The sequence below is a fragment of the Argiope bruennichi genome, chromosome 10, assembly GCF_947563725.1.
Source record: "Argiope bruennichi chromosome 10, qqArgBrue1.1, whole genome shotgun sequence".
NCBI lineage: Eukaryota > Metazoa > Arthropoda > Arachnida > Araneae > Araneidae > Argiope > Argiope bruennichi.
The window spans coordinates 15,522,533-15,666,711 of NC_079160.1; the positions used below are offsets into that span (position 1 = coordinate 15,522,533).

At 30.3% G+C, this 144,179-nt stretch overlaps 1 protein-coding gene across 2 annotated transcripts; it reads right to left on the minus strand.

Moving 5' to 3' along the window:
• Positions 1-35,730: 35,730 nt before the first annotated feature.
• LOC129988933 (homeobox protein engrailed-1-B-like) lies at positions 35,731-116,496 on the minus strand. 2 transcript variants are annotated; one of them, XM_056097216.1, is made up of 3 exons: positions 115,978-116,496; positions 54,543-54,605; positions 35,731-40,785 (listed from the first exon to the last, which is right to left on the minus strand). In XM_056097216.1, the coding sequence occupies exons 1-3, from the start codon at positions 116,270-116,272 to the stop codon at positions 40,445-40,447; spliced, it is 699 nt and encodes a 232-aa protein (XP_055953191.1). In that variant the 5' UTR covers positions 116,273-116,496; the 3' UTR covers positions 35,731-40,444. The 2 variants fall into 2 exon arrangements, with proteins under 2 accessions (XP_055953191.1, XP_055953192.1); XM_056097217.1 differs by lacking the exon at positions 54,543-54,605.
• Between the last annotated feature and the right edge of the window lie 27,683 nt (positions 116,497-144,179).

Sequence of the window (144,179 nt, forward strand, 5' to 3'; positions counted from 1 at the left end):
TTATAATTTTTAATAATTTGTTAACATGATATTGTTAATAAAATAATAGAATTGATTTAAATATTACTTTAAAATACAAGACAATTTTTAAAGCTTAAAATTTTACAGTAATTCTTAATATTTTAAAATTAAATATCAGCATATTATTTCCACACGAGCGACTTATATAAATAAGCATTTTTAAAGTAAATTTAACCTATAAAATTTTCAATAAATGAAAAAAAACGAGAATAATATATAACTATATATTATAACGGGTTATAATAACTATAACGAGTTATATTTATAAATTAATTAAAGGTTTCATTAGATTGCTTTTCAATTTTAAAAGTCATATTTGATTAGCTCATCAGGATAAAGCTTATTTAATTGATTTTCTTGTTGATTTTATGACTGTGCGAAGATGCCAAAGATCTTTCTTTATATATAGTATATTATTAAGGTAAAATTCTACTTTACAATATACTGTTATTATTCATCCTTATTAAGTAACTTAACATTCCATAGATTATTATTATTCATCCTTATTAAGTAGCTTAATATTCCATAGTCTATTATTCATTTATTGTACTAAAATTATGATAAGTTTCTGGAAAATTACGGAAAAATCCTTTTAAAAATTGGAGTATGAAGAAATTTTTATGAATTTTGCGGCATATGAATATTGGGTATTCTTCACTAGAATTGATGAAGGATTGGAGAAAAAAATTGTTTATTAAAAAAATATTTACCGAAAGTAATATTCGAAAAAATACTTTTACTGAAGAGAATTTTGTTCTAGTACTCAAGTTTTTTTTAAGTACTGATTTTATTTCAAATAAGTATTTAGTTACTTCAAAAATATTGAAATAATAACTATAATTGAGTTATTATTCTTTGACAAACAAACCAAATTTGATTTAAAATTCCTTTAACAATTGATTTGATTGATTTTATTTCCACCATTCATTTAATTAACATAAGTTCAATTCATTTAGCTTAAAATATAATTCAACAGATAAGTTTAATAAAAAGTTAATAAATATTTCTGTTTGTTTTGCTATTGTTTTGTTATAAAATTTAAATAACAATATAGAAATTTGTGTTCCACTATAAGATTCATTTCATTTGACATTATGTTATCTATATATAATAATAGAAATCAATGAACCAATTACCCAGCCCCATCCACTGGTCCGATTTCGCCAATTTTTCTTTCATATGAAAACTTATGTTTTTTTTTTAGATTATTAATGATATCTTGCCCTCCTTCACACTCTATTTTCGAGAGAAAATTCAAAAGCTTTATATTACGATACATAGTTTATGAGGAAAACTCTCGATTGAATACTCAGCCATAACCACAGAACAGATATCGAAAAGTTGTTATGTTCCATATGAATGCTTATGACCCCTCGATATTTCATCAATGGTTTTTTGTCCCTTTTATCTCCATTTCGAAATATATCGCAAAATAAAATTTTGACACGGCCTTCAACCTCAATAACTTGACCGAATTCGCTAATTTTGAGCAGCAATTCGACAATTTCGCCACTTTAAAATGTAGCTAATTAATTAGACACTAAAAACATTATGTAATTTTTACTTAATGTATTTATAATTTTATATCTTTCTTGCGATAAGAAGGAGTTAATCAAACTTGTTTTCAATTACTGTATTAATCTAATTCATTCTATCCTTCTTCAACGACCTCATTAATGGCATTTTTATAATCCTGTCAACTAATTTTGATGACATGATGTTAAAACAAATCAAAGAAAACATGGTTATCAAGCCAATAAAATTATTTTAAATTATATTCTGATAAAAAAAATTCTATTGTTATAAATGCAATAATAATATAAAATAGCGTAATAAAAATAAATAATTCTTAATTCATTATAAACAAAATTAATTTAAAAATGCATTGCTTTTCTTTCTAACTGCTCTACTTATATATAATTTATTGCATTAATTTTCATAAATCCTCACATTTTAAATTCGGATGCATAATAGTAACACTAATTACAGTGAAAATGAACTGTTTTCATCTAATTATTGTTTATATTCAAGTTTGTATCCATGGTTCTCTATCTATTGTACGAAACAGAATTGCTGCCATATTAAAACAAAGTAATTTATAGCAAGACGAATGTAGAACTCAAGGATATAGCTCAAAATTACTTAAGCAAATATACAGTGAAAATATTACAGCTTTTTTATTGGCAATTTTTTTTCTCTTTAGTATGATTCTTATTACAAATTATTTTCTAACAGAACATGAAATTCCTAAATTTAAATTACGTAAGTATTTTTCATTTAAAGTTATTGCAGTTAATTTTTATTATCTTTAATTTACAATGTATGAATAGATGGAGCATGTCGTCGTAATTAACAGCTATTCCTAAAATCCATCTTTCGCTTTAAATTTTTTATAATTTATGTAGTACCATCTATAAAAACCTTTCTTATGGCAAAAAAAGGGGGGAGGGAAACTCTTAATGCATTTTTAAAATTGCTTTCAAATTTCTTCTCAGCTTTCATTAAATAAATTTTAAAAAATAGTAATAAATAAATAAAACGAACTCAAATCAGTCCTGGAAAACATGAAAATATGAGTAAAGTACTTCGAATTAAATGTTGTTAAAAAATCAAAGGCAAAGACTTAAAAACAAAACATTGTACTGGCCATAATTCTAAAAAGAAGTTAACTTGAATTTTGTAGCTGAATACTGGAAAGAAAAAAAATCAATAAAAAATATTTATACAGAAAACTAAGAAAACAGTATAGAAAAATTCATTTTTACAACCGTTATTTTTCAGTCGATATCTGGCAACATAATGAAATTAATTTCATTAGTTACTGTTTAATTTACAATTCTGTTATATCATTCAGATGAATTTTTTTGTAACATTCCACATTTTGAATAGTGTTCAATTAGCAGATCGCACATGATTCACATTAAAAATATAAATATTTAACAACTTTTCTGAGGAAAAACTATTGAAATGCTATAGTGTTAATATTTTAACACATTAATAGTTTTAAAATACTTTGTTGTTCGAAATAAAGTTTTTAGTTAATTTGTTCAATAACTATATTTCCAAAGTAATAAAAAGCATTAAAATAATATTAAAGCATAAAAATTAGTTAATATGATTCTATCATATAGATTGATTTAGTCAACGTGTTATGATTTTTCTTTAATTCTTTAGCTATTTTTTCTTTTTGTTGATTTTCTTAATCATTTGACTGTTTGGTTTAAACTTAGTAAAATATTGTAAATTTAAGAAATGCACAAAAAATGTTTTTCATTTTTTTTTATAGAAGAATATATATGTTCATAACGAAATTAATTTTTGAGATATTATAATCACGTGGTAAATATAAGTGTACAGGACATCTAATTTTGCATTCTTCCCTCTAAACTGTAAAATCATAATATTTTTACATTACTCGATGCAGAACTTTTCCTTAAAATAAATCAGTTTGACTCATTTGACTTGTACCACGTGAGCAAGTTGATTCTCAACTGAATGGTTTTTAATGTCAGCAGGAAATTAGTAAAAAGAGAAATGACCCTAATTTCTGCAGACTGTTTAGAGTAGCAGCATGCATAGAAGACATTTTGTTAGAAATGGCTTGCTTCCTTTTATTTTTTTATTTTTATTTATTTATTTACTTATTTTGTGTCCCAGTGCCATCAGTTATAGAAAATCATTTAGCTCTGGAGAGGAAATGGCATTGTATATATAAAATTTCAAAATAATTTTCATTCATTTATCTTGATGCTTTTTTTTTCTTATTGAGATATGTTGATTCTTTATTTTTTATTGAATCAGAGAAATTTTTATTGAAAAATACTTTGATATGTCTCATAAATCATGAGTCGTAATCTGTAATATATAAAAAAATTCGACTCTGAATGATTTTTCTTCCTATCCCTTATATATATATATATATATATATATATATATATATATATATATATATATATATATATATATATATATATATATATATATATATATATATATATATATATATATATATATATATATATATATATATATAGTTGAACGTTCTGCGACTCAGCAAGGATATTAATGGATTAGATGAAGTTTTATCGCTACTCTATCAGAACTAAAAAAACTTCAAGTGAAATTAATAGAAATTAAAAAGGCTTCTAGTATATTGAATATTATTTTATAAGGCTTCTGAAGTGGTACGAATTATAAGATTTTCAAAAATTTCATGAAAAAGTAATTGAGACTAAATTACCTACAAAAGATTCAATTAAAAGTCTATATAACCAATAATTCCATTGAAATTGTTGATTGCCAATTAAAGGTAGTTTCATACACTTTGGTTTAACTTTACTTTTAATTTGTTATGAATATCATTAAGAGAATCGACTTTTTATTTTATCGTTCCGCAACTGAGTCACTCACTGATAGTCGTCAGAAATTTGTAGGAGGGAGCAAATGTGCAACTTCTCACTCTCTTTTGATTCCACCAAAGGAAGTTGGCCGACCGAAATTTTGTTTGCCGAAAGAAATCGGCGTTTATGCAAGAAGCTGTTCGGTCTTCTCAAGTTCTTGCGCTTGCGCAATGTGTCATCTCTTACTGGCTAATAAGACTCACGAAGGAAAACGAGTGTAATTGCAGGACGACCCCCCAGGAAAAAAAAAAAGTTCTCATGGAAAATTGGGTGCGAGCAAATTTCGTTTTCGGTATTTTTTTTTCTCTCACTCTTTTTCTGCGCGTCTAGGGAAAGCAAGGGGCGTATGTTAGCAGTTGGCGCACTCTGACGCGTGAAGTGTTTTTGTTGTCTTGTAGCGCAAAACATCCTTCAAGTGGAGCTGCCAGCCATTGTTGGGTCCTTCCATTTGGGAAAAAAACATTTTTTTTCGTCTTATGTTAATGCGTAAAATACACGCCGTTCTCTCCTAGTACATGTTTGACTTCGCTTCAATCTCCGTAATTTGAACCGCTTCTGGCCTGTGGTTATGGGTCATTACTTCGCCACACTAATAGATATTTAAATTCACACGCTCTCAGAATTCTGCATATGTTTCTTTCTTTCTTTTTTTCCAAACCGTTTGTTGAAAAGTATTTTGGTTGAAGTTCCTAGTCCCTGCCCTTCGTGGCTGGCGGAACCATTTGATTGGTTGCAGTATCGAATCTCATTTTTATCGGAGCTGGATAAATATGGATTTGTCTCTGGTCTTTAATTTTTCTTTTGCGGGTGGGAAAATTTTTATGCTAAGATCAAGCTATCCCGTATCTCACGAAAATTCACATTAGCTAACTGAAAAATCATGAAAATTCACATTAGCTAACTGAAAAATTTTAAAATGTAAATGAAAAATAAAAAAAAGAAAGGTTAAGCCATATTACGCATAACTATAAACACATTCAAGAAAAAAATTTCTATCTCTCTCTCTTACTTTTTTTTGTGTGTGTGGATTTGTAGAAAAAAACGGTCAAGCGATTGATTTTGATTAATTGATTAGATTAATTCATTCATTCATTAGATCAGTTTCGTTTTAAACATTTAAAATGTGAATTAAAATAAAAAAAATGTTAATGCATATTGGGAAAGCTATTAACATATTTGCGAACAGAATTTTCTATTCTCCCTTTTCTTTTTTTTTAAGAGCTACAAAAACCGAGCAATTCATTTATTTTGGAATGTTTTATTTGTCTTCCTTCAATAGTTCAATAGATTAGTCACGTTTTGTCCGAATCACACTTAGATAGGTTTAAAGATAGATAGATATTAATATTTACAGATATGAGGAAGACTATTTATAGTCTAATAAAATGAATAATACAACATCCTAATCGATACGCATCAAATTGCTCGTCAGAAAGACATGAATGCTAAATCATTTGTGTTTTGAAAACATGAATACTCTTTAATAAAAAACATCTATGTACCAGTTTATTGTATTCTTTTTTCATCATCAGATCTTTATTTGGCATATATATTTATGAGTGTGCATGTGTGCGTGTGTGTGTGTGTGTTTGAAATTTATTTCAAAGCTATGTCAGAATTGACAGAGTTGATGTCTGCAGAAGGAGCATTATACCACACTATACACATATAATTCAAGAAAACACTTTTTTGGGAATTTATTTTTTAATCTTGTCTTTAGAGTTACGTAATTTTCTGCATTTAGCCATTTTACAGCAGAGAATGGAAATGAAATTCAAAGAAATATAATGAAAGCACAAAGCCCCAACTTTCTTAATGACAACCAGCTATGATAAAGTCTACTGAATACAAATGCTTCGGCATTCATGACCAGTCATTTATGGTATGTACCGTTTAACGAGAAATTTTAATTGCAGCAGAAAAAAAAAAATGGAAATGAAATGGAATAACTAAGTCAACCAGTTCACCAAATAATTTCAAAAAATTGAGGCTGCATAGAATGTTTATGCTAAAAGTATGATAAAGTGTGGTTTCAAACTTGAATGCATCAGCATTCATATAATATTACTTAGAATGAAAATGAATATCATATCATTCGAGTCTTGTACTTGAAACAGCCAGGGCTGGAAAAGGAATGAGACAAATGAGACCCTCAATTCTTATAAGTAAAAGGAAAAAAAAGAAGGTGAATTTAATTCTTTTTTTACTTGAAAAAACGTTTTATAAAAGAAAGAGAAAAATTAGTTAATTTCGAAAAATCTCTTCATTTAAAATATTTTATTAAATTTAATAGAAAATTATAAATCGGTGATTTTTTTTAATAAAATGATTCCAGATGAGTTCAAGTATAAGAGAATTTTAATCAAGATATTCTAAAAATATAGTTCCATCATTTAGCAAAGTCTTTTTTCAGAAAATTACACTCACTTTGCCAAAAAAAAAAAAAAAGTAACATTTAAGCAGAATTTTTTTTAATATTTTTATTACATAATTTAATTATACTTTAAATCTCTATTTTAAGATCACGAAAAAAATTTCTTCTTTTCAAAAGAAACCACTAAAAAAAAATCTTTCGTCACAATTGTTTGGTTTTTACAAGTTGAGCTCGTTTTGTCACAGAGACATCTTAAGGAAGTTCCAGTCATTATGACATTTAATGCCTTAATATCTGACTGAAGACTTCGAGGAGCGGTAAACAATTCTTCATAAGCTTTGCAAGAGTTTTCTTGAATTGCAGGTATTTCTGAATTTTTTTCACTTTATTTTTTGAAATGGATGTAACTTTGTACTTATTACGATAAGTACATAAAACCTTTATAAAGGGAGCTTGCCTAAAAGAACACCAATAAGAAAATATTACTATAAAATAATTGTCAAGTAAACGGAAAACCCAAATCATTCATTTCACACTCATATAAGCTATTTTGAAGCTGATTCTCAGACTTTCAACAATTATTCGGTTTGTGTGTCACTATGATATACATGAGTATAATGCGTCTTTATGTTGTATTTGCATTATGGATATTAAATTTGCCATTAGGGGTCCAACATTTTGAGATTCATGTATATTAGAAGTTTAAAGAGTTAAAAGATCGACCCGAAAGTGATCCTCGTCATTCGGTCGTTGCTCAAAATAATAAACAAATACATAGAGACATGTCTTGGTTATATGAACTACATTAAATACTATTAAACCTGTTTGTGCAATTTACATCATATTAGTCAAAGAACTTTCGACTGTACTCGGACTAGAGAGAGGGAATAACCTTAATTCTGAAAGAAACCCATGTGTTTGAAATCCTCATCCTGTGGCAAGGTTTGTCCCTCAGAGTGTTTCTAAGAATTTGTTATTCTACCTTTGCTCAGATAAACTTTAATATACTTGAACAAATTTTTTCTCCTGGGAACCACAATGAGAATATTAATGAGAAATAATCGATTCATTGGTTCTTAATTCCCTGGAAGGCGTAGCAATGATGTCGGTCGATTTACTTCCACTTCGGCGATGGAATATATATCCGAATGCAGAGGGTTGTGCAGGCACAAAATTCTGCTCTCTCTTTATGTTTTCGAAGTGACAAGTATTTAGGCCAACAGAAGGCAGTGGCAACTCCATTGATTGTGATACCTATTAAAAAGTCTAATCACATAAGTGATAAATATATTCTTTGCAGATATTGATTGGGTTACTTCTATACCAGTGATGGGATATTTCTCTGACTGGAGAGGGTTGTGCAGGTTCTCAAAATTCTATTTTCTCCATGTACCTTCTAAGTGGCGGGCATTTACCTAACAGAAAGCAGAGACAATTGTTTGTTATTGTAATACCCATAAAAATCTATTCACATAAGATACAAATACAGTTCCCACTTGCCCCTATAAGCTTTTATACTATGGGTGTCGCTGCCATTTATTTAGATACTTAAATATACATTGATTAACGTTTCATTTTAAGATGTCAGCATTTTCTAATCTCTCATTATGGTCTTGTTTATCCCATGAATATAAATGATTGACGATGAACGCGCATTCTACAATTCTTCTTAAGCTTCAAAAATGTTTTTTAAAAATGCTAATTCTATTTTTTTTTATTTCAATCCTTCCCCTCAAAATGGTGTAACTTCTTTTGACTCATTTTTTTTTAAAATTCCCTGCTCATAAGATAGTATTTGACATAAGTGCACATGACTTTAACGACTTTTAATGATTTTAACCGTAGATAATGATTGGAAATTTTTTAGTTTCTACAGTAAAGCACTTTTAGGCAATTCTCTGTTTTTCTCAGCTATTATTAAATAGATATGGACAGATGAAGAAGAGAACATGATGTATAGTTTGTGTCACTGCCCCTCCCCTCTTCTATCTCCTCCCTCTCTGTCTGCATGCAAACGTAAAACAACTTTTCCAGTGTAAACAGAACTTTTAGAATTCCAGTGAAGCGTTAAAAGCAGTCATTTAGCATCTGTCTTGAATCATTAGAGCCGGGTTTAATGTTGATCCGGTCAAAATTTAAAACATCAAAAGCTCATGCGCGCGGAGAAGAACAGGAATAAATCACTCTTTATCGTCAGCCCTAGAGCGCGGCAAATCGTCTGAAATGAAACGCGATGGTTACTGGGAGCTCATTCCGTCCTCTGCAATTCCATCAGTTCCGAAAAAAAGAGAGGGACGAAAACTCTACAGATAAGAATTTACGGAAGAAAAAGCTTTAGCAGAAGCAATGAAGCATCGCTGACGAAGTAGTTAGAAACGTAAATGAACCTCCGGATGATTTAACCAGACCGAATATCCATTGCTGCAATCAAAATTCCTCGGCTCAGATTTTAATACGATCAATTCCATTTAACATTTCTCACGAGTAAGAAATGAAGATTTCTTTTTTTTTTCAGTTGCAAAGTTTAATTCAAATATCTGAAAAAATCCGTGCTAAGAATAAATTGCTGTTTTATTCGTGTTTTTCACGATATACTGATTCATCAGAATAGTTGAATTTCTCGGAGATATTTCAATTCTTTCTGAACTTTATTTCGATTTGAGTGGCCTGACGGATAATTTATCAAGATTAATTACATTTTTTTTTCTATTTCAGAATATCAGTAATGTTTTCTTTTTTATAGCATGAATGATTCATTTTGATTTGTCAAGATGGTGTTTTGTAATCGATTTATTTACTCTTTTTTGAGGCCTTAGAGTTCGGCAATTCTATAAAATTAGTTTTAATGACAATGAAATATGTTTGTAATTTTAGAACTCTTATTTATTAAATAATGTAGTAATTAAACTAAATAATGATTTCATACAAATCATGCCATCCAGCAGTCAGTTTTAAAAAGACAGATTTTAGGACTCCTTAAAATAAATACTCTTTAATTAATTATGCAATATATTATGATTTAAGATTAGAAAAAAATGTTTATATATGTAATTCATTTGTTTGTATCAGTTTTATACAATTCCACACCAAGATTCAACCGAAATTTGACACACATATTCCTTAGCACCTAAAAAGATTAACTGAACTATTAAAAAGTTTCTACAATCTCTTAAAAAAAGTGAAATGGGGGATAAAAAGTTTTAAGGTTTTTCCGCCATAACATCTGAACAAATAATCGCGCAAGCATTTAAGATTTAAATCATCTTAAAATTCAAAGATTTATCTTTATAGTAACACTCATTTCATTACTGTACAATTTTTCTCGAGTTTTTAACCTATTTTTCAAAGTTAATTTAAATTTAACTTCTATCTGTTTCATTTTTTTTTTGTACGACTACAAACTGTGCAACTTACAAATGTTTATTTACTTTCATTTAATACGTAATAATGATGGCGCCTTATTTTTACAAAGGGATTCATTAAACCGAAAGTGCAATTGGATCACGAAATAAGAGAATATTTTAGAATGAAGTTACTATGGGCTAAATTAAGATAAAATCTTGGAAATTAATTAAATTGAAATTAGAATTAAAATATCATTACATATATATATGTGTGTATGTGTGTGTGTAAAAAATAAAAGCAGTAATAAAATCATAAAGTTTTTTTAAATCATATCTTTATTACCAGGATTATTTATGATTGTAGCACTGACTTATCACTCGATTAAAATATTATCGGAAAATCATTTAATGTTTTTCCATGCTCAATCATATAAGTCTCAGAACACAGAGTTTTATTGAAAACAAATTGGTTGATGTAAATGCAAGATGAATTTTAACTATGCTTTTACAGCAAATTTCTTCATAAGCCATGCTCGCATTTTTTTTTTTTTTTTTTTTTCTGTTCCTTGGGCATATTCAAGTTTTCCTGTCTCTTGTCAGTTCTGATCCATGACGGTCAAAATTCAGACAATTGATTTCTTTACAAATCATATTTTAAATAATTTTAATGCTGCCCCACCAGTTACTTTAGAAACTCATAGAGATGCCAAAATTTGTTGAACTGTCTCCACTTCTGATTCTACGCCATTTCTAACATCTAAATAATTCTTGGAGAATGGTGAATAGTTTTAACACTTTTTTAAGGGCACCTCAAACATTCCCAATAAGGTTAGAGGTTGATTTGTCCGTTATATCCTTTTTTTAACCCTCCTCCCCCTTTTCAAAGATAATCTTCGGCTAATTGAAATAAGCGGTGCATGAAAATAAATTAGTGACATAGTGTTATTATTGTTGAAACTATTGACATAATGTTATTACTACTGAAAAATTTGCACCATTTTGCAGTTCTAAACACTACTACGTTTAGTGGGTCTTGTCTTTAACCCACATTTGATTTTTTTCCATTCTTTAATAGTAATAACAAAAAAAAAATATATAAGGAAAATTCTATAACCATTCCATTAATCACTTCTCGCTCTCCTGGTGAAAACAAATAGATAGTCTCTGAAGTCCGATCTTGTCATAAATCAGCAAAACAGACTTTATTGGTGTCACCCTCCCTTCTGATGACACAGTGAGGTGACAGTGAGGCGATTTTTGACAGTATCCGATACCTAAAAATACGAAAATGGGATGACTCCAGGTAAGTATTCGCTGCCATTCATTCAGTGATTGAAATTTTTCTGGTTAACGAGAATTAGTTTAGATTTTGAGACCCAATGAACGATGATCCGAAACGGAAAGGGTGTTTTTATAAATGCCAGAAAATACAGGTACTGTCAGGATATACCTCATCCACATTAAGTAAGCCAGAATCTAAGCAGAGATAAAGAAGCTAGGGCCAGGATAAAATATGTAAATCTGAAAGTTTGTATTCAACAGTCGGGATATACTTCATCCATATCAAGCATACCAGCATCTAAGGAGAGATTAAAAAGCCATAATAACATCCCCGGTCATCAACAAGAGCCCATATAAAGTATGTAAATCTATAAATCTGTATTCAATTATATTTAATGTATTCTGTAATTGTATGTAATGTCTAATCTTGGTGTGTATTATATATAAAATTAAATGGATGGAAACTTTGCACCAGTAACCATTCTTATGCTTAATTATGCAGCATGGTTGCTTAAAGTACAATTTAGTATGTATAGCGAAGCTTCTTTGTTATTTTAAACCAGTTAACACTTTTGATCATTCGAAGAATAGTAGCAAATATTCTGATAAAATTCCACTAAAGTTGAGGGAATAAGTCGAATTTAATTACATTTAGATAAAATTAACCAGGACTCTATTTGAATATTTCATTTTCTTATATAATTCAGTATTTGAAGATATAAATTCCCTTCCCCCGTCCTTGAACAACAACATTACATATGGGGAAAAAGGTGACGAAACCTTGAGAATCCATCACTCAATGTGACAAGAAATTAAATAAAGTATTAAAAACATCAGAATATGGCAATCTCGCACTTCTAAGAAGCGCACAAAATAAGCGTCATGTTTCCAGAAACAATTATCATGATAAGTAATATATAAATACATATCTATGTTTCTTCGAATCACAGTGAGCGACTAACTATAAAATTTCTCTGCAAATTCTCTCGCTTTCGCAGTAATAAACCGTTGCTCCTGATGTTTAATTCATGGCAGGTGACAGCATTAAGTCATGTAAATGGATTTTTTCAAATGATTCCGCGAGATGTGATTGACACGCATGGGCGATGATGAAATACGGTGAGTAAAGAATGCAGATTAGAGTTACTTTTTTAAAAAAAATTCTAACATGCAATTCTATATTTATGACGTGTGATCACTTTTGAAAACTTGCAATGTTGTTCATATGAATGATGAGAAAGTGAAAGGCCTGATGCTATTCTCGTATTTAAACACATAGATCGTAAAATAGAGACTTGATTTGGTTAAGATTTAAAGTCATATACGCCTTCTTTTATTTATGTGAAATATCATCACACTGATCAGGCGAGGGTGACTAAGATGAATACAATTTAGAGGTACTTTCACTACTTTTTCCAAAATGCAATTCTTTGGTTTTGATGTGGGATCACTTTTGAAAACTTGCAATGTTGTTCATATGAATAATGAGAAAGTGAAGGGCCTGATGCTATTCTCGTATTTAAACACATAGATCGTAAAATAGAGACTTGATTTTGTTTAAGATTTAAAGTCATATACGCCTTCTTTTATTTATGTGAAATATCATCACATTGATCAGGCGAGGGTGATTAAGATGAATGTTGTTTAGAGTTACTTTTACTACTTTTCCAACATGCAGTTCTTTGTTTTTGATGTGATGAAAACATGCGATCACCGATGAAAATATACGATGTTGTTCATACGAATATTGGGAAAGTGGAGGGCCTGATGGCATTCTCGAATTTGAAATACATGCATCGCAAATTAGAGACTTGATTATGTTTATGATCCAGTGCCATATACGCCTTCTTTTACTTATATGAAACATTGTCACATTGATCAGGCAAGGGTGACTAAGATGCAATCAAATGGCATCTGTCCATTGTTGAGAAAAACTGCGATGTAGCTGAAATGTCATTTGACCATTATTAAAAACACTGCAATATAGTTAGCTCAATTGGCATCTGACTATTGTTAAAAAATTATCATGTAGCTCAAATGGCATCTGACCATTGTTAAAAAATTATCATGTAGCTCAAATTATATATGACCATTGCTAAAAAAATTGAGACCTCAGGCTACAAATATCAAATACGTAATTTATAAAAAAACCGTTCGTTTTTTTTCCCGGGAAAGGTTACAAAATAAATAAATGAAAAAATAAAGATATATTATACTATGAAGATACAAATACACTGAGTGTAACATCAATATTATGCCCATCTCCTTTCATTCGATCCAGGCATATTTTTAATTTAAATGAATATAGAAGAAGAATACTTGTCCAAACTTAGAATTTGAGTACTTAGAATTGATATTTTTATAAAAAAATATTGTTTCACTCAAAGATTTTTTAATAGTTAATACGTCTTTTCTCTTATCATCTTTGCTACTTAGGAATACTATAGTTAGGATATTAATAAATTACGTTTGAAATTGACATGGAGCAGCTACCCCGAAATAAATAACAAGTTTCTTGACTCGAACTCCGCACATTTCTTGGTAATTTTGATATAAATAAAAATCCTTATGAACATATATGTATATATGTTCCTCATCTCCTAAACGACAGAGTTGATTTCAATCCAATTTTGCACATTTATTTGCAAGAAAAGATAAGGGAAAATTATCATCTTTTCAAAGTGCAAATATTTATTATATAATCAATTAATTTGAAATTAATCGAAAATTTCACCTTTCTCTGTAGTAACTTCGAATGAAATATTCGTGCAAGATAGAATTTAATGCCATCTTAAAAATCCAAATTTTACCATTGCAATGATATCAATTTCATCTTTTTCCGATATATATTCAAAAGGTCTTAATTTTTAAAAAAAATTTAAACACATTAAAATTAGTATTAATCATAAAGTATTCTTCGACTATTGCTTTATTTTATTTCTGTTTTATTTTATTACATATATTTTTACCACGTTTTGATTTGTTTCAATTCATTGATTTAACAACACTTAAATATAAGCATAAGTTAATCGCTGAAATGGTTGAAGGAAATGTAAAATCCTTGCCATCAAATGAATTTTATGGATGTTGAAATAAGCCGCTTCAAGCTGAAATAAATAAATCTTCCTTCTTCAAAAAATTACGAAAAAATTAGTTCAAAAATTTTGCAACATCATAAAATGATATATATATATATAATAAAGTAATTCTTTTTTTTTGTATATATATATATATATATATATATATATATAAAGAATTACTACACAAAACGCAACATATTGAAAGAATTTTAAATTCCAAGAAAACGCCGGATATATCAGCTGTTTATTTATGATTCATTCGTGTGTTATTGTATTTTTTATATTAGTTAGAAATTTTTAAATCTAACTTAATCTATAAAAGTTTTATTAATTCGTAAATAAAAACACTCAAATGCATACTATTTACTATTCCTGCCTGTGGTTCGATTTGTTTGATTTCGGATAGAGCTTTGTAAACTGCTGTTTAATTAACAAACCGCGCCTACCGCTTTTGGGCGATTTTACTCCTCAAAGGTGTTTTAAGCAGTAGAAAAGAGGAGCACTTCTCTTGTTCTCTTCGTCTGTCATGCTAATCTTCTTATTCTTATTGGATTCAAGTTTTCCGTTCATTTTTTTTAAGTATGCTAATATTATATATCTTAATTGAAATCTGTGCAATGTTTCAATGTGTTATTTAATAATAATAATAAAAAAAAGACATTTTTTTTATCCATCTTTCATCTCACTTTATTTCTAGCGAAATCAAAGCTAGCTGGGGCTTGTTCAAAAGTTAGGAGGATTTCTTGCTGAAAACACACTCTGATCCAAAATGGAGTTGTATAAACTTATTTGGGAGTCGCAATTACTTTCACCAAATGTGTTCTGTGAAATTGTATACTAATTTATCAAAAATTATGGAAAAAAAATTCATGTCATTCAAAACCTTTCAAATATTAAGTTATGATTCAAATATCAAACATTTACGTTCAAGTAAATTTCTTTTTTTGTTTATTCTTAATAAATATAATTATTTACTTTCTTCCTTATGTTTAGGCTTGAGGTTTGCGAAAACATTTTTTTTCTTTTGTAAATCTGCTTATTATTTATTTAATTTTATTATTCAAATTAAAAGGAATCATGAATTATAGGGTCTGTAAGGAAATTGAATTCATCACTCTCATTAATTATTACAGTACTTCATCTTTTAATGCAATCTGCAGGGGAAAAAAACACTTTTTTTTTGTATATTTTCAAAGGCAACTGTCAAATGTAAGCAAATTACTATATGAACACTACAGACTGCTTCATTAACGTTTTCACAGATGATCTTAATTCAAATGCTAATTAATAAAGCTACAAAATATCATCTAAAATGATCTGGATATCTGTTTAAAAAAATTGTATTTAATCAAGGCAAGGAAGATGTAAAAGAAGTTAGGAAAGAAGCGTCAAGCAAAGAGAAATTGATTTCGAAACCATTGACAGATGGGTAGTTATCTATAGAAATTGATAACCGAAAACTATTATCTCACAAAAATTACTTCAGCATTATCTTAAAATTACTTTTTTTTTAACTATTTCAGTTTCATCTCTGTACAATATTTTATTTATTTTTAACAATTTTTTTAAATGTAACATACGATTTGTAACAATTAATTTTTAATGTAATTCAGTCGCATGCTTTTGTCAGTGCTGAAATTATTACTTTATAAAATAATTCCGAAGTAGATTTTGCACTTACGCTTTTATTTCATGGTATACACACTTTTTAATTTTCACGCGTTATAATTTGTTTTGCATATTCAGTTAAATTTTCAGTCCTATAAAAGGACAAAGTGATTTTTTAATTGCTTTCTGTATTAATATTTAAGAGGCCTAAAAAATCAATAATCTGGGTGAACAGGCTGCTGGCCAAAGGCGGCTGGTTCTCTTATATAATTGTAAGACCTCGGTTCATGACTTTCTGAGACCTTGAGCTACTGTGCCATTTCTAAAAGTTAAAAAAATCTTTCTGTAGAGGCTTCTATAGTTAGGTTTCATTCTGAGTGTAAGGAAAACTTATTCCTGGATGTTAGCAGGACTAGGTTTTCCTTACACTTTGTTTTCCTTCCTTTCCCGAAACTCGCAGGCAAATGTTTCCACCTCTGCTAATAGAGTTCAAAGTAATCGCTGTCGATTAGAGAAAGATTTGGGCGAGTCGGACGGTTTTTTTTCCGCGAAGGACCGCGAGCGTCCATCCATCTTGCCGTTTGTTATCTGGTTTCGAGATTTGGCTGTCAGTCTCCTTTCCAATCTAATTAAAGGCGAATTCCGATCACGCAATCGCCAGTCAAAATGTGTGTCACAGTCCGGGCTTATTGATGGAAAGAATTTCTCTCTCTGGCTCTAGGGTCTCGTTACGCGGCAATTTGCATGGCCGATGTCTTTATCCCGTGTTCCTCTCCTCTCGAGGTATTTCACGACCACACCTTTCGCGATGACGACGCAGTGACAGAAAATAGAAATGTAAAAAAAGGGCTGGTTCGCTTCCATTCTGGCTGTCAGGGGCAGAGGGATTTGCATACGGCCTGGAGCGGACATGAAGATGTTAATGACAGTTCATAATCAGCGTCGCCGCCCCTTCACTGTTGTTTCAATGGATGCAAGAATTTTCATCTCATGAATAAGAACCGAAGACGCCCTCTCTTCCCGTTTCTTTTTTTCACGATTCTCGAGGGCATTTGCATTTCGCTGAGACTCGATTTATTTGTCTTATGCACAGCAGTGGCATTCTCATTTTTTCTTCTTCTTTTGCTTCATTTCTTTAAATTGAAATTCTCGGGGTTTTTAATTAATTGATTTTTAATAGTGACACTTTTGTTCTGTGTTTTTTTCAAAGCAGCATTTATTCCATTTTTAGCTGTTGGGAACTTTATATCTTCATATCAGTTCTAATTATGCCTCCCTTTCTATAATTTTTGGTCACTTTTGTCCTTTTTACTTTGTTGTATTCGAAATTTCCAGAAAATATTACGAATGTCAAAAAATTAGAACTCGAGATTTTGACGAATTTTTACATTTTACTCTTCCCTGAGGTCGAAAAACACATATTTGAAAATTGTGAATTGGGTATCTATCTGTCCGTTTCTCTGTCTGTGACAAAGATAACTCAAAAACGCTTTATGTTAGGCGGATGAGATATTTTTGACACCAAATTTGTAGACTTCTGTTAATCTTTGAGTAAAATCTGTTCAGGGAAAATCTGTCTGCCTGGCTATAAATTAACACGATAACTGCAAAATGAAGAGAGCTAAATGGATGAAATTCGATATCCAGATTTAACAACTATAATGAAGAAACCTACTCAATTTTGAAACAAATCTAACAAGGTGTTCAAAGAATGTCGGTATGTAATTTCAGGAGCATGTAAACACGATCAATCAAAAACGCAATGAACTCAAGTATATCATATTTAGTATGGGATTTTTTTTTACTACAATTGTAATTCCGTGTCAGATTTTGGTTCCAATCGGTTGGGGAAAAACACATCTAAAACATAAATTCACCTTAATTAGAGAGTACACGAGAAAGTTTTGGGAAGACCACTTCAGCTAGTTATTTTATTTGCTAATGAAAACTTCTGAATGCTTCGAGTATATCTGAATATCTGTTAACACAATAATTGCCAAACAAAGAGAGCTAGATGAATGAAATTCGGTGCATATATTTAACATCTATATTGTAGACACTTATCAAAATTTCAGCCAAATCCAATAAGGGTTGATCATTTATCGGTCTGTACCTTCAGAAGCATACAATCCCGGTAACTCAAAAAGCATTGACTTGAATGTATCAAATTTGGTGTGTGATTTTGTAATTACAATTGTAGCTCCATGTGAAATTTTGGTTTGAAAAGATTGGTTTGATAGCTGCAATCGCTAGTTAAGCCATGAGATTTTTTTATAGGATAGATGGCATTCTTTTACACTCGCAGATATAAAAATAAAGTGATGTTATGAAGTCATTTTGAGAGTACATAGGTTCGCTTTATATCCAATTGCTCAAAAAAGAATATTATAATTTCACTTATCCACGTGGGAATTGCTAATTCTACTGCTATTCAAGAACTAACGGTGGTTTCTTGTTTCATTCCATGTGCATAGAAAACCACTTCCGCTGTTAACCTTTTATATACAATTGATGTGTCATGTCGCAGTTACGCTTCAGTGCCTTCTTTAAGAGCTCGCTTTTATTTCCAAGCGGAATAGAGACATTGAGAGTGTCCTGCTTTGACGGAATTACCTGACGGCAGAGTGTGGTGAGTTGAACGAGAATATCAGAAGCATATATAAATGTGAGTTCGATTAAGCAACAAAATTATGCATATACAATCTCTGCCTGCTGTGTGACAAGCGATAACATTCAGAAAAGCTGTTTTATAATTAATATTTAATTTACTTCTGTAGTCTTTTAATTTAATTGTCAATTACCCTCTTTCATATTTCTTTAAAAACTTTCTCATGATGCTGTCCAACAAGGTGAGGTAAATTTCTTCAGACTCTCCATCCGATGCCCGGTTTATTCAGCTTCCAGATGTTTTGAGCTCTCTTTCCCACCATATAGTAAACCAAGCCAGTCATTTTAATTGCAAACCAGTCAGAGATAAATTGAGGAAGAGAAAAAAAAAAGTCTTTAACGACATAATTTACCCCTTCCCCGAAGGATTGAAGTTAATATTAGACTAATTTGCGAGATTATACTGTTCAGGTCAATGTGGCAAGGTGAGGCGAGAGAATGTATTGATAAATCAAATAATGGGATACTTTCTTCATTCATATCATTATTTAAATTAATCCCATATATTTCTGACATAATTGTATCATATGTGTGACGGCCCTTTCATTTTTCACTAAGGCACCTATCGCCTTGCCATAAAACGGCTGATAGTCTATGATTTCGTTATGGAAATTAAGCCTGATGTCTTTACAATGTACTGAGCATTTGGGTAAATATATTCAAAAGTCTGTTAGAAGCAGGCACCAGATATAGCGCAACCACAGAGAGAGGTGGATGCCCACACCAGTTTTGGTTCCACTTTCATGACAGTTTCTGTATCATCTTCCAAACTGAGCGCATGCGTATACATCCCTCCACCTACGAGCAGAGATCCGTGTACATCTTACGGGATGCCTGCTCATCAAGCTTCTCTGGTTGTATGGTAATTACGATGCAAAATATATTTCCAGATATCTTAATTTGTTAGACAAATGATCCGGTTAACTTTGCAAAATAATAAATATTTAGGGTACCAACGTTATCTATACTGATGTCTTCATTTCCAACTACTGATTGAATCAGAAATATGAGATGACATAAAATCCTTCATATATGTTAGACACCAAACTGTTAATTTCATAACTAGCTTTAAGCTTATATGGAAGAAAGAAAGGTGATTATATTTATTATCAGGATTTGAATTCTTCTCTTCACACATCATGTTTAATGATTGGCAACGATTTCAATATCCAAATTGAAGGTTCTGGAAAATGTAATAATTATGGCCCGATATATGTTAGGAATTGAGATAAGAGAGTCATCTAGAGAGATCATTCTGGACTAGAAAAGGCATGACGTTAGCAGTGTTTATTGTATTGCCAGCTGTTGATGCTGAGTGCTGTTGATTGTGTTGTTATTTAACCAGCAATCTGTCGTCTGCTTCTATGTGTTTAATTTCTACAATTGCACCTCCGCTATATTTATATTCGTCACCAGTGTTTCAAATTTTACATGGAACTAAAACGTTCTTTAAATTATCCAACGTGATCAATTTCTTTCATTGTACAACTACAGAGCGAATTTCTGCTACATTATCAAAAAGAGAACCTTCAAGACTCGTCCATGAGCTTTGAATGGAAATTTATTTTGTCCGCTTAAAAATGGGGCAGGTGTTCCCAAGAAAATGTTCTATCTGGTATTTTACACACTTTAAAATTATAAGCATGCTTCTTCACAAAGTAGTATTGGCAGCAATGGCCTGGTTTCACAGCTGCAGGTTCGAGGCCCGGTTTTCCAAGAGATCTGCAATTTCAATTGGCTTTCTGATGTACATTAGATTCATCTATTTTCTGATGTAGTATAGAAATTTCGAAATGAAAATATTCATCGCCCTTATCATTATCACAATGTCTAAAATTATGATGTTAGTCATGAGGCAGCCTTGAGTAGTCAATGTAACTAAACTGATTTATCTATAATGGAGTAATATGTTCTGCATTCTTTTGTAAACGGCAATTTTATGCTTTTTTTTTTACCTGACATAATTTACTCTAAGCTAAAGGAAAATGTGATATATTTTATGGAATTTTTCAAATTTTAGAGCTAGCTTTATTTATTCTTAGTACATATCAAACAGCATACAAATTTATTTTTGTGTCGAAATAAACCAGGGAAAGATACATAATCAACTTTTTACCTTTCTATGATTTAAAAATTAATCCTGTCAATTAATGATGAATGATCGAGATGTGAAAAATTGGTCGATTAATTAATCGGCCATTAAATTTTAGGTCGACGCTGAAAACAATACATTTATTCTCATTTTCTTGACATTTACATGCATACAATAAGATGACATTGAAATTAATGCATTTTACGAATTCTAAGTGTTGGAAATTCATTTTCTAGATGAACTTTAAAAAATAATAATAAAATAAAGTTGATCTCTTATTATTCAAACAGCACTGCAAAATGATTTATGAAATATAAAGAAGAAAACTTTGGACCATCTTGCAGAATTGATCATTAGACTTTTAAATCCTTTTGAAACATCTGTTTTAAGCATCACGTTTTATACAGAATTTAAGCTATACTGACACATTCTTCCTTCAGTTGAAAGGCTTCCGTTTTTTATCCGCAATTTTGAATAAAGGCAATTCGTTGGTAGGATGCAACTAGCTTTTTAAAGATAAGAAATCGATAAATATTTGATGAATTAATACAAATTTAAACTGTAACTCTATAAATAAAAATAACTGTAGAAATTAAACTGTAACTGTAGAAATACAAATTTAAACTGTAGAAAGAAATATATGTGAATAGATTTATCAGCAAATTAGGATTTCATAATTTATACGCTACTATTTTATTATATCTACAGTTTCTTCCTATCGTTTTCCCTTTAAGGGTATTTATAAAGCAATTCTGAATTAAACCTTCTAGAAGTCCTTAAAGCAATATAAATCTTGGGGACAATTTGGCTCCAGACATTCAGGACATAGTATTCTTATCGACATTAATAAATCGAGATAGATAATTAACTTTTTGATAAATCGAAATAAAAAAAAACACTTGATAGCAGATCACTTTCTAAAATAAATTGTTTTCTGTATAATGAAAATTCTGTATTCTGTATATTCTGTAAATTCTGTTTTCTGTATAATAAAAATCTGTATTCTGTAAAATGTATAAAAAAAATTCACAACTAAAATTTAAAAGTAATTTTTAAAAAACTCACCCAATCTTTCTTATTTCGACCTTAAAAAATACCTACTAACAGGGACAATGATTTTTTTTTTTAATTAATACGTCACGCACCACGTTTTAAGAATTATAAAGTGACATAATATAAGGGTTTGCAAGCTGTAATTAATCAATAGTGCAATTAGAATAATGTTACAAAATTAATTTAAACAATACTTGATTTCATTTTTACGAGATCGATTGTACGGCCTTCATAACTAAATGAAAGCGCAAAAAATAATTTTCAAAACATTACACAAAAAAAAATCTCACAGCTTATGTCTGCCTAAAATTGTGAGGTTCCAAGCCTCACAATTGCCTATTTAATAATTCGATACTGATACAAAGAATGTTTTTTCCAAGATCCTGTTTTCAAGAAAAGAATATGTCTCAATCCAATAACAAACTTGACCAAAGGGATAGATTTAAAAATTATAGCATGACCTAACAAGGGTGTCGTTTTATATATGCATGAAAACTGTAGAACTCTAGACTTCTGGGAATTTACAAGTCCTCAGACTTTTATTACTCATGGGATCGAAGGCTACTACAAGGTGAAAAGGTTAGATAGATGATGGCATAAATGCAAGTGATTCTTCCCCCCCCCCTCCCCCATGCATAGAATTACAAAACTTCGAGTTTAGTACTTCATAATATAAAGTAGAAAATCAAGAATGCATTTTGGGTGCTTTTTTATCTACCGATTAAAATCAGAATTTGATGAAGATACAATTTTGGATTTAAGGCCGCATATATCCAAAATTATAGATATATATAGCGTTGCATCCAAACAATATTGTAGCTGTCTATACAGTACTGTAGGGATCTAGAAAAAATATTGCTATTGACAAGTTATCTTTATAGACAGTCTGAAAATATAAAATTACATTTATTGAACTTTAAATTGTTTAAACTTTTTGCGTTAACTTCGGAATGGCAATATAAAATAACATAAAGTAAGCAAAACAAAAATATTCAGAAAAGAGAGATATAAGGCCAAGTTTATTTCATAAGAAACTTATAGAAAAAAAAAAGCAGACAACAAAATCTGTTAATTTTGATTTTTTTTTTTTTGAAGAAATCCGTTTTTATGCACAAATATATATAATTTATTTAAATATTTTAATCCATTTAATTAGCTCATGTGTTAATCGGATATGCAAATTCCTGAAGAATTTTAATTAAGGACATGGCAACCACTTGAGAAATTTAAATTTTGTTTTAGGAACAAAAATTTCTTTCTCTTCCTCTTCTTCACCATTTGATTTCAACTCTGATCACTTGTGCATCACTATCTAAATTTAATAAATTTTCAACATTGAATGGAAAAGATAGATTTGTGGAACTTCGAAAAGCACGAACAGCGGTGTATAGACTGCTTACATATTCTTTTTCGTCTAATGATTTCAGTAAGGTAAATATTCGTGTTTCGTCGCTTTTTTTTTCTTCAATGATTGAAGCTTTCTCCTATCAATTTTGGATTGTGTATGATGTCACAGAAATCCAATTTTCGGAAACCCAATCACATGTGTTTCTTACATCAACTGCAATTTCAAAATCTGTTTTTTAGATTGTAAACACTGGTTATCAAATCTTTTTTTATAATATCTTTTGTAGTTTTTGATGCAGCCTAAATCTAAGACTGCAGAATCGGCGTGTAGTTTGGTGGAAAGTAAATCACTTATATGTTTTTCAAGCTCAGGAGAATGTTGTAAGATGTGTAGTTGTCAAATCTCAGTGCAACATTCTTCTTCCCCCCCCCCTTAATCTCTTATCATCATCAAGCAATCAATTATTGACGATTTCTTTTTTTTTTTTTTTAAGCACTTTTCTAGTGACTTCCATTTATCATTTCGTGTACTATTTGAATACAGTAGGGTTGTTAGCCTATACTTCGATTTTTTTCCCAACTTTGCAGATTCTTTCCTTTAAATGGCATTGTCTGACTGACATCAGTTTAGAGGATAAACCAGTTTCATTTGCAATGGACACATCATCAGGAAGTATATTTCTTCTATTTTCTCTTTTTCTCTCTGTTTTCAGGATGAGGCATCATTAACTGGAGCTTACTTTCCTTCACATGTAATAGTCTCAAAAACAATTCCACTTTCCATTTCCAATTCAGAAAAAGGCAAGTCATCCATTCTTGGTTTTGAAATCACAATGAGATGGGGATCGTTTTTTAGAAATTGTTGGTCTATTCAGGAGTACAATCTGCTTTTACATTTCGTGGAACTATCTCAAGTAGCTTTGTGAACATCATCTTTTACAGTCAAATTAAATCTTTTTCGTCTGCTTTCCACTTTGTTATTTTCAATAGCATCTTTAATATTTTTTTTTTCCAAAAAAGTAGACATCAATCGCTAAACCCCATAGAGCATCTACTCGATTCAGTTCTTTAATAAATTTTCGAGAGGATTTTTTAACTTTTCTTCTTCCCAATGCTTTACACCAAGTAATAACTTTACCACACACATAAGACTAGAAAAAACTGAAACAAAACTGAATTATAAGGAAAACGGAATTCGTCCCAAGTGGGTAGAATCTAAACTACGAATTAAATAGTTCGACAGTGACCACTTGGAGAAAGAGGCACTCTTCAATCCTCTTTCCTAAATAATTTAGATAACGGCTGCTTTTAGAGATTAAGCTCTGTACATGCAAAAAACAGTCACTTTCATTATAATGGCAATTCCCAAAGACCCAAGTGATGAAGCGGTTTGAATTTGGGGCTTTCGTTCACGACCTCAAGCACTTTCGAGTAAAAATGTAAGTTGTCTTCTCCGATTCGTAAGCATTTTATCTTTTTTAGCACAGCATGGAAGTTTACAAAAAACATGAAAAAAAATTGTATTGTAACTTAACATTTTTTGCATGGTGGCTCCGAATTTCATTTTTTTGTCACATTTCTATTGCAGTCAGATCTAGTTTAAATATTCAGAAGTCAGCAATATGAAAAGATCATTGGCAATTTCAGAAAAAGAAGGAAATTTGTTATTTATAAACTATGAAGATATTTCTTTCTTTTTTTCTTTCTTCCTTCCCTTTTAAATTTTTCTTCTTTCTTCGTTTTGTCTGATATTAGATTTTTTTTTTTTAAATTCGAAACTGGGAAAATTCTTTTAAACAATTTTAGTGCTAAATTAAAAACAGAAAGAAAAAGACTAAAAATAATATTATCTAAAAAATAGAGTAAATTAAGAATTTAAAATAAACTTTAAAATGAAATGAAGATAACTTTGAGTATCCGAAAATTACTTTAAAATAAAAATATCAGTTCTGAGATATATATAAATTACTATAACAAATCGAATATTTATTAAAATGATTAGAATTCATTTTCGGAGTGATGATATATACCAACTCGGAGTTAAAATTGCTCTTTTGAAAATACATTAATACATTTCTTCCACCTCAAGGAATGATTAAAAATTACTTTCTCCACTTCCATGATTGCTTTGTTAGATTTACTTCTCATTTCGAAGATATAGGCATGGATTTCGAAATTTTCAATTTTGTCACATATTTAAGAAAATTTTTGAACCAAGAACCTGTACTCTTGACTTACAAGTCTTGCCGACATGAAGAGATGGGATCTATGACGACATATTTAATGCATATCCAGTAACACACAAATGAGTTTTGGTAAAAATAAAACATCCAAAAACTTTTAACAAAAATGATTCATTCTAACAAAATATAACTGCAACTGCTTAAATTCGAGAATTGCAATTCCAAAAGAAACATTTCACATTGTAAAAAAACTGCCCTTTTTTCAATCAAGCTCATTAAAGGCCTTCTTTTTGAATGCTCTTGAAGAATCTTTCCCATGGATCCCCGTGTCCTTGGAGGGAGACACTTTTCGCAACATAATATAGAAATTATCTTAATTGAAGAGCTTGTATGCGGAGTGATGAGTTCACAGCAAGCGGAGCGGTTGGAGGTGAAAAGCGCCGGCCACTGTGGCTGGGTGTGGCTCAATTACGTCTTCCCTCCCTCCTCGACCATTTTTGCTCGGGTATAGATTCGATGTTTTCACGCACTTGTGTGTACATTTTTTTTATTTCATTAACGTTCTATCTGCTTTGATTACTACAGTCATTGAATGGATTTTTATTAACCTGAACGAAAGTGGATGAAACCACTGGGAGCAGACTTCCCTCGATTTTTTCATAGGATAACAAAATGAGGTCCGGTTCCGACGTCCGTTTTATGTCGGGCAAGTTAATAGCCGCGAATAATTGGAGAAGAGATTAGAAGCGTTAAGTGCATTGATAGTTTTTTTTTGTAGAATAAACGAATAATTAGCGACTTTTTCATTTCCTCAATATTTTCCTCCGAGTGTGGAAGAAAACTGGAACAGAATTGAAGGTATTATGTACACTGAACTTAGGAATAAAAAAAAAAATAATTAGCGATTTTGATTTAGGTCCAGCCTTTTCCTGAAAGTTCAGAAGGAAATCAGAACAGAATTGGAAGTACTTGTTTACTACTCAACTGAGGAATAAGCAAATAATTAACGAATTAATTTCTATTAAACCTTTACCTCAGAGTTCGAAGGAAAATCGGAACAGATTTGGAAATATAGGTGCACTACTATCGATACATTTCTAACTACTAATAGCTTTTTCAATGTTTTGATCAGTTATTCGTGTTTTGGGAACCTTGCATTGCTAAGGACTTGCAAGTCACAAATCAGCTGTATATACTGGGCCTTACTTATCCTACAAAGCTCCATCATCGAAAGTACAGCAAGATGCGCATGGGATGTGCACGAACTCTCCAGTAAAACGATTGCCCGCACCCGGTCTTACTTGTTCTACATATCTCCGGTATAGAAAATGAATTGAGATATGTACTGGAGGGTGCACACATACCTCCCACAATGTATACCCACCTCCCAAATGTCTTGAGTAAGCCCTTTGGGAAGGTTTAGTTAAGCGCTTTGTCCAAATGTAGATTATGCAATTACAACTATCAGTACTGTAATGTCTTGATCTAGACTGATCAAATAACGAAGCAGACAATTTTTTATTTTACAGCCCTATATATACAAAGAACAACTTGTTCTAATCTTGGTTAAATAAATAGTTATTTACACCTGTAGTAGGAGATACAACAGTCAAAGTCAAAGGCTTTCTTGAAACTCTGTTTGTTCTTGGACTCCGAACTCGTAGGAGTAGTCCAACAGTCCGCCTGCAATTCGTTTCTTCTCTCCTCTTAAAAAAAATCGCCGCACTTTATTTCGGCGACAATCTCCGCCTCTTAATTTACATTGGTCATGTGAGCTCTCTTTCAGCCAATCGGGGTTCAACAATATGCTTTCTCAGTGGCGCCAGTGTGTCGTGGGAAGGTCCTTTCACAAAGAGAAACATCTAGCCTCCAGATGTTTGGACACCTCTTTCTCTTTGAAGGTACTATCAATACTTCTTGGACGTGGAATTCCACATGTGGCCTTTCACTGTAATCACTAATGAACAGATGCGAGACACCCAGGTGAAAAGATCCACCATCTGGCTATCTCGAGGGGTTTAGTAAGTAACAGCGACGACACAGCTGGTTGTAAATATCTTATCAGTACTGGGAAACGGGGAATGTTACAGTACATGTAATTAGTGACAGCATCATTCTCCACAAATTGTATCATAGTAATTCAGCACAATCAGAAATTCGGCATGGAATATATTGATAGCTGCATGGCAATGCCTACATACCTCTAACAATACGCCTTTTTAGATCAGAGAAATGCTTGAAAGAGAAAAACTGATGCATTCATCCGATGTAAGATAGATTACAGGTTTCGTAGTTGCTAAAAGAACCAAATATGCATTCTGGACATTTTCATTTTAATCGGTTGCATCCAAAGTTTAATAGCAATTTACAGTTTTAATAGTGAGAAAGCTACGAAATTTTGTAAATCTAGGTCTTTGCATCTCTAGGTTACCATATTCAAACACATGAGAGTCTCCAGATAGACAGACTGTCAATCAAGGGACGGATAATAAATAGAATTCAAATTCTGATTATAAAACAAACGTGTTTTACATCTAGCTCGTAGCGCTTTTGAATTATTATATTTACATCCACTTAAATCGATCCAAACTGTCTTTAGATATATTTCAAAAAATTTTAATGAAAATTGCATATTTCATCATCATTCTGGTTAAAGTTGTGTGATATTTTAACAACATAATACTTTGTATCAAGTGAATGGGAATCAAGTGAAAAAAAGTGTACTTTGTATCAAGTGAAAACAAAAATATCAGATAAATAAAACTGATACAGATCAAATGTATCAAGTTCACCGTATCACTCCTCGAACTCTTTTCACACAGATAAACGAGTCAACCGCTAATCGATTCGCTCTTCTGTTTCCTTAGTTTTCGCTCGGGTGATCCTCAATTGTATACTATGTATTAATTTGATACATAGTATCAAATCTACGCAATATCACCCAAACCTGTTTTTTTTTTTTTTTTTTTTTTTTTTTTTTATCGCAGTGATTCTGTAGAGTGCGTTATATGTTCTTTATTTACATGTGCATATTATTTCTTATCACTGCTTGGAATTAAAGTATTTCTAACTGCATTTTTACCTTCTCGTTTATATAGTACAGCGAAAATATTGTAATCGTCAAAGAATTTGAACTCGAAATTTTGAAGACCTGTTTGAGTTCGAAAAACACATTTTTGAAAAATGCCTTTTTGCGGCAAAGATAACTCAGAAACGATTTAGGTTACACGGATGAATTTTGGTGTATGGTTTTTGCACCAAATTACTAGATATCTATCAAATTTTGAGCGAGGTCCTTTCACAGAAAGTCTGTCTGTCCGGCAGCTAGAATGTAAGTTAACACGATAATTACTAAACGAAGAAAGCTATATGGATAAAAGTCGGTACACGAATTCAAAATCTATAGTGTAAACATTAATCAAATTTTCAGCTAAATTGAACAAGGGGTTGCCATAATGTCTGTCGGTCTGTACTTTCAGAAGCATATAAACGCTATAATTCAAAACGCAATGACTTAGATACGTATATTAAATTTAGTATGTGATTTTACAACTGTTGTTATAGTGCTATACCAAATTTTGATTTCATTTCGTTCGGGAAAACTCGTCTAAAACACAAATTTACCTTTATAAGAGAATATGCGAGAAAGTTCGTTGAGACCACTCCCATCGGTTTTACCTTTCTTTGCGATGTTTATTAAATATATAAGATTGATGAAAGTTTTTACGAAGTAAAAGTATTTCGCCTTGAACATTTGTTTTTATTCAAGCAAGTTTCTATTTTATTTAAGTTTCATTATGAAAGTAATTCAAGTAACAGAATGATTATTAATAAAATTAATTGAGCGTAGATAATAATTAAACGTACAGCATGAATAGAATTTCTACATTACAGTGATTTGAAAATAAGAACAAAATATCAATATTACTGGATGAAAATTTAATAAATACCAATAAAACGGAAATTAAGCCTCCAAAGTTGGCGCATTCATTTATAATCATATTATAAACTAATTAAAATAATTATACTTTTGTTTTTAGACTTTTAATGAAGTCTGTGAAACCAAGAAATAAGCTAACTTGTAATTCAAGAAAAAACAAAACCACGTGACATCAGAAAGAGGTATCTAGTTTCTTCTGCGAGAAAACGATTTGCCATTTACTGTCGTAAGAGTTTTTATTTTAATCAGAATGGAAAAATTAAAAAAGAATAGTGTCTATGGAAATATTTAACTTTATAGCAGTACTTGCATAGCAATTTATACACTGTGAATATTTTAAATTGATTCAAATTTGCCACACAAAAAGGGCAATTGATTTTATCCAGTCGATGTATAGTTAAATACTTCTGAAAAAAACAAGTAATAATGAAAGATGAGAGCTGGAAGGAGAAAGTATTGCAAGTCTGTGTCAGAATTTTCACTTTTTCACTTTCTCGTGTACAAAGTACAGAGAAAGTATTGTAATTTTGAAAAAATTTGAACTCGACATTTTGACGAATTTTTACGTTTTAGACCTCCCTGCGTTCAAAAAACATATTTCTGGCATTATGTCTGCCTGTCTTCGATGAAGATAAATCAAAACGCTTTAAGCTAGATGTATGAAATTTAGTGTGGGATCTTTACATCAAATTTTCAAATTTCTGTCAAATGTTGAGCAAAATCCCTTCAAAGGAAGTCTGTCTGTTCAGCTGTTCGAATATAAGTTAACATGATAACTACAAAACAAAGATAATTAAATAAATTAAATTTCAACAAATACACAAATTTTCTTGCTGAAACTAACATTTTTATTTAAAATACTATGGAAAGCGGAATCTTTTGGCATTGAAGTTTTATCTGTATAAAAATTAGTTTTCATAATTTGTGTAATATCTCAGAGAACTATTTAATAAAAGAAATTAATTTGAGTCAATAAAGGAAGTTCTAAACACTATAGCAAATAAAAGATATTTTGAAGTGTTTGAAACGCCATCTTTGTAATGTTTTGGAATATTTTCGGAAGTTATCGCGGGAAAAAAATTGCTAACATTTTTCTTAATTATTAATTACTAAAATTCCAATATATTGCTCTTAGTCGTATATTCCTACTCTCCAGAATATATTTGTACCAAGTTTAATATTTCTAAGTTACACGATGTAGTCTATAGAGTACACATTCATCTTCCTTATAAGTAGAAGAATTGAGGTCTTTACTGACATTTATGAAGTTTTGTTTCAACAAAAATTAGCTTTCATCTTTTAGACAGAAAAATCACCCAGGATTCCTATCAGATATTGCAAATTTCGTATTAAATATATGCAATCTCAAAATTAAGTCATGAATCTTTTACTAGATTCGCAAATGAAATGAATATATATATATATATTTTCAGAAAGTATGAATTTTTCAATTGAGGATTCATCAAAAGTCATTTATCATTAGTCATCTCCATGTTTCAAACCTCCTTTTTCTGAAAAACGCTTCTTTTTTAGTTTTACCTGTTTATTACCCTGTCTGTTTGTGAATACGATATATATACATTACACGGATGAAATGATATTTGCACTAAATTTGTAGGTTTCATCCCAAATTTTGAATAAAATGTAATCGAAGGAAGTCTATCTGAAACAAATGGACACAATAACTACAAAACGTAAAAACTTATATAGATAAAATTTGGTCCACAGATTTAGTATTTAAAATGAAGATCCGGGACAAATTTTTGAACTAAAAATCAGAGCGAAGGGTTTACCCAATATTAGTCTGTTCTTCTCTTTGCACGAAAACGTGACAACTCAAAAATGCAAGGACTTAAATAATTGAAATTTGGTATTTGATCTCATGACTGAAATTGTAGTTCCATGTCAAAATTTATTTTGACTCAATCAAAAAAAAAGGAGGGCATCCAAAATATATGTTCGTTTTCATAATAGATATTTGAGCATTAAAGGTATTCAACGATTAATCGATAAAGATCTCATACTAAATCAAGTAAAAACGCTATAGATTAATATCAAACGTTTATCTTTCGTAACTATTGTTCGTCATTGTCATGCTAGTGAGTTTCTAAACTATATTACAAATTATGCAACTCCCATGTGTAAAAATAAAAATCTGAACACCAGACTTGGTCTTGTATACTTATGGGTGAAGGGGGGGGGGAGAGAAAGACTCTTTCTTTAGAAACTATGTCATAAAATTTCAGGCAGACGCCTCCCGCTGGTTTAATTGATCCTTTATGAAATCATTTTAAAATGAGACAACTGTTTTGAATTTCACTCGCTAACGAGCTGTTTTATTCTATGCATTAATTAAAATGTAGTCTAAACGTGCCACTGATTCAAAGGTATTTGCTAATTTACTAAACAATTTTAGACTAAAATGTATATAATTTTAATTTTAAATATTTTAAGAGCAAAAATATTTTTTGAGCTTTAATTAGCAATTATTGATTTCGCAATGTTTTATAAGGATGTGTATCAATTCACAAATATTTACACCGAGAAAAACGGTAAGAAAATTTCATTCTGAGAGTGCAAGAGACATTAACGATGATATTATGGGCAGCTACACTCTGTATAACAATAGTGCATCAGATATAATTTTCTAATCCCGCTATGAGGGGGAAAGCGGCATAAAATCTTTTCAGAGAGTATGTGACAAAATTTCGGAGCGATCACTTTGTCTTTTTTTCTTCTGTGCTGTTCTTTAACTTTGCTGCCATAACAAAATTTCAAATAATTTTCAATTATAAAATGGTTAATGAAATTCACACTTTTCCTATATTAGAACTTCATAAATTGAAGATGACTTTTGGAAACTAACCAAATCTTGATTTTTTCATATTTTTCAATATTTATAATATAAATGGTGGCTAAGCGATAAATTCGACAGCTTGATAGCGTGATTTTGATTTAAAACATACTATAAAAAATTGATAGATAGATATTTTTATTCTGTATTTCTTTTAGTAATTAACACCTTAATTATTTGAGTTTCTAAATAATCTGATTAGATATTACATTCCGTTTTGGAAATGTACTATCCTACTCCTTCAATTAAACATCCATCGAGGACTTGATATATTTATGTATTATGTATAATTTTTGCAACAAATTATAGCGCCACTGAATGATTTATTTAAGTATATAAATTTAAGAAACGATTATTGAATTTATATTTGAATCACAGGCAAAGCAATTAATAAAATGACAGTCACGCGACTCTCTTATGATTCATGACTCCTATCTAATTGCACTGAAGCATCTAATTAAATGACTTCTACTCTACTATAATTAAGAAATAGCAAAGAAAGGATAATCTAATTCACTATTCTTCTGAATGAGTTTCTGAATTATTAAATTTCGATATATAAACATTTTAAATTTATGTTTCTTTTAATCATTAACCCTTTAATTCTTTTGATTCCTTTAAAATCTAATTAGATGTGTACTATCCTACTCATTTAGTTAAGAATCTATAGAGCACTTGATACATTTATGCATTATATGTAATTTTTACATCAAATTATAATCACTGAATGATTTCAGTTTATAAATTTAAGAAATGATGATTGAATTCATATATGAAATACAAGAGAGACTATTAAAAATTTGACTCGAATATGATTCACACTTGCTATCTAATTGTATCAAACTCTCTAATCAAATGAGTGATAATCTTAATATATATAAATTGTGTGTCACGTTGTTTGTCCGCGATGGACTCCTAAACTACTTAACCGATTTTAATCAAATTTGCACATCGTGTGCAGTTTGATCTAACTTAAAAGATAGGATAGCCCTTTTTTTGAATTTTTAATTAGAATTTTAATTATTAATTAAAAACTAACTTTCCCGCCAAAAAAATCTTCATTTTCCCCACCGCCAAATGAGTACGGCTTCAGTTTTTTTTCCCAACAGTCATGAGGCTAGGCTTAAGATTTTTCGGCTGATTATTTGAAACGATTCTATTTATTTTCTTAATGTTTGATGCATTTAAAATTAAACATTGTTAATTAATCGATCTTTCAGATTCATTCTTAAGTACTTCTGAATTAAAATAAAGCAGAATAAAGGAAATTAAAAATTTCTAATCAGCATAGCGTTACCCCAACTGGCGTAGAAAAACTCACGCATTTGCGTTACCGTAACTGGCGTTGAAAATTCACGCATGCGCATTGTGTTCTGATTGTTGACATGACAACCATTATCAACGGATGATTTAGATTATTTTTAGGTTCGCTGCATGTTTTTGTAATTAAATTGTATTTATGTTAGTTATATATTTTTTGTATACGCTTATAGTTTTAAGTACATTTAAGTAGTTTTTTTTAACCTGTTTTCAACCGATTATTTTAAACGATTCGTTTTATTTTCTTAGTGTTTGATGCATTTAAAATTAAACAGTGTTAATTAATCGTTCTGGTCATGATGAATCTAAGAATATTTTGTTGACAAATTCTTGAAATATTACATAAATTAGGAAAGATATTCTTTAGTGCCCATAAAGTTTAAACGCTCAGGAACTAACAGAAAATTAGAGAGATACATATTACGTTATGACTGAAGGCGTTTATAATATTATGAGTGAATTATATGACTATCAAAATTTGAAGTTTTAAAATATTTTGATGAAGAAGCTATTAAAGTAGGAATTGCATAAAATATTTAATTATTAAAATTTTAACGAACATTAAGATTGGCGAACCGGCTGGTCGCCAAAGGCGGCTAGTGTAATATAGTTAAAGAATAGAAAAGAAAGAGTCATCTAATTTAATAGGTGATCTGAATCTCAAGACCGACTCTTTCGAGCGAGCATATTAAATGATTAAGTATGCTTCATTTTCTTTTTTACAAGATAAAAAGCAATGAATATAAAAAACGTCTTTCCCGTTTGTATTTTTAAAAAAATTAAATATATGTTGTACAGAAATCGCTCTTATTACTTATTTTCGAATGGCAACATTCAAATGTAGACAATGCGTCACTCAAACGTTTCAGACTGTTTCATTTTACAGCGGTATTTAATTCAACATTTATCTTAATTATTTAATAGAGTTGCAAAATATTATTAAAATTTCTCGGTTGTGGGCTTGCTATTTCATTAAAAACTTCATTCAATCTAAGATGAAAGTCAAGTGTTTAAAAATCAAGATGTTAAATAAAAATTAAAAAAAAAAAAGGAAAAAAAAAAAGCTTAACCATCGTCAAATGAATAATCGCTATGATTTGTCTTTGAAAACTAATGTTCACATCTTCCAAGACTGTCATTTCCCAAAAATGTTTTATTCTGAATTCTAAAAAAATTACCTTTTTAAGGATATCAATTTAATTTCTGTGCAATTCTATTTTTTTACTTTTAATATATATAATTTTTAATTTAACTTTGGTTTCAATTTAAAACCGGATTCAATGAAATTGAAATTCAGCCGTCAAATAAATAAATAAGCGGCTGCTTTTTCCAGATTTAAGACTAAGATTCAAGATTTGTTTTCTTTGGATATGATAAGAAAGACGTTTTTCGCTTCCACTTTTATTTCATAGAACAAGCATTTTTTTAATTTGCATCCCAGTGATTTGTAATATACTGACTCAATTAAATTAATTTCTTCCAGTCCTACCAAATAACATGTTGAACTTTTGTTTAAAAATGCATTCCATATTAAGCATTTCATTGCTTAAAAGTCAATAATCTTGTTCGACGAACAAGCTGGTCGCCAAAGGTGGCTAGTACTTTTGATTTTATCTTGTGATAGACGCATATCAAATAATGCGTTGAAATTTTATTTAAAAATGCATTCCACATTAAGCATTTTATTGTTTAAAAGTCAGTAATCTTTTTCTTCGAACAAGCTGGTCGCCAAAGGTGACTAGTGTTTTTAAGTTTATTTTGTGATAGACGCGTATCAAATAACGCGTTGAAATTTTGATTAAAAATGCATTCCATATTAAGCATTTCATTGCTTAAAAGTGAATAATCTTGTTCGACGAACAAGCTGGTCGTCAATGGTGGCTGGTATCTTTAATATTATTTCGTAATAAACCAAAGCAGTTCATTCTGTGTCAGTAAGTGTTTTTCTCTCCTCGTGTCCAAAATGAAGAGGGAAGCGAAAGGTAACGGCTGTTGCAAACGGAGCTGTGCAGAAGTCAAAAGGTTAGGCGCCAAGGGGAGTCATAACTAGCCAAGTACTGGCACGGAGATAATTGGCAGTGACGATTGAAACGGGGCTTGTGAGTATCGGGTGACACACAAAAAGAGACAGGAAGAAACACACGAGTGGGTTTGTGAGAAGTTTATTTCAGATCACATAAAAATTTTCTTTCTCTGTACACTAGAAATAAAAACAGTAGTAAATCAACAATTTCTCTCGGGAAAGAAAAAGTCACAATTCTTCAACAAATGAAGAAATTCATCGAATAAATATATATATATGTATGTATATATTTCAGAATAACACACATCAGTCCATCTGTTTGTTAAAATAAAAACAAGGATTTTTCAAATCATCGTGATGAAGATTTTTTTTTCTCACCTTTACCGGGTAATTCAAAAAATACTCAAATAAATGAGGAAGAATCCATAGTTTTCTTGAATACTGAAGCTTTTTAATAAAATAGTTCTAGCTAGTTAATAATCTAGTTAATTCTGGTTAATAAAATCATGTTCTTAACATGCTATTATATTGATAATACTGAGTGAATGCCTTTTCTTATTAAACTATATGACAATAATGAGTGAATTCGTATTCTTATTACACTATGTGATAATTCTGAGTGAATTCATACTCTTATTAAAATATGTGATAGTAATGAGTGCATTTATATTTATAAGATCGGCGATGGATAAAAGATGAGAAACAATTGGCAATAAATATAGATTTTTTTAACATATTAATCTTATTTTTATTATTCATACTTTTCCATATTTCAATGATAAAGTATGGATGTATAGTAAAATATTTTAATGATAAAGTAACGCTATTTCAGTATTAGATTAACTAACTCCCTTTTTGAGCTTTGAGATTTACTCCATGTTGCGTAGAAAATAGTAACTTTTATAAAATAGTAATAAAATGATAAGAACTCTGCTTTTCATTTCATGCCTTGAATCCGTGATTTATTTTGATAAAATATACATACGAATTAAGGATATAAAAAATTAAATTCAACAAAATTAACTAAATGAAATTAAAAAATAAGAAAATAATTATTGTTGCATAATATCTTTCTCTACATTCTATTCAAAATTATAATGATTGAAAGTTCCCAAAAAATTGCGTTATTTTAAAACATAGTGACTAAAAAAAAATACTTTTTAGAACACCCTCTCTTAAACAAAGTGAAGTTTGGGAATCTCCGGCATGTTTAATCATTTCCTCTACCTGATGCCAGGAAAAGGCATACTGAAATTAAATTTTGGAATCTATTTCCAAAATTTGGATTGCATACTGGATTTGGCGCATGTTGTGGGAGATAAAAAAGAATTTGGCGACATTGGTGTAAATGGCATCAGAGTTATTGCATTATTTTTCACTCTTTCTTCATTATAAACGCATTAGCATTTTAACTTCATGATGCCCCCTACCCAGACAGCACAGCCTGTGTACAATATTGTGCGATATGATATGATATTGTACAATATTCAACAGTATTATACAATATTAATAACATTGATTAATGTCATAAAATGCTGTGCAATACTTGTGTATGCAACTAGGTTCCCAAAAAGATATCCTAAGCATTTGTACCATTATCAACGAATCAAATCATAGTTCCAGTGGCATCACAACACAATGGAACCAATATGTAGTAAGATGACAGGCTCTGTATGATTTACCAAATGGAAATGAAGATCTGCAATTAAATGGTTTGTTTTTTTAGTTTTCAGTAATATTTAATAGCTGATAATATAGATAATAATAATAATAATAATAATAGTAATTTGGAAGACGGAAGGAGGCCCAACCAAAGATCCATAAAGAGTTTGATTTGGCTCTGACTTCATTGAGCGATAATAATTGAATTAGAAATGATGCATATCCTTAAGTTTAAATTGCATTGAATTTAAATATCAATCAAAAGGGGCTGTACGCCGACGTTCTGGCCTAGGAGTAGCGCGTCTTCCCCGTGATCTGGGCATCCCAGGTTAAAATCCCAGTTCGAGTACAGTTGTCCCCCTCCCTGTGTTCTATATGTGAGGTGTGTGAAAGCACCCCCCCCCCCGTAAAAAGGGGTTGTGCAAGCGAATGTGTGAGTGTCATCTTCATATGAGTTAAAAGTCAGACTTCTGTCCTCGTGTACTCAGGGGCCTTTACTCTTAGAAGTTACTGCACAAGCTCAGGCTTAAATCGCTGACTTCGTCAGCGGACTTGTCAGTGATAAGGGGATAAGTAACAACTACAACAAGGGTTAAATCAGAAAGAGAAAATTAAACTTATACTTAAATATAGGTGTAACTGTCAAATTTAAACTTTCAGGCGTTTAAGGCTGGAAACGCCCAATTCACGCCAATGTAATATATATGAATTGCGCCGCATAAATTTATTTTTGGAATCCACTGTGTATCTTGAAGGAGAAAGAAGGGTGTCAATTCTTAGGCTTCCATAACTGATAGGGTAGTAAGATTAGTCATATGGCAACGACTTCACGTGAATTGACAAAATTTCCTGATTATCAAAATTTTTTAATAGAGTATAGTATTTGAGATGCATGTGTCATCAAAATGGGGAAAATTATTTTACTTTTCTGGAATTCGTCTTCATTGATTTAATATTTTCCTCCATTTTAACATTCATAAACGCTGCTTTTTTACTCATCCAAACAAATACAGTCAAGATACGTGTGACAAATTATTCAAATTTTACTCATTTCTTAAACTTATTTTCACGTATTTCTCACCATTTTCTCATAGAAAAGAGCAGATAAGATCGTCTCATTCTGAATGCTTTCTAGAAGACTGTTAGTATTAAAATGTCTGCTCATTTACAGTCTGGTTTCAGAGTTTGTGAAAGTCAAGGAATTGACGATGGCGCAGCTATTTTTATAAATTTATTTGAATTTTCATTTCACTCATGACTTGGTTATGTCTAAAAACTGATAATAATCTACGAAACAGCGATCGTAAAAACCTATCACGATTCAATTCATGTTCGTATGATGCATGCCAAATAGCCTGTGACAATTTGAGCTTTTAATTAGAATTTTAATCAATTTTAATTTGCTGAAGAAGAAATAACGTGACAGCATAAAACAGCGTGCAGTGTACGTTAGATGACACGTGCAGTTAATTTTTGCCTTTTGTCCTTGAAATCACATGATTGAAGTAATGGTAATGGATACTTTGATTTTTTTCTACTGAATATTTATTTATATAAGAGTACGTTTACTGAAAAAACTCATTTTATTTAATAGTATGTTTCTGGCAACCAGAGGGATGATTTCTATAAATAAATAAATACATTTCAATTTCATCCCAATTAGTTTTCAATAAAAATAAAAAAGATTTTCTAAAATGCTATAAAATAATCTAAAAATGCAATTACCATTCCCAAGAAAACAATTACCCAATCTTTTTATCCAATTTTAATGAGTTTGGTTTGTCTTATCTCTGTAAAGATGAATCTTTGATTTTTCACTCTTTTTCGTTTGTTATAATTAACAGACAAAAAGGTGAATATATCCTATTTCAAAGGCACCTCCTAAATAGTGTAGGATAGATATACCACCTAATCTATAGTGAATTCCACTTTTAAATACATTTTCCTGTAGTTAATTTGAGGAAAAAAGATTATTTCAAGATATATTTATGATAACAAAGTGATATTTAAAAAATAAAAAAGAATTAAAAGAAATTGCTTTTGAGTATACTGATAAAAATATATTTAAAAAAGCTATTTTGATTGAATTTATGGAAATTCATCCCTTCAGAACAGCTATGGATTCTTCTATCGTACAGAAAGCAAGTCCAAAATCAGTCTACATAAATTATAACACAAAGAAACGAAAGTAACCAACATCAATAATATACAAAGGAACATAATCGACATGATTTGGAACAGCGCAAGAGTTCGGATGTGGTGATGGCGTCCTCATTATGGTGACTCTCCTCTAAATGCTACAGACGACGGAAAAACTCGCCAAAACGGTGTGCAGGAATAAATTAAATGTCCATCTGTAAAGTACAAGAGAAACCTCGGAAAAATGCATAGATCAATCATGAAATATCACATTAACCATCAGGTCCAAACATGTCCTGGCTTGCAGAGAAGGTTTGTTTTTTTTTTGGTAATAGCTTCAGAACACTATAAGTCATCTAGATTAACCACAGAAAGTGATCTGAGTAAATTCAAGAGTTGAAATCTACCGATCGGCGCTCCCTGAATTTATCGCCAATGTGCCAACAACAGAATAGTTCTGCCATCTTTCCATCAGTTAAATCATTTGCATTAACAGCCATCTTGTTTCTTGACATTGACGATATGAAGGAGTGAGTACCAATTAGTAGATTTCAACAAATTCAAAGGAATGAGTTACCATAAATAAGAACCGTTTCTCATTGTCGGGATGCGAGAAATTTATGAGCATCCCCTGAAGATCTGCACGGGCCGGGCCAAGGGAGCTCTCAAATCGAAGGCTTGCCTCACTTTGGCTTCATGCCAATGCTTTGGACCTATGCCGGGATGTGAAGTGTGCTAGAATATTTACATTTATTGCATAATTTACTACAATTTTAGTGAATTCCATATTTAAAGTTAGCAATCATCTCAGCGGAACAGAAAACTCGGCTCTGAGTCGATGTCCAGGAAGGCAATTCGTTGACCGAGATCACATTCTAGAAGTCTACACCGATCCAGGATCCATGCAGGACTCTCGGACCGTAGCTGTGTCGATGTCCAAGAAGGCAATTCTTTGACAGAGATCACATTCTAGAAGTCTAGACCGATGCAGGACCCATGCAGGACTCTCGGGCTGTGGCTGTGCGGTGGGTTCTGTACCTGAGAATTCGCTGTACACTATGAGGATGAGGAGGACTTGGGCCGTTCGTCGTCCTCGTCGTCTCGAATGGGAATGGTGCTGTGGTTGTAGAGTCCCTGAGCCATGAGCTGCAACGCTAGAGGGTTCCTCTGTCCACTGGCTTTTTTGATTTTGGCCCTCTTATTCTGGAACCAGATCTTGATCTGGTTCTCGTGGAGCTTAAGATCTCTTGCGAGGTCTTGCCGCCGCTTTTCTGTCAGGTACCGATTCTCCTGGAACTCTTGTTTAAGCCGTGAAAGCTGGTCGGCCGTGAAGGCTGTTCGGGGTCGCTTTTCATCTGGCTTCTTGTCTCGTTTCTTGATGCGACGGCTTCGAGGACCTGCAAAACGAAAAAAGAACAAAGCCTTCTTAGAGAATGAATGAGGATTCAAAAGGAGTATATTGAAATAAATGTCCATAAAGAAAATTCTCAATGATCAATTTAAATTTGTAAAAAGTAAATAATAAATAAAAGTAGAACAGAGTGAGAGAAAGAGAGATCATGTGGCATAGTATTAACTTTGTTTCAAAATTGTATGCATAGAAATCATATGACTTTAATCTGGTGCTTTTTTTACAGTCATGGGCAATATATTAATATTGATCTTAGAGATACTTTGAGTTAATAAATTTCCAGCACTATTAAAAACAAAGGAGAATATGTCGGTATTGGTCCTCCAAATTTGGTATAGATACATTTTAGAGAATAGATAAATTTGGAAGAATAAATAAATTAAATAAGCGCGCTTTTCTGCGTTAACTCTCAAAACTATTGCAGCGTAAAATTCATTTTTACATCATTTTAGAATTTAAAAAAGTGCATACTTAATTATACCAATTTGATAATTGTACGGTGATGTAACAGTGAATTTGATTGATTTGATTTGATGTATTTTGATGTAACAGTGAATTTGATTGATTTGATTTGATGTATTTTGATGTAACAGTGAATTTGATTGATTTGATTTGATGTATTTTGATGTAACAGTGAATTTTTACAGATATGTAGTAAAATTATCAAATGCGGATAACAGAAGCCTAGTCGAAAAAAGAATCAAATGAATCTAAAATGAGTTATAGAAGTTCACGACAAATTTTATTTTGAATGGCAGAGAAACATTTCTTAATTAGAATAATTTTTAGAAGAAATTCTATTTAAATTTTGGTAACAATTTTCCGAATTCAATTTTGAATATTTAGAGCAGATTCTAGAAAGAATGCCGTTTAAATTTTTATCGCAGTTTTTCCCATTGAATCTCATATGCAATTAGATTATCATGTATTAAAGCTTCTTTGAAGATTCCAGCTATGTTTTGCTTTCATAATTTGAATTTCAAGAAAAAAAACCCCAAAAATGCATCTTCTCCTCCCTGTAAGCCTTATTATTTTCACGTTTTAAGAAATAATACTACAAATCTGAGAAATTAAAAATGAAGAATTTAACTGATTCAGAATGTTAAATACAGAAAAATTTGACAATAAAATATGTTCTTTGCAGATAAAAATTTGATAACTATTTTTAATTAATCAATAAGATTTTAAGATGAAAAAATTTTATCAATAAATAAGAAGTTTCAGAAAGTTTACCATATTGATATGTAAATAACTATAATGTACATGTCAGAAGTAAATAATTTTCTTTACAAGGTAAAAAAGGATACTGTCATTATTTAGCTTAAGCATTATTTATTTATTTATTGGGCACTTAATATTAATAATGATAGGGCTGAACATGAAGTTTTCTAAGAAATATGCTTCTTAGGCATAATAATTTATTTTCGTTTTTCCGTAAAAATTCTAGAAATAATTTGGGAGGTATGAAATATGCTTGATAAAAAAAATGTTAGAGCGAACAATATTTAAAAAAAATTATATAATATTTCCCCCTATTTCCCCCTTGCAGCAATTTTTTGCTTGTTAATAAGCTTTATAAAAAGTATGAAAAGCTTAACGCAATTTTAAGAAACTCGTTTTTCGGAAGTTATTTCCAGAATGAACGAAAACAAAAATCTGATCGTATCATTTTCTTTCTTACTTTCAGATAGAAACGGTTATTAACTGAAAAGTAATTTCCATCCAGGTGAAATGAAGGATTTATTACAGCTCATCTCCTGGTGATAATTTGACTCTCTCGTTTGCGAGGAATTCTCCCATCATCGTTATTTTCCCTCCTTTTTTTCCCAATTGATTCGAGAGATTGAAAAAAAAGAAATGAAAAACAGACAGAAAGAAAAACGGTAATAATAAAAAACAAATAAAGAAAGAGGAAGAAAAGATGTGTCACATACTTCCTTTTCCAGTCTTCAGAGCGAACATTCCATCTAAGGAATCCTTTTATTTAAAAACAGGACAGAAAAAAAAATTCAGAAAGAAAAAACAGGACAAATAAGAAAAAAATTAAATGAATTCCAGATTTTCTGTTGTGGTATTTCGACTAATTGTTACTCCGAGTAAATTGCTCGGCAAAAAGCTAAGAGAGGGAAAAAAAAAAAAATTAGAAAGAAAAAGGGAAAAAAGGTCCCCCATAAAAATTTTTTCTTCCCTAACATTTGTTTCTGGAAAATGCTTTAGGCAGAAAGGGAGACCATATTTTAAAATTTTGTCCGGGGACTAATTCATTTTTACGCTATGATTGTTTTTGTGGGCGACGGACGCTTAGAAAACAATTAACTTCTTCTCCATTTAAAGAGCTTTTTAATAGTGCTTCTGTTGAGGGGTTGCCGCTTTTTTTCCTCTACCCCCAACCACCCTTTTGCATTCTTTGCAGGTCAAGCGACATTTCTGGGAACGAAAAATATGTCACATTCTTTGCACCCTCTTCCCTTCTTCTACCGCTACTGCTTTATTTTTTTCCCCCTGTCTTTTAATTCTACATGAAGTGCTTTAAAATCAAGTGTGTAGGGAAGAATTTATTAAATTTCTTCCCCTATTCCCCTTCTTCATACTTCCTGTTTTTGCTTTATGAGGTAAGGGGTGCCAGTTTGGATAAAAATTGTTGAAAAAGCTGCTTACAAAAAAAAAAAAAAAAAAAAATCTTTGTTAAAACTGGATGCAAGACAGTTACTAAGGTTTAAATTTATCAAATTCTTCCCCTCACACGCACCTACATTAAAAAAACACCTTTTTACAAGTAATGAATACATTCCAAAACGAATGCAAATAAGTTAGGTCTTTTATTCTCGAATAAACAATTGCGACTTAAAATTATTACTCCAGTTGTGACTGAACTGAAATTAGTTTCATAAATGGATTTTTTCTTTAAAAAAAAAGCATTCCATTTTGAAAACGAAATCTCGTTTCTTAAACGAAGTCTATAGAAAAATAAACGTAGACAGGTTTTGTGGGAACAATTGAATAGTTTTTCCAAAAACTGTACCAATTTTAAGAATAACTTTTTGTAACATTTCTATTTGTCTTCTGAACCGATTTTTCACACCTTGAATAACCGTTACTGTGCAACCAAAACAACATTTAAGCAAGAAAAAGATATTTCCAAATGAATTGACTTATTAGAAAATTCCTTCTATTGATGGAACTAAATTTTCACCTTAAAGTTGTACACATATTTGGATTTTAAAACTAATTTAGTTAAACATATGGAAAACCAGTCACTTTACTGTTGCCAGAATTAAGTTTTAACGAAATTGTCGTATATATTTTGAAATTACTTCCTGAAATGAAATTTATTAACAATATAAGATGTTGATTTTGTTTTAAAATTTGATATATTATAAAATTTTATGTGTTTACAAAGTAGCTTTTGGTAAATATATTTTTTCTTTGAATATATCGCTTTTTTAAATTAATTTATGAAGAAAACAAACAAGAATACAATAATTTTAGATGCAGTAGTCCATTATTTTGAGATTTTAGTGGAAAAATATAATATTAAAAAAGAGAGAGAGAAATTTCCAGAATTCAAAAAAAAAAAGCCTGTGAAAGACTATTTTACAAAATATACGTGAATTCTACAATGCCTCTCTCATATCTCATAATTTAGAACAAATGTATAGCCTCATATATTCTAGACAAACTGGGTTGAGTTTAAAATTCTCAGAATCTTAGAATAACAATAGAAGGGAAATAAGATATCTTTATTCACATTAAATTATGTGAATAATTATAGGTCGTATAACCCGAGAGTCTCAAAATTAGCTTAATTTTATAAAAAAGCCCTTGATTGAAATTGGAGCTATTCGCTTATTATTAATTTTTATTAATTTTCTTATGGCTATTACTTGATTTATAATTAACATTTGTTATTCATTATCTTATTTATTTATTCTCTTATATGCTTGTTTACTCGAATTTTCTTTTTCATTTTATTTGATTATTATGTGTGCATACAGTAATTTTTAAAAAATGAAAAATAAAATTATGTGTGTTCCGATATGAGTATTCATTTGAAATATTGCTCGATTTTGATCAAGTGAATGTATTAGAATTAGGTAGCACATTATATCGAACTCTTTCAAATGAAAATATCTGATTTAGCACTAACGGATGTATATGAAACGTCATTGCATTTAATACAGCATTTGATATAAGTCCGTCCCTTGAATTGGAATACATTTAATTGGAAGTATATGCATCTCCCTCTCTCTCTCTTTCTCTCTTCTATATATATATGTATATAATCCAGCACTTCACACTTATCTATTCCTTTGGAATTACATTAAATCTTCAATCATAATTATCTTATTTACAAAGCGATATTAGCAATACTACTTTTCTGACTCAAAGATAAAATGACTAAAAATCGGAGTAATTGGGATGAGTACTTTGATAAGACACGCTGTAAATGAAATACTATTTAAGCATTTTTGTTAGTTCTGCAGGATAAACAGTAATAAAATTTCGAAATAATTATAATAAAAATTTTTATAATCACGGAAGGAACTTTTTGTTGTTTATTGTATCTTAAAAAAATTAATTTTGCTAAGAACTTTTTCTGTTTCTTACTACAGGGTACTTATTTAGAAATGTATACATTAAAATGAAACCTTTAATCAATTTTGCTTACTTTGCGAGTTTCGCATTTACATTCATTTCTTTTTCTAATTGGGTTTAACACCATTACAGAAAAAGAGTAACTGAAGAAGTCTTTTAATAAGACTCCATATTAGTATCGTTAGTATCGTATCACTTTTAATAAATCTAAAGGAAATAAAAAAATGCAAGGAAATTTTAAAATAACGAAACGTTTCAACACTACAAAACACTTTTTTCTGCTTCCTGCTGAAATCTACAACCTAATTATTTAGAAATTTTTAATTACAGTATTGATTACCATTGCAAATGGCGCATCGACATTTTTTTCCCAATTGAAAGTAAAACTGAGTAAAATTAGAGATAATTACTCCAATACGACACCTTCTTAGTATATAACCATTTAAGAAATTTTTGCCATATTCTATAGAGAAAAAAATGATTTTTTTCTTTGTGGTTCCCAAAGCGTTAGATATGACTAGATCCTGCCAGAGGGCGCTGAGTGTTTATTGCAAGGTGGATCGCACCAATCATCGGGCGAAGGTGTCAAGAAGCCTTTTTCTTATATTGAACCCACGGGAGATGCCAAATGAATTGCATCGGGGGTGCGGGAAAGGAGGAGTGAAAAGCTGATGCTATTACTTTCCGAGATTAATGATTTGGAGCCGAGCCACTCACCTTTCTTCTTCTTTCTCTCTCGAATCCCCCCCCCCCTTCTTTCTTTTCTCTCTTATTAAAATCGCTTCCTTCCCCAAATCAAGCAGCGCCCGACAACAGCGTCCATTCAATCACTCGACTGACAGAAATTACCTGTCAGAAGCGCCCTCCAAATTAAATAGACATGAAACGATGTACAAGAGAGTCGAACGCTCGAGTCTTAAAAGGGGAGAAAAGCGCTCCTCTTCTTGATTTTATTATTGCTCGAAGCGCCCCAAGTTTGAAACCACTTTATCAAAAGGATGTTTTAATTTCAATTACAGTCAAACTTCGTCTAGAAGGTCCCCTTGCTCCGGAAGAAAAGTCTGATTTACTAGATTTTCGATGAATCATCACTGGTAGGGCTTCAATTTTTTTAGATTTTTTTCTTAAAAATTCATTTGCCATTTTTGAATTTATAAATTAAACAACAACAAAAAAAATGCCAGAGACGTTATTGTTTCACATACAGCAATGCAAACTTTTATTTTTAGTTTTTCTAGATAACAGCTTTTGAATTTGCTTGTGTATAGCAACTTAATGAAATAACAGTCTGGTTTTCTAATTAATGTAATTTATAACTAATATTTATTTTTTTAAAGTTGTACAATATAGTTTAGCTTTCTTTCTTGTGATTTTAAGATGATGAATTGCATATTTTTTTCGTATTTGGAAGTCTTGTTTGTGAAGCAGCCGATGGTAACTGAAGTCGACGGTAAAAGTTTGCTTAGTAACTGCGCAAGAGGTTCTTGGTTGTATGGAGAAATATATGATTTCAAACTGATTTCTCTGTTGTGTTAAACCCCCTCAGTAACACGACTCAGGAAATTAATTTTTTAAACGTGCAGCACAATACTGGAGAGTTAATTTTTATTTAAAAAAATGGAAAGAAATCAAGAAGCATTTGGAATCACTGCCGCATTTGTAATTATTTATTTATTCCTTTATATTATTGCTAATTCCGTACAAATAGTCTATTTGTAAATTACATAGGGAAAATGCTTTCAAAACAATCTTGGAAAAATACCAAGTTTTACACTATTTTTAACTAACGGGAATTATTGCTATAGATTTTTGAAGTATTACTCAAATAATATTTATCAACATAGTACTTGATAAATTATAAATAATGGTTAATAAATAATTTTGTCAATGCAGTAATAAAGTTTCTCCACAAAGTCGGATAAAGACGTTGTAGAATCCTTTTCCATTAAAAATACTTTAAAGATCGATTGGGAATATTAAAATTAACAATGCTGCAAAATTGGTATCAAAAAAAGGAGTATTCTTAGAATGTATATATAACAAAGATAACTGATTATGAAAGATTTGATAGTATAATTCAAGAAATTAAATAAATAAATCGATGAAATAATCCTGAATCTAGACAGCAATATCTGTACGAAAGAACTTTTATGAAAAGAGCGTACCATCGATTCTGACAAAATAAAAATATGAACACAGTTTCTTCCATGCAAAAGATGAATCATTTTGTCCGTTATTCCAGAGATATTTCAGAAGTATCTGTTTCAATACGCCAACACTTTTTAGACAATAAACGCGCGCACCCCAACCGCTTTGTCTTGTCAATCGTTTTATGAAAATCCTGATTCACGCAGATCTATTTCTATGCAAAGCCTGTGAATTCAATCGAATGATTCCGCGTTCCGACTCGCCCGCTGTTTGCATAGGAATTTCTCCGCGCTTTTCGCACTGCACCGGATTCCGATAGAAGAAATATTTTTGCGGCTGCATATATTTATATGCGCATACATCTTTCCGAGAAGAACGGAATTTCACCGTTCAGGGTGTCTTTTAATGGAAGGAAATAGTGTATCGGACACACGGAAAACCTTGCTTTTTTTACGGTTCGGTTTTATGGAAGATATCTTCGAGTGAAATGTCATGTTTGCGAAGAAATGTTGTATCTAACCCTACGCAATTCTCGAGATGTCGCCACGCCCTGGAACTAACGCGGCTATGCTTGCGAATGTACGGAACGGGCGTGATGTTTGAAAAATATTTCGAAAACTGCACATAGTAGCAATATCATGGATTTTCAGAAGAATTGCAACTTTGAAAAAAAAAATCGAATAGAATTTCTCTAATCTCTAGATTTCGTTAATCTAATAGATTTCTAATTTTCTACGAATCGATTTCTAATCTCTAATTATTTTAATTTGATAGATTTCTTTATGGGTTAAAAGAAAGGGGAGGGGGTATTTGATTATATAAAAAAGAATTTTTAGCTTGAAAATCACATGCTACTTTTAAAAGTATAAATAATGGATTCTCGTATTCTCATATAATGCGTAATTTCAAACTGTACAATGTGAAGAAAAAAAAATATTGTGACTTTTCTCAAATAATGCGATAAACAATCTTGTATAAAAAGTAAAATAAACTCAAAGTTGTATATTTTTTGTTTTGATAGTGGGAGGGGGAAGAAACAAATATATATAATCTTACACGTTGATTAAATATGAAAGAAGTAAATCTTATCGCTGGAAAAGTAAAAGTTTATAAAAAAGAGAGAGAGAGAGAAAGAATTTATTCAATTATTAATTAAACTTAATTTTATATATATTTGAAAAAATTTCATTATCATTAGCGATATATCACAATGAAAGAATATTTTAAACTGCAAGTCATATAAATATGCTCAGTTAGAATTTAAAGATGTGTTCGAATATGCATAAAGGCACTTTATAATGCATGACCTGTAAACGCGGAACTTATTCCTCGCATCCGAGGGAGTCCATTATGCTTGTTTTAACTTCTATAATTCGAAATCGAGGATTGAGAGAATAATTGCTTCTACTCCTTTAAATTCTAACTGGTTTGAACTTTAAATTCTGTTTGGCTTGAACTCGAATTAGTTATTTCCATTTTGTTTTCGCTTTTAGAAAAATGGAAAAACAATTTTCCAAAAATGCATTTCTTAAATCAAAGATATATTTTCGAAATATAAAAACATTAAAAAAGGCATTAGTATTTAATGCATATGCTCTACCAAAAATAGGCAAAATTCGTTTTTTCTTAAAATAAATATCTTCTATAGATAAAGTTTTCATTATGATATTACTTTTTTCCATTTATATACTTTTAGTTGATGAATGCATTTTCTAAGTCCAGTTTTAATATTAATTCTTTTTTTAATGCTTTCCGAAATACGAAAAATGAACAGCTAGGGATTTAATACCCAAATAATATTAAAAATTCGTATTACTATTAAAGAATTTTAAACTACAAGATAGATAATTATCTTCTGAAATCAAATAGTATTCTTGAATTTTTTGTTAAATTTAAAAACAGAAAATCAATAATAATCTATTTCAGTTAGAACTTTAAATTATTTGATGAAAGATTCTGCTTCGGTTATTTACTGTTGAGAGAAACACAAAAAATAGTTCTTGCTAGAACGGCATGTTTTATTAGATTTACCTTCTGTCTTTTTTGTCGATATATATTAATGATTCAGAAACATATATCAAATAAAATGAATTCACAAAATGGAGAGCTTTATTAAAAATTTCTTTCAAGTAAAATTCTTCAATTAAATAACTTAGATCTCATGAAATCTGCTACTATTTAAGAGAAAAAAGTGTTTTTTTTTTTTTTTTTTTGGCAATTTGTTTTCGTTTTTTAAGGAGCAGCAGATGGCATTCAGGAAACCTAAAGCTGAATTTGAATTGACAGCCCATCCTAGTAAAATCTGGCAGGGGCCAGATGGCTAAGGACAGGACGAAGCTCCATGGAGTTCGAAAATACATTTGTTGGACAAAGAAACCATTTATGCATTAAGTAATTGATTTCACGGCGTGAAGGCTATCATCGATGGCATTCAGAGTGCGTTCGTTCGATTCTAAAACCTTTTTTTTTTTTGTTTATTTATTTATCTTATATTATTTGTTAAGACAAAGTGGCAATGGTAGGAAAATAGCATTGGCAACATGCATTTGAACACAATCATATCATTAATTACGGATTGATTATTGAAAACTGTACTGTGAAAACTATGTATAATTTGCACCGCATAATTAAACCAATTCCAATCCGTTATATTAAAAAACATGTAAAAGAAAATATTTAATTTTAAAAAAAGGAACTAAGCCAAATAATATGACATTATATTAAAATATTTATATCACAAATTGTGCAATTTAGAGTTGGTTTACAAATATATGAGTGCATGCATGTATCAATCTTAAAATCGATATAAATCATTATTTAAGAGTTAGAATTTTAAGACAACATATATATCAACTTCATAGACATGTAAGCCATCACATATATTCTCATTTTTCGTGCATAAACGGATGTTTTCATCTATTATCCTTCTTAAACTATTGCTCTAAAGGTTTCCTGTCAGATATTTTAATCCGAAGTTCCCATTTTATCTCGAGGACTTTCTTTCCACCTTTGATTTAGTTCGAATCTTACAACAAAAATTAAAAATAAAAGGTGAAAAAGAATATTGCAAATCGTATTCATCAAAAGAGTCGGAAATTATCTTAAAGAAATATCTATCGGAATTCGAAAATATCGGAAAGAATAAATATTAAGTTGAAAAATTATTATCTCTATTTATATTTAGTGACGCGAGTTATAAGAATAGAGGATTCTAAAAATCTTATAATAGTGAGTACACAGAATCAATTTCCAATGCTTTATTCCTTTTCAGAAGATACCTAATGCCTGAAAATAATAGCGTACCATGTCAAGAAATGTCGCAAATTTCATTTTTTTAAAGTCCTAGTGACTTTTTCTTTAAATCTTAACAAAATCATTCTCTGGTAGTTCTTTGATTTCTCAACGGGTGATTTTTATTGGCGATTTCTCTGAATCGACTCGAAGTGAATGTGAAGGGCCAGTTCGATCGCAGATGGTTTCGAATATTTCTTCTTCGAGGGAACCGACTTCTTTTGGAACGTCAGAAAGAAATATGGCGGACTGCTAGTGGAAGAATTCCTCTCTTCAAAATAGATGTCAGGCACGTATCCATCTTTCGCCTTCCGCCAAAACAACCGATCTTTGTTTATTTACACTTGGATGCTTCAATTTAATAGAAAATGGAATACAAAGTGCTTGTCTGCTGCAGCGCTGGTTGCCACTACTCACAGGAATCTATATCCATTTTCGTTTCCATTAATAAAATGTCTAAGCACGGAACAAGATGTATTTTCACAAGACGCACCAGTATATTTTTCTTTTAAAATTTACACTGTGTTTAATACTACAGATAACAAAGCTGGCAATTTTAATTTATTTTCACTTTGTTTTGTTAAATATCTCTATCAAAAGTCTTCGGCAAAGAATTGTAAGAATTTGTATATTTTTTTAATTAATGAAAGTAAAAATTAAGTTTAACTAAAGTAATAAAATAAAATCTTTCCTCAAAGCTGTGATAAATAAGGAACTATGAATGTATGCTATTAAAAATGAATATAATATACTGAAACTCTGAAAAAAAAATTCAAGAGTGACGATATTTTTCCGAATCATTTTTTAAGAATGAAGTGCTGAGTTATAAATAGTTTGGTGATAAAAGATAATTTTTATGTTGTTCTGATATTTTTATCTTTAGTAATTTGAATTTAATTTTTTGCATTAAATTTAATTTTTGTAATAAAGTCCTTAAGCAAAGAATATAAGAGTCTTAGAATATATATATTTATCAGCAAAATATGAATGAAAAAAAAAATTGAGCAATATAAAGCAAACAATCCAGACACTACATCAGCAAAAAGTAATTTATATATTTTGAGAGTTAAAAAAAAAAGTTGGATTAGAAGACGATTTATTTTACGCCTTTATTAAAACTTTAATGTGCAACATTAAGTCCAGTCCGAACTACAGAATAAAGTTTTTTAACTTAACTTCTTTAAACCGGCAAATAAAAGAGTTGTTTCTTTTTGTACACAGCAAACGTAGTTAAAAATAAACCTGAGAGGTAGAGCTATTATATTTTTTTAAGGTGCACAACGACAAGAACACAGTAATGGAGATAGTGTACCAGCTTGGAGGAAAAAAAGAATTCATCTTAATATGAAAAGACCGCTGGAAAAGAAATTCTTTTCCACACTATAATGAATCAGAAGTCAGGTAAGGCATGTTGATGATTCTTGTCATGCGAGTGATGCCATCAGCCTTAATTTAAAGCCCCGCAAAGATTTAATCTTGGTGTCCTTTCCCGAAGGATGAACACAAGGTTTTTTTTCTTCTTGTTATTATTATTTGAAGTTATTATGCCTTGTATGTGTGGCAACAATCCCATTAGTTTCACAATAAATGTCTCTCAGATGCAATTAAATATCTATAAACGTTTGCTTGGGCATTTTTACTTTTTTTATGGCAGCGGAAAAGGAAGATTTCGCCAGAGAAATATGAAAATTGAAGGTAGCAATAAAATATGCTGATATCACTCGAAAAAAAAACTGTTTATCTAGGACATTTTTTTTGGGGGGGGGGAATAAGAAGCGATACATTTTGAATGCTATGATTACTGGATTTTTTTTTTCAGGAAATTTTATGGAATTGTAAAAAATAATTCAAGGAAAAGTATAATGTTAAAATCTATGCAGCTCTTATGCGGAAATATAATCTAGGATATGCCTTGTTGAAAACAATGTGAAAACAATTGATAGAAGTTTTTTACAATATTTACTTTTTAAATCAGTGATTAACTGAAAGAATGAGTTGAAATCAGTAAGTCCATATTTGCTTAATGAGAAATTTCTACATCTAAAAAGAAGTTTAACATGTTGGTGAAATTATATTAAATCCATCTTTTGTGATGGACATAGGGTGAAATACATAAAACTGCATATCAAAAAATGAAGACACAGTCTTTGGAATTCCAAAAACTTAAATTTTAGTGATTTATTTATAGCAGTTTCGATTTATACGACATTTCTTTTGAAAAGTATTATTATAAAAATAATTCGTCTAGGCAAAGAAAGTTATTTTAAAACTGCTAAAGTTCAAAAGTCCTATACGTTTAATAAGTTATAAATAGTGTAAATTAATTTAATTGTTTTGGTGCTTTCCATGTAAAAGCAAACAAAATAGTGTACAATAAATTCCAGGTTAATTAAGTTTAATATCAAATGCATACATACTTACCTGAAGATTTTTTAAAAATAAACTTTAATAATTTCTTAAAACTTTAATATTTTTCAAGTTACATTCGCTGCCAATTCCAAGGGTAACGAAAGAATAAGGAATACAAAAGATGCTGTAGATTTTTTTTTAATTGTCAACATTAGAATTTGACAAAATCACCCATCATCTCAAATTATATTCCTACTTCAACTGCAAATGGCACTTGCTATTTCTGAAAGATATTTAATACTTGATTGTTTTAAAATTTACGTTGTTCCTATCTCTACCAAAAAGTTCTCAACTGCGAACTACACTCAACTAAATGATTGTGACTGCACTAGGAAATTTTGTCAGGATCTCCGCAGAATCAGTTATCAAACTGGAAGACCCTCAGATACAAGGCAAATGAAAAATAAAAATAGTTAATTGCTAATAAAGACTCGTGATTCCTTTCTCGCCTATAAAATTAACTACATCGTATTACAGAATAAATGTAATAATTTCACTGCTAAATTTTAAAAAAATTTGGAGGGAAATTTCCTAAATAAATCTTAAAATTAAAAGAGGACGAAATTTCTTTATGCTTCTGTATCCAAACAAAGAGTTAATATAAAAACTCAAGGTCCTTACAAAGTGATATCTGCTCACAATAATTCATTGTATCTTAATGTTTCGCTTTTTATCTCCAGGATTTTAGACTTTAAATTTTCCAAATAATGAAGCTACTGGATTAGATTAATTAAATTAATTTCTATATTTGAACTAAGAGATAGTATTTAGGTATTTCTCTATTCTGAATTATTGACTGTACAGTAAAGGACAATATCTGAACCAAAATACCAATCCAATCTCAGTTACATAATACAAAATTAAGACCAAACTAAGGTTCAGTAGGTCGATATCATAAAATTCCATGCAAAGGCAAGGCTTGAAATCGTGGACATTGATTCAGGAATCTGACTCGAAGATGTCTAAAACCAAATTTTGGTTGTGTTGGATCAGTATTCAGAGGATCTAATCTAGAATCCCTCAAATCACGAAGCCAGGGCTACTGCAAAATTAAATGGACCAATAAAAAATGTTTCATTTCAGTTAATATTTTCAATGATGTGGTGATTACTCTTTAATTCGAAACCGAAATATCCTCTAAACTGTTTAATCCTTTGGTGGATGGCAGAGAAAATGTGATCTTCTTAGAGCTTAGGATTTAAAATGTTCGGAGATTGGCTCACGATGTGCGCTTCCGTCCGAAGAGCACATCCTGAGCCATTCTCTCTGGATTAGAAAAACAAAAGAGGGTTTTCTCACTTTCTGAGCCGTCAGCATCGTCGTCGCTTTTCTGAGCCTGCTTGGATCTGATTCTGCGGGGACCTGACAAAGACACAACACGGGACGCATTACGCTTCTGCTTGCAAATCACACAGGGCAATCTCCACAATACATTATACACACACAATAACAAGCAAGCACACATAACAAACCTAAAACACGAAGGTGCGATACATCTTAATTCTATTGCTTTGTCGGCTTGATGTTTGTATGTTGAGTAATATTAAGTGAATTTGTGGTAGGCAAATTTTCAGTGCTTTGTTTTCTGAAGTTACAAACCTATGCTCTAATTAAATGAATGTACAATAGAAAAAAGAAATATCTAATATGCAATATTCAGGTTGTAAAATTATAACACAAGATATAACTTACAATGAAAATTCGTCATAAGAAAACACGCTATATAACAGTACTCGTTACTTTTCTATTGAACAAAATAAAAGAATAAAGATCCTTCAATTTTAAAAAAAAAAAAAAAAAAAAAAAAAAAGATTTTTTACATAAGAAAGCAATCAGAAATATCAAAAGTAATAAGAGTTTGACCTTTTTGTTCTCGAAACCACATTTAAGCATTCAACGTCAGCTTTTTTTAATGAATTATTCAATTTTAAATAATTGATATTAAATTCTTTTAGTGCCCCTACTTGTATTTATGTAAGTACTTACGTGTTTTTGAATTTGGAATTTTATTTCTCTTTACAGAAATTTTTTTAATTTATTTTATTAGTTTCATTAAGCACCATTTTCATTTTTTTTTAATTTCAACGTTTTCTCCAAAGAGAATGTGAAAAAAAAAAAAAAAAAGATTTTTTTCTGTTGTTATTGTTGCTGTTGACAGTTTAAACTGACAAGTAGTTTATTTAATCGATAGTGCACCAAATATATTACTTTATTGTTGAGGAAATTCTTCACATTTCCGCTAAATTCAACAATAAAGCAACTATAAAATATTTAAAAATTCCCTTTCTCTTGGCGAATGCAGTATGCACGTCCGATTTATATAATTTAGTAGCGTAGTGAAATTTATCTATGTCCACGGAAATGAGCAACATTGCCTAGTAGTGTTGAATTCAGTTTACCCTGGAATATTTTGTTATAGTATCAGTTGATGTTTATTTAGGCCCATTCATTATTTTTATAGTTTTCCCACAGTTTTATTGAGGACAATCGCGATTTAACACAACTGAAAAGACATTATATTATGAAATCGATTTTTAGATCCACTGTAAGGAATTTAACCCTTAATATTTGAATTCTGACACACGAATAAATTCATTTTGGAAATTCCATCCTCGAAACCCAATAAGCATTTTATCTGGATATGAATCACGGGTGAGCTTCGCAATCTGAAATAAAAATGTCAGTGCGATGGAAATATCATTCAAGCACGGACCAAACATAGAAAAAAATCATACAGTGGACAACTCGTTAAAATAAAATACTTTCTTTCCCCCATCCTCATCCCTCTCCTGTTAATAACTAATACAGTATAAACAAAACTGCTAACACAACTTTTGAGTCCTTTCCATGTGCCGGCACAGGCAGTTGTTGCAGGCGAACCGGGGCCCCGTGATATGGCTCGCCATCGCCTCATCACCGGAATGAGCTGCGAATTAGCAGCAGACAAGTCTTTTTCGTGAGATAAGGCACGCTCGGAAGATAAACACATCAGGTGAGCGATCATCGGGATGATAAAGACCTTTTTTCATCGCCGAACCTCCTGCATCTCATTAGCATAGCATCGGAATATTAATGAAGCCTTTTTGAACAGCAACCGGTTCGGCACTCTCTGCACAACCATTGCCAGTTCCACCGCCAATTAAAGCAAACAACAACAACAGTTTTGCTTTCAAAACAGCTTGCCACAAAGAAATTATCCCCTTTCTAATCATTAAGTTGATTAGAAAACCGCCAAATGGTGTGAGAAACGCAGCTTGATAAAAAAAAGCTTTTTAGTGGTTATTAATTGCGATTCGTTTACGATAGGCCACGCTTTAGAAAATTATCTGATCTGCCTCCCTCCCCCCTTCCTCTCACGTTAGTTTTCGAAAAATCGAAAACATGATGAAAATAACGAGTTTCCAAGGCAGTGTTACAAAATTATAGGCTTTTGTTCCACTCGTTACGAGGACGTTAAAAGAGATAATTAGCGAATAGTTTCCGCAAAAGCTCTGCTTATTATCTTACAAAAGGCCGAAAAAATTTTGAAAATTCAACCAATTTCGCATTTAAAGGATTTGGCAAGTCAGAAATGTTTACGAAATTTTGTTTATATTCTATCCGAATGCAAATTATTTTATCATATTAAACGAATATGATAGAAATATTCGAATAATAAATATTATGAATAAATATGTAATGATTCTTTTAATAATCCTCTTTTGATTTTGAGGATAAAAATTGTTTGTTAAAATGAAGCCAAAAGATATATAAGAAAGCTCAAATTAGAAACAACTATTTTTTTTAAACAGCATAAATATTATATCCGCTGGGCTGTAAATACTCTGTTATTAAAGCATAATTGTTTGAAATTGTTTTAATTGCGATTAAATATCTAGATTGTTAAGTCAATAAAAGTTAGCTGCATTACATGAAAGCTAAATACATCAGAAATTCCTACAGCGGACAATATGCATAAGCTTGTAACTTATGAACAGAGTGACATAGCAGAAGTATGCTATCTATGGGATAAAATCTTTCTTGTTTTGCGGACCAAACGCGTACCTTATGCACTCCATTATAATGTCCCTGGATCTTAAGTCTAAATTAATGAAAGACAATATGGGGATGAAACAAATAAAATTTAAAATTTAGAACTGTGGTAATTTGCGTATTCTTATTTTGATTGAAATTTTAAACATAAGATATGAGTGCTTCAAAAAAGTTGGACTATGTATTCAAGCCTGAAAGTTAAAGAAATAGGGATTATTCCAAAGCTTTGCGATAATAAACCATTAAAACATTTTATAACTTACTTCAAGATGAAAACTGATTTATTAGAATAAAAATTCCTTACTGTAATAATCACTTTTAAAAATTTTAAAAAAAATTAGCGTACTTATAAATCACATTAAATTTTTCTAAATTTCAGAATTTAACATTTGGGTTTTTTTTTTTTTTTTCGGAAACTATTAAAATTTACTTTGAAAATAAGATTCTTGTAAAATGCCTAGAAAATTTATTCTTGGACATTTTACATTAAGTTATGACGAAATGAAAAATTAAATCAGTGAATGGAAAAAAAATATTCTTGGGCCTACCATAATATTTTAATAACTACAAAGAATAGCAGGCAATAATATTTTGGAAAAGAATAATGACCCTTGGCTTTAAACTTGTCAGAATTTACTTTCTTCTACTAATATGCATTCCTGTTTATATTCTACAAAAATAATTCAATTTCTGCTTGTAAATCCATTCCATCCAAGAAATACTTTCTACCCAGTGCAAAAATGCGAAATTTATTTCATAGTTATCTTTAGTTCTTTTCAAACGTTCGAAGATTTTATTAATTTAATAATAAATTGTTATAAGTTTTCTTTTGGATTTATCATTATTTAATGTTATTTCTTTCCTTAAATAATAAATCTGTTTTGTATAAAAAGTTTCAATTTTTAAGTAACAGTCAATTGTTATAAATCTCATTGTTAGAATTGCTGCTTTTTATTCCTTTTAGCCAGTTAGTATATTTATTTACTGAATTTCGAACGAAAAAATATAGAATAATCAAATACTTCATTTCTATTTTTTAACAAATAAAAAATAAAAGGTGATTAAATTTTTTGTTTTAATTTGTAAACATTATGCATTGTCTCCAGTTTGAAAAAATATTATTAATTGAGTATTTATTGAATTCTTGAAACCTAAGACAAAGGGTAAGCTATAACTAAAATTGCTGTTTTAGCCTCTAATATTCTTACTAAAATAATATTATTTCTGGCATTAAGTTCTGAGAGTAATGTTGTTTGAATAAATGTTTCATAAAATTGAAAAGAAAAGCATTATTAAACATTTATTCGATTGTCGTAAACCGAGAAAAATATAAGACTCCGATATTTTTTATTAAAACAGAATTATTTCTGGCATAATCTTCATGGGAATAATATTAAACTAAAATAGTTATTTTAAAAATTTCAGTACTTCCATGAATTGACATTAATTCCAAATAAAAATGCTGTCACTATTGAAAAAGTAGTAGAATCTATGATTATTACAGCATTCTTAATAATAGCATATGTATACAATCATTTGTTGACGTTGAACATCAAAAATGTTACTTGTAGTGCATATTCCGATATTGCAATATGTTCAGAGGAATTTTTCAGAAAAATAAATTCCTTCCCAACTTTGTATAGTTGAAACAGAAACCAAATATAGAACAAAGAAATGAGTTGTATCTTGTTATTTTTCGAAATGTTCGCATAAATACCAAAACATTGGAGCTTTTGGTGGTTTAACGTGCATTAAATTCATAGTACTGATTCGAATAGTAAGATCAAATTTTGTGATGTGAAATGTTTCTTGTAAATAGTAGATTGGAATTGAGTTAGTTTATTTATGGCATGTAATTTAGGTAATACTCATCCATTATATTTTGTTATTTATTTTCTTTGTCTCGACTTGGCGACAACGCAACATTCTTTATTTTATTTAACTGCCTAGTCGTTTCTCGCCAAAGCAATTCACTCTTTTAAAGTACTTTTATTGATTTCTTCGCGGAAAAACAATGTAATAATGCTACATTGTATAGGGAAGAGTGATACTCTAAAAGAGTTCTTTGATGTAGACATCATGTTTAAAAAAAAAATGTTTTTTAATGAAATTTAATAAATATTGGGGGGAAAACTTCATATGAAATTTCTTGAACAAAAAGATCCTAATTCATTATTAAATTTTCGGATCCTGAAATACGATTGTTTGTGAATTTTCCGATTAAAAAGAATAAACTCAATTAAACTTTCACTTATTGAAACAGTCATGTCAACATAATTTTGTTCGTGAAAGGCATATGTATTAGTTCGTGGTTAACATAACCTTCATTGAATCTTAGTATGTTTAAAACTGTTATAAAAGCAAATGGTTTTCTTTTTCTGTTTGTTCCTTAATTTGTTTAAGAATTTATCAAGAATATTTGACTAACAATTATTATAACTGCTGCCAACGTCGTTGCGTTTACTTTTTTCCTATAAAAAATGTATAAAGTGAAAGTACTGCGACCGCAAAATAATTCTTCTTCTAAAAAAACAAAAATGTGCTGATTCTTTATGAGTTCACAAAAATTAATTTTGGAAATGTGTTGTGAATGCACAATTTCATCGGGTCTAATGAAGTTGTACGCCACAATTATAGATTTCTATGAGTTTTGAACGAAAATCCTTCACTGTAAAGCCTACTTGTCCATTTGTTTGCGTATAAGCACAGTAACTTAAAAAATTCACAAAGTTTTAAAGATGAAATTTGGAATATAATTTTATCATTACAATTCGAGATCAGTAAGAAATTTCGACTTACGTTCGTCAAAGATTTGTTAGACTCTGAATATTCAGTCATATATAAACTCGATAATACAGATAAATGAAATTTATTACGCAGTTTTGATATTAAAATTGCAGACCTTTATGGATGTTTCGTTCCTTGTTGTTGTTATTCTAAGAAGAATAAAACGTATCATATTGAATTAGTATACGAAAAAGCTCAGAGGAAAATCCACCCCTGTGATTAACACGGTAAATGCATTTTATGTCTTCTTCTAGGAATGTAAGGAAACTAGGTGGATAGGGAACTAAAATAAAATAAATTACTTTAAGCGAAAGTAAGACTCTAGTATCGAAAGGAAATCCAACTAAAACTTCACGAATATTGTAAGTTTCTTTTGGTACTAAACTGTATTAAGGTTTTTATTTATAAAAAGAAATACTTTAAAAAAAACTATCAGAAAAAAATTTCCCTCCATTATTTTGAATCTCCCTAAACTACAACTAGAATTTTTTTAGGCGACAGATATTTGCCTAAAAAACACAAGCAAGGGGTCCATTTATTGGACAGTTCCGTTTGAGAACCCCTGGCGAACAGCTGGTCAATGATGGAGAAAATGGCAGAACCCCGCCCCCCATTTCTTGAGGGAAAGACCCCCACCTGAGTGGAGAAAGAGGGAGGGATGTAATGAAGCAGAGGGATTCTAACACAAGAGAAATCGTGGGTGCAAAAATAATTAAAAAGCACGCGACGAGCCAGCGTTTTCATTTCCGTCCCACAATGGTGGCAAAACGCGAGCTTTGTCGTTCGTTCTTCCGAGAGCGGGTTAAAAAACAAGCAGCGCCCCCCCCCTCAAGTTCTAATAGACTCTAGAGAGGAAGGGGGGGCGCAGAGCATGAAGGTTTCAATTATCGCGGGGAACAAAGACCACACACGTCGAAGGTTTTGCGCAACACCTTTTTTTTTACCTTTGCGACATCTCTGGCCGAAAAATGCGATCGAAGCGGCCTCTTCTTGGGTGGTCTGATTGGTATTCATGCCTCGTCCGGGCGGTACCACCTTGCACCGTAACTACCTGCCGTCTTGTCTCCGTGTATTTAGTGGCATCAGACCTCCCAGAGCTCACTTTTCGGCTTCTAAGTGAGTTGTTTCTCCGACGCTCGCCCTTTTAATAAGCTCCGCAGCAATTAGCCTACCTCCCCCCTCCCCTCACTCCGGCGGGGGAGGACCGTCGAGTGACCCAAACGATAACTGCGTGTCGGCTGAAGCCTCGAACCCGGCAATTTTTTATTGTTTTCTATCTAATTTTTGTTTAATAAGAAGCTTTGATTGAAGTGGAGAGATCATGCGATAGACACCTGTTTATAGTCTGATGAATTCAGTCTCCGAAATGAAACGGTGATAGAATGGTCAGCATTCGAAGACGAGTAAATCTGCTTCGTGAATAGCATCGGAATGATTAGAGAGAATGATAAGCAGTAAAGAACAAAGTATTTGATTCCTGCAACTAAGAAAAATCTTTGGTCGGTTCTTTAAAACCGATAAAATGTTTTGATGTCTCAAATACGTGTTAAAAAATTGAATTATATGTGAAATATTTGTATTTTAAAAGTATTCCAAGATTATTCGATGACAGTTAGTTCTATAGATGGTTATTTTCAATAAGAATGATAAATAAATGCAATACATTATTTTCAATTTTTTCCGCTTAAAAAGGCCAAATGTAATATTTCATTTTTTTAAAAAATCATCAATTCTAACTTTAGCACGGTTTGATTCATCCTAGAAATTTAAGAAAAACTTATATTTTCAATTCTTTAAAAGAATGAGATATCATGATTCTTCTAATATACTATCATTTAGATTAGATGATCCTTAAAAATTGTTTAAAATACAAGTATATTATTATTTTTTTTCAGAAGGTTGGAAGTACTCTGGAATAATTTCAGTTCATTATATGTGCTTTGATTGTTTTATAAATAAAAGGAATAGTCAGAAAAAATGCAGAATTAAAAAATAAAATACATTAAACTAATTTTTTTTTTTTTTTTTTTGTTCCTAAAATAGTATAGAATAACATTATTTACTTCTTTAATTATAAATACAAATTTGCAATAATGTAATTTATTAAGACTTTAATACAGTGATTATCCTTATTTTTTATAAAATTTTACATTTTATCGCTTTTTTAAACATATTTAATGTTTTGTTTCCAGATGAATTTCATCATACAAACAGTAGAGTTTGTTTTTGGAAGGCAAGAACTTGCATTAGCAAAGATTTGAAAGTAATTTATTCTTATTAAAAGCCAAAATGGGAAGCTGAAATAAGGCATCCATTGATTGAAGTAGATATTGTTTGAATAAATCAAGCGCAAAATAAAAAGTTCGGAAATATAGGTATACAATATATAATATAATATAAAGAAAGCGATTTGTATTGAGTATTAAGTATATAGATGCTGTAAATATACATAATGCTGCTGTTACGATGTTTACCAAAAATAATTTTTGCTTCACTAGAAATTCTACGATTGCTCATTTTCAGAAGCTGTGCATCAAGTTCATTCTTTTAATCCTTCTTCATTCAACTGCATTTTCAAAAGATACTTAAAACTCTTGAGAACTCATATAAATACATGTTGTCACATGTATTTTTATGAATTCTAACATAGCTTAAAATTTAAACTGAATTCTGAATCACAAATTGTATTGCATAACATTAACAATGATGAATTGAATTTTGAAATAAATGTCCTCATTATTCCCACAGTTTCCAATTCATCTTTCATTTCCAATCAATTTTTATATTACAGCTTAAATATATTTTTAATTGCAAACAATTATATCAATTCATATCTAGTTTTATGAAAGAATCTAAACCTATTATCCTGTCTCTATTAAATATATCAAGGTCTAAATCAAAATTATATTTGTAAAAATACTAAATTAATACTAGTGTTAGAAGTGAAAATACTAAAAATTAAATCACCAATAAAATCCACATCTATAAGCGTACTTAATTAAAATCTCAAATTCAATGGAATTTTGAAAGTTCGAAACAACAAAAATTCAAATTAAATAAAGTGTGCTCCATTAATATTATGGCTAATAGAAAATTCAAAGGACTAGGAAAATCTTCGAATCATCAAAGAATTTGCATAAAACCAATTCCACTAAAGAAACATTTTATTGGAGATTTTTATTTTAATCTTCTGGTTAAAATTAAACAAGTACGAAATAATCTGAAGTCATACTGTGATAAATTCATTCAGCAGCTAAATCTCATTAAAAAGCTACGACACATCTTATTTAGCAACTAAATCTCATTGCAAAGCTACGACACATCTTATTTGACAACTAAATCTCATTGCAAAGCTACGACACATCTTATTTGACAACTAAATCTCATTGCAAAGCTACGACACATCTTATTTAGCAACTAAATCTCACTGCAAAGCTAAGACACATCTTATTTAATAACTAAATCTCATTACAAAGCTACAACACGTCTTATTTATAAATGCATTTCAGAAATATATTGTTTTTCAGTGAAGTCCACGAAATGATCCCACCCGCTTAACCTTCCTCGCAGAGCCTCGCCAGTAATCTAAGCGAGGGATCTCAAAACGCATCTTTACTGTGTTCGATAAAATCGCAGTACAAAGTAACTGCGAGAGCATGTTTATGATTGCAATTATCTATTTGGTGAAACGGAACTTTTCTAAACGGGATGCTCGTGATTTCTATTATGATGTCTTGACATTCTTTCTCTGCTGATTTGCTCCGCATTATCGCAATGGAGGCATGATTCGTTGATCGTGGAGATGATTCATTGATTGAAACATGATCGAAAGTGGGTTCCTGTGAGATTGGGGCATCTGTTTAAGTGAGTACAAAATCAGCCGTCAATTGATTTTCAAAGATCAGTTTTTATTTCTAGACTGGAATCAACCTACTTCGAAAGAATTACGTGTTAAATATTCCAGATGTCGAGTATGTGTAGTTTCGAGTACTTGACACTCTTTCCCTGATTCTTATTAAAGCAATTGAAGCATGATTCAATAATCGCGGTTACTGATTTTTCTTATCAATTTTTTGTTTTCTCTTTACCTTGAAAAGAGCCACCTTGTTTATTCGAATCAATTAGTTGTTATGCAATTATGGAAATTGCTCCAAATGGTTTTATTAGAATGCTTCCATATATAATTAACACTCTTTAATTTTCTTGGGAGGTTATTAATTATGTAATTTTTCATAATAATTAATATAATTTTGATAATAATTAGCAATTCAATGATCTATATGCAATCAAAATATTTAACACTACTTGTTCAATGATTATTTATAATTTACTAATATAACCCTTAATTATTTAAGTTTGAAATTTGAGTAACATTGCATTGCAAAAGAAAATGCACATTTGGTGCATTTTCTTTTTTTAAAATTGTTATTAAAGTTGAACAAATTGTTATTAAAATATAAAGTTGACATAGTTGTCAAATTGTTATTAAAATAGAACCATCAAAATATATAAATTTCTGTATATAGCATATATGTGCATCCATCAATTGTAATTCAGTGAATTCGATTTTGTTCCATGCAAATATTTCAGAGTTGTTTAATTTTTATGAAATGGTTATTCAATCTGTCTCTCCTTGAAGCAAAATACTAAAAACTTAATTGCATAAATATAAAGAAGTAATATTAAAGATGAACAACATATATGTTTTTTTTTTTTATTTCTGTAGAATGAGCTGAAGGATCCTAGTGGCTTCAATTTCGAATGTATGTAATTTTGAAAATAGATTTAAATAATACTGCTCAGTGTCTTGATGTGTCAACGCAGAGTGCTTAGTATCTGAATATTACTCGAATTTAGATCGATTCTTTGCATTTCAAAAACATTTGAATAAAATTGTATCTATTTTCTTCAAACCGGATCTAAAATGTTTATCTTTGCTGAAATGATGCAAAATAATCTACTGTCCATTTGTCTGCAATCTTAAGCGGATGTAGTGGAATTCAAGAAGTTAACATTAAATATACCCGCATTTTACCGATACATTGAAACCGCCATTGGAAAATGATCATTTCACCATTCGCGATAGGCTTAGCATTAAAATTAAAATTACAAATATGCTTCAAGGTATTAAATGTATAGATGAAACATAAATTGGCTGCACAGTTTTATTAAAAAATATTCCTTTCATTCCCTTCAAAAAATATAAAAAATACACAATTATAAATGTAAAAACATGAGATGTTTTATACTTTGATTTTTATACAAACAGGATGCATTTCAAAATTTTAATTTTTACTTAGAAGCATTTCTCTTACGCATAGAAATATGAATTCTATTACCTAAAACTCCTAGTTTAATTTCTAATTTTACGCTTCTGAAATTTATATTATCTTAATTTTTTATTTTCTTTTATTTTAAGTTAAGTATTAAAAGATCCTTTGACGAAAATAATTTAATTTGGAAAGGGATAAAATTTCGTTGTCAAATTTCATAAATTCACCTAAGTGTTAGCTCAAAAGTTTGGGGAAAACAAACTCTAAAAAAAGACGATAAAAATTGCATTCATACATCTATAACATTGTGTCATCTTAAAGAATAAAACAATTTGTAAGTGTTCTTTCATAAATAAGAACATTTAAGATGCACATGTAGTTTCACAATAACTCGAGAAAGGTAGCGGAGATTTCTCTTGAAGATTCCGACCAATAGATCCTTCCATTTGCCGGCGGTAATTATGAATGCTTCGCACATTTCCACAGCTAATGCGGTACTTTTCAAGAATATTCCTTTATCGCAAATGAACACGATATTGTCAACCCCCTGTAGCCGCATCAGTGACTTTTCCTGTTGTTTATCTCCACTGTCTTCGTAGAAATGATCCGGTGATTCTGTTTATGCGCTGTCGCAACTTCTAAGATCAGGATAAAAGATAAGACAAACTTATCTTCATGTGGTTAGACGAAATCTGTGACATCTTTCATGAAAGTCGTATTTATACAGTGTTTCCAAGCAACAAATGTGTCTTTACGATTATGAAAAGTTCTCAATTTATCAGAAGGATGTGGTTATAACCAATGAATCCATCATAGAAACAAATAATATTTTGATATCAGCATCTCCTTTTACTGTAACATTTATTTTAAAAAGTAAGATTTCTCCTACAAAGATGTATCTGTTATAACAAAAAAACTGACAAATCTGTGATAGTTGGAATACTAAAACAGAGACTAATTGATTTTATCATATTTGCAAGAGAAATGTAGTATATTTCCGGTATTATTTTGGGAAGATTAATTCGTCTTTTAATATAATTTGGCTATCGAGGAAATTTCCCAGAATTGCAGAGCTTGAAGAGATTTACCGAAAAAAAAAATACGAATCTGTTTTAAATTTAGATAAAAATTTTCGATTTCATATTTTTTTTTCTTTGATACTGATTTGATAGTCATAATAAAAAAAAAATCTTCCTTCCGATTTCAAAAATTTATACTTGAATATGCTTTCATAAATACTTTCTTCTCTTAATACGTGCTTAGAAGCATCATTCAATTGGTAAAAAACTTGTTCAAGTGCATAGCTCGCGTATCATGTCTGATGATCATGTCTGATGATGAAAAAAATGTAAGATCATCACTGATCAAAGTTATCAACTCAGATATCTAAGAGGAAATGATCTACAAAAATTAATTTCCTTTCCCTCTATGAATTTTGTCATAATACGAATGAACAGCTTTGCTCGTGCATTCAAGATTAACAAAGAATTATGTTTACAGGTTTTCCCTTGAGGAATGCTGATAAGTTGCTAACTTATTGATAAACTGATATCAGCTAACATGGCAGGCAGTTATATTATATGCATGGGGTGATTGCATAGATTTTCTTACATAATTTGCAAGATATTGGAACCTTACTTTAAATATGCCAGTATTCCAGTAACATGATGCCAGTATTTCTGTAATACGATACTACCCATAATAGTCAAAATGTAATGATTATATTGCGGTCAATGTGATTAATTGGCTATTATTAATAATAGCATAGGTATTTATTAATAAAAACTGATAATTATTAATACTAACTGCAGTTTTACATCGGCTATTATCAATAATAATCATGCTTAATATTAATAGTAACTGATTAATGCATGATCGTCTTGTTTTATAGGTATATTATAACAGTTGTTAATCCTTTATTGTTAGTACTAAACTAATGCACGTCAGTCAGTCAATGCATTACTGAAGTTTAATCTGAGGATATTGTTTTGTCACAGGAAAATTCTGATACATCGCTATCCGAGACGAAATTGTCAAAAGCTGTGTGAAAAACGTTTCCGAGTCCTTTTTAAAAGTACGCACAAATTATGAAGTAATACAATTTTGAATGCAAAAGTTTTAGAGATTAATGCAGTGGAATGGGGAGAGATAGGCTGGATTAAACTGTGTTTTGAAACTTTGCGATAATTATTTCTCGTTGAACCTTTTAATCGCGAACCGTGATCAGAACGAAATGAGATCTGGCAATTTCACTTCCCCATTTGGCAACACTGACTTAAAGAGTTTTGATCCATTTCGGAAAATTTGTCGTTTGGTCAAACCAAGATCACATTTAAACTAAAGATCTTTGGTTCAATCGGATTTCGAATCTGTTCTCCTTCAACCTGATGCCGAGATTTTATTTAAAGCATTTCACAGCTATTACGTAGAGTGAAAGAAATAAGACATTCTGCAAGTGATTGTCAGAGTTCATATTAACCATCTCAAAAGAAACTTGATAATAATTTGTGAAAATTAGAGGCCTATAAAGTCTATTGAGAATAAAATTACAAGTATTTGAAGTCAACGTAATCTTTTTACTGCATGCTGTTAGTTATTGATGATTTTTGCCTTGGAGATCAAGCAAAAATGCGAAATGGTAAGTACTTCTCTCATAAATTTATAAACATTTCAACATAAGCCTTTCGATACATACTGTAAATTGTTGGTAGTTTATGTCCCAAAGGTTTAATAAAAGTATAAGGTTTTTAAGTGTATTATTGATAACATTTTGATCCATTTGAATCATTGCAAGACTTTCAGTACATGCTATAAACTGTCGGTGGTTTGTGTTCCGAAAATCGAATAAAAATGTAACGTTTTTTAAGTGTATGATTGATAACATAGCAATCAATTCGAATCATAATAAGACTTTGGCTGTAATGATTCGAGTAATGTACATACTGTAAATTGTTGGTGATTTCCAGAGGTTTAACAAAAGTATAATGTTTTTAAGTGTATTATTGATAAAATTTTGATCCATTTGAATCGTAGCAAAACTTTTGGTACATGTTTTAAAATGTCAGTGGTTTACGTCTCGGAAATTTAACAAAACCTCGGATTGCTCAGAAAAGTAACGAGAGCCTAGTTTGCAATTCGGATGCTATTGTGAAATACCGAGTGAGCCGTTTTCTTTGGGGAGCGTAATTAAGAGAGGGTTTCGGTCCTAATCCGAGCATGGCGTGCAGCAGAAAGGGTTTTTTCGGCGAGCAGCGCCGCATCTCTTTGTCTCACGAAAGGATGGCCTCCGCAGTTTATTTTGGGGAGTAATTTAAAACAAGGGACGCAAGGAATCGATATTCCAGGAAAAGAGATCCTTTTTCGGGGGGTTGTTGTGTGCAGTTTTGCAATTAGCAGAGGCGGCCCCGGGTAAAAACGGATTAATTGTCTCGTCGTTCGCTCATTATGTAAATGGGCATTCTCAACAACTGATAATGAGGGGTGGCCGCTGAGAAATGGTTCGCCCAGATCCGACCACCTGTGCTCCACGAAATAAAGTTCTCAGACCTTTTTCCTCTTCCACCCAATACGAGATAACAAGAACCGAGCATGGGCAGTGGATTCATGGGCGAGAATTTTATTTTTGTTCTTTCGAGAGACTACAACCCATCTAGTTATGGTTTCAATTCAATTTCTAATTACATCCACGTTGAATAAACAAACCTAATTGCGGGTCGGTGTCTGATGCATTCGTTTCGCTTGACAATAAATTATTTCTGTGCTTTGATACATTGTAATAATTTTTATACATTGAGGGATCGCAGCATTTAGCAATACTTATATGGATTGATAAACTAAATTATGATTTGATACATTGCATCAATGTATACAAACAGTATAATATGTTTTATCGATCGTAGGAAGAGTGTTTGCTTAAAACTAAAGTGATTTTTCTTGTTAAAAAAGGATTGAATCGCATTCAGTTGCTTTTAGGTAGTTGTTAATGAACTTAGTGTAGAAATAAGTAAGGAGATAATGCATTTTCTGTTGATTCACATGTAGAAATAAATTAAATAAGAACTGAGAAGATGTTGACTGCTTTGTGTGCGTGTGTGATGTGCCTTCATTTATATTTTTTGATGAGAAAATTCTCAAATTCTCATTCAGCTTTCTAAACCGCAAATTCAGCATATAATTAAATGGGTACTTGTCGGTTGTAACGGCGACCAAAAAGCGCCAAGAAAAAATTTCGCGTATTGATTTCAATCATGCCGTATTGATTTCAATCATCAAACAATACGGCATGTTCAAAATTTTTCATAATTAGTAATAATGCACTAAAGTTTATTTTTGTAATTTGGCGAAATTTTTTCTTGGCGCTTTTTGGTCGCCGTTAAAAACGCATTCTCCCTTTAAATGGATTTCTGAAAGGTTACAAGGTTGTTCTATTATCAAATCCTCCATCTAAAATTTAATGACGTATTATTTTTTTAAATATTTTTTATTTTGCATAAAAATATTTAGGAAATGAAGTGTGATATGGTATTCATTTAACAATTTAATATTGTTTGCAGGAATTCATAATTGCATATTTTTCCACTTCATCTAAGCCTCAAAAAAATTTGTCATTTAGTTCAATCAAGAATGGTAAATTGTGGAGGCATCATTAAAATAACCCTTTTCTTTTAATACTGACAAAAAGCAAAAGATCATAAAATCTATAGTAAATCTGCGATAAATCTATCAACAGCATTGCATATATTTTAATGTTACAGAAGGAGAGTTTAAAATTCATATCAGCATGCAAGAAATTATGCATATTAACTTTAATTTAATAATAAACAAAACGAGTTATTTTTATAATATTTCAAGAGCTGATTAATCAACTTCCTGTTCTCTTATTTTTTTTTTCCTACTAATTCAATATCTGGATTTTTGAAATCTTGATTTTAATTCTAAATTTAACTTTTTTTTTAATTTAAATTTCATTAATTTTTCAGAATATTTCTTTAACGGGAAAATAATGCTTAAAACTAAACAGTTTTATAAGTTCTTTTTTTTTTAAATTGTGCTACTTGTAAATATAATATAAAGTGATAAATGAAACAGATATTACAGAAATAATATATTTAACCAAAAGAAACTTAAAAGAATCATGCAAAATGATAATGGGGAGGAAAACTAATTGGAGTATAAGATTTTCACACTTTAAAATCCTCACAAAAAATTAATTATTTAAAAAAATAATAAATAAGTGATAAAGTTATATAAAATTAAAAAAATATTTTACAGCGTCATTTTTCTATAAATATTGATTACGTGTAGATACCGAAAGTGTAAAATCTATATCTATAATCAATTTCAGTTTTTTCCAAATATCTTACACTTTCAATTGATAAACATGTACTATTTTGCCTTCGTCGTAAAATTCAGTGTAAATGGTAGATAATTTCAAAATTAGATTAAAAGCTAATCTGAAATCTTGTTTTAAGTCAGTGCTTCTAAATTTTGGGTAATGAAGCCGAGGCTAAATAATTGCTATCTACAGATCTAAGTATTGAATCGTCTGAAAAACACAACATTAAAATAAAAATTTGTTTAAAAAATTTATTCATAATTTTATTACGAAGTGAAATATAGAAATAGAATCTATTCATTTTATATTGTACTACAGCCAAAGCGCCATTCATTGAATTTTTGAAGCTTATCCCTTTGAAGGAGTGAGCCCTCTTTATTAAAGAAGGGCTTGAACTTTATTAAAGTGCCCCCGCTTAATAGAAGGCGAGCCCCGGTTATCGCCTTCGGGCGCGTGACATCCCAGAGCAGGGCGCATTCAATTAGCGGTGGCGTAACGGCGGGCGTCCGGGGTTGTTTGAGGGGGCTTATCTGTTCCGCAGCTGCTTTGCCCTCCTAATCCCCCTAATAGCCCCTTATCTCCCCCTGCCTCCGCCCCGGATCGATGCCTTTTTTGCGCCGCCCCGCCAAGGTCTCTATAAGGCGTGTGTTGTCGTGATTAGGGTCGTTCGCCCAAAAATTGAGATATGCGAGTCCTGGGAGCATTCATCACGGTAATCTGACGCGGGGCCAACAGCTGGCCGGGAGCGATACTGGCGACTCCGGCACCGCCGACCACGGGCCATTAATTCTGAGCCCGGCGCTGTGCCACCATCTCTCTCTCTCTTCATGTGTGAGAGCAGAGAGAGAGAGGGGGAAAAAAATGCGGACAGCAGCGGACACCGTCCGAGCGCCCGCCACATTCCTGCCTGCGCGCCATTACCGCGTAATTTATGTCCGTCCCTCTCATTGGCCCCGCAGAAAACAAAGGGAAGCATTAGTCGCAAATCGACGACGCAGCCTGTGCACGCTGGATGCTAACTATGCGGAGGGGATCATCTGGAGCAGGATCAGCCAGGCAGATCACCATCACTGGCGGAGCGTGAGGTGTCATTTCGGAATCATTTCTCCCGGCTGATGATGATTCCTTTCCCTGACCCAGGATCTACTCTTCGATTAGCCCAGAAGTCACATCGTTAGGAAATGAATGCCTTTCCATCCCCTGGAACAACAAAAGAAGAGGGCAGAGCACGCCGCCTGAGAGATGGGCCTGCCTGGGAAAAATACCCAAGCAAATAGGAATGTCAGGGCAAGGACAGAGCCGAATCCATCTGGATTGTCCTCCCAGATTCACGGGCGGGGGAGGAGCAAATAAAGTGGAACCAGATCGTTTGTCTCCGGTCCTCCTCCCTCACCCGTCTTCTTTCACCCCCTTCCCCCCGTTCTCCAAACGATGTAGGAATGGACTTTGCCCTCCCCGTTCGGCTCATTTATCGGATGCTACTTCGATACCCCCGGTACAAAGAAATCCACGATTCACTGGAAATGAGAGAGAAGGTCTAATGCTCAGGTGCATTACACCATCTGATAAGGACACGGTTCAGTTTGATTCAGTGAATTTCTTACTTCTCCCTCAGATTATTTCATTTTCTTTTTTTCGACTTAGTAACACTGCATTACCCTGATATATCTCAGTCGTGTGCATTATACATTACTAAACAGACGAGAATGGTAATTTGTATCAATATTATATTTTTAAGTAGTATAATAAAAGAAAAAGATGCATATATGTCAAATTACAAACTTGTGAACTCCTTCAAATTTGGCAGAATTTTATTTTTTACCTTTTTCACAGGAGTGCATGATACTTATTAATTCAAAAATCTATTTTTTGACAGAGCTTCTTGAAAGGAATAACTAATTTTTTTCGTAACTATCATAGAACTTTTAAAATTTGGACTCGAGTACTTTTACCGAAAGATTTTTTTATCAGATTTTTCTGGGAGAGGCAGTATTCTACAAATTAAATTTTGTTTGTTATAAAAAGTTATGAAAGAACAAAATAAGTGTTCCTTGCACTGACACAACTGATTTAATTTATTACTTTTATCACCTTAGTACACATATATAGATACTTAACATAATTTTCATAAATTCTCCGATAGTTAAAAGGTTCATTTTTTTTCTTTGGCTATAAGCTTAATATTCAATTAGAAAATAGTAAGGGAATTGGCTTTAAATTAATACTTTCTGACATTAATGCGTAATTCTTTTTTTTTTCCTTTCTTTCTTTAGATTAAAACAGTAACAACAGATTTTTGAAAAAGAATCCTGATGAATTTAATGGTATGTTTTAAAACGAATCTGTTTTACTGTCTAAAACTTTTCATTTTTCCACCTTTATTCAAAATTAATTCTTAACATTTCTTGAATACTTCAAAAGATGCCTTTTCTTTTATTTCTATTAAAAACAGTTTCAAGATTCAGAGATCTTTATATCAATGCATAAAGAATTCTTTTCAAGCATTACAAAAAAGGGTTCTTAATGTTCAGATAAAGAAACATTACTGAAATTTTTTAAACATTGAAGTATTTAAATTAAAAATAACAACGAATCTTATTAAAGCTTTTGTTAACGTTTTTAAAATCATTTTATTAAGATAACAAAACTCAAATATAAAAAAATATAAAGAACGTTGAAATGTATTATAATTTAATGTGTTCTACTTTTAAAGGATGTTTTCAGTTGTTTTTGCAAATGCAAGAACATTATGATGAATGAATGCCCCGGGTTGAATGTTTTTAAATATGTTCTTTTTCTGAATACTATCTGGCATATACTAAATTCTAGTCAAGATAGGTGTCCATGGCTTCAGATTCTGATTACCGAATTTTCAACCCTTTGGGTCCATGATTCATTGTAATACAGGTACAAAATAGTTCAATCTCTATAAAAAGCACACATCGTCAGTTCTAAAATAAGAAGAAAAAAAAATTAAAATTTGTTAAGAACATTTTTAATCCCGTTTCCGAGTTTGACATTGTAATGCGAAACAACAAGAATATCCATCAAATTATTAAGTGCGTATTCCAGAATGACACACACACACTGCGGCGATGGAAGTAATGGCTGCCCCGCGTGAAATCGTTTTCGCAAAGAGCCCTTTCATGTAGCTCGGAGGTGAGAAAGCACTATCAATCCTAAAAATTCCATCGTTTATATGAAACTTGTCAAAAGAGGGTGCTTTAAATTACAGTTATTTCTACGCATCCACCGCCGAATATCACCTTGAACGTGATGCCACTCGGGGATGGTGGTTACCCCTTCCTCGCACCCCCCGCTGTTGTCGTCACGAGTTCCTCATTTCAATAAAAGGGTCGGCCTCCTTTCGCACTTCCTTTCCTTTAACACCTTTTCTTGGTTTCGCATTGTTTCTTGCAACGCATCCCGTTGAACTATTTGAACACCGGTTTTTAATAAACTTGGACTTTCTGCTGCAGCTTCAGAACTTTGTACTCTGATTGCCCGGCCCGTTCATTCCTCATGTTTCTGGTTTAGAATCATGCACAGACCTGAAATCTAGCTTCTTATTTGGTTCCTGCAGCATGCTATGAAATACTATTCTGTAATAGCCCGATCTCTTCATTACGATTGTAACTGTTTCTGGAATGAAGTTTAGCAGCTTCAAATAAGCTGCCCAAAGTAAAAAAAAACTCTTATTCAAATAATAATTCGAGGACTGTATTTTCTAGTCTTTTGTAGAGGCGTTGTTTCTGCGTTAAAGTTATGTACTGATTTAGAATCTAAAAGTTTACCGTTATAATTATGTTGCTCTAAAGCCAGAGCAAAACGTAATCCCATGGATAAGCTCAATACCATCCTGTTTCATTCATCAGTTAAAAACCAAAATTACCCTAAATGTGATCAATCCTGAAAGAGAAAACTACTTCTTAGAATAGTGTGAATTCGTTTTATGTAGTTTTTATTTTATCGCAAATATTTATAATTATTGGTCTTTTTAACATAAAATGAAAAGTTTTCACTTTGATAGAATACCTAACACAAACTTTTTCCAACAATGCAGATCTCGACTGCAAAGGCAAAAAAAATAGCATACTGTCCTATTTAAAAACTGAATGCAAGTGATTTCGAGCATAGCATCATACACAGAATATCATTTTTAATCGTATAGCAACCATTTGAATGCATTTATTATAGTTTGATCCTCTGCATAGGGACATACACTCTTTGAAGTCGATTTTATCTAATCCAGGAGATGCAAATGAACTTTAAATTTAATCAAATCTACAAATCGCCAACTGTGTTATCACTGCAGTAACATTGAATAAATACACTTGATTAAAGAAAGATTGATATAAAAGAAGCACAAATAAAGTCCATGGAAATTGGAGGAATTTATAGTGGATTAAATTTAACTGAATATTATGAACATCGAATTGCATCTTCTTTAGAATAATTTGATAAAGAACTTACAAAAACAAATGAAAAATATAGAATTATATGTACTTTATGGTTATATTCATTCATTTAGAAAGGTTGTTATAGTATATCCCAAATAGAAGAAGAGTGAATTAATTCTAAATAATATTTTTTTCCGAACACTCTTCCATTTCATGCGATACAGAAAGGCTAGTCAGAAGCAAAACATAAATTCCAAACGTTGGATTTGAATACGTCCACCTTTAAGAACGCAAATTGTGCTCAGACGCATATTTCACCTCGACCTACGCGTCAGCTTGCTTGTGGGATGAAGTGAAATATATTTTGTCATTCGTAAACTAAGAACTTGTAAATATATGACAAAAGTAAACTAGAGAAACAGCTGAACATTTCGAATAAAGAAGAGATAAACTATAGTGCAAAGAAGGTTGACCGTATAATTGGACGCTAAATCAAGACGACAAATTTAGAGGAAAAAGACAAAGCTTCTGTATTTTAATATGATTCAGTCTAATAAATTGTTGCAGTTTATTTTGCTGTTTGATTAACATTTATCTGAAATTTTACGAATAAAACGTTTATTTATGCTTTCAAGCGAAAAAGAACAATCATTTACTCTTTTGAACATGATTTTAATCTTTTAATTTAAGAGCTTTAAAATTCTGAAGCCCGATCTTACAAAATTATAACTGATTACATGGTAATGAATTTAATCTTTTTTATGAGTTTCACAAATTGTTCTGAAAATGTTTTATTGATAAAATGTATAATATCTAATCAGATAATTTATTGTGAAAAAAAGATAAAAGGATAATTATCTCAGATGAAGTTAGGAAAATTAAATGACGCAAAGATTGTTTTTCAAATTGTTTATTTCAATTGAGTGTTATTTTGTAGATAAGCATTTATAAAATAAAATATGAAACAAATGGAGCTAATAGATTGATGCTAAGCAACAAAAGAACTCTAACATATTAAGAATTTCTTTATTGATTAATAGATAAATCAATAAATATTGGCACAAAAGTAAATATTTATTGCACAAAAGCAAAAAGTCTACTGGATGTAAAATCTGCAGGTTTTCCCCCAGAAAAATCCATGTAAATGTAAGTAACGCTTTCGTGAACGTAAAAGCTATAACATTCATCTCTGTTATATCGTGTTTTACCTTGCCATGTATTGAATTCTATATAACCTTAATTTTTAAAAATATATTATGCGCCTGAAAGTAACGGAAAGTAGAGAGTAGTTTTAGAGTATTTTAATTTCGTTTCAATTTTTCTTTTTATTTCCAAATAACCTGCTAACTAAATATCAACTTTCTCGTGAACTTCAAAATAGAATATTATGAATACTTGTAATCGCAAATTCAATCTGCCATGAAATTTCGAGCTATTCTATGCAATCGTCTTAAAGTATGCAATGATCATATAGAAAGGCTATGATTTTTTTTTAAATTTATTCAAAGCAAGACTATTTGGAAATGGGTTCTTTAAGTGTATATAACTCCTGTGCTTCACGTATATTCAACTAAAATTAAATTTACTTCATTCGCAATTAAACTGCATTTTCTCTTTTTTTCTCCTTATAAATTTAATAGACTCCCGTGTGCTTGTGGTTCAAGACTCGCGTCGAGCACAATACATGAATTTCATTTAAAAGACCCGGGTACTCGTTTTTCAAAGAAGCTCTTCGTCGCTATACATAAAATACGAGCGAGCCTCCATTCAGCTCTCTGCTAACTAAAGAGGGAGGAAGGATTGCGTTTTGTAAAGTTCCAACCATAAAATATTGCTCGCTAAAATATAAAAGGTGCTACTTTACGAGCAATGGCGGTCGTAAAGCAAACATTTCGCGAGAGAAACGATCCATCTTTGGGATTGGTTACAATCCTAAGAGACGTCCACTCACCTGAGGTTGCAAATGAGCGTTTCCTTTTAATTTTTGTCGCGGTCATTGATTCGCTTCTATTATGCTGCATGTAAAAATTTAGTCAATGCGAATTGTTAGCGTATTTTATCATTCTGCAATACCTAATATGTTATAAGCCATTACTCCTACAAATCAATTATTTCTAGAAAATTCTCTGAAGTTCACAATTTATGTGATGACGATGTGAATTTAATTAACGATGTGAATTACGATGACTTAACGATGTGAATTTAATTAACTTGAAATACTGCATTGTAATAAATTCCTAGAATTTCGCTAGATGTCGCTACTAATGTGTGCAGTACGAGAGGGCTTAAAAAAAAATTGCTTAGTTTAATTCCCATTTCTTCTTCCTTCGCTGTTTTTCAAACCATTTGTTTTAATCGAAGATCTTATTTATTTAGTTGTTTATCTTGTTAAAAATTTATATTTAAATGTTGCAAATACAATATTTCTGCTGAAATGTTTTTCAGCATTCGAAAACCTACTTAAGGCTTTTAGAGCAAAATATCTTATAAGAAAATTAGAAAACTTTGATAATATTCAGAATAATTTCAAGAAACAAAAACTAGACTATACTGCTTTAACCAGTTAAATGTTTTTGACGAGTATACTTGTCATGGAAAAAGTACAACATTTTGCTTTATGATTAGTTTATACAATGACTATTATATCTATATAATAATAGTTTTATTATAATTTTTTATATTTATATAATGTATATATTTTTTTATGATAATTTAGATTCGCATTTTCCGAAGAGGTCGAAACAGTTAACTGGTTAGTATATTTTCCCTCTCAAATCGTGGCTTTAAAAACATTATCCATTTAATTCCTTTTTCAAGTTTTTTTTTTAAACATGATTTATAACAACTCAAAAGTTATTTCAGCTCAAGGTATTAAATTTAATTAAAACTCACATTTTAAATCTCATCGAAATCCGCCATAAAAATCTGAACCATTCCAAAAGTTTTGAAAAGTCCCAGCCATGAAATATTGCTTTCCGAATGTAAAAGTTACTATTTTACGAGCAATGGCGACCATAAAGCCAGAGCGTTCGGGAAAAGGAACGATCCGTCTTCGGGATTGGTCACGATCCGAAGAGAAGTCCAATCACTCGAGCTGTAAATGAACGCTTCCTTCTAATTCGTGATGCGGCCATTGATTCGCTCTATTATTTCTGCTGCGTGTGAGGACTCAGTCAGCGTCAATGAGCGGCATAATTTATCACCTTGCGATGCCTAACCTGTTATCAGCCATTACTCCCACAAATCAAGGATTTTCTTCCCATTCGCCTTGGCGCAAAAATAAAAGGGTAAAAACTTTCTAATTGAATGCTCTGTAATGAATAGCCGTCAATTGTTTTCGGGCGAAAAATAAAAATGGGAGAAAGAGAGAGAAAGAGTGCCGGGTGAAAAATAGGGGCGCTTCCCGGGACGTGTGTTGTGAGCGTGATAAGGCGGATCGAGCATTGTTTACCCGAGCCGTCTTATCGGTGGCGGCACACTTGCCCGGATTGATACGTAGCCGCCGACTTATTGACATGTTAGCGAAGAACAATATTTGAGAGGGTCTTGCATACCGGATTGAGCTATCAGTGGATCCATTGATTTACAATACGAAACACTTTTTTGGCAGAGGACGCGATTTGAATAGACTCATCAGCAGAATCCGTGTCCCATAATGATCTTCGGCAACAAAGAATAAGAATTGTTTCGAGAAATCATTAGAGTCCAAAATAAAGGATTGAAAAACCTAGTTGCAGTTTGGAGTGAACTTTTTTTTCCAAGGATATAGCAAATCATTCAGTTTTTGAGTAATTATACCAATATAGGCATATGGCATGCTATCATAATAAAATGCCTGCTGTATATGAAAAAAATCTGAAAGTAAGAATTAAGTCCAACTGATAGTTTAATTAAGTTTAAAATTATTAAAGCAAATAATATATGTATGTTTCATTAAATATGCTTCTCACAACGGTTTTATCAAATGATATAATATTTAATATGTTAACATTAGAATGCAGATGTAGAACAATGATGTAGCTTGAAAGAGAAATTGAAAACATGAGACATATGCTAGAATCAAGATGAGAAATCTTCAATTCATATCCTACAATGAAATATCTTAAAATCGAAATTTTAAAAGTTGCATTATGAAATAAGAAAATTAGTGTTCGGAAATCCATGATACAATCATGTTGAATTAATTACTGACATACGAGAAAAAGTGAATTTAAACTGGATTAACTATGAAAAATTGAATATTGATATCTATCCGTTTGTAAAGCATTCTATTCGCAATTTCATAGAAATGCTTTTGTTGTGAGTGTCATATTTCACTTATTACGTAGTTGTTATACAAGTTAATTCAGATTTTTATGAATAGCACTTATGTAAAGTATGTTTTTTATATATGATTATCAACTAATAAATTTACAACTTATTCAATGTTTCATCAACGTTTCGAATCGCTTTATGAACTATTCAAAACGATATCAACAGTCTCCCGAAGTCAATTTTTCGACATTATTAATACTTTCTTTCATATAAGCAGGTTCATTTATTCTCTTGACGGACAGAAATTTACACTAAATACCTTTATAGTCTCAAATGTATTATAGTTGTCGATAGCTACCCCAAAGAAAGAGTACTTACGATTTTATTACATTTATATTTCAAGAAAATTTCAACCCCGAAGTCTAGAAGTAGTTACAAATGGAATGTTTTCTTGAAATGCAAACCCACTACTGTAATAAACTTAAATATAAAGCTTTGGCATATCCTAATTATTTTCAAATTTTCATACTGTTATCTGAAAATAGTAATAACTTTAAGCCCGAAATATCATCAATATCAAACATTTCAATAGCTTGCACCGACATATTTAACCGTTTAGCATCAACTGTTTCCGGAAAAATGCTCAAAATGTGGCATCAAAATCCTGTTTCCATAAACATGCTTGGGGGAATGCTCGAATGGCGATGAATATGTGAAAGAATTTGTCCGACCGAACACCTCGTGCCGATCCCGTTTTGTTTTTGGGAGCAATTATCGCCCCGGCGTGTGCCGATCGATGCTCGTTGGCAGTAAGTGCTGCCAAACGGGCAGAGGTGGAAATATTTAAACTTATTGATCCGTTCCAATTCCTGACAGATTGGATTGTCTTTCCCTACCTCCACGGCTGGGTGATTCTCATCTGCGTGGAATGTCATCCGCTTTCAATTATCTCCGCCCCGTGCTCCACCCTCACATTCACCCAGAACGTCTTCGATCAATACTTGACTTCCTGTGGACCCCGTGCACCAATGTCCAGAGATGTAAGCACAGGTTAACATACTCAATCTATCTGTATGTAAACGAGAAGTTATTTTCCTCCACAGTCATATAATGTTTCATTGCTCTTTGTTAAATAGTCCCAGATTTTGATGAACTTAAAGTTGGTTCACACATTTGCTCTAATTTTTGTTTTTAATACCATTAATCGTCAATCTTTTTAGCAAATATATATATGCAAAATTAATTAATAATATAAGATATTAATTATAATATAAGATAATTTTTATGCCTTTAAACATGTAGGAAGACATCAGTATTTAAGCTAGTTGCATAGTTTTCTTCGTGGAGTCGCCATGAATGGTCACTCATTGTAGAGAAAAAAACCGATTAAAATGAAAAATCCCGTGCCTTATTTTATTTGCTTCTTATCTCCACCTCATTTTACAAAACTGAAAATCCTACTAAGCAAGAATGAAAAGCATACTTTTCGACATATATCAACTTACATGAAGAAATTTTCCAAATATTTTTTAAATGTATTAATTTAATTTTAAAATAATTTGCTAAATCTTTTTTTATATATATATATAGTTTTTTAAGTCTATTCTTTTATTTTTAAATACTTAAGCAAAAAAAAAATCCTTATAATTAAATTTCGAATCTTGAAAAATTTTCATTGATCCTAATGTGGTTACTATCAAAATTTGACACACCTCTGGCCATCTTTTTTTTAAATAAAGCGATTCATTGAGAATTTTAGACATCACTATTGAATCTCTATTATGTCTTGGTCAAACGTTTTTATCTATCTCAATGCCAATTGAGGTAACGATGAATATTATCATTTTTTCAACTAAAATTCAAATTTTTCTGAACAAAAATAAATGAGAAAACAGATTGACCTGAAAATGTTCATTAAATTATTGCTTCGAATATTGGATCGAATATCTCATTATTACCTTACATCATTATTATTTATTCAAATTTCTATTTATTTATATTTTATTAATCATTAAATTTTATTTTATATTATGTTTCTAAAATTTGGGGTTCACAAAATCTTTTCTGGGTGACAAAGATTTTTTGAGAGAAAAAAATTTAATAAAACCTGTATCTAGAAAAATAGGGAATTAAAATCTATTTTAATTTATAGGACTAAAGGAAATAAAAGCAAGTAGGAAAGCAGACTTGATAATAAACTGAAAATATTATAGAATAACAGGATAGTGTTTTTTGGTCGAAGATGTAAACGCATAGCATTAACTGATCTGATAAAATTTCTCAGAATTAAAATAAAAGTTAAAACTGTATACAAAATTTACTATTTCTCATGAAAGGATGGAATCTAGTTTTCACCATCATTTATCTCCGGAGAAGTTTTGTTTCATCAACTAACTAATGTTATGTGTATAGATTTTCCAATCTAGAAGGCACTGTACACAATCCTTCCGAAGTATTACCGGTCTATTTCCCTAAATTGCTTCCATTCGTCTTAGTCCTGTTAGCTGATTTTTTTAAAAGAAGAAAATGAATAATGGCACATTGTGAACTCCAAGCAAAATATTTCCGCCATTCTCAAATAAGCATCGAAATACGCGTCATGCAGAGGAAAACAAAAACTTTTTCTTCCCCTTCACTCTTTCAAACTGCTTGATGTACCCGACAGCTCTGAATTAGTAAAATATTCAAGTTGACGTCCCAAATCATCCAAAAGAATGTTACTTTTCTGCGAACAAATACTTTGCAAATCACGAGGGAAAGAAGGCGGTTTATCTGCTGCATTTATTCATCCAACATCACAACCCACTCGCCCCCCTGCGACCGACCTTCCTTCCCTCCCATCTTTTGGTAGGGGGAGGCATACGAATTTTTTTCTTTCCCCAATCTCCATTCCAACCCTCACTCAACTGAGAGCGAAATACTTTTCCCTCTTATCATCTTTACGGGCGGAAAAAAGAAGAAATAAGCAAAACTTTTAATTACAACTCGTCTCTCTTCTACTAAAAGAGTGGAAAATATTTTTATGCGTCTCGGGCCCTTTTGTCAGGAGCTGTGACGAGATGCAAGTTTTCCGCGGAATTCTCTCCGGAAAATAATCCAGTTTTTCCCCCCAAGCCTGATCGGGGCTCTTGCAAAAGGAAAACTTTACCAGGATAACTTTGTTGTTTCGCACCGTGGAATGTGTGTGTGTGTGTGCGCGTTCGGGCCGCCTTCTGACAGCTCCGGAATTCTCCATGTCCCCAGGTGCTGCTTAAATCGACTTTTCCCGAAGTCCTCTTTTCCAAGAGAGATAATTAAAGTTTCCATTACCGGATGAAATCCTGTCCAGAAGTTACCGGAGTTTGCAACCTCGTAAGAGACTTGCTTACCTCAGCTCAAAATTTTGACAAGACAATTTTAAGTTTTGAAAGGGATAAAAACAAACAGACTAGAAACTGTTATTTTCATAATTAAAGTTTTCTGTCTTGAAGTAAAGTGCCCTTTGTTAATAGTCATAGAATACAATTTTAAATGTTACCTTATATGCTACATTAAAATCTCCAGAATGATTTAAAATGGTCGTATTATGGCTGGAATATACAATGCCTTTGAAATTAAATGGTAATTGCAGAAAGTGATATAAAATAGTTTAAAATTTTACCTTATATATCAAAGTGAAATTTCTGAACTCGAAATGATCATGTTGTAAGAAAGAATGCAGTTTTTCGCATGTGTGTATTTTCTTTCTTATTATGTAAAGACCAAAATGCGTCTTAGTTAATTCAATGGCATTAAGTAACATGATATGCAAAAAATCTACTGATACTATAATAATTGGCATTGTGGGGGAAAATGGATGCTGTGGAGAGTATAGTATTATTTTTTCTTTCCCTTAAAATATACTGCTTTAAAAAAATTATCGAATATATATTTTGATTTCTTGGTTGGTTTAGAGGCCTTATGTTGCCTCTTAATTATTTGTACGCCAGTTGAGACCTCTACCATAGTTATAGCAAATAATACCATAGATAAATTCTATTCAATTTACTTCATTTTATTAGACCATATATGATTGCTCTGTGATGCTAAATAAAAATAAATTTATTTCATTTTATTAGATAAAAAAACCACTATGTTCTGATTGCCTGTTATTGTTGATATGCCTTTGGGTAAACTTGATAATAAGTATATGAAAGTTGAGGCAAATAAAATCCCAGCATTTACTTTAATTTTTTAAAAAAATATTCTTTCAGAGTAATAAGTAAAGATACGTTCTGAAAAGCCATTGATTCTAGATCTAGAATTATTCTATTAGCCATAGATTCTAGAACTATTTTTAAATTGTGAATGACACTCTGATAATTAACTTTATAACAGAAAATATTTTAAAAAGTACTAATTCTAAATTATTGAAAACGAAATTAAATCCAAAATTTGATATAGTATACAAATTGGCAATCGTTCTAATGACGCTAATAAACATATGCGTTGTCACCTTTCACACTTAGTGTAAATCTATAAATGACTTTCACAGTATTAATTTTTCTTCGAAAGTTTTTCAAACAGATATTTATCATATTGAATTCTATTATGACACTCTTTTCAGACAGAAAAAAAAAAATACTAATCTTATCTAATCTTGGTGATATTTGTAAATTTTTGTATTTGCAATATTACAAAAATTTCTTTGCCATACTTCAGATATCTAAGGCTTCTAAGTTTTAAACACTTGCGGTGGCAAGAAATTCAAAGATGCGAATGCCAAAACTGTCAAATGTAATTCACGGCCTGTTTTTGTATATCCGGTGAAATAGGAAAAAGATTTATATCTTCTTAATGAATTAATTTTTAGAGCTAATACTGTGTTCCGGCAAACAACCTCAGTCGAGGGTCGCCAACATCATTTTTACTTCTGTAACAATTCCCTGACGATGTGCGTAACATATCGTAGGCGATTCTGTAACAAAAGCATCTCCACATGCATGGCACGTCTTTCTACCACAAGTGGTTAAATGTCTCGGAAATCTCTTCCAAACTGAATGATCGAGAGTAGAATCCACCTGAGATCGAATATAAAGCTCAGGCAGGAGCTTCCAGTCAGTTCGCCAAACGGCGCAACACCCTTGTGGGTCTCGGGAGCAATCCATCAAAATTAGGCAAACAATAATCCAGAGAAAAGCACCTCTCGCCAATGCCGTAGACCTCACACGACTACCTGAAAGCTATTCTACGGTGGCCTGCTTCCACCCTGCCGAGTTCCAAACATATCTCCCGCAGGACCCTCCAGATTTGTCACCTCTATCCTTGCGGTCTGGCCCCTGACAAACTGAGCAATTATGTCCTCACAATGGAGGGGACGTGAGATTTCTTGACCAGCACGTGCGACCCACCATCTGCCCAAGACCTCAGTCAATAATCTCTTAGAAAATCGTTTTGTTGGTGGCTAAAAGAAATTTTCAGGTGATTACCGCACAATGGCGACGAGATGGCATTTTGGCTCGACTGAGTGAACAAAGTGAGACGTCTGCGGTTCATTTTCTGACAACTTCTTTGTGTGGAACAAAGGCCATGGAAATTGACTTTAGAGGATACTATGCGACGCGTGAAATTTCTTTTGTCGAAAATTCTGCAGTGTGGAGATAACCCTTCATTGAAAGAATGTTTGGTTTCTGAGCTTATATTTGAACAGGACAGTAAGTAGCAGATAATCTTCTTGAATGTGACTTTTGGAAAGAGAAAAAGGAATTTTTCGGTAAGTCATAGACTGTCGAATCTGAAGGAATTTTTCAGTAAGTCATAGACTGTCGAATTTGGAATAATTCATATCGGAACATTTTTTGCTCATGTCTGCAAAGAAAATGAGAAGAAATTTTTTTTTAAGTATGAGTATTATTGTTAAAATTAATCTTTTAGAAACGTATGCTTGAACTATGGTCTAATCTTTGAATAGAACAATAAATAGTAGATAATCTTCTTTAAGATAAACCATGGAGACAGTAAAATATCATTTTGAATATCATAAATCATCGTATCAAAAACAATGAATATCAGAAGAATTTATACATGTTGTATTCATAAAGAACACGAACAAATTTTAATATGAATATTATTTTTACAATTATTCATACTCAGACTTGAACATATTTATAGCATTTTCGATACAAATGGTACCATTGAGTAATAGTGAATAAAATTTGAATATTCAATTAAATTTAAAATTAAAAGCTACTTAGCAAATAATTAGTTCTTGGACACATTTTAAAAACATATGATTAATATGATTGTTTCAATAAAATATTAAACCTTTGTAACTGGAAGCGAAGTATCGTGATTTCGAGACCTGATTCCAATTAAAATACATTTGTATGTTTGCATGATGCATATTGCATCTGCTTCGTCAAATTTCTGCTCGTAGGAGAGTGAATTGTTTATTCATATGTTGATGATGACAGTACTAAATTATGTAGTCCTTTCTAAAATAATCTTCATAAAACTTCAATCTAACAATTAAACAAATAAAATTTTTAAAAATTTCAAACAAAAAAAAATTTGAAAGAAGATTTGCGGAATTATTTTCAATAGAGCTATATGGGTGTTCATATGAAGCAAGTGAATATATGACACAGACAAAAAAACTAATATTTTTCCTTTGCCATTGCTTCTTAATTTAAATTAATTTACCGAGGTCTTAATATTTGTGTATATATTACATAAAAATGCTTTACTATCGAATCGATCAAATTTGAATTCCTTAAATATTTTTAAGGCAGATATAGGGAATGTTTCATTTTTATTTTGATAATCATAGTCTCAGAATCAAACTTGATTAATTAGATAGAGGCAAAAACATATTTCTTGATATTTATTACAAATTTACAGATCGTTACCATTTATAAACATCCAGAGCAGGGAATGGTCTGAAAAGGTGACAAATAACATACGACAGGATTAGTAAAAATTCTCAGTCAGTGGTTAAACCCTTCGAAAACAGCAAACAAATAAATGACTACAGCAGACGCTGCGCATATTTTACCTCAGCCGCATGGTGTCTTTTTCTCCCCAGGGGAAGAGGATCAATTCAAACGGACGAGAACTGTTTGGATGCGTAATCTGTTTTAAGCTCTGTGAGAATCCTAACAAAGGTTTTGTGAGGACAGGAAACCCAGTGGCTTCCTTTCTTTGCCGTGCGGTCATCCTTCCTTTCCGCCACAATTGATTCCAAACTTCAGCCAACAGTCAGCGATTTACGAATATATTTTTCGATGTTTAAATAACAGGGAGGTAAGAACTAAAGCATCCCTGTTATTTATCAGAACCATTGTAGAAGCAAGGGGAAAGGAACTAGTAGTCATACCTCATTTCAAAATGTGAAGAAACTAACCATCCAGTATATATGTGGTTTCGATCATTTAATCAGAATCTCTTTCATAGATAAGTATATGAAAATTTCGTTGAGGTCAATTACCTTCCAAAAGAATACCCTACTTCACAAAGAACGGGAAAAACTGTTTTGTATACAAAGCATCAACTCTAATCGTGGCCTAATAGTTAACCTTTTAAAGATAGATATGTACTTCCAGTTCAAAAAAATGCCTTTTAAATGAAAAAAGAATTATATTTATTTCTGTTGAAGTACTGAATGTACCACTAAAATATTTATGAGAATTGATATTTTCCAGTTTTATTAGTCTTACTAATAAAATATTCTTGAAACAATAACACTTTGAATATTAAAAACAAAGAACCACTCTTCTATAATAAAAAACGTCAACATTATAAAGCTTTGGATAACATTATTTTAGACAATTTAGAATAATTTCAACAACCATATTGAGAAAATCGGTAGTTAAATGGATGGTGCTTCCTACAGACAGCCGTCGATTGGTTTAAAATAAAGAAATTCAAAAATTCATAAATCGGGCAGTTTTTAATTGTAAAAAAAAGGGATTCTTTTATTTGAAATGATAATCTGCCAAAAATATTTTAAGGAGTATGTCTAGTAGAACCTGGCTTATATGAAGATAGTTTTTGCAGTTTTTTTGGAACTATATTTATTGACTCAAATAATCTAAAAATAATTCATTAAGTCATGTAAAGTATTTCTGTTAAGTAAATATCTGTCTCTAATGGTTTAATAAGCGAAATGTTGGGCTTTGATTAAACAAACATCCTGCATATTTGGTTTGGTTAGTTTAGGTAAGTTTTGCAATTGTAACAGTAAGAAATCATGTCTACAGATTAAGACTTAAAGCAGTAAAAAATTTCAAGTTACTGGGAGCGTAAGTTCTGAGGCCTATTATTTATTGCAAAATGGCAACAATTCAAATATAAATAAATTCGTATCAAACATCCATAAAAACATTCAAACTCATGCTTTTGCCAATATTTCAGATTTTTGGAAAAATTTCTTACTTTGGACATTAGCTCCGATTTAGGATTTTCTCTTTCGCAGTGTATTTACTTTTTATTAGCATGCGAGGTAATTTGTAGTAGACTGATTCCATCAAATTTGTATTTTTCAATCTTATCAAAAAATAAGAAATTTACAAAAAAAAATGCATTCTGTATTAATAATTCAACAATCTAAAAAATATGTAATCTGGATAAACAAACAGGTCGCTAGTACTTAAAAATTGATGAAATTTAGTTTCAATTGGAATTTTAAGATGCAGTTAGGCAATAATTTATGCTAAGATGAGAATGCCTATCGCATACTTAATTACAATAGAAATATTACTTTGATAGTTTAAAGTTCAAGGAAAAACAAATTATCCTGTTTTTTTCTTTTAGTGATATAAATATTCATGAAATATTTTCAGATTTTTAATCGCAGACCACTAAGAGCTTCCTACTCAATTCTTTTCAGTAAATTTAATTTTTTTCTCTTCTTATTATATTCTATATTTTATTCAAAAGATATTACGCACGATAGCATTTTAAATTCCTGTCAGCAATTCAGAAAATCAAGGTAAATTCTTTTCGTTCTCGAATCTAAAGGTAGGAAGGTTTCAATTCCCTTCCAACATTTCTTCGTCAAATTTTATGAAGGTTGGAGCTATTAGGATTAAAGAGAATGAAAGAAAATATAACAGGTGAGATTTTTCATTTGGGGGGAATCATTTATATGTAAATAATTATTAGATTTCAGGGTTGAAAATCAATTTTCAACATTTAGTTTTTAAGTAACTGTAGGTGACAAAAAAATTTCAATTCAAACTTTTTTTTTTTCATGATGAGAAAATGATTGGCATATAATCCGAATTAACTTTTTAATCTTCAAACTTGAAATGCATAAGAATTTTACCCACTATCATATCCACTTCCTTTTAAATGAACAGTCATTCTAAAAACTCCACTTAAGTTTTTCTCCTAGCTGCAGCCTATTTCTCTCTAGCTCAAGTCCCTCAGTGGAGCCACGAGAAATATTACAAAAAGATATGTCTCATAATAGTCGAATTTAATTATAACTGCTATTTAAAACTTAAACACATTATAGCTGTCCATTTTCGTGGACTTAGAAGTGATGTATTTCAAAGAGTTTAGCAAAAATTCTCCATTACAATCATTCAATCGGAAGTACTTCTTTATTAGAAATAACTGTAAGTTATTGTAAATAAGTTACTGTAAATAAAATTTAAAATGACTAAAGCAGTGTGATACGAAACAGAAAAAAAAAATTATTCTTATAATAACTGATTAATTAGATTAAATACATATATTAATAATAACCGAAGAATCACATTGGTTATAATATATATTTAATGCACGCATGCAAATGTCTCTTGTGCTTGAAAAATCTGTTTATCTATTACTTCCTCTTTATGATTTTCTCATGATATAAATAATAAACAAATCGGAAATAAATAAATTTCCATGCACTAATTTCGAATATAAAAAGATGACTATGAATGGAATCCTCATTTTTTATTCTTGAATTTCATTCTTTAAAAAATGGAAGTAAAGGGAAGCTTTGTCCAAGTAATCTGTACTTTAAATAAATATATCTTTTTTTCCAAATTTCTTGCACATTTAATCTCCAAATGTACGCAATTCTGTTACGAAAATGCATTTCATCTTCTAATGGGTCTCTTGACAAGTGGGGGGCCCTTATTTGCGAACCTGCATGCAAACAGCAGGTGCACAAAGTGTTTTCCCTCTGAACCATTGTGCCGAGCCGGAAAAACAACGTAAAGGAAATCGAACGGCTTCTGCAACACTGTCAATGGAGAATCAATGCCATCTACATATCCAGCTTGTGGGAGAGCACGGAAAGATGTCAAAAATGTGAATGATTCACTTTAATAATATTTTTCAAAGCACCTTGGATATCATAAATATCTCCGAATACATATGTTTCCGACAAAAATGATTGTTGTGTTGTCTTTTCGTACGGTACTTCTTTTTTCTATTTCTTTAAAACGTCTTCTCAAAGCAAGAAACTCGAAAACGTTTCTAATTCGGATTCTAAGGAATCAATAGATGAATACAAATGAAAGCACTAATATTGATTTATTTGTTTAATTAACTTTTAAGCGACACGAGGGCTGTTTAAGAGGGACATAGCAATTTTGAATTACAATTTCAAAAATGAATCAACACCTCATCCGTCCAGCTTTTAACCCATACCAATGAGGTGAAATCTGATAAACATAGAGAAGTATTTAGCGTATAAGCTTTAGGGACAAAAAAAAGCCTGAATCTTATAGGAATGTACGATTGGAAACAACAATTGGATGAACTCTTTTTTGTGTTTCCCACTTTTTCTAAAAGTCTGTACATTGAATTTTGAATCTCCCTCTACATGAATCCTTCAAAGGTGCCTTTAGTGTAATGGGTACTGGAACTTGAGATGAGCGTTAGGTAGGAATATATTATGAATAAGTGGAAAGGGCTGGCGTCCTGGCCTTTGGGGTAGCGCGTCTTCCCCGTGTTCTGGGCGTCCTAGTTCGGGTATGTGTTCTTTACCCTGTGTTATATCTATGAAGTGTGTGAAAGAACCTCCCCCTGTAAAAAGGGGTTGTGTAAGCGGGTGTGTGAGTGTCAACTTCTGCCCTCGGGTGCTCAGGGGCCTTTACCCTCAGAAGTGACTGCACAAACTCGGCTTAAATCGCTGACTTCATCAGTGGGCTTGTCTATAGAAGGTGCTATAAGTAACAACGGCATAAGTAGAAAGGAAGGCCTTTTCTTGTCGCTATCAGTGCTAAAACTTAAATTATGATCATGATCTTAGAAGGGTAGAGAAAATTTATCAAACTGTCAACGTTGAATTTGTGTAAGAGTAACTAAAAATCTGCATGAAATAATTGTTCAATAATAGATTCACTGACCGCAGTTTCTATGCTCGTGAGGGTCAGCTGAACTACAGAATTGACAGAAAACTAGGGAGTCCAGAAATGTGAAGATTTATCAAAATGTCGAAATCGAATTTGTACGAGTAATTAAAAATTTGTATGAAATAATTATTTAGAATTAGATTCACTAATCATGGTTTCTATGGTCGAGCGTGCCAGCACAATTACAGAATTGAGGAAAAGCAGAAAGTCCTAAAACGTGTTGCTTTAATCTAAATGAAGTCGAATTTATGTGCGAGAAAGTAAAAATTTTCCATGAAATAATTGCTCAGAATTGGATTCAAGGGACCGTGGCCTCTAGGTTCGTGCGTGCCAGCACAACTGCAGAATTGAGGAAAAGCGTAGGGAGTGACTTGCGGAGACTGATTCACAAGCTGACAGGCAAGTGATGCAGTAATTTATTGACGATGACTTTCTTATTAGCGCGAAAACGCCAGCCTCTCACTAAAGCCAGATCATAACCGGTTTTAGCCTTCAGCGCCATAAATAACAGCTGCTGGAAGCCCTTCTTTTCAATGGCGATTCTGCACGCTTCGTCTAATGAAACAATGACTACTTACGTGCATCGTAAGCAGCGTCTTCTCAAAGGTGCCTTTGTGTTGGACCGAGAAAGTGGCTTTCGACGCAACTGCAGATTAAATGAAGACAAAATTACCATCTTGGATTTATTAAGATGCCAGAGAACAAATTAAACAACGAGAATTACAGCTTTCTTGTCTTCAGGGGATTAAAATGGCGAAAAGATCAATTGATTTGATTATAACTAGGCGGATCCTTGTGCACAAATTTTCAGTGCTCAAAGAATGGGCAAGTGAACCAAGACATCTTTGCATGTGACTTGAGTCTTCTGCCTTTCAATGAAGACGTCTTTCATTGAAAACAAGTAGATAAGTTAAATATGAGAGTGTCTCTTAGGCTTCAAATGAATTGCAAAAAGGCATTCTTTTTAGTTTAATTGACAATGAGGATAATTACAAAGGTAAAAATATACTTAGATTTAGCAAAATTGAATATCATTTGCTTAATCTCGCTTTAATTGCCATAAAGTATTCTTTGAATTTTCGAGGCAAAAGTAATAAATTCAATTAAAATGACATTTTTTTCATAAGCAGTTTCTCTTAAGCTAAATGAAATGTTTTTGCACTTGTATATAATAAGTAGGAAATGTTTTTAAAAATTTAGTTTTAAGGCAGGCTTTACCTACATTTATTACAATATTTAGAAGCATTTTTAAGATACAAAATTTTTTTGCGATTACATAATTGACATAATTTTTTTCTTTGATGCCATTTCACAAAATTGCTCATGAGACGCAGCAATTAATAATCAATTTAACAAACCAAATTCCTAGAAAAAATTTCGAATTCGAAGTTCCTTGCACTTATTTTTGTCTGATGTCACATAAAGCAACACTAAATGGAAGGTAACTGAATGAAAGAGGGTTTCAAGGAGTAATTTTATTTTATTATTATTCAAGGAGTATATATATAATATTTGGTAAATTAACGAATTTAAGGATTTGTTTTTCTGCTTATAAATCCAAAAAGGGGATCCTGTAAGAGTAATCCCCACAATGATAAAATATGTTCACAAGGAAAATGCATTATAAAGATATTAAATTCTATTTGACAGCAATTTTTGAATTAAGCAGAATTCAATTTCTAATTTCTTACATATTTTGCTTTATTTAAACTGAGATAGTATTCGTTAAAAAAATAGTAATACCCTTTAAAATATACATTAATTTAGCAATCAAGATATTACAATGATATTCCACCTTTTCCTATGAATTATGAATAGCAATTTTCCCTACCTTTAACTATAGATTTTTGTAAGATCAGGAGACATATTTTTTTGCCTCTTACAGAAGTCTTTACTTAATATTTTCAGATATTTGATGATGGCACATTGTAAAACCATTTAGAGTTTTAATTCCGGCATTTATTTATTACCAAGTAACTGAGTCCCATCAGCATATCTTAAAAGAAACTAAATATGAAGATTGAGTCGAACATAATTCAAGCATAAATCTGTTTACGTTTAGGCGAATGATTTTATTGCGCCCTTTCATCGCATACATATTTATTTGTTAATAAAATCGTATTTACTTTAATATTAAAGCAATAAATGCCTCAACCTTAATTGAAATTTCAACCCATTAGGAGAGCCAAATGAGCTACTTTCAGCGGCGAATTATAAGTGCGTTGATGGGAATTTCAGTTGCATCGTTAATAGGCTGAGTTTACTTTTTAATTAAAAGTGAAACGAAGAGCAGTTGCAATCATTCTTCAACTCTCATCCAATTAAGCCATCTACCCTGCAATGAAAACCTGGTTTGAAAGCCTCAAACAGGCAAACATTCAAAGTAATTAAAATCGAAACCCATCTCGATTTTCGGCCGCCTTAAGACGCTCTAATGGCTGCCTCGATCTCTTAATGTGGGCCCTTAATTGGACCCTCCCATCGATTAATTGAATACGCTGAAAAGGCAAAATATTTGTTTGATATCAACAAGTCGATTGGGCTAATAAAGATCATCGGAAGAAGAACAGAGCCGGCCTTTCAATATTGGCTCCCCATTTAATGAAGAGGAAGAGAAGGAAGAAGGGAAAAAAATCGCAATTAAAAGTGGCTCGCGTGACAAAGGATTTTCGACCGTCAGCGCTTTATTAGATGTAAGTTATCGCATCATCAGCGTTACAGCAGATTTTGCCATAAATGTCTCCCCCCCCCCATTCCTTTCTTCCTCCCTTAATGAAAGTTTCTCTCACTTTTGCAAATCGCCCCGGCTTTCCGTGTTAATGATTATTAAGAATTATGCGGCGTCCCTGCCTGTCCTGGGGTTTACAGTACAAATTGTATCTGAAGTGGGTTATCTTAAATTAGCGAGTAAATTTTTACGAGCGCTGCAGTTATCGGTTAACTCCTGTGGCGTATTTCTTTCTTTTTATTTTTCTTTTTTTTTTTTTTTTTTAAATCCTAAAAGGAAGGATTTGCTAGTATTTGTTTTTATATAGATATTTTTGGAGAGTGTTAATAATCTATTCAAGTACGATGAAAAATTTTACTGAAAATGATGAGTTTAATTAAAATGTTTTTTTTTAGCAATAATTATAAATTTGTTCTTTATTCAGTGGAAGGACTTCGAAAAAATTGGAAAATCTAGAATTAAAATATTTATTTTTCAAAAAACATTCCATCATCTGGAACTAAAAAAAAAGGAAATTAATTTGTGACAATGCTCATTCAAAAAAAAAAAAAAAAAAAAAAAGTGGACAAGTAAAATTTTATTATGAATGTAACTACTAAAAATGTTTTGTTTTGCAAGATGAATTGCTTTATATTCTTCATGAAATTTTAATTTAATATTATATCCATATAAAAATTCAAAAAAAAAAAAAGAAAGAAAGAAAAGACTTTAGCAAATGAATTTTTGAATTGAAATTATTCATTTATAGCTTGATCACCTCTTTTCTTTAAAATGAATCAAGTCAATGCTCAAAATGAATGATTTTACATTTTCTATTAAATAATGCACTTGCGGATAAATTTTCTTCAAATTAAAAGGACTATTGAATTCGCTATGTAACTGAATGATTTAAAAAATGATGGAACAAAAGATATATTAAAAATTTAAATACTAAATTTTATTGATGGATTTCTCTTAACATTTTGCAAGAAAAATCTTATTTATTCTTTACTATTCCTTCAAAAAATTTTGCCTTCTAAACTGAATATTTAAAATATTTATCCATAAAAAAATAAAGAAAATATTTAGTCGCTTAAATGTAAATGAAATTTCATTTCAATTGCAAGGCTTTTTTTTCTTTTAAAAATTTTTAAATTTAATTTTTTTATAATCTTAGCATTTGCTACTACAATCTTTATATTTGACAAAAGCAATACTATTCTGTAAAATAATAACATACCTTCTATTTGTGCATTATTTACATTTAATTATATTCGAATGATTTATTTAAAAATATTTTCACTCATAAAAAAATGAATATCATTGACATTTGAGATAATAGAATATTAATATCTTTGAAATATTTTCGTATTACAATTACATTTGAAGATCTAAGCCTTTAGCTTGCTTTCATAAGGGAAGCTTCGTCTTCAAATCTGACTTTATCATTATAATTTTAGTTTGATTTCAAGAATTTTAGGGAAGAAGGCATCTACATCATCTGTATAAGTGAAAAGCTTAGATCTTATCACTTGAGTACATTCTTTTACTTTTTTTAAAGAAAATTCTCAGGTAAATAAATCAGACATCTTCTACACTAGTTTCTAAATTTGTTTATAAAATTATTAACTCCAAACTGCTTTCAACATTCTTTTTGCCACCTAATAGGATGTTTTAAGCCTTTATACTGGAAATAAAGCACTTTTAAATAATTACAGTCAGGAGTATCTAAAAATCATAATCTTTAAATCATTTTCCACTCACTGTTATATCCTTTTCCTGACGATTTAATTTTTGAAATAAATTAAAACCTCAATTCAAAAATCTTTAACTCAAAGATTCTATAATTTCTCTAATAAACCATCGAAACTGTAATTACAAACTTTCTTTCTTGCTTTAAACGTGAAAGGAAAATTTTCTTTTTTCAAAATGTATAGTAGTATATATGCAAAATAATTTTGCAGATGCGTAGATGAAAAGAAGACAAATTTGGAGTTTTATTTTTCCACAGGAGGGCATGATTCGTACACGGGAAGAACCAGTAAAACGCGTCTGTTTGCATCGTGATATAAGAGGAGCGATATTGTAGACTTTTCTCTCGGGACTTTTATTAAGAGATTAGTATAGGGATTTCTTTGATATGTATTGATTTAGGAAAGAAAATCTGTGAAGTTATACTGTAGGCGTTAGAGTATTTCATCCTTTGACTCGGAGCATGAGAACTTAAAATATCAGCAGTTTTTTAGAACTGTTAAATTTAATGTTAGAAATAATTAAATAAAAAGAAGGATTTCTATCAAGAAGAACAGAAAACTCTAGAATAAAGTAATATGAGCTAATTGAAGATAAAAACTGGGAAATTAATTAGGATTTAAATTAAATTAAGAAATATCATTAAATATATATATAAAAAAATGCTTATGTATGAAATATTTTAGAATTTTATAAAAAAAAAAAAAAAATTGCCGGTGGAAGTGAGTAGATGAATAAAAAGATATGATAAATAGAATCATATTTTAAAAAACAGATAATACAAAATAAAAAATAGATAATGCGATAGATAAGTCAAGTTATTCCTTCATACAGAATCTTATTAACAAAACTTCTCAGTTAAGAATTTTGCTACTTAACTATACCGAGAGCGAGTGGTCCGTTCTTCATTGATTACTCTATCAAAGAGCCGAAAAGGCCTTAATTGATCCTACTTTGCGAAGAAATGACCGCCCGTTTTCCGATACAAAAACGCGCTTCTTATGGAAATATTGGAAAAACTTTCAAAATCTTAAAAGCTTCACGTGTCTCGGCCCATTACGCTTCCCGATGGCGAAAGGACACAAATTCGGTAATTAAATATCAATTTCGATCTGTCCGCGAATACTTAATAATGAGCATAAGTACTTAGAGAGGGGATCCTCTTAACTTATAATTGTACTAGCCGTCTTTGGCTACCAGTTTGTTCGTCCAGATTATTGACTATTAGGGTTGTTAAATGATTTATAGAATGAGATTTAAAAAAAAAAAAAAAACATTACCTTCTTATTATTTGATACAACGAAAAACACAGGAAATAGTTTAATGCAAATGAAAAAAAAAAATGTATGTATTGTGAACTGCAAATCCTACTACTGGGTTAATGATTGATAAAAACGCCGAATTGAATGTTTTGATGGATGGGTTTAAATTCCGTTATACCATTTAAAAGAATTGTCACACACAGTCTATCAAACAGAATTAAAAATATTTTTTAAATTAAGCGAAAATATTCTATGGAAATGACATTAATTTCATTACAAAAGGTAATTCTTGAAATCTTAAGATAATAAATACAAAGACTATTTTTGCAAGATTGTTTTGTAAGATATGAACATGAATTTCTGTACACAAGCCAAAACTATTACCCATTTGGCGACGGTTTGGTCTATTTTTGCGTTCGATTTCTGATTTCTTACAACTTGATTTTTTTTTAAATATATCTTCTGACTTTGAATCCATAAAATTTCTAAAATTTGACAGTTCCATTAATTAACTCAAAAGTTTTTGCTGTTCATTGTAGCTGTGAAAATGTTATATAATTTAGTCTGAAATTCTTAAGATATTTTGCTTATATTTGACTGTTGCCATTCCACAATAAATAAGAGCAATTTCCGTACCATGTACGTAAGTATTATATATAATATATATAATATCAATTTTACTGTTAATTATTGAATTACTATATTCTTATTAAAATATATCGATAATATCTGATACTAAACAGGTTTCATATTGGTAAATTATATCACTTATTCTATCATAAAATATTAATTAGACTTATATTAAAATATATTAGTTATTATAAAAATTCATCATACAGAGATGTTTTTCTTTACTTCGACTAATAAACAATTGCTATTTAGAAGGTTTTATTTGCAAATCTTTTTTAATGAAAGACCCTTAACATCGAGAGTTGATGATTTTCTCTTCATTGATCGCTCTATCAGAGGCCAAAAAAGCCTTAATTGATCCCACTTTGAGAAGAAACGAGCTTCCATTTTTCGATACAGAAACTCAGGCGGATATCGGAAAAACCGCGAAGTCTCGAAGAGCGTCACGTGTCTCGGCCCATTACGCGTCCCGAGGACGAGAGCATACAAAACTCTGTAATTAAATATCAACTTTGGTCTGTTCTCGAATGCTTAATCACGGACAGAGGGAAAAAAGAGAGGCCCTCTTAACTTAATCACTCGGTGTGAAAACTCGGGGTGGGCGAAAAAAAAAACTCTTCCGTTACGTATCGACATAGAAGAATCGATTGTGAAGGGGAAGAGGGGAGAACCACTTGCTCATTGCGATTCCAGGTTCATCCATTGAGAGCGCGAAGGGCAATAATCATCTCCAGGTGTTGGTTGCACGCGCCCAATCAGGGCCTTCCTCCCTTCGTTATTGGGCAGACGATTTTTTCTCCCTCTGCACCCCTCCCACCGGCCCCATTCGCAAAAGAACAGATGAGGGATTCGCGAATTACATCCCTCAACGAAAGGGAGGCAGAATTGGGATCAAATAAAAATGGAGTTGTTTACAATAAAACAAACATTAAGCGAAAACGTTGCGAATCTGCGTTTTTCTTTTTCGGAGAGAAAAAAGAAACGAAGCTCTTCGGAAAAGAAGGGGTGGGTGGGATATCGTTGTTTATTATATCTCTCCCGGAATTAAAAAATAAAGAAGTTTGGAAAAATAATAAAGGGAAGGAAAGTTAAGTAGGGTTCGTTTGAATTCATTGAATTACGAGATTGTGGAGCAACATCTCGTTTGATTGTTTTGCGGGAAAGAGAGAGCTCTTTTGTGGAAAAGTTCTAAATTACATATTTGCGCTATCCGATCATTCAGGCTGCCTGCTCGCAATTTCGCGTAAGTATCTGATATCATTCTCCGTTTCAAAAAGCGCAAGCAATTATTTTGAACCTGTACCACGTTTCCGCGATAAATTTAATCCTTAAAAAGAAAAAAATACTAGAGCTTTAAGTTTTTTTTTATAATAACAGAAGGAGAAAACAAATAGCAATTTATTCTATTTGCAGAAACCTGCAATAAACGGTTTTAAAAATTGTCGAATGCCAAATTTAGCAACTTCATCATCACAATTAACTCAGTTTTTGCGTATTTAAACAGTAAACAAGATATTAATGAAATAATTTTTCGGCGCAGTATTCATATAAAATGCAGAGGAAAGATCTGATATTCCGCTTTCATTTTATTAAAATACAGAAATTTTAGGGAAAAAAAATTCATGTGCCGGTTTTTAAAACTCATAATCAGTAAATAGCCACACTAAAATTATATTTATTCCTGGTTAATTAGCGATTATATTTCTATTGAGGTTTAAAAGAAAACAAAATATTATTAAAATACATTGTTTCCTCAATGACTTAATAAAAAGAAACTGCGTGTAGATATTAGATTGGATAGTCTAGATTTTTATTTAATTTAAAACTCGAAGTTAAATTTGGTAATGTTTAGATTAAAAAATTTTTAAACTCGTGGCAAAATTAATCTCCGAGTCAGTGAATTTATAAGTCTATGATTATAAGTGATAAAATAGTCTGAACTCCTGATATTTATTTTTCTTTTGGAAATTTAAATTAACAATTTATTTTCTTTCATTTATTGGAATATAGATTAAAATGAAGATATCTTCATTTGAATTGATGAATATATAATGTAATTGTTTTAAATCTGAAACATTATAATAAGAAAACTAATAGTTTTAAATATCTGAAATCTAAAAGGCACGAGATTTATGTTTTAAGGAAGATAGGAGTGAGATAAAAATACATGAATTTCAAAAAATTCGTAAAATAAATTCTTATAATTATACCTTGTATGCTTATTAAACTAATATTGATCATTTGATGAGAATTAAATATAATGTTAAGGTAATGTTTCAATGATTTGTTTCAAATTTTGGCACAATAAAAAAAATTATCTTTAGATTTACTAGTGCTTCCATGGAAACATATTTCCATGAAGAAACGTAAAACAATTAATTTGACAAGAAGTATGAAAATGAAGAAAATCTTGAATAAAACTTTGAATACAGTTCCTTTTTATTTATTTATACAGAAAAGTATCATCCATAATATATAATATAAACTTTTTTTAAAAAAATATAACAAAATTATACTAAAACCCCTGCAATCTGAATTCGAAGTCTGTGATTAGAAAAATTGCCGCATGAAACGGAAATATTTTTTTGTTTTGATAAAGAGACAAATGTATAAAGTTGTTAGTTAAAATTATATGATTTATGTATGTATTTTTTTAATAAAATAATCTGATAGCTTATTTCACGAATAAAACTGGAACGATTACCTGAAGGTAAATATTGTGAAATTTTTTTTCAGTACTTTTAAGTTTAAAAGAACGAATAAATGATAGTTAAAACTACTTTTTTTATGTCAGAATAGCATCTTTAATGAGTTATATAATACAATAAATACAAGCCAAATGTCATCAATCGATATAAAATATTTTTGTGAATCGTTGCATTTTGGCCGGTGCAAACTGGTTTAGTTTTTTAAGTATTTCGGGCAAATCGAATTCTGTACATTGCTCAGGGTCACGTAATTCGTGACTGAACAATGGAACATAAATTTTACTTGTGACGTGAAAATGATGATTTCGTCTTTATTTCTCATCACTCGATTTCATAAAAAAAAAAAAACTAGATGCAATCTGCATTTTAATTCAAAATTGAGAGAATTCTGCTGTACAGGAAATGAATGCCATTTAGCATGCAAATCTTTTGAAAAAGTTTTGTGCCATTTTTGTTGGAAATTGCATTTTTTTAGCACAAACTCTTTTGAGAAAATTGGTGGAAAATGTGATTACAAAAAAGATTTGGATGCAATATTTATCAAGCATCACGACATAATCATTGAAAGTGAAAGCAACTATCAACGTTTCAAATGTACATTGAAAAATTGAGGATATCATTCCATCTGTTTTGTTTCTATAACATTAGCAATCAATAAATCTCCTAAGAGTTATTTTTAAATTAAGGAAAATATGATTCAAAATAATAGGCAAATTTTTATGACTTTTAACACATATAAACACATACGGAAATAACGTAGAAAATCGTATAAAACTTTTTTTAATACTCGGTATGTGTTTCAAAGATCACGTGTTTATATTAAGAATCGAAAGGAATTATTTTTTAATATTTTTAAACAGAAAAGTTGTGTGTATGGGTAGTTTAGTGTAGTTTTAGTTTTGTTTAGATAAAATAATAGAGTACAAGCAACAACTGCTCACTTAGTTGAATGTAAAGCCTTACGATTAAAATAAACAAATAAAATATTTCAAAAGTTATATCTTTTACAATCATTTAAGTTTTTGCAAATCTAATTTTCTGAAGATATAATTTTTAATAGCCATTTTGGAGATGAATGAAGATTTGAATATATATTTATATTGTTCAAAATCTGACTGCTTATTTTCGCTTTTAATCGTATTCAATTCTTATAACTATAGTATAAAAATACTAATAAACTATAATATTTTTGTAAGTATTTGGATATGAAAAACATGAAATTTAGAATACATAATACTCAATTAAATTACTGGTATTATTTAATTAAGTTTTAATAATAAATAAACAAAATGGCGGTATCTAATTTGATTTAGCGATTCTTAGTGAGGAACAACGATTAAAAATTGTTGCTTGATTACTTAGAAAATATTTTTTATTTGTTGATTTTTATGAAATGGTTATACTTACAAAGAAAGTTTATATTAAATTATAATATCCGCAAAAAAATTTTAGATTTAAAAATGTAATTGAGGTATATAATAATTTCGGTGAGAATAAATATTCAAAATAAAGGAATTTGCTAGAAAAATTCTAAATTTCACTTTTTTTTTTTTATTAGAGAAGTGTTTTAATAAAACCTGTTAAAATCCTAAAAATAAGGCGTTTTCGAAATATTTCATCGGCTATTTATAAAATAAATTTAAATTGGAAAGCATTTATGTTTCGTAACGTATTACTTTCAAAAATATTGTTTTGTTTGCCTATAAACGTGGAAGAACTTGCAATCAAATGCAATATTTCAGTGTTCTTCTGTATTGGATTATATATGTTCATGTTATGAAATAACATCTTCTTCATTGTCTAGATATTTTAAATGTTTTCTTCAGAGAAATACTTTGCGAAAATCTCCCATATAAATCGACTTGCATATGTGTTGATTTTAGTGATAAATTTTGGAGCAATTTTCATTCTCTAAAAATTGATAGTTGTCGGAAAGATAACATGTTTATTTGTAATTTCTATAACACTTTATAAGATTGAAAATCTAGGTGTAATTATTTCACACGGCACTTTCTAGAATATTGAATAGTTACATTAAAAAAATGGAGCATTTTTCCAATTGCAACTTCTTTCCCATCAAAAAGGCTTTCACGATTATAAATAAATAGATAAAAAAAGAAATTTGGTGTTAAATAAGATAATTTATTTTAATATTTTCAAATCTTTAATGATTTTTTTTATTTATTCGGGATTATTTTCTCAAATACGTCAGCAGAAAAAAAAACTGGTATTTTTAAGCTAGCAATGTATTAGTTATTTCACTAAGAAGATGCTTAAAAAAATGCTTAGTTAATTTTCATAAGTACTTTTGGAATTTTTGTATGGTATATATAAATTATAAGAATAGCAAAAGTGCGAAAAAGTTCATACAGAGAAAAAATTAGCAAATTTGTATTTTCCAATATTTGTTCAAGTCATTTGAATTTATTAACATTGTTAAAATATGTTTACAGGTTGAATTTATTTTGGATAATATAAAGTCAAATTAAAGAAAAAAAACCGTTGTTTGTCTTTCCGAATAGTTTTTGTTAATTCAATATATCCATGCCTTACATCCGATTATTTGATTTAGTTTACTTAGCAATAAATTTGATGGGGGGGGGGGAGAAAACGATGAAGTTTTCTGTTTATTTTTAAAATGTTTGGAACATTTTGGATGTGAATTGCATTGTTTATTTTCAAGATTCATTTTATTACATTCACATATTTAAATTATTTTAACATTTTTTTCACTTTTAGTTTCAATTTTTTGCTTGTTTTTTATTTCGTCAATACGTGTTATTTATTATAAAAAAAATAATAAATTATAAAGGAAGTAAATAATAAAGAGGAATCTTTGCTGCCATAATAACTTAAATTTTTTTTCTCAAGTCCTAGTTTAATTCGAATTTTTTATTAAATTATACTATTTTTATTCTGCCATCTTTGAATTAGAAAAAATTCGTCTAAATGTATTCTATATTCAGACGGGGACATGAAAATGCGTTTAAAAAATCTTTCTCTGAGCTAATTGTATTTTGTTATATTTAGAAATACATAAAACACAGAAATGTGAAAAGGAGATTATTTTGATTTAATTCAATCGTCACTATTTTGACATTGTGGCAATTTTTTTAAAACGATAATAGGAAGAAAAAAAAAAAAAAAGATTTGCAAAATATGATTATTAGTTTCATTTTTCTGGTTGGTGTTGCATTTCTAGGGAAGGGATGAATAATCAGTTTTAACTGCTCGCTAGATCTTATAGTGGTACTTGATAACTAAGACCCAGTTGTGTTCAATCTTGATTATTTTAACTCTATTATCATATCCTTTTTTCCAGGTAGTAGTAGAAAGTCCAAATTCATTGGTCACCAAAATTCATATTGACACATGATAACTTAAAATTCGTAAGGCAAATTTCTATTTTCATACATTTCTGAAAGCATATCCGTTACATTACTAAAAATGGGATGTTCATTTAGTTTCAACTCATCACTAAAATTTATGTAGGCATATATTATGCTTACTGAATTACCTTTATCTGTCCCAAGTATTTTAACATTATTAGTATATCCCTCAAATACCCGCCAAAATTCATATCATCGCATAGTAACTTGAAATTAGTTTTATAATTCTCAATTGTTTGGACATTATTTTCATATTTATTTATTCTGATAACGTATCGACTTTATGGCTCATCTTTTTAAATTGTAACTGAAATGTGCGCAATAAAGCAATCAGTTTCAACCACCTCAAAACTCGTATAACTTGGAATAAGTTTTGGCAAATTCTGATCATTTTGGCATTATTTTGTATTAACAGCATATCAATCAAACATCCACCAAAACTCATATCATCACATAGTAACTTGAAATTAATTTTGCAGTTCTCAATTGCTTGAACATTGTTTTCATATTAATTTGTTCAGATAATTTATCGACTTTAAGGCGCATCTTTTTAAATCTTAAGGAAAATGATCATTTCGACATTATTATTAACATTAAAAGTATATCCATCGTAAATCCATCAAAACTCAAATCGTCACATAGTAACTTGACATTAGTTTTGCAGTTCTCAATTGTTTGAACATTATTTTCATATTCATTTGTTCAGATAATTTATTTTATCGAATTTATGGAGCACCTTTTCAAATTGTAATGGAAATGTGCGCAATAAAATATTCAGTTTCAACTACCCATCAAAATTCATATCATAACTTGGAATCAAATTTTGGTAAATCCTGATCGTTTCGACATTATTTTGTATCTAATCATCCTGATAGCTTATCCTTTATTCTTGTAATGAAGAGAGTGAACGCCACTTTGGCGCATTCTGCTTGTGTGTGGTCGCTGAAATGGTGCTTAATGGAGCTCTGTTCACCAGCTGCCTTGAATGTTTCTCTCCCTTACACTATTCGAGATATTTATCAAACCCATCCATCTAATCGTCACTCGGGGCATAAAAAAAAAAGACCTGTTTGCAAGTCTTATCATTCTTAACACTCGCCCTCGCATGTATGTGAAGATGTGCAGAGAAAACTAATTAGCCGGACTTCCTAATTCCCAGGACCAGAAAAAAATTCTTTATTCTTATTCTTTTTATTTCTAATTTGAGTCCATTTATTCCGTATTCATTTATGCAGTTAAATGAATACATTGGTGGTAACAACATTGAAGAAAATCCTTAATGAAATTCACTAACAGTAATTTTTTTTTCTAATACATACTTGCAAAGTAGAACATTACAAATATTAACACTTTTATGCTTTGAATTAAAATTACAATTTATATAAAATTAAAATCAAATCAAAATTTATGTTTTGAATTAAAATTGATGCTTTAAATTAAAATTAAAATCAAAATTTATGTTTTGAATTAAAATTGATGCTTTAAATTAAAATTAAAATCAAAATTTATGTTTTGAATTAAAATTGATGCTTTAAATTAAAATTAAAATCAAAATTTATGTTTTGAATTAAAATTGATGCTTTAAATTAAAATCAAAATTTATGTTTTGAATTGAAATTGATGCATTAAATTAAAATTAAAATTTATGTTTTGAATTGAAATTGATGCATTAAATTAAAATTAAAATTTATGTTTTGAATTAAAATTGATGCATTAAATTAAAATTAAAATCAAAATTTATGTTTTGAATTAAAATTGATGCTTTAAATTAAAATTTAAATCAAATTGAGGCTTTGAATTAAAATTAAAATTTATGTTTTAACTTTAAGTTAAATTTTATGTTTTAAATTAAAATTTAAATTGATGCTTAACATTAAAATTAATATTAACATGTACGTTCTAAAAATATCTAACCCGTAGAGAATGCTAAAATAGATCTTTATATTATACACTTATTTTACATGTCTCTATTTCAAGTTTCTAAAGTTAATGAAACAAATAACCACACGCACGCACACGCAAAAAGAAACAGTATTTTCTCTAAACTTGAAATAGGAGAAAGTAATAAGGAAAAGAAACTTAGAAGACGATAACCATTCTATATATTATGGAGTTTTGAGAAAATGTTTAAGATGGAGCTGTTAGAAAATTAAATTTATCTTTGTCATTAATTATAAAAATTATTTTTGAAATTATTAATCACTATTTATAATACTGTTAGTTGATTTTGAAGAATCGTATGATTTAGAAGTAATAACAAGTAATTCAGTATTTGTTATTCAAACTCCAACTTCCAGTAATGCACTTTATTTCTCAGAATCATTTTAATTAATAATTTGTGGCAACAAAAATATTTTCTCATAGCATAACAATTTATAATCAACTATTTTTTCGCAAGCTGTTTCATCGTTAAATTTTTTTTTTTCAGTATATGATGCCACATTAAAATTGACTGTCACTGTATAGATAATTTAAAATTTCTGTCGGAAAAAAATTTCATAATTTTTCTTTTCGAACTAGCGATTATTTAATTTACTCATGAAATATTAATTCAAATGTGGAAAAGAAAAATGTTTTTAGAATTTTGTTAGTTGACACAAAAGAAGAAAAAGAAAGACCAAAATTTGTTTTCAATAAGATTTTAATATCGGGAAAAAATTAGATTTAGTTTCATTAAATCGAATATCAATATTGATCTCAGCTTGCAATTCATGGTATGTTCATTTTCAAACTGAAAATCATCATTTTACATCATCATGTTTTAAGTCATTTGAATTTAGAATTTGTCTTCCATTGAATTGCAAACTTTAAAGAATAATAAATCAATTTGCAATGCCGAATTTTAAATTTAATTTAACAATAAAGTGTGTGATTACAATACATTTCCAATTTATTTCGAAAGTATTTTATTCATTTTCATATCTATTAATGTGAAACTTTGAATCCCATTAAATAAAATTCGGCACATATAATTGAAATAAAGTTTGTGCAACTGTTAACGAAATGTGATTTACGAATACTGGGTTTACAATTACATTCAAAGCAAATTTACCGTGAAACATTTTAAACCTATTCGGAAAATCTTTAAGGTAAACAATTATGTTAAAAAGTCGATTTTTAGCGAAAATTACGAATTTTTATTTAATATTCTAAATTTTTGAATAGTTTTAATAAAACCGTTTAATATTTGTTTCTATGTAAATTATTTGATGTTACATTCATTTTTATGACCAAATAGGGCTTTTGCGCCATTAAAATAAACCAAAGCATTTTTTACAAAAAATCTTACAAACCATCATAAACTAAAATCTATTGCATAGTTTTGTTCAAATTTGATATAATAATTTCCAAATAATCTTTTTTTTTTTTTTTTTTTTGAATTACAAAGCAAGCAATTTATTTTTTTAAAAAATATTTTACAATTGTTACTAAAACTGTTTTTTGTAAACTCCTTTAATTCTTTAGCTAAAATATATTTTTTCCATTGTTCTTTTTTTCAAAAATATAAATATTTTATAACATTTTTCAAAAAGTTTCTTCCAAAAAAGGGGTTACATTCTTTAATGAAAACTCTCCAGGATCGCATTTGAAACTAAAAATTCCCGCTTATCTAGAGGAGTTCAATTAGTAGTACGTTTAATAAACTGCGTGAACATATAAGCGATGCTTCGTGTTCTCGATCTTCGCCTGCCTCGAAATTCCTACAGAAAGCGAAATGGGGGAGATAGCAGAAAGAGGGTGTTATCGAGTTTATCAAGTCTTAAAACACTCGTCTGCGCAAATGGAAGGTCCATTGTCTCGTTCATGGAATGCAAATCAACTGAAAGGATCTCGGACGGACGATTTCAAATGAAGCCGCGGCCGATCAACAAGTTCGCCGCCGAAGTCCCCGTTCCCCTACTCGCTACGTCCCTGCCTTTCGCTAAACTTTTTTCTAGAACCGTTTGTGAATTAAAACGAAAATTTCCTGGTGAAAGCTACTCAATTTATATTTGAGTGTGATATGTTTTCTTTAGATGTTTTTAAAACTTTCCTGGATGTGAATGCGAAATATTTTCATTGTAATGCAAAATGATGTGAACGCTATAACATTCATTTTTTTTTTCTCAGTAGCAATAAAGACTGTTTACGATTGACTCTCTTATCACTCGCCCTCGCAATTCAATAACAATCAATATACTTTAAAAATAAATCTCCGGTTTATTTTTGGAGCTCAATAAAATGTTCGACGCTTGCGATCGTGTTTATATAATCAAAGCTAAATAATGCGTTTCTTTAAATATAGGAATATAAATAAAATATGTGACAGGATTCTTTTTCAAATATTCAATTTCATGTAATATTGTATAGAAAAAAAATATTGGTTTGCTGTATCTTTTCTCATGTTGACATATGAAAATGTGAGATAATTGTATTTGAAATGGTTAAAAAATTGAATGACAACTTTCATGATTTAAATGCTTACTTTTAAAAAATATATGAATGTTTTACTTGTTATTTATAGAAATAATTTCTCTATTGGTAACAAAATGACGCGTGATTGGGAAAATGCTCAGGAATGGAAAAATTTTTAAAGGTGGCAAAATATACTAAAAAAGAAACCAAGCATTTATTCAAAATTAATTGGTCTTACGAATAGTTGTATAGATTGATATTCTTGATTTAATAATTTGTTAAACAAACCGTCAAATTAACAATTGGATTATAAGAATAATAAATGAAACTCAAAATAACACAAAGTTATTTTGTTGAATAAAATACGTGAATAAGAATTGGGATATAATAATAATTAGCTCAAATTATTAAAAAAAATAGCTTTAAAAAAATACAGGGCAGAAACGTTTAGAAAAGGAAAAAAATATAATCATTCCTGTTTCTTTGCTTTTCGTGTTTCTTTCTTCTCGTGTTACTTTTTGCGTTTCTTTTTTAATATTTGCTACATTTAAAAAATAATCTAGTAATATAAGGTTTAATTAAGAAAGCATTTATAAACATTTTAGAATATTAAATAATTGCTCAGAATATTAAAACAACAAAAAAATTAAGGCAAGCTTTTTTGATACCGATAGAATGGAAGTCTAAAGCAAATTTTAGCATTTAATTTTTGCTCATAAAGAACAGATATCAAACTAAATACTGAAATCAAAAATTCAGAATTACTAAAAAAAAAAACTCTGTAATTTGTTAAAACGGAATACTTTTTTCTTATATTTAAAGAAATTTTTTGATAAAAATATTAATACATTTTTGCAATTGCATTTCTTGCAAAATAAATTTTTAAAAAAACCGCTGGATTGAAAAAATTTTATGGAATCTATTTTCTAACATTTTCTTTCTGTATAAATGGGTCTAGGAAAAAAGGCACTTTGCCGAAATGCTTATTCATTATTCTTCACTGGATTGCAAATTCAGCGCCAAATGCGCCAATTTTGTGTTATAGAAAATCGAGAAGAAAACTTTCCCCCCACACGAATCTTAAAATAGTTTGTATTATAAAACAACATTTTTTTTTTATTAAATAAAATTTTAAGAGATCCGAATGCACTCGTATGAAAATTATCGAAGTTGCTTTAAATAAAGAATATTATATTATCATTATCATAAGCAAAAAATATCAAATAAATGTTTCCGAGATTTTAAACAGGCGCCCCTAAATTTCTTCATAGGTAGCATTTTCGAGAAATTTTTATTCTTTGTTTCCACTGTTTGCTCGTTGAACCGCCCCACCAGAATGCCCTAAACTATTTAAAATAAAACAGATTTTAAGAAATATGTTCTCTATATTTCTCGTAACTTGTTAAGCCTAATGATATATTTGATACACTACATTTTACATTAAAAAAAGAGGAAGACTATATTTATAACTTCTATTTTTACAAGTACTTTAAATAAAACGTTTAGAGAAATATAAAGAAATTACTTCGCATTTTGAAAATATATGTTCGTTAAAGGGGGAAAAAAGTAATGAGTTTCGTTGGAGATAAAGTAAAGTGATAACGGAAAATTTCGAAAATAACATAGTCAATCTTCAAATTATCATCCTTCGTTTTAAGAAATCCAATTGCTGTTTGCAAGTTCCTATGTCACAAAATGTAGCATTTGAAAGAAGGGATATTTATGTGAGCATTACAAGAGGATTTCGAAAAATAAAACACGATTTAATTCTATTTCATTTACTATACAATTTAATCACGCAGCTTGTGAATGAAGTAGTACAGAATTGATATTTACTATTTGTACATATATATTCAGACGTACTTTTTTCATACCATTCTGTTTCACTGCCGTTATAATTCAATTCTAACGTTTTCCAGTTTATTTGAAAAAAATATTGATTTCCTTGAAGATTTTACTGTTTTTTTTCGTGTTTCTTCTTCTTCTTTTTTTTTTTTTTTCACTAATATCCATTATCCCCCCCTCCTCAAAAACAAAAGGCTAATCTGGAAATTTTCCAACACTAAAAACTTTCAAATTCCATTTCTGTTTAGAATATAAAGAAATGCATCTTTTTTATTTATTAAAATAATATTTTGATTTTATTCAATAACTTTAAAATTCAGAAAAAAATCAATTAAATTTTTTTAAATTGAAGTTTGCTTGATTGAATTTGTAACCTAAATATTATATATTTTAAAATAAAACAAACTAATTTTCGAATTGATAACTAGTTTCATCCGTCGTTCTCCAGCTTTATTTCAATTGTAATAATTCAAAATTGTATTACTTTCTGACTCAAAGACTAAATATACAAAGTAATAAAATAAGACATGATATCCAATAATTACTTTTGTTTAGTGAAAGCTCGTTTTTTAAAAATTAAACTAATACAAAAAATTGTAAGTAAGTGTTTTTATATTCAAAGGAAAAATTTAATTATTACGACTCTGGAAAGGTTTACAACGAAGAGACATACACTCACACAATAGAGAGGAGAAAACAGCCTTCACACTGAGTAAACGCTTTCAAGACTACATTTATTATAAAATAAGAAGTAATGGTCAACTCACTTATGCACCATAAAAATAATAATAAAAATGTTATTATTATTTTCGTTTTCCTGCAGATTAGAAGCAGATTAACTGTTTAAAATTCTGCCTTGTAGAAAATACTTTTAAAGAGATTGAAAAATTTGTTATCGGTATCAAATAACATCAATTCTGTGTGTAGTCGCATTAACTCTGCTTGTTGTTAAGAACATAGTTTTCACAAACTGTTCACGAAAACATTGTGAACAGTTTGTGAAATCTATGTTCTTAATTTTAAAACTTAATTATTGATTGTTTATGTACCTAACAGTTAATAAATAAAATCTAAGTTCTCGTTAAAGTGATAAATGTTAACATTTAAATGACTGACTCTTTATCTTGTAACTATGAATGAACGTCTTCTAGCAATTTAGAAATGATTAATTGCATTTGAATTTTGTTATTTTTATTTTTGATAAAATAATTGAAATTTTTTTTTTCGTATCATTAAGTTGACAATTAATGAATGGAATCATTTTTTTAAATGATTTGATTTCCTTTTGATAAAATGCATGTATTAAGTATTTATAATCATCCTACAGATTATAAAAATGCTATATCGGGAGCAATGCAATTAGAAATAACCAATGACGTTGTGTTATATCATTTCTTTTATCTACGCGTTAAAATAATAAGAAAATGAAATTATTATAATTCTGCATAGACATATGAAAATTGTAATGTTTGGAACAAAAGAAATCTTCCAATTTTTCTTATTATTATTTATTGAACAATGACATATGTTATAACATACTACGCAATTTTTAATTACTATTTATATTTCAAACCGAAGGTACTAATAAGGCTGCGAAAAAAATTAATATTGGGATGAAGTAAACATTTTACTTTATAATAAAGTACTCGTTTAAAAACTAAAAAATCAGAGTGATTATTATTATGGTATTGATTTTCAAACACGACTTGGAAGTCTATATTTGTGAGCTAAATTATTATACCTTTTTTTTTTTTTTTTTGGATCAATTCGAACAGTTGAAAAATAACCGTTAAGGTCAAATTTCTTGATTGATTAAAACAGAAATTAAAAAAAGGATTCTTACACAAATTTATAGCAAAAAAAATTTCTCAACATAACTGAAGTTATAAGAGGTTTTTCTTAATTATATTAACGAATGAGAAGTTGATCGATTTTAAAATAAGTTTGGAATTCAAATTCGATGTAGAAATGATAAATACTTTGTGACAATTCATTTTATTTGTTAATTAATAATGAACATTTCATATCGTGGCCTATTGATAAAAGGAACTTAAATAAAAATTGTTACAAATAGTATGAATTACAAATCGCATTCAATGATCAAGTCGAAAATTATGGATCCTATGAATGCGCAATGACTAGGATAGTCTATTTCGAATATTTCACATCGCCGGTTTTCGCGTCCGAAATATCAAAACAATAAAAAAAAAGTATGAAAATTCAACTAAAAAAAATTTACAAAACCTTTCAACACGAAAGCATAAAAAGTGAATAAAAATAAAATTGAAAAAGCAAATTCTTGAATGCCGTGAATAATGTTTACACACTGTTTTTCATTGTTTACTATTCAAGTTTTAAAAAGAGGAGCCCTTTTTTTAGAACTTGAATAATGAGTAAGAATCGATTATTATAGAAATTTTTGCTGGAAAGGAGGGTGAGGGAATGGCCGGAAGGACACACTCTATTGAAGGTGGGCGGGACATCGATTGATTTTCAACACTGGATTCTAACAGAGAAACAATCGCCTCGTTGCCTAGGTGACCACAACTCTTTCTCTCCCTACTTGACCACCTGGTGTAAGACGCTCCGAACACACGCTTCATGCAAACGCCATTCGCCGGAACAAACGAGTGGAAATTCTGCCGTGCAAAATATTTCTTTTTTTTTTATACAAAACAATATCAGAAAATATATTTATAAAAAATTTGGCTTCGAGATTTTTAATGAATTTTCCATGAATCCCTATTTTTTTTTTCTTTACTTACAGATACATAAATTATACCACTCAAAAACCAAACAGCTAAATGAATGAAATTTGGCATAGGCTCTTTACTTTGAGATTGTAAACCTGTGTCAAATTTTGGACCAGATTATTTAAAAGGAGGTAATATTTTCGTTAAAAATTGCAACTGCGGAATAAAGAACCATATTAGCAAAATAAAACAAAGAAAAAAAACCCATTCAAATTACCATCTACAGTAATAAAAATATTTGATTATTCATATATGTATAGACTATCACTCATGTCCATCATATTCCATATATTTTTAATTGTTGCAATTATGCGCTTGCCACTCTGTCCAATAAAAGTATTAATTTCGACACTGCAGGAATTAGATTAATTTAAGTCTTGAAATAATAATAAAATTTCATTTTTTTTATTGTGGCATCTATGTACTTACTCATTGATACGCTGTCAGTAAAAATATTAATTACGGTACTGTGAGCATTAGATTGATTCAAATATTGATGAAAATAAAGTTATTACATCAGATTACTTTAAATATTGAATTTAAATATATACTTTTTAAAATTCAACAACCGACTCTTCTTTTGTATTTTCTTTCCAATTACAAATTTTTACCCTTGTACTAGCCTTGACACATGCATAATGCAGTTTACAATGCACATTTCTGTCTATTACTAAAATCATTTAGAATAATGCCTCATTGAAAATATTATTTCCTATTTATCATGGTGAGATAGAATTATGTAGCATCGCTTAATGTTACAAAAATAGGCCTTCCAAGTTTATTTCTAGTAGAGCTGGAAATATAGAAAATGGCGGTTCAGTACGGAGTCTCCCGTCTCTTTAGTAATTGTTAGTATATTGTAATTTTTGTCACAAAAATTGTACACTGCTAAACAAGCCCTACCAAATAAATGACATAGTAGGCTGACAGAATAAGAAATGACAGTTTAATGTAAAAGCTCTCAGGGTTTTTTTCTTTTTGTAATAGTTAGTACATTATAACTTTTACATTACAAAATTGTATATTACAAAACAAGCCCTGCTAAGTAAATGGCCTAGTAATGTTGAAAATATAGGAAATAGCAGTACAGTGCGAATACTCCTGCCTTTTTTGTAATAGTAAATACATTATAATTTTTACATACTATATTAATTTATAAAATTTGAACAATAAAGTGTATTAAGCTGGAATAGCAAGCAAAAGACTCAAATAGCTAGTGAGTAAAAAAAATGACTACTCAATTTAATATCAATAAAAATATTCAGTATGAAATTAAAATTTGGTATACACTAAGTTAAATTAAACTTAGGAAAGGATGTAAAAACTTATTTTATTTGCGATCCTTCCTAAATGCATTTCATAATCATTTCAAAAATTGTTTTGGAAATTTTACATATACATAAGTTAGACTACATATACTAGTTACGGTTAAAAATACTTGATCTCATTCAGTTAATTGATAACTTTTAATGTTTTATTTCAAACAACAGTGGAAATTATAATTTTTTCATTACAAAACTGGAAGTTTTTTTTTCCTTATTATTTCATTTTTGATTTTTTATGCTTATTAGATTTTTATAAATGACCTGCTTAGAGTCCAAATCTATAATAAGGTCCTCTACAGGGTTAGAATTCAAATTCTGTAATTCAGTAACCCTCTTAAAATATATTTATTATTTTCCAATAAAGTGCTATTGTGTTTTGAATAATGTTGCAAAGATGTTCCAAGACAGACATTTTGCTTTTTTTTTCAATGTAAAATAATAATGCTACTTATGCTACCATCCAACATTATCAATAAATAAAAATAAATGGAAAAAAAGGGCACGTCATTATAAAACTAGGAAAATGTTGGTTTTACATAAATAAAGCAAAGATTCACCTGCCGTTTTCATTAAATACTATTGAAATAATTCAATAATTCGATTACTATTAGTTATAACAAACAAAGAGACTTAATCTGATGTCATATCAAAATACTACTGCACTCCATTTCCTGCCCGTTCAGAATATATAAAAACTTTATACTAAATCGATTAAGTGAGTTAAAACAAAATCGCATCAAATACTTATACAAAATAAAATAAAAAAAATTAATGTACAGCAATTCTATAGAAAGATTACTTCGCTAGTCAAATGAATTAAAAAGATAAATAAATTCGCTACCATAAATTGTAATCAATTCAAATTCGGATAACATTATGTTTGCTTGTATACTGTGTATTTACTATATATAATCTATATATTGTATTTTATGCATATTTCCTCTATCTAATAACAATTAACAGTTTTTCCATTAATAATCGAATAATTATTGTATAAATTGTTTTTCAATCAAAAAATATTCTTATCTGTTTTTTATGCATTTTAAATTATTTATTAAACGGAAAATTTCATTTAAGCTACCTTATCAATGTCAGTAATCAATTCATTTTGATATTACTGTATAATGTTTCTTGCATGCATATCAAAATATATTTTTTTATTAATTTTATATTCAAAAAAGCAGCGAAAACTTACGACTGAATGTCAAATAAATAAATAAACCAAATAAAGTTCCCTAGAATTGTACATATATGTCAATGTATTATAACATGTGTTGCGGCATTTTACAAAATTATTCTATTTTAGTTAAAGAAAACCAAAAGCATTTGTTTGTAAACAGAATATCTGTAGGAAGTTCAATTCTGTAGTTATTTCTTGAAATGGCGGAAAATGATTGGTTAAACAGAGTTGCTGCACTTGAGGGTGCAAACTAAGAAATATGTGCATATAATATATTCTAAAAACTGTAGTATGATAACTCATCGGTGGTGGGGGGAGGAACCATGTTGCGATTGTATGCAATTGAAATTAGCAATACAATATTTAGCAGTATAGTTATCTATTTGAAAAATTTGCTCAACAATGTTGTTTCAATTGCTTAACATCTTACGACAAGAGTTACGTGCCTTATATATAAATTTTTGAGTTTATAAATCGAATGATTCTTTAGTTATTATTGCAAACAACATTTGGATAAGATATTTTATCGCATCAAATGCCCATCGCTTTTTTCCTATTAAAATAGCAACATATTTCTAATACGGAATATAGCAGAAAATTAAATAATGTTGAAAACATGAATCTAAGATAAATAATTGCTAAAAATGCGACATTATCAGATTTTATTGCTTAACGCTCATATTTGTATTGAAAAGAAAATCATGAAGAAATTATTTTTGTTAATATATCTGTCGAATCTCTGGATTTTCTTTAGATCTAAAAGAATGTATTATCTTGTATGTGACACACTTATTTCTGATACTAGTATTATCGAAACTGCCTTGAAACTTATTGTTTTCACACAATTTCCATTGCAATACAATTTTTTTATCAACCAGTTTCGATTTTTCTAATCAGCAGCCGTTTAAACAGCTGTATTAGACGTATATTTAAATAAGAAATGCACAAAATAGTTTCATAAAATAAATTTTAATATACTCAAATATTAAAATTGAAATGAAAAAAAAAATATTACTTTATTTAAAAAATGGAATTTTGTGAAAGCACACCAATTTTTTCAGTGTCGAAGATACTGTACAAAATCAACATACTGTGTACTAAGCTGTACTCGATTCCGCTTACTGTATTTAACGATAAGTGTTGAGAGGAAGAGCACATTCAAGGAATGTCAAAACTTCCATTGAGTGATTTTGTGGAGCACTGCAGCTTTATCACCTCCCCCCCCCCCTTTTTTTTTAAAAAAATCCATCCGACCCATTTCTAAGGGATCAACTCAATTCACATAAGATTTCTGTGAGGCTCACTTATTACTGCTTTTGTTCAGCTGATCTTTCAACCACCTTATGGATTTCTTTTAAAAAAGACACAATAAGATGATAAGCGACATCTACTTACCTGAGCTCGGCCTGTCCGAGTACCTGGTGCAAAACAGCCAGGCTGGAAAGACGATTTTACCGGTCTCCTTGACCGGTGGGAAGGTCCCTTTCGTCAAGTCCGAGGAGACGCCGGGCGCCGTGTTCTCGTTATGGGGAATGTCTTTGGCATTGTTATCTCTCCTTCCAAAGTCCGGAGAGAGGATTTTCTCGATGGAGAATTTGAGGGGATGGTGACTGGAAGGGGCCCCCGGGCGACCTGTGTGCTCTTGGGGGGACGTGGAGCGACTGTCCATGGACTCCAGGTCTAGCGCCATGAACCCACGATGCAGACTCACGCATCGGAAGGTATCCAACTCCCTGCCTCCAGCAGCCGCCGTGACCTTGGAGGCTTCGATTCTCAAATTCTTAGGCACCCCCGAGAAGCCAAACGATTCCGAGTGACTTGCGTCCGACCGCAGGGTGGCTTTTCCAGGAACAAGCAAGCAGCACTTTTGTGACCAGCAGCTAAGCGTCGGTTTCGCCGATTCGTGTCGGGCTCTGCGAGACACGTCAGACTAGTGTTCGAGTGGTGGGGCGACCAGGCTCTTCGTTAGGGGGCGGTCTTATCACTCAACCAACCGGATCGTTCGATCCCGCCCTCCACGTGCAGAAGGGCCAATGGGGAGTGACCAAAGGGGGAGGGCTTCGATGCGGCTTTTATTAAAATGTCAGCGTGCGCCGATGGGTGGAGAAGTTTTTGCGCGTCTGAGGGATATTTCAATCGCTTTCACCATCTGATGAGATAATTCTGACAAACACACCGAATTTTTGATATTCTCATTCCTCACCCCCCCCCCCTTCCCTTTGTGGTTAGTTCACATTCCAGTTTTTAAGCTTGCCTTTGTGAAGTCTCAGTTCCGAAATAAAGTCCTCTTCTTCGAATTTGGGGTTTTAAAAGACTGAATCGAAACTTGGAAGCTGGCTTTCACCTGAGCAGATGGTCGCTTCACTTAGTGATAAACATTCGAGATTTGCTCTCATATCCTTTTATCGAAAGAATATGAGCGCAAAGGCTTTTTCCGTTTCCAAGCAATTTACAATAAGTTGAATTTCGTCGTAATATGAACAAGGGGAAAAAATGACGAAAAAAATTGCAATTATTTATTTATTTATTTATTCACAAGTAAATTTTTTATAGTGAATCTTCAGTGTGAATTTTATTATTTTTATTGTATTTTAAAGAATGGTATGTTTAGCTCCCTTTTTTAATCTCTCCTTAATTTTTATTTTTTAAAGCGACTTGTTCCGTATTTGTAAAAATAGAATTTTGCAGTCTATTTTTCTCGTATATTTTGGCGACTTAAAGGTTTCAAATCATTTACGGTTGCAAGTTCTCTATAACCGTACGCAACTTTAATATGTTCCAAACTAAATTATCAGTGTATCTATGAGATTCAGTTAAATTTTTATCCCAAATGTGTGTCGATATTGAGGAATGATTTTGAGAAAAATGTCCACATTCCGTAATATTTTTAATGATGAGTATAACTTTAAAGTCTAAAAAAGCAGAAAATAATTAAAATAAAAAATAATCATTTTTAGTTTTCAAACATAAATATGTTTTTGAAAATGTTATCAATTTTAAATGCTCCTTTTTTTCATTTAATATTTTTTTTCTTACATTCTTTAGTTTTATCCGTGCTACTAATGCCTTGGGAAATTTTTTAACGCGACGATGTGTATAGGTTGAATCCAGTTCTAAATTGCGATACACATTATGCAAAAAATTGTCCAAAATGTATTATAGAGTATATCAGTTAAATTTAGAAGTAATTATTTCGTGAATAATAAATTCTCAATTGTTTTTGAACTAAAAAAATAATTGAAATTTTTGCGTTTTGATTCAACAGTTTTGGAATATATATGATTGTACAAAAATCAATTTAACGCCAATTAAAAAATTTTGTTTTTCAGAGATAACATTTTCATTTCCATCAAGTTTTTCTCTGATTTTCCTAATTAAAAAAAAACAATGAATATACGAAATGGATATTTTTCATGAAAAAGGCAAAAAATAATTGTGTAGCTAATGCATAATGTATTCTATATGCAATGTACAATGATTTCTCGTCATTTCAAGTATGTTCGCTTCAAATCAATTTGCTACTGTAGTCGGAAATTGAAGCAGATGTTCAATTTCTATGGTAATATAATAAAATTTCTATGGTAAAGGAAATTTTATTATTTTCTATGGTAACTAGGAATGAACGGAGAAAATTATAAACGTTCTTAAAAGTGAGGTTAGTTATTTAATTAATCATTTTAAAAGTTCATATCCTACAAAAAAAAAAAAAAAAAGATATTTTCCCCATCTATTCTATTAGTTTGAATTAGGGGGGATGACAGTATTCGCGAAATTCTTTTCTAATCACACCAAACGATCCTGTATTATCTGCATCATTTTCATTTCGCTTAATATTGTTTGCAAGTGTTGTTTAGTCAAATTTTATGAGAAAATTATTACAAAATTTTAATACATAATTTTAATATACAATTCAATTATAACAAAAAGTTTAATTCATGATTTTATTATCTTAATTGATAATGCTATAAAACCACTGTAACTGCTTTTAAAATGAAATATATAATATAAAAGTAAAAAAATAAATAAATAATTCAGTTCTAATTAGATACAACCGCACAAAAGAAATAAACTCCTAACTTCATTTTGAAATTCTTAGTTTCATTTCGAAAACATTTTGTTTTCGAAAAGCATTGTTATGGACTTAATTCCCGGAAAATATATATATATATATAATATATTGAAAATTTATTTATTACACTGAAGGTAGTTGGTTGTGTTTACATTCTAAACTTCACGCACTTTGTGGCCCTTTTTAACACTGAACCCAAATTCAAGAGATGTTAAGACTCTTGATTGCTTTGATAACTTACTTATGATATCATAACGATATTGAATTTGAAAATATTGCGATTTAGATTTCAATTAAGTTGAACAATTTTAGTTCTGGTAGAACATTTATAAGTGCGGAAAGTTCATGTTTCTAAATTTGATTTTTATACAGACGGTTTTCTCTCTTTCAAATCTATATAATTTTATTTTTATTATTATCTCGATATTTAAATTGATTTTCCATTTTAAAGGAAAAATAATTGCAATATATTCAATTCCGGTTGTTTTCTAAAATTACTACACAGACTCCATAAGGCTACAACAACTCCGCGTTAAGCTTTTGGCAACATAATCGTAAATTTAAATTCGAATGTAAGGCCTTGTTGTTGTTATTAGTGTTATTTGCTAGAATATCAATGTAAGCATGGAATTTCTTGCTTCTACTTCATGAATATTGGGTAATTAAAACAGCATAAGTAAAGCAAGCATTCATAATCAAAAATCTAACTAAAAAAATTAAATTATTAATAAAAATATGAAAAAATTGTAAGTCTATGAATTTTTTCTCATTTGGGGCCATATTAAAGCCTGAAGCAATTTCAACAAATTTTACAAATTGTGACTTTTAGAAATTTTGCAAATTGTGACTTTTAGAAATTTTGCAAATTGTGACTTTTAGAAATTTTGCAAACTGCGACTTTTAGAAATTTTGCAAATTGCGACTTCTACATATTTTTTTTTTCATGAATTCAAGCAACCAAGAAAACTTTGATAATAATTAATGGTCTTCATAAGTTGGAATTGAATCAAAGCAAGAGAGAGAGAGAGAGAAACAACAAAGGAGCATTAAAAGCCATTAAATGTCGATCTGAAGAATAAAAACAAAGTTTGTTTATTATATATGAAGAAAAAAGGAAAAATTCAATGTCACAGTGCACAAAATGTTATGTTTATGTTTATACATTTTGAGTTAACGTCAATTAGAGAATCAAAATATACTTCTGCTTAAAGAAATCAGTAGTTCAATCAGAAATGACTCATTTTCTTTAATTGTACCCATTACATTATTTTAATATACTCTCTCTCTTTTTGTTTCTACTTCAAAATTATTTCTTAAAAATTTGATTACAATATTCTGGATATAAAAAAAATGCAAACAAAATTCTGTTGATTTTTATTATTATGAAAATTACTTATCTAATATTTTACAAGAGAGGAAAAAATGCTGAGGTGGTACCAATCAGATAATCTTCCCTAGTTTTGCGAAATCTACTTATTTTTAAAGAAAGTTAATGTTCTTTTTTCTTCTATTCTCGTAAACTAGTATGTCCCTTGTTAAGCCTTGTTCTGCTGGTTTTCCACATGAAATTAATAGCTCAGTCGCCGAAAAATTGAATTGTTTCGTTGGTCTAACACAATTCATTTAGACCATTGGTAGATAGGACAGGTAAAAAAACCCTACCCAGGTTAAAAAAATAATAATAATAATGTTGAGCAACGAGGAAGACCAATTGATATATCAGTCAGAAATGTGTATCGGGCAAGTGAGAAGATCATTCCCACCCGGAGGACAATTTAATGATGCGAGGCGTTGATTTTTTTTCGCTTCCAAGAATAGGATGTAATGCATTTTTTATGGCGGCCGGGCTCTGGTGCTTGGATGTGCAGCGGAAGATGTGTTAAACCCAGTAATTACTACTTCTCAACTGGTCTGCTTTTTCATTTTGCCCGAAACCACTGAAGAAATACTTCTTTTTCCACTTCGTATCGGATGGCCCAGCTAAAGAAAGAATGCTTGATCAAAAGGAGCGAAGTTTATTTGTGCTAAAAGTTCTTTATCAAGAATATTTCCCAACGAGCTTTGAGGGCTGGTTAGGAATAGCGAGGCCCCTGTATAAGCCGGTGTTCCGCCAATCCATCTTCTCTAACAATACGGCGGCAAGTAGGAAGTGTTAAACACAAATCGTAACAGTTTCACACATAAACATCAATATGCTCTTCTGGTTTTTAATTATATTTAGCATTATTTATAATATGTAATACAGTTTTTAACAGTGGCACACACAAACATTAACCTGCTCTTCTAATTTTTAACTATACTTAGCATTATTCATTTATGTAGTACGTTTTTCTACATAATTTGTACATGTAAGAATAGATATACATAAATATGGTAAAATAAGAGAAATAATTTTTATGAGCCTATACTTATATAGAGTTTTAATTACTCTAACCGTCCTCTGGTAACAATGGAATTACATATAGATCAATCAATTGCCCATTGAAATGGTTTTATTGGGCTTAAATAGGAAAACTTTCACCTCAATTTCAGCTTGGAGCTGCATGGCCAAAGGCCAAACATGGTTCTTGTGCGAAAAAAAAAAAAAAAAAAAAAAAAAAAAACATGCATCAACCTTAATTTTAACAACTAAGATCTTTAAAATCAACTTTTCCAAAACTGTATTTGAATAAACAAATTATATGTTAACAGAAGCTGGCAAATCTCGGCAGAGGTCTTAGATGGAACTTTCAACTCAAAAGGGGTTGAAATAGGGGTGCTGAAATAAGTATAACCTCATTTTGAATTATCGTCTCGTCATAATAACGTACAACTTTTGCTTTTTGTTTATTTGAAAAAATAATTTTCATCTCTTCACTTCTATTTCTTTTTTTAACATAAACTTAACGACATTTTGCTCGAAAATTCTCATATGCTTTTTCTGCCCCCCCCCCCTTTTTTTATTTTCATTGCTTCAACTCTTATGAAGTTAGAGATGGAAATGCTGGTGAGGGTCAAACATTCCTTTTTTAGACCTACATAAGGACAAAACAAACTTAATTTCCCGTTTTGACTTTCAACAGGGATATTTTTATCTGCTATTACCTCACATCGGGTGTACAGTTAAAGAATGGATGCGTGATTAAGAGAAGCGAAGTCGATTTGCTTCTCTTGAAAATGTGGTTGCTTTTTGGAATTATTTCTACTTGAGCTTCGAGTGTTTTCAAGCCTAATGAAGCAGACGACAAGTGTTATTCATCGAAAATCCAAAGGTTGAAAAATGAGTGTTATTTGTTAATAACATTTCGTAGCAAGCAAATAAGCAATTTGGGTCAGAAGGTTGGATCTGTGATGATTTGCGAAAGTTGACACATTATCGACAGCAAGAGTTTCATCGGTGGACTGACATCTTGTTCCTTTAGACAAATGCATTCTATTGGAATCATTTGCATAATACCATCTTTTACCCCCAGTACATATAACCAAAAGATTATCAATTTACCAAGTGTTGGTATAACAACAGCTTACAGCCCCAGTACCTATAGCCAAGAGGTTATTTCATCAATTTAATAAAGGTTGGAATGAACGGCAGTTCATCAACCTCAGATAAAAAAATTAAAAGAATACAATTGAAATATAGTTTCAAAAAAATGATTTTGAGTTATTTAAAACATTTAATTATGATCATCTAAATTACGTTTAAGGAAATTAGTTCGTATATATATATATATTTTTTTTTTTTTTTGAAGGATTTCTGACTGAAGAAAACTAATATATATATTAAACCATATCAGAATTAAGTCCCGTGAGTTTAAAGAAAATGCGATCGCAAAATATTCATGCTTTGGATTTTTATGATATTTTAGGAAAAAAATAGGGTAGCATTTAAAACCAGCGGGAATGATCTCCCAAAAACTTTCTTTCATACTCTCTAGTAAAGGCATTGTTCCATTTGTATCACATACAATTGTAAAATTTTTAGGCCAAATTTTTTAGGCCAAATATGCCTTGTATGGCAACGATAGTTACGAAATATAGGTCTTTGGTATGAATCTAGCATTTTATTGAATTTATCGTGTATTTCTTGGTTATTAATTACCAAAACCTTCCTTGTGATTTACCAAGTGTATTTCTTGGTGATTAACTACCTGACCTTTAGCAATAGGTACCTGAAAAACGAATTTGTATTTTAGAAGCGTTATTTCAACAAAATGGAATCAAAATGCAACAGAAAACTGCAATTGTATTCACAAATCTTATACCGAGTTTCATATATTTAATTTATTGTGTTTTTGACGGACGGACAGTCCTTGACGGATTTGTTCCTCTATATCTAAGTTCTGATGTTAAATTTGTATAACCAATTTTATCTATCTGGCTATCTTTGTTTTGTATTATCGTGTTCGCTTACATTCTGACACCCGGACAAACAGACTTCCTCTACATAGATTGTTTCAAAATATGGCAAAATAATGCAAATTTGTGGTAAGGACCGTATACCAAATTTCATCAACCTAGATCAAAGCGTTTTTAAATTATTTTTATCACAGAAGATAGACATAATTACAAAAATGTGTTTTTCCAACTCAGAATTTCAACCATTTTCGAACTCGGGGTGATTTAAAACGTGGAGATTCGTCAAAATTTCCAGTTCGAATTTTTTTACGACTGTAATATTTTCTGTATGCTTCGTATACGTGAAAGTAAAAAAATATATCGATTTTTGTGCGTGAATGTATAGAAAAGAAATGCGATTCTTTTTCATGAATAAATATAATTTTTTCTTAAAAAGCTGTCATCTCCTAACTTTTTAACTTACACTTCTTTTGGATTAAAAATTAATTTTAGACGGTATTTATTCTCAAAGAAAAACGGTATACATTTCTAATGAACATATTTGCCAGTTTAGCACTCTTAAAAACTATTGCAACAATTCTAAACAGCATTGGTTATTTTCAATTTTCCGAAATAAAATTATAATATTTGTAACGAATGCATTTAAATGGTGCACATTACTAATGAATATGTTTGCACTCCAAAAACTACTGTAACCGCTCTTACTTGCGTCTTTTATTTTCAGTTTTCCGAGTCAAAATTCTAACATTTCTAAAGAATAATTTAAATGGTATGTATTATAATGAACATATTTGAATTCCAAAAGCTATTGTAATAGTTCTTAATTGCGTCTGCTATTTTCAGTTTTCCGAAGTAAAATTCTAACATTTCTAACGAACAGTTTAAATGGTACATAATATTAATGAACCTATTTGAGATCCAAAAGCTATTGACATCGTTCTTAATTGAGTTTTTTCAGTTTTTCGAAGTATAATTCTAACATTTCTCACGAATAATTTAAATGGTACGTATTATAATAAACATATTTGAATTCCAAAAGCTGTTATAACCGTTCGTAATCGAATCTGTTTTTTCTGAGTCAAAATTCTAACATTTCTAACGAATACGTTTAATTGGTACACATTTCTAACTAACATATTTGTTCCCCAAAAGCTATTGTAATCGTTCTTAATTGCGTCAGCTACTTTCAATTTGCCAAGTCAGAATTCCAGCCACTGCCACCCGCGCTTATGAGCACTGAGTGAGACGCACACGTGTACAAACATCTCTCTCAATCCTAAGGTCCAAATCACGAATTCCAAAGGCCAAAATAAGCGTCAAAAAATTCGCGTAGCGATCTGATCTATATGTACAGAAGCCGGTACTGCACTCGGGTTATTTAAAAAAATAAAATTAAAAAAAAATAGGGGTGATCTTTGAGAGGGAGGAGGATTACGAGTAAATTTTGACGAAACGGTCATTAAAAGGTACGCTTCATAGAAAACAAGGAATCCCCCTCTCGTTCGAAAGGGGAGTAATTTAATTTCGAACGATGCCGCAAAGGATCACCCCCTCTCTCTTTCTGAGTCAGCCCTTATCAAAACATTCCTGGAAAGGGGGGAGGAGTGAGTCTTTTTCCATCAATTAGTTTGATTCCCTCCGTGTCAGGAATTTCAGTTGTCTTTCGATGTAGCGAGATGGGGGGGGGAATTGAGGGGCATTCATCATCCACCCCACCTGGGCTTCATTTGGGGGAGGGAGCTCGCCGTTTATCGTCTGAAGAGTTGGATTTCCAATTGCTTTCACTGTGGATTGGTTTTGAAGAGAGAAGGCGTTTAAGGAAACGATCGGTTAGAAATAATACGATTTTTGGGTATTATTACATAGGAGACATTAAATTTCATGCCATCAGGCCATTTTTATTGTCGATTATGTGTTCTGGAATCATATTAAAAGCTGTAAAAAAATTCATTTTTAAAATAATTGAAGTTAATACCATGCTGAAAGGATTCGATGTTGAATATCAAGTTTTATTGTCTATCGTTAAAACCTGGGGTGGGGCAGAGAAGATTAGCCATCTATAGGGTGTTACAGAGATGATCATTCCAAGTGCAAATAGTCATGCTATTAGGAATCAAGTCTAAACCAACCCATTTTGCTTTTGTGTGGTTTTCATAAACTGTTGTAGCTTAAATTCAAATGATATATTTTACAGAATAAGTTTCTACATTGCAATCCTCTTAGAATTACTACTGAAATCCGTCCTGAATAACAATTTGTAAATCAAACAATTGTAAAAGGTATCTATATTTTCAAGGACTATTTTTATTCAATTGAACTGTGAGTATAAAACACAAAAATTCTATCTTTACGCATATAATTATAATATGTTTGATGGGAGGAAAATGCATATTTGTTTTGTTGTGCGTCCTGTAAACCAAATTACAGACTGAAATTACATTTATCTTGATATTAGGCATTTATTCATTTGTTATGGTCTTAAGTACGAATGTCTGTATGCCGCGCATGTAGTGATTCGATGAGAAAATTGATAAGTAGTATGATATACAAAGAATTTGAACAATTTCAGTTTTGTATCGCTCTGACGTTCTTACGCATAGTTTATAAAATTAAATTCGAGACTCATAAAATCTTGGTTGGCCTCCAATTTCACAACTGCGCCCGATTTTAAAGGTCAATAAGGCAAGCAAAAGTAACAATTTTCGTAATGCATTCTGGCATGGTATGTGAAATCTAAAACGGGAACTTAAAAATGGGAAGAAACAGGAAACCTAAAAACGTAACGTAAACTCAAACGTTTTAGTTGCAGAAAACAATAGCGATGCAATGACTGGCAGTGGGTATATTTTTCTTTATTAAATAATCTTCGAAGATATTCGATATGCTTGGGCATTTATGCTGCAAACAGTGAAATTCTGCGACTTCTGAAATGCACACAGGTTGCGCCTAGTTATATATTTTGCATGAATTATGGGTTCCTTTTGCGCATTCCTAGAAATATCTGAGATTAAAACCAGTTTTTCAGCTAGCTGTGTGCTTTATATAAATTTAATTTGCATTTTACTATGTAATGAACTACTAAAGTTAATACTTTTACTACGCTCAATCGCATTTTAAAATTCTAAGCATTTTTCCAATATACTCTGAAATAAAGATAATATTCCTTATAAAAATGAAACATTTTCATAATAAATCTCATACTATATTCCATACTGCATGCGCTATTTTTGTAACAAATTCTATAAAACTCGGTATCTCGAATTTTTAGTTTTTGATTCTCGAATTTTTGTATCAAGATTGTCCCTTCTGCTAACCAGATAAATTTTAAAATAAAAAAAAAATCACATTAATATATTCTTTTGGTTTCTTAAATTCTTTCATCTATTTTATAAAGGATGACATTTTGTCCTTGGTTTGATAGGATGCATGTTTTTTTACTTTGGCTTCAGTAATCAGATTTTTTGAGCTTGACTGTTTTTTTTTCATCTCTCCCTATATTCACTTAAGGCGAGAGACTAAGAATCATTTATACAATACACGCTGCAATAAGTATGAACTTGTAATTCTTTTAATCTTCACATTGAAAATATTACTAAAAAATTTTGATACATTCACGAAATCTTTGTAAAATAAAGGAGTGCGGGTCATCATACAATCAAACTGCACAATTAAAACTGCATTTTAAGCATCATATCAACATTTTAAGCATTATAAAATCATAATTACAAGCTCTATTCTCTGTAGAAGTAGGAGAAAAGACATTGAATCTCAATGAATATTAAGACTTGATTTTAGAAGTGAAATGGCAGACTTCTGAATTCATGAAATTTTATCACAATTATATTTGGGGTATTAAATGTAATTTTCGTTCCTATCAAATCAGAAAATGTTTTAAAATGAGTTTTATTTTCATTTGTGTAAAGCCGATAGGTTGTGAAAACAAGTAAATAATACTCTAATTTCTTTACTTTACTTTTTAAATTTAATTTCATTTTTTAATTCTCTTCTCATTTACCTCGCCAGCCGAAACAGTTAATAAAAACCTAAAAGCATTGCATTATGAGAAGTACTATATTAAATTCATCTTAATTATTCAATTTTTAATATATTTATTTTTTCTTTGACCATTTATTGATTCGTTACTATCATCTTCCCTTAATTTAATTTCCATTAGATGTTCTTACTTTTTTATAACCATTTGTTTTATCTATTTCATTATTCTTTTTTTGTTTTTCATTTATTAACTTGTAGTGTGACGCGCCATCCCGATTTTAAGTATTGGAGGGATATTCACTTATGTAATGAAAAAAAGATTGATTAAATAAAAATAAAAAAATTAATTCTTAAGTCTTTTAAATGGTATATGTTTCAAAATAATTTAAAATTTAAGCTTTCTGTAAACTATTTCGACTTACTATTTCAATTTCACACATTTTTTCGGAATCCTGAGTTACAAAAAAAAAAAAAAAAAAAAAAAAAAAAAAAAAAAAAAAAAGAAAGTACTTTTATTTTCAATAAAGAAAAGTAAAATCCTTCATTATGACTAATAAATATCTTTTTTTAATTTTGGAACCATTTGAAATCAAACATTTTCCTTCATAATGCAGTAAAGAATTTTTTTAAAGTAACTTTTTTAGTTACAGGCATATTTTTAAAAATTTTATACTTATTGATAAATTATTTATATTCTTAGAAACTTTGCTAATAATTTTTTTTAGTTCGGATTGAAAAATGATTTATATACTTGCTGAAATTGTCACCGTGATTTTTTTTCGAACAAAACTTACGTAAATGTATAAAAAGAGTATTTATGGAATAATGGAAAAATAATTTTAAAAAATTTATCTTAAGCTTAATCTTAAAAATCAAAGGCGGTCATTGCTTAACTAATTTGTTCTCACAAAGCGTAAAGATAGTAATTATCTTGTTAATTAATTAATTATTAAAAGTTAATGCAGAAGACGAACTCAATAGTCGTCTAAATCTGAATTATTGCTTATTGTATTAGTACGATAATTGATTTTTTTTAATTGATAAAAGAATTTTAAAAGCCAAGATTTTTAAATTAAGCTTATTTTTCAGGGGAGAATTTTAGTTGCAAATTAATTACACTAAATTTAAAGTTAAATTCTAAATATGCGGAATAAGTACTTAAAAATACATTTTTGCTATATGTATTAATTGAAAAAATATACAAAATATAAATATTTAAAATCTAAAAAAATATTTCAATGAAACAATCAACAAAAATTTTAATTTAAAAAAAAAAAAAGACAAATTCCTTTTATTTTAATCGTACACAGAATTTGAATAGCTCAAATTTTTGTTTCTTCAATATAACGCTTCTTTATCACATTTTTTTTTTGATCTGATAAAGTATATTTTTTCTATAAAAAAATCTTAATCTCTTAAATGTTTTTTTTTTCTTAATCTAATTCGATGACACCATACATTTCAATAATATGTTGTTTTGCTGATTTATCCAAGAATACCGAGAATATTTGAAGTATTTGCGATTTATGTTCAATTTTAATATCGAATTATAGCATCTTTTAGAGATTTATCTCAGCTTATAAGTTTGAGAAGCAGTTATCTGAAAATGATATGATTTACGCCCATGACGATGAAGGGTTAATCAAGCAGTTCTAGATTGTTTATTAATTAAATTCTAGATTTAAGTTTTTGATGAACTTGTATTATGTCGCTAAACTGCATTATACGCACAATTGCAATGGAAAAATAAAAAGTGTGCAGCATAAAAATAAAGAAATAAAGGAAAGATAACTTATTGAAGGAAAAGGAAACTATAATTTCTTTCGAGTATGAATAATAAATTGACGCATGGTGCTCATTAAAAACAATTTATTCTTTAAAGCCGCAACCGCACCTGTAAGCAAGGAGCCTCAACAACTCTTTAGATTCTCAATTATTATAATCATATCAAAAGGGATGTTCTGCCTATCTCTTCCAGGTGTAGAAAATTAATTCTCCAGTGAAATAAAAATTTGCTAGAATAATTGATTGGTCGAAAATGTAGAAAAGCTTTATGTAAACATACTTTTTTTGAGAAAAGGGTAATGTGGGTTTTTGCTAATAGGAGCTTGCTTTGTCAAAGCTGCTCGTAATTTCTAGAGGATTTTTTTTTTTAATTAAAAAAATATAGTGCCAGGTTGCTGGAAAATTAATTATATCAGTTACTACTAGCAGTTCTTTTAGAAGATAAATAATTACTGAGACTAATATAAATATATCTTCAACATTAAAGTAATCAAATCATATATTATTACAAGACAAATATAACTTGTATCAAAATGCAATAATTGTGAATTTATTTTTTTATCTAGAGGACGGGAGGGAATTAATAATAAATAATTTTTTAAAAAGTTCCCGAGTTTCTGAAAAAAAAAATCGATTGGATAATGATTGCAAAGCAGTTTCAAATCTTTCAAAAAGAGTATCCTTGAAATATTATCAAATAAGAATTTAATTTAAATGAATTTGTAAAAGCATTGTCTTTGAAGCACACTTCTATTAGTGTACTATAAAGAAGCAATTATTTTTCATTTAAATTATTTTCTACTCTTTATTTCTTAATTTATATTTCATTATTATAAATATTATGAAATTTAAAAATCCCTTTTTTCCCTCAAAATTACTAGTATTGAATCAAAATCTAATGCGTTATTAAAGTATTGATTTCTTATCACAATCTTAAAATATTAAAATAATATATTGATATCTCGTACACTCAAAAAAATAAACTATAAAAAATTATAAAGAATCAGGAATAAAAAATCTTCATTTTAATTAAATCACTTTAAATAAAATTGTTTGACAAGAATCACGTATATTGAAGTCTAATACATCTCTTGTTGGCATATAAAGGTTACATTAACGCTTTGTAAATGTTGTGCTTGATGACAATGAAAACAGGTAAAGCATATTTAAAAATCAGTGAAGTTTGTAAATTTTAAATAAGTAATTTAATAACAGTATTCGTTTTACATAACTTTAATTTTTAAAAGCAAAACCTCTTTTTTTTCTCCTATTAGCCATAACCGAAATATTTTCTACATTACAAGAACAATTTTTTTAAAAAAATGATCTATTTTGTTTTACTTTCGAATTTTTCGTTCTTCTGTTAAAATATTAAAGCATTTAAAATATTTCCTTTCGGGAGTTTTTCATAAACCTATGGCAAATAAACTGTTTTAAAATTCATCCAATTATGAGAACTGTTATGCATATGTGTTTAATTATGTGAACAGCGTTTTATAATTGCTCTCGCTTTCTTTTTTAATGCAGATGCAAAAACGTTAACGCTGGTACTAATCTCGACACTGGATTTATTATAGAAAGTGTTACTAGTGTTTTTTTAAAAGGAATTGTGGTAATTCAACTTTATAAAGTTATTCTGAATACGTGTACCATAGGAAAGGACGGTTATGTTACTGTTTGAATCCATTTTAACCTAGATTTAGTTTAAATAATTAGTATTCCTTTACTGCATAAAAAAAAAAAGAATCGCAAGCTGAGTTTCGTACTTTGAACCATGATTATATTTATATTAAGTACATCAACAGCTATATACGGAGATCCAGTGAACTAGTATTAATATTATTTATATTTGCGTGAACGTATTTAAAGAAATTAATTTGTTGGAGCTCTTTTTCTATATTCGTAATGTGTCCTCATCAATTTTTTTTTAATTCCTGGTCACGTTTTAATGAAAAATGAAAATTTTAGTAAAATAATTTAAGGATATAGTTATTAAATTATTAAAACCATTGAAAATAATGTAATCTTTCAAATTTGAATCTCTGCTCAGTTAAGGCTCGAATTTAAAACGTTGTATAATTAATATATGATAATCATAATTTAATGTATTTTTTATTGTTCTAATTACCACATTTGAAATGTTAAAAATATATTTGTGAAATCCAGGTATCCTAAATTTGTTTAATTTGATCTTCACATCAAAAAGAGTTTTGATTTTTTCCATATCCATATATTAGGCATAAGACCGGTAATTTATCTATTAATTACCAGCTGGTACACTAAGCATTTCTAGGGACAAAAATATTTCTGAAATTTAATTTTTCTTGGTAATAATCTAAGACACATTTATAAAAAGATAGATAACATGCCTAAATTAAAATTTTTTTAAAATACAGATTTTATATTTTTATTTATAAAAAGTACGCTTCTTGTTATTCTTATATTATTAAACAAATTTAGAATTTCAATTATACGAAGAAATTATTAAATCTCGTAGTTTTCAGGCAAAATAGAACAGAAAATAGCTTTATATAAAAAAAATTATTGAAGAGAAAAAGATTTCTAAAAACAGTTGAATATTAATTTCCCCCCTTTAGTAATTAATATGTTCTGAGTAATGATACAAAACTTAACTGAGATTGAAAATGGAATTTGATGATAGAGCATTAAATGATTTAAAATATCTAATATTTTAATATATTGTTATCAATAAAAATAATATTTCAATAGTTATTGTTATCAATAAGAATAACAATAACTAAAGATTATCATGATCCGCTGCAGATTACACTTATTAGCGGCCTCTAAAGCTAAATTTCTGGAAGACTTCTTGAAACATTATACACAGTTTTGTCTTTTTATTCATTTCGTTTTAAAAAGGTATAATTTTAATCATTATAATTACATTTTTACAAATACTAAATATTATATTACTTAAATTTCATATTTTTATTGATAAATAAGGTCCTATAGATTTAATAATTATTTTAAACATGCATATATAAATACTATTGAAATAAGTTAAAAATATGTTCATTGCTATTATTATTTTTTTAGTAAAATTTCCTTATTTATTACTATTAAACAAATAACACTTTTACTATTTATACAACATTTAAGGATTTATAAATTTCAAAAAGTTTCCAGTTATACAGTTTTTGATTGTAAATAAAAGTTGACCATTTAATTACGTTTCAAGAAATCTTGAAAAACCTTTCTAATATTTCATAGTATTTGAAAGCAAAATTTGGTGAGAGTATTATTGAGTAGTTTGCGCTTCCATAGAGTATAAACTATTTGCGAATTTTCATTTTCTTTTATAAAGAATCATATATATCTAAAACCTTGTTTGATTAAGGAATACGCAACTTTAATACGATTCGGTTAGTTGACTTTTTTAATTTAATGAATTATTATTTAATTCGATATATGATTAGTTAATAACAACTATGGACATCATTACGCTATTTTACACTTATTCTACTTGTTCATACTTACTTTTATTTATTTATTCATTCCCTATGTTGTATTTCAGTTATTTTTTCTTACTATTCAATATTTTATTCTATTTTTTTGGTATTCCAAAGGATCTTAGTATCCTGTTTACACCTGGTCGGGGTTTGTATATTATATATAACTATAAGACTTTTCTTACTTTCCTTTGACCTTTTTGCTTCTCTTTTGGTCAATAATTTTAGTGTCCTTAGATTCATACACTCGCACCAGTACCAGAAATTAAAAAAATTATTTATGTTTAACAGATTAGGTAAATAGTCAAGGCAAGGTCAAAATTTCAAAATTAAATATATGGAAACACACTTCAAAACCTACATCAAATGGTAGTTGGTATTTCAAAAAAATTTAGCTTTTTCTGCAATCCTTGCCAAATAAAACAGTTGGTTATTAAAATATTTACATTGTTTTGTTAAATATTTTAGGCTTGCATAGCGAACATCGAGTTAATCCAGTAGTTTAAGAGCCTCTTATTTATGAAGCGGATACAGGAACGAATTAAGTTTCTTTCCACGGGATTCGGACAGCATCAGTCATACATCTTGCACCTGCTGGGCTGATTTTGTGGGATCCGATGAAATAGCGTTATTCCATTTTCGTTGTTGGGAAAAAAAAGAGAGGGAAAGAGAGAGAGACGTGTAGAGGGGGAGGGGAAAGAACGAAATGAAAGCTCTTCGAATGGAAAGTTGGCGGATAAAAAATGGTAATCGAATCGTCCGGCGGCGAAAGGGAAAACCGGTATTTGCGGAATGTCCAATAAATAGCGCCAACTCTCCGCTCGCCATTTTTCTTCGTCGGTCCAACACCTTTGCAGCGATTTCGGCCGCATTAAAAGGACCCGCGCAAATAAAAAGGGAGGCTGATTGCTTTCAATTGGTCGCTTCGCTGGGCCCGCAGAACAAACACATTCGCGGCGAGGTGTTTACTTTCCGCACAATACTCTTTCCCCTTCTCTCTTCAATTGTTTCGGTGCATTCGCACAATTTTTATAATCGGTTCTTATAATTCTGGTTCTGCCAACCAAGGTCAGGTTAAATATGTGTGTGCTGTTCACTTTTCTTAACCAGAGCAGGCAGCTGGTTTCTTGGGTTTTTGCAGCATCAAGACCAACGGATTGTGAAGATGCTTTGGTAAATGTAAATATTTTGGTGAGAAAATGAGAATGGTCCGATGTATATATTTAGAATAGATTACAAGAATTAAACATATTTTGAAAAGTAAAATGTTTAACATGCTGTTCAAATTCTTCAATCAGAATATCCCTTCTTTGCATGATTTTTCTTCTTTTCTTGTGATATAATTCATGTTCTAGATTACAGTTAAAATTTTATCATCGTCTTTTAATCGCATGTATTTTTTTACCTGCTTTTACCAGTATTGCATTATTATCATGTAAAAAAATCCTAGTATAAATATATAAAATAATCAAAAAACAGTATGTTGGAAATATCCATCATCAAGTAAATTTACATGTTAAGTTCAGTACAAAAGTTCTAAATTTCTCGGCTCATTATCGCTTTTATTCGCAAAAAAAATCTCAGATTAGTTATTAAAAAATACTCAAGGAATCGTACCTTTCTTCCAACCACAACAAACAGCGGAATGACAAGTTCAAACCCGTTATAATGATTGTGACATTTCATTATTTTTGACAGCTACGTTCCTTATTACGCAATAGTCGAGAAAAAAGTTGCCAGCAACAACCAATTTACAGTATACACCTGTTTTGAGTACAAATTTTTTTATTCACTAAATGTTATGATGAAAATTTCCATCATCATGCAAAGAAGAGATATATTCTTCAATATTTTCTTAAGTGTTCCGGAGTTTGCTATTGATTCTTCCTTTACAAATTAATGTCTTATTAACTAACCTAAAATTATTAATTTAAGATAGATTTAAAAAATTGTTTATTAATTGTTTGAAACTAATTATTAATCTTATTTAATTGTTATTATTAAATATATCTGAATCTTACTTACAAAAGGCTAAACTACCTTTTTTTTCTGTACAAAGGCAATTTAATTATGGGCAATTTATTATTTTTTTTACGATGGGCAATTTCTTTTTGGGAGACTCTTGCCGATCTAAAAATTTCGTAGAAACCATGACAGTTGAATATGATGAGTGAAGTTCGGAATAAACTGCAAGGATAAACTGCATTAAGCAAGAAAAACATTTTATTATGCTGTTTAAATTCTTTATTAGAATAATCCTCTTCCTCTCAAGTATAGTTTCTTAAATGTTTTCAAGGCTTGCCTTTTATTATCATGGGCGGACATAATGTTGTTTTGGTCAGGAGGTTTTGGAATTCCTAATAATAATAATAATAATAATAAAATGAATGTCAATATTTATTTTGGAGCTCTAGAGGACCTAAAACAATCGCATTCGATAGAAACAGCATTTATGTGCCTCGACGGGGCATTTTAACCGCTTAATTGTTTTGTCCGACTGCCATACGTGCATCGATTTATCGAATTTTGATAGTTGTAAGAAAAAAATAAACCAATCAAGACGATTATAATTAATTTTTAAAATTACTTCGAATACATAGATAAGTCAAGTATTTAATGGATTTCCATTTGAGTCAAAATAAAAAAATATTCCCAAAATAGGTGTCATCTTATTAGATAGTAAAGAAAATAAAACAGTTAAGTGGTTAAAAATGCTAGTTACACTTTTAATTCATGAAGTTTCTTCTTCATCTTATTTACTTCTCAAGTGATGGTTTCGGAACGAATTGGGGTAAAGAAATAATTAATTTTACTTTTATTATTCTTAGCAAAATGTAAAATAAAAAATGAATGCTTTAATTTTTAAAAATTTTCTTAAATTGTTGATAACTAAAGAATATATATCAGGTTTATTTCTTGCATTGTGAGTAAGTAAAATTCATATTCCTTTTTCAAACTTATAATGTTAGTTTGATAGTTAATACAGTTATAATTAAGGCTTAGATTTAAAAATCTTGAGCTTAGAGTTAATATAGTTGAAAAAATGTGTTTGTATGTTAGCCTGAAATTTGACTTTCAGGTTGCAATCTGATGATATTTCTTCACGATGCATTTAAAAAAAAATAAAAAAAATCCCGCATATGAATAAAAAAAAAAAAAAAATAGAAGCATATAACATAGTTCAAATATAATGTTGATAACTAATTGTTCTAGCGAGTTCCATGTCTTGCATGCTATATTTTTTAAATATAATTTTAAGCTAACATTTTATTACATTAGTCAAATTTTGAATTTTTGCGCTTAACCCTCACATTTTTATTAGCATAGAAAACCCGCAATAGAATCAATTCATGTTCATGGAAAATACATCTAATCCATTTCCCCAATTTAATTTTAAAATCTACAGCAATGTTTCATTTTTATCATTTATTTTTCAAAGAAAAACAAAATGTGATAACATAACTTGCTATTTATATAAACAGTGAGTGAATCTAGGTGACGTGAGTAATTATTTTTAGCAGGCTGCTGAGACTTGAAATTGCTTTTATTAATTAATATCGAATGGCAACGGTCAAATGTAAACAATCATGTGATTTTAAACTGCTTCATTGAACGTTTTTCCAGCTATATCGATCCATTGATTCGCGTAACTATTTAATGGAGCTGCAAAATATAATAAATATGTTCGGGAGAGGGTTCTCCGTGTCATAAAAAGTACATTTAGTCAAAGGAAAGAAGGCACAGAAGAAATCAAGGAATAGATGTCAAATAGATAATTTAATAAAGCATAAAAATTGACTTAACTGTCGCCAAACGAGTAATATTTAAGAACTTCTTCCAAAACCTGATACCCATATCTTCCAGAATAATTGCCCTCCATAAATAGTCTTTGTATTATCTTGAGATTCAAAACGCGACCTTTTTAATTACATCAATTTCATTTCCTTAGACTCCCCTTTTTAATTTTAATAATATGTTATTTCAATTTGATGCACTATAAGTAGCAAAGTTTTTAAATGGACTCATTCGTCCCAACATCTGATCGCAATTTTTGCCAATTATTAATTCAGTAATAAAATTCTAATTATTAACTTTATTTCGCAATACATACAGTTTTTAATTTGACTCAAATCTGAGCTGACTCAAATGAATTCATGTTTTCCAACCGTATCAAATAGAAGGTGAAATGTTTCTTTTTAATGCATTTCATAAATTATTTGGCAGTCGAAAAAGTCAATCTAGGCGAAAAAACTGTCACCAAAGGCGGCTTGTTTATTATAAAGCTTCTAAGATAGTCCCGTTTTATTACGATTTAAAGTTTAAATATACTCTGTTTAAATACACTTTGTTTAAAATATAGAATAAATATTTGTTATAAAGTTTAAATATACTTTGTTAAACGAACCATAAAAACCAATTTACTCATTAGAGGTATAGTTGAAATTATGAGAAAGTAATCTTTCCAGCAAGTTAGAGAGGCACCAGGGTTGATTATTTTAAAAATAAAATTGACTTTACAGGATTTATTTCACCAGCAAAAAAGAACAAAGTATTGTGATTTTATGACAGGAAAAGCTATATGTGAAAGATATTTTAATTCTACTATAAAATTACAGAGATCTAATCTATAAGTATAAATTAAAGATTTATACTTAAAGATATATAATTGCAATGATGAAATTTATTCAGTTATTTTTCTTTAGTAGAATTTTATTTATCTAAACAATTTGAATCATATTTTCTATTTTAGTTTACTGCATGATAAGCTTACATTGTGCAAATTCTTTCCAACGCGTCTTTGATAATACAATTATTCTTTAAATGTTTAAAAAATATTATCAAGTCTAACATATTACATGGAGGTAATCATTTAAAAAAATTAGTAATACTCTATATCTCTCTCTATATATAAAGATAACTTACATGGCACCTAAATGACTCCTATTATTTATTGCTGAATGGTAACAATGGAATGCAAACAAATCATTATGCGAATGTTTCAGATTTCATTGGATGTTTTTTTACAGCTGCGCTTGATTCAATGTTTCATCCTGGAATTATAAATTATTATTAGAAATACTTTGGAGAGAACTGGCATTCCGTTAAGTCAGAAAAAACTAGATGTCAAAGAAACAGTCTTCAAACTGAAAGTTTAATAAGCTCTAAAATAATCTTAGCCGGAGCAAAATGGAAAATAAACATGGCTGAATTATTCCTTTTTTAATTCTTTCCTATTTATAAGTCTTTTATAAAGTAAATCATCTCGGCTAATAAGCAGATCGCCAAAGACGGCTAGTACTTATACATATATATTGATAATGTCTTAAGGCGTTTGGAAAGATAATGATTTATAATTTTTTCTTCACTCATTATAATCATTAGGAGAAATATCTATGCATTTCGACTGATACTTTGAACAAATAATTTTAAATCTGTTCTTATCGACAATCTTTTTAAAAATTGATTTAAAATAATGATACTGAAAACGTTACATTACTTGAAATATCCTTCTCATACTATATATCAGTTTGCATTATTACCGGGACATTCTTAGAATGTAGAGAAAGGAAACTATTTATACTAATAAATGTAATTAATTTTTTGCAATCAGAAAAACTGAACAACTTTAAACCTTTTTTGAAAAAAACAAAACAAAAAAAATGATCTTTTTTTTTCAAGCTATTTCTAAACCTCTGTTTACAAGCACATGAAATATATCTTTTTCTTTTTTATGATTCATAATAAAAAAATTTATGACATTCATTAGAATGAAAGTGATAAAAAGAATAGGTTCCATATATTTTTATATCTCTTTACTTCTAAAGTTTCTAAGAGCCAGAGTCGCATTCATATGAAAAAAAGAAGATATACATAATTATAGAAATAAGAATTAAAAAAAAAAATTCCCTCCTCTTCTTTCTCTTATCTTCTTTTTTTTAATATACTTATCGACTGCAGTATCAAACGCATTCTCACTATCTTTATTTAGCTTGGCAGTGGAACAAAGAACATATTATTTTTATCCATGATGAATTATGACATTCTAATGAATGGAAACCAGAGAATTAGAGATCTCGATTTTTTTTCCCTCCTTTCTTTTTTTCAGAGTTTCCCAAAGAATTCGAAGACCATGAATTAAGGGGGGGGGGGGACTGCTGTATGCTACCTTTCGGTTGAAACGAGAGTGGATTTTTTTAGAGAAAGAAAAAAAAAAAGCCAGTGCCTGTGCTGAGGAAGTAATTAAGAAAGCCGTCTCGTGTCGACAAAGGACTTTTCTCTGCGATTAAAGCGCGACAGGGTAGAAACTGCTGGTCACGCGATTTGCTGGTCAGTGTCACGCAGACCACTTTAAGTAATGTCTATATTTCGAGCGCCCGCACATGGGTGTGGTCAGCGTTGGCTTTGACGCCTCTATGCAAACCAGCTCCCAGCAGTCATTAAGGCCCAGGCTGCACAGATTTTAACAATGAGGCTGAAAGTGATGAGATTTCAGCTCTAAAGGCGAAATGTCAGGAATGTCAACTAACTTGCTCGTTGCGAGTGCGGCTTTGTTCTGAATAAAGTCGTAGAATGCCATTAAATCCGAAGTAACTACTGCAATATTTATTGCCTTTGTTTTCCTTTGCTGGTAGAATTCTGTTAAATGTGAAACTGCTGAGATTTTAAAAATGCTGTCTTTATTTTAAAGGAACGATGATAATTAAGCCAATTTTTGTTAACAATGGTTTGTAAAGAATCCTTATATTTGTTATAATCATATATTAATTTATATGAGAATATATGATGTCAATAATTCAATGTTTTGATGCGAGCTTAAGCAATGTTATAACGATGAAGACCCACATAATGGGTGTTCTTGATGGCTGAACATAGTCTGAGAAATGGACTAATTGGTAAACGGTACGTCCGGTTATAAGGGCAGAGGCGATATGATAATTGGAAGAGGATGGAGTGCAGTCAGTTGCGCATCAGTCTTTGGTAATGGTATGAAGACAAAAACTTAAGTGAACTTTTAAAATATTTTCGGAAGTTATCGAGGAAAAATACCAAAATTCAGCTTATTTTATATGTAAACTTCCTTCTTGAAATGTCAAGAAAAACCATTTCAAAATGCACATTCCCAAGACTCCAAAGTATATAAGCCATTTTTCCAACTTGCATCTTCCAAATTTGGAAGGTGTAAGACAAATGGATTGGTTTGTAGCGCGCCAACACAAGCGTTCATCTTTATTATTAGCAGTGATTTAAAAGCAAATTGAATGTCGCGAAAAACGTTTTTCAACTAAAATTGAGAACTCTTTTTTTTTTTTTTTTTTTTTCTCCCTTGACAAAAACGAGTAACGACTACGAAAAAATTCAGGAAACAGTGAATTAAAAAAAAGTTTTAGATTAATTTTGATGTCTGTCCATATTTTAAAAGAGAAAAAGAAGTGAATAGTTAATCACAGTAGATTGCAATTTGTTAATCACAGTAGATTGCAATTTTGGTTTATTAATATTATCGATTTGTTGTCATTATTAAGCCAGAAATATTTTTCTTGTTTCGGAGCTACATGAGAGCTACTTTGAAAACAACAGTTCCATGATTTTGAACAGCGATCAGTGGCCAATCGAAGGAAGCCATAATAGCCATATGTTACGGGATCGAAGTTGAAAAAAGCCACGAAATGTAGATTTATTTTATAATAATCTTAATTTTCTCATTTATGTTTCAATATATTTTAAAATTTAGCAATAAAATAAGTCTCTATTTCAATTTTGCTTTGCAAGGAATAATGGTTATTCATTCGTTTATAACACACAGAGTATTTTGCCAAGAAAGAAGCAACTTTATACTGAGTATTTATTTATTTAAATGAATTCTTAAATTATTTCTATGAGTACTAATGCACTTGTATTTAATATATAAAAATTAAAGCATCCTGAATTTAGAAATTTTTTTATCACCAAATAGTATTTAAATTAATTAAGAAACTTAAATAATTTAATGGTTATTATTTTCAAAAATGCAATTATATTTAATAAAAATATTCAAAAAGAATATTTCATAAAATATTACGAAAAAATATCGAAATGTACAAGAATTTACAATTCATATGCTCCAGTAAATTTAGCGCCAAAGCCGCTAATAATTTAAATCTGGAAATGATTCTCCATATATGGATAGGGTAGAATGTTTGCTATTTATGAATATTCGAGGAGCTGATGCTCACCATATAAGCAAAATCAATCGTTATGCACTCCATCAATCCATCTCACTAGCCGTTGTCGGATGACATCTGAGTCGGCACATCCTTTCTCTAAATTTACTTTGAGATAAATTTTAATATACATCATTTAGTATATTTTGACCTTTGAGATAAATTTGACTATACATCATGTGTAAATGTACGGCGGTCCTTAGGTAAAATAGGGTGTTTCTAACGTGAAGAGCTTCTACCACATTGCTGGATCGTCACATTAAATCATTGAGGCTTTATATTAAGCAGTAAATAGAATGTTTTTGTGCAAATTTGTAGCAAATGATGCACACTGAGGACAAAGTTTAAAAAAAATTGTAATTTATGAATTAGTCAAATGATAGCAATCATGCTTGAATAAAAATTATGTAAAAGGACGTTTTTTAACATCAAATTATAATCTAAAGCTACATTAAACGGTTTGTTCTTGTATGTCAGGGGGGGGGGGGAAACAGTGGTAGTTTTCTGCCTGAAACTTTCTACCATACTAAGACTTATAAAGGCTTTATCCTTCTTTCTTGTTATAAAATTATGGATCTTGAATAAGATCGTGAATTCTTTTGCATTGCATTGGTGAACGATAGTTACAAAATATAGGTTTTTGGCGTGAATCTAGCATTTTTACTGAATCTGTATTTTGGACGCCTTTTTTGCTGATTGATTGATACTAAAATGTTACACAAAACTACAATTGTAGTCATAAGATAACATACTGAATTTCATTGATTTAAGTAATTGCATTTATGAGTTATTGCGATTACAAGTATGCGAAAGTGCAGTCCCGTTGACGATCGACCCCCTGAAAAATTTCGTTGAAAATTCTGACATCTATATTTTAGGTTTTAAATCTATACACCAAATTTTACTCTTACCTAGCTCTTTGCGTTTTGTAGTTACTGAGTTCTTTTGCATTCGAATAGACAGACAGATTTCTCGCGAATGGATTTTATCCAAAATATGTTAGAAATTCACAAATTTCATCTAAATTCCATAAACCAAATTTCAACCACCTAGCTTAAAGTGGATTTGAGTTATGTCTGTCTCTCTACTTGTGAATATATGATTCAAAAGTAGACAGATATTTTTGTTTGAATGGAAGTTTTGAAGCGTAGTTATTGTCAAGATCTCGAGAAATAATTTTTTGAAGACTACAATAATTCTTCAATATAAGAAAGTAAAAGATAGCGATAACCTTCGCATTAAAAAGATAAACTTTGGTAACAAGAAAAAAAACCTATTTAAGGATTTATCTTTTTTTGCTTATGCGGGATTCTTTTGTTTGCTAGGATTCTGAGTTCCCGAAAATATCTAATGAAAAAAGTCTTGCTATAGTTTATATACAGCATTTTCAATATCTGGTTCTGATCAATCTACATCCCATTATAAGTGCAGCTTTTTATTGCCTTAATGATAATCGGGGCACATAAAGCGGTTTTCTTTGACGTCTGAATAAAGGACTTCATACATTTACATAACTAAAATCGTATTTAAAAAAAAAACAAACGGTGATTGATTTATTTGTCACAATTGCACAACAAATGATAAGCGCGAATTCAAAGCAAATGATTCTTGCTTAAAGCAAAAATTTGTTTTGGTAACGAAATGATAATAATCCATGCTTGAATTCATATCCGAGAAAATGATAATCGTTAGATCATTATTATAGTGAATCGTATAATATTCTTTTTTAGATAATTTTTTTGATAATTAGATTTTTGATTTGTGATGCTTCTGTAGGAACTGTCCATATTGTCAAATAGGAAAGATGTTATTTCCATTTTGCGGAGGAACGATTAATTTATCACAACACCGGGCAAATTACAAACGGAGTATGTATTTATGGAAATTCGAGGCAAATAACGCCTACTTAAGGGAAAGCTCACCTCAAAGTGCTTTATCAACCAAACGATAATAATCTTGCCTGGATCCTAGGAAAGGACATTCGTTACCTTCTAATCGTCGCGCAGGCAAGATGTTCTCACGCACGTGATAAATAAATAAACACAGAAAGGGCGGGTCTTCTACAGAGGGCCTTTCTTTTGCTCGACAATCGGCGGGTGGATTTTTGCAATCCACTCTTCCAAACACTCTGGCCCATGAATAATCTCTGTTATTAGGTGTTCAGTCGAAGTAATCCAAAGTCCTTCTGGCGAGGGATGTTCAATCATTATTCGCACGGCGGTAATCGTATGCGTAAGAGCGATGGTACACAAAAGTGCCTGCCCCCCTTCCCCCCATCCATTAGGGCTGTCATCGCTTTCATTAGGCCCAGAGACATGCTAAAGAGATGGAAATGATGACGGCCTTTTCTAGTCCGAGCGCTATTCCAACCCTCTTTCTTTCTCTTTTTTTCCCCCTGCGCCGGGAAAACGTAATCTCCCAGAAACACGCGAGCCAGCGTCAAATCGACCCACTGCTTTTCCGGCAGCTTGACCGAGAGATTAAAAAACGTTCCTGTCTCTCCCTCTGCGACTCCGAACAAAGGAGAAACATTCCGCGGGTCCGTCCGAAGCCGGCTAATATTAAAACAGAATGCTTTCGCATATTAAAAGTACACGGAGAGGAAGGATTGGATGATGGGGGGTGCAAAAATGACCGGCCCTAAGTTTTGTTCTGTGTTTTAATAACATGCAATAACAGATAACAACAGCCGCGGGATATAATAGTTTGCTGAGATACTGTAATACCGAACACACAATTTTTGCGTGCGTATAATTAAACCAAGAAATGAAAGCAAGCATGAGTTAGCCGTAATTAAACCCTATTCCCATTCAAGATATAGCTTAGACATACCGAACTTGCGAAATGTAAATACTGGATATTCGCTTATATGTTTATCTCGCTCTTTCACTGCAGATTCGTGATTAACGACACTTGCATAACAAGAAGGGAGAAAGTTTTTCAAATTTAGGGATTAAGCCAGCAGTTCTCCACTTTCAAGAATCTGTAACTCAGATATCAATATCATTTTTGACCATTCAGCTGCTTATCCCACGATTTTCATTGGCTGGAAGCCCTTCTGTTTCTACTGCATCCCTCATTTTTACAGACTAATGTGTTTACTTCTTTTACTATTACTGTTTTGAGTTATTTCAAAAGCATATAATAATAGTCAGCTTCCTTTTGAAAATGTTTGAACTAATTGGCAAACTTTGCATCGAAATATAGATTTTTTTTAAATTTACAGTAAGATTTTGATGGTTATTGAGGAATTTTACTTTCTGCTCTAATAAATTTTTTAAATTAAAATTTTTTATTTAATATTATATGTATCTATTTTCAACATGTAATTTCATTCTTATGTGAAACAATGTGTTACTTTGTTTGTGTTTTCATGTTTTTGATCAACTTTTTTTTAAACATGTGGAAAGAAGAGGGGAGGGCTTGCGATCATAAAGAGAGATTCACTAAATTAAAAGAAAGACAGAACGGAAGAAAAATTTTAATTAATAATCTTCAGCTTTAGAGTGCTTTTTATTATGCGTTACTTGTAACTGGAGGCATGAATTTCCTCACTCGACCCGAGGTCATGGAGTCAAAATGACTCCATTGTTATTTTTCTTTTTTTGTCTCTTGTAAACAGCATTGTAATTTATTTTTTAACACAACACATTCTAAAAATAATGTAGTTACCAAAAATATTAAAAACTATTAATATTAAATATTTTAAATCTTATAATATTAAATGTTAGAAAGATGTTATAT

Coding starts and splice junctions, on each gene's coding strand:
- LOC129988933 (XM_056097216.1), bottom strand. CDS start 116,272: ATGGCGCTAGACCTGGAGTCCATGGACAGTCGCTCCACGTCCCCCCAA. Junction 54,606..115,977: donor CTCGGACAGGCCGAGCTCAG/GTAAGTAGATGT, acceptor TGTCTTTGTCAG/GTCCCCGCAGAATCAGATCC. Junction 40,786..54,542: donor CGATGCTGACGGCTCAGAAA/GTGAGAAAACCC, acceptor TTCGTTTTGCAG/GTCCTCGAAGCCGTCGCATC.